This window comes from Bombina bombina, chromosome 4 (assembly GCF_027579735.1).
Source record: "Bombina bombina isolate aBomBom1 chromosome 4, aBomBom1.pri, whole genome shotgun sequence".
NCBI classification, from domain to species: domain Eukaryota; kingdom Metazoa; phylum Chordata; class Amphibia; order Anura; family Bombinatoridae; genus Bombina; species Bombina bombina.
The window spans coordinates 65607647-65751825 of record NC_069502.1 but is presented as its reverse complement, the minus strand read 5'-3'; the positions used below and the strand labels follow the sequence as shown (position 1 = coordinate 65751825).

The window sequence follows — 144179 nt, the reverse complement described above, 5'->3', positions numbered from 1 at the left end:
CCCTGCAATAAAATGATGTCCCCAACAAAAATATGATGCCCCCAGCACCCCTGCAATAAATGATGCACCCAGCAATAAAATGATGCCCCCAGCCCCCCTGCAAAATAATTATGCCCCAGCAATAAAATGATGCCCCAGTTCCCCTGCAATAAAATGATGCCCCCAGCCCCTGCAATAAATTGATGCCTTTAACAAAAATATGATGCCCCAGCACCCCTGCAATAAAGTGATGCCCCAGCTGCACTGCAATAAAATGATGCCCCCAGCCCCACTGCAATAAAATGATGTCACCAGCAATACAATGAAGCCCCCTGCAATAAAATGATGCCCAGCCCCCCTGCAATAGATGATGCCCCTGCAATAAAATGATGCCCCAGCCCCCCTGCAATAAATGATTCCCCCAGCCCCGCAATGATGCCCCCAGCAATAAAATGATGCCCAGTCCCCCTGCAATAAAATGATACCCCATCCCCACTGCAATAAAATGATGCCCCAGCAATAAAAGGAAGCTCCCAGCAATAAAATAATGCCCAGCCCCCCTGCAATAAAATGATGCCCCATCCCCACTGCAATAAATGATGCCCCAAGCAATAAAATAATGCCCAGTCCACCTGCAATAAAATTATGCCCCCAACAAAAATATGATGCCCCCAGCAATAAAATAATTTCCCCAGCCCCCCAACAATAAAATTAATCCCCCCTGCAATAAAATGAAGCCCAGTCTCCCTGCAATAAAATGAACCCCAGCCCCATGCAATAAAATTATGCCCAGGGCCCAGCCCACCTGCCAGAGTGCCTTTGAATAATTAAAATGTGGCACTTGTCACACTCACTGTGTCTTACTGAGTCTGACAGTCTGGGGGACTGGGCCAAAGCAGGGCTCCTCACCTGGCTACGAGCGTAAGCGGTCCTCACTCTGCTGCCAGCTGCGCACTGAAGTCCCTCCTCGGGAGCGTGACAGACAGCTATGCTCCGCCTCCACCCTCCGGTGCCTTGCTCCGCCTCCTCCTCAGTAACAGCACCGAATGATTGGAGAATAAAAGTTATATCCTCCAATCATTCAGATGCTGCTGTCACCTGGCGTGCCCCGTGTGCGTCTGTCAAAAAAAAGGCGCTCAAAAAATATATTTAAAAAAAAAAATACAATTAAAAAAAATATATTAAAATTTAAAAAAAAATTAAAAAATGTATTACTTTTGCGGGGCTCCCCTGACCACGGGGCTCCGCCTTGCCCAAAGGCCGGCCCTGCGTTGACCTTGTATATTTTTCTTTATATATTATCTTTCCTGTATAGGAGTATCAGAGCATGTGTCTTAAAGGGACAGTCTACACCAGAATTTTTATTGTTTTAAAAGATAGATAATCCCTTTATTACCCATTTGCCAGTTTTGCATAACCAACACAGTTATAATAATATACTTTTAACGTCTGTGATTATCTTGTATCTAAGCCTCTGCAAACTGCCCCTTTTTTCAGTTCTTTTGACAGACTTGCAGTCTAGCCAATCAGTGCCTGCTCCCAGATAACTTCTTGTGCACGAGCACAGTGTTATCTATATGAAATACGTGAACTAACACCCTCTAGTGGTGAAAAACTGTTAAAATGCAATCTGAAAGAGGTGGGCTTCAAGGTCTAAGAAATTAGCATATGAACCTCCTAGGTTAAGCTTTCAACTAAGAATACCAAGAGAACAAAGCAAAATTGGAGATAAAAGTAAATTGGAAAATTGTTTTAAATGACATGCTCTATCTGAATCATGAAAGTTGATTTTGGCTTAGACTGTCCCTTTAAGATTCAATTTATACAGACTAATCATAATAAGGTTATATTTTATGGCTATATTTACGCTTTAGACTGTGTGATCACACTCATGTACTATTGTCTTATAGCATAACTATACCTGTTGTTAGTGTTGTGGATTTATATCTCTGTAATTTTGTAAAATCTCCATAAAAATCAAATATTTAAAAAATAAATAAAAGTGTATTAATATAACTGTGTTGGTTATGCACAACTGGGGAATGGGTAATAAAGGAATCATCTATCTTTTAAAACAATATAATTTCTAGTGTAGACTGTCCCTTTAAATATCCTATGTGCATCTCTTTTATTCACCGCAAGAAATACTTTCTCAGGACATTAGGAGACCTTTAATTCTGTAATCATACTATTCAATCAGAGCTGTGGTTTTCCCAACAATAAAATAATTGTGTGGTTTAATCTTCACATAGCTTCTTAGCATATAAACCAGTATAGGTCACTTACAGCAAACCCTGAAATTCTCTCTTGTTGTTTATATACAAATCAGTACAGTGTTTGTGGTTTGCTTCAGTGAAATTTGTAAACTACTTAAATTTTATATTATTTTTGGGAAAATATAGAGTAAACAACAGGAGTTACATGTATGTGAATAGTTTATAGTTATATTTACTTTTGTATTTGCAAAGTGTATCTAAGTTTTTATGAATATGGTCAGAATAATATTCATATGCATAATATATTTACAGTGAGTTAGGTGATTTAACCCTTTAAGGACACAGCTTTCAGTTTGCTCAATTGTTTTATGACGGAAAAATTCCGTCATATGTCCTTAAGAGGTTAAAGGGGTTTACAGGTCTACGCCAGAACTTTTATTGTTTAAAAAGATAGATAATCCCTTTATTACCCTTTCCCCAGTTTTGCATAACTAACAAAGTTATATTACTAGACTTTTTACCTCTGTAATTACCTTGTATCTAAGCTTCTGCAGACTGCCCCCTTATTTCAGTTCTTTTAACAGACTTACATTTTAGCCAATCAGTGCTGACTCCTAGGTAACTCAATGGGGTTAATTTATTAAGGTGCGGACAGACATGATACCCTGTATCGTATCATGTCCGCCGCACATCGATAAATGCAGACAGCATACGCTGTCGGCATTTATCATTGCACTAGCAGTTCTTGTAAACTGCTGGTGCAATGCCGCCCCCTGCAGATTCGCGGCCAATTGGCAGCTAGCAGGGGGTGTCAATCAACCCGATTGTATACTATCGGGCTGATTGCTGTCCGCCACCTCCGAGGTGGCGGACGAGTTAAGGAGCAGCGGTCTTAGGACCGCTGCTTCTTAACTTCTGCTTCAGGCGGACCTGAAGCGGAGTGGGTCGGAAGCAGCATCCACTGCTTCATAAATCGACCCCCATTTGCATGAGCACAATGTTATCTATATGGCACACATGAACTAAGAATACCAAGAGAACAAAGCAAAATTGATGATAAAAGTAAATTGGATAGTTGTTTAAAAGTACATGCCTTATCTGAATCATGAAAGTTTATTCAGACTTTCCCTTTAACCCCTTAAGGACCAACAACGTACAGGGTACGTCCTACAAAAAAAGGTTGTTAACGACCAAGGATGTACCCTGTACGTCGTTAGTGTTTCCAAGCGGTGGAAGCGATCCTGATCGCTCCAGCCGCTTTCATGTTATTGCAGTGATGCCTTGATGTTGAGGCATCCTGCAATAACATTTGTTAGCCATCAGATGCAGAGAGAGCTACACTATGGCACAATTAATTTATTAGATAAGGTGGGAGAGAGGACTGGGTAGGGTGGGATCTGGGAGGGGATGGGGGGTCGGCTATTGAGGGGGGGCAGCTACACTACAGAAAATATTTTATATTTTATGACAAACTGGGTCCTGGCAGACAGCTGCCAGTACCCAAGATTGCGCAGAATAAGGTAGAGGGGGAGGGTTAGAGAGCTGTTTGGGGGGGGGGATCAGGGAGGTTGGGGGCTAAGGGGGGATCCTACACAGCAGAATATGTTTTTGTTTTCTTTAAAAAAAAAAAAACAACTTATTTTAGTACTGGCAGACTTTCTGCCAGTACTTAAGATGGCGGCGACAATTGTGTGGAGGGGGAGGGAAGAGAGCTGTTTGGGGGGATCAGGGGGTGGGATGTGTCCGGTGGGAGGCTGATCTCTACACTAAAGCTAAAATTAACCCTGCATGCTCCCTACAAACTACCTAATTAACCCCTTCACTGCTTGGCATAATACACGTGTGGTGCGCAGTGGCATTTAGCAGCCTTCTAATTACCAAAAAGCAACACCAAAGCCATATAAGTCTGCTATTTCTGAACAAAGGGGATCCAAGAGAAACATTTACAACCATTTGTGCCATAATTGCACAAGCTGTTTGTAAATCATTTCAGTGAGAAACCTAAAATTTGTGAAAAAGTTTGTGAAAAAGTGAACAATTTTTTTTTATTTGATCGCATTTGGCGGTTAAATGGTGGCATGAAATATACAAAAATGTGCCTAGATCAATACTTTGGGTTGTCTACTACACTACACTAAAGCTAAAATTAACCCTACAAGCTCTCTAATTAACCCCTTCACTGCTGGGCATAATACACGTGTGGTGCGCAGCAGCATTTAGCGGCCTTCTAATTACTAAAAAGCAACGCCAAAGCCATATTTGTCTGCTATTTCTGAACAAAGGGGATGCCAGAGAAGCATTTACAATCATTTGTTCCATAATTGCACAAGCTGTTTGTAAATAATTTTAGTGAAAAACCTAAAATTGTGAAAAATTTTAATTTTTTTTTTATTTGATAGCATTTGGCAGTGAAATGCTGGCATGAAATATACCAAAATGGGCCTAGATCAATACTTTGGGTTGTCTACTACACTGCACTAAAGCTAAAATTAACCATACAAGCACCCTAATTAACCCCTTCACTGCTGGGCATAATACCAAAAAGCAAAGCAAAAGCCATATATGTCTGCTATTTCTGAACAAAGGGGATCCCAGAGAAGCATTTACAAACATTTTTGCCATAATTGCACAAGCTGTTTGTAAATAATTTCAGTGAGAAACCTAAAGTTTGTGACAAAGTTTGTAAAAAAGTGAACTATTATTTTTTATTTGATCGCATTTGGTGGTGAAATGGTGGCATGAAATATACTAAAATGGGCCTAGATCAATACTTTGGGTTGTCTTTTTTTAAAAAAAATATAAACATGTCAAGGGATATTCAGGGATTCCTGACAGATATCAGTGTTCCAATGTAACTATCGCTAATTTTGAAAAGAAGATGGTTTGGAAATAGCAAAGTGCTACTTGTATTTATTGCTCTATAACCCTATAACTTGCAAAAAAAGCAAAGAACATTGGGTATTTCTAAAATCAGGGTAAAATTTAGAAACTATTTAGCATGGTTGGTTTTTTGGTGGTTGTAGATGTGTAACATATTTTGAGGGTCAAAGTTAGAAAAAGTGTGTTTTTTTTCCATTTTTTCATCATATTTTATAATTTTTTAATAGTAAATTGTATGCTATAGACCAAAGTATTAACAGCGCAAAAACAGGCAAGGGGTGAGTGTAAAGGGAAATGGAAATAATGATACAGGTCAGAATATATATTTGCTAAATAACACAGTAAATGGATAATGCTATATACTTTACACTTTAAAATGTCCAAGCCAATTACTGTTACCGCTTCCACAGAATCACAGCTGAATACTATTGAACAGATGATTTCCAATCCTGTTTGCGTAAGTCCAGATGTAATCAGGAAAAACTCCCACCTTGATCCACGGGCTGCAGCTATTTTCAGAGGTGTGTTACCAACACTCTCTATACAGCAAAATCTAAGAGATGAAAAACAAGCACAAGCCTATATCAAGGTAGACGTTTGTAAAATTTTATTACAACACACGGTTAAAAACACTTACAATGCTGAAATAGTAACAAGCCTGTCTCCCTTATAGGGATTGTAGAACGAGTCCAAATGTCCAGATACCAAACTTTCATGTAACCAAGTACACAACGCTGGATACGATCCTTTTTGCTAGCTAGCTACTTAAGCCTTTTTCATCATCCTCTTGACAAAGTCTGCTGAGGGCGGACAAAACGCGTTGGGGGCAGATCTCTGGTGGCTCCCTGTAAACTAGAAAGCATTGTATCCAGCGTTGTGTACTTGGTTACACGAAAGTTTGGTATCTGGACATTTGGACTCGTTCTACAATCCCTATAAGGGAGACAGGCTTGTTACTATTTCAACATTGTAAGTGTTTTTAAACGTGTTTTGTAATAAAATTTTACAAACGTCTACCTTGATATGGGCTTGCGCTTGTTTTTCATCTCTTAAATTGTATGCTATGATTAAAGTAATGGTATGTTTAGAAAGTCCATTTAATTGCAAGAAAAATGGTATATAAATAATATGTGTGGGTACAGTAAATGAGTAAGAGGAAAATTACAGCTAAACACAAACACTGCAGAAATGTAAAAATAGCCCTGGAAAATGGAAAAGTGCTGTGGTCCTTAAGGGTTTAATAAAAAAAATAGCTTTTTAAAAAAAAAAATAATTGCAAGAAGCAGTTATGAGGGGTTAAATTGAGGGGGGTGTGGGGTGTTAGAAAAAAAACGGCACTGAAAAGTGCCTTTACATTGCGGTCTATGGGGACTGTGTGTTCCCTGTAAATATATATGTATATGCTTATATACAGTACATATATATTTATGTGTTAATATGCATATATACACATAAAAACATATAAATATATACAGTATGTATATATTCATATACATATATATTTATGTGTTAATATGCATATATACACATAAAAACATATAAATATATACAGTATGTATTTATTCATATACATATATATTTATGTGTTAATATGCATATATATATATACATAAAAACATATAAATATATACAGTATGTATTTATTCATATACATATATATTTATGTGTTAATATGCATATATACATAAAAACATATAAATATATACAGTATGTATATATTCATATACATAAATATTTAAATTTGCTTCCCATCTCTGCGTGACTTACCCCCTTCACTTTGCTAGGATCTCATGCCGTATCTCACGGCATAACAACGAGGCTCCCGTTGGAGCCTATGGAAGTGCGCAAAGCTTCCGTACAATGTGAATGGGATTGCACCTAACTTGTAATACCAGCGCTCATTTGCGTGCACTGGTACTACTGAGTGGACTGCAAATGTGCTCGTGTAAGTGATATTTTGCGCTCCACTCGTAATCTGACTCAATATGTTTTTAACCCCTGAAAAGATATACAGGGAGTGCAGAATTATTAGACAAGTTGTATTTATGAGGATTAATTTTATTATTGAACAACAACCATGTTCTCAATGAACCCAAAAAACTCATTAATATCAAAGCTGAATATTTTTGGAAGTAGTTTTTAGTTTGTTTTTAGTTTTAGCTATTTTAGGGGGATATCTGTGTGTGCAGGTGACTATTACTGTGCATAATTATTAGGCAACTTAACAAAAAACAAATATATACCCATTTCAATTATTTATTTTTACCAGTGAAACCAATATAACATCTCAACATTCACAAATATACATTTCTGACATTCAAAAACAAAACAAAAACAAATCAGTGACCAATATAGCCACCTTTCTTTGCAAGGGCACTCAAAAGCCTGCCATCCATGGATTCTGTCAGTGTTTTGATCTGTTCACCATCAACATTGCGTGCAGCAGCAACCACAGCCTCCCAGACACTGTTCAGAGAGATGTACTGTTTTCCCTCCTTGTAAATCTCACATTTGATGATGGACCACAGGTTCTCAATGGGGTTCAGATCAGGTGAACAAGGAGGCCATGTCATTAGATTTTCTTCTTTTATACCCTTTCTTGCCAGCCACGCTGTGGAGTACTTGGACGCGTGTGATGGAGCATTGTCCTGCATGAAAATCATGTTTTTCTTGAAGGATGCAGACTTCTTCCTGTACCACTGCTTGAAGAAGGTGTCTTCCAGAAACTGGCAGTAGGACTGGGAGTTGAGCTTGACTCCATCCTCAACCCGAAAAGGCCCCACAAGCTCATCTTTGATGATACCAGCCCAAACCAGTACTCCACCTCCACCTTGCTGGCGTCTGAGTCGGACTGGAGCTCTCTGCCCTTTACCAATCCAGCCACGGGCCCATCCATCTGGCCCATCAAGACTCACTCTCATTTCATCAGTCCATAAAACCTTAGAAAAATCAGTCTTGAGATATTTCTTGGCCCAGTCTTGACGTTTCAGCTTGTGTGTCTTGTTCAGTGGTGGTCGTCTTTCAGCCTTTCTTACCTTGGCCATGTCTCTGAGTATTGCACACCTTGTGCTTTTGGGCACTCCAGTGATGTTGCAGCTCTGAAATATGGCCAAACTGGTGGCAAGTGGCATCTTGGCAGCTGCGCGCTTGACTTTTCTCAGTTCATGGGCAGTTATTTTGCGCCTTGGTTTTTCCACACGCTTCTTGCGACCCTGTTGACTATTTTGAATGAAACGCTTGATTGTTCGATGATCACGCTTCAGAAGCTTTGCAATTTTAAGAGTGCTGCATCCCTCTGCAAGATATCTCACTATTTTTGACTTTTCTGAGCCTGTCAAGTCCTTCTTTTGACCCATTTTGCCAAAGGAAAGGAAGTTGCCTAATAATTATGCACACCTGATATAGGGTGTTGATGTCATTAGACCACACCCCTTCTCATTACAGAGATGCACATCACCTAATATGCTTAATTGGTAGTAGGCTTTCGAGCCTATACAGCTTGGAGTAAGACAACATGCATAAAGAGGATGATGTGGTCAAAATACTCATTTGCCTAATAATTCTGCACTCCCTGTATGGCCGTTTTATTACCAACTAGCAAATGATGCAGTCACAATACTATTTTTGCATTATCAATGATATCTCTATCTGAACTTATATTTTAATATGCATATGCTTTTACATTTTATTTTGTATTATATATTTTAATTCATATCTTTATTGAAAGTAATTTGCAAGTTACAGTGTATAAATAGACAGTACAAAATGCTGTTACAACTTAAAACTTAAAATAGAATTCAGGATCCTTAGATCTTTTTTTTTTAATAGTCCATACAGTTTAACAAGAAAAACATCAAACTGAATTTGAGTTAAAGGGATAGCAAACACCAAAAATGTTATTGTTTAAAAAGATAGATAATCCCTTTATTTGCCATACCCCAGTTTTGCATAACCAACACTGTAATAGAAATATACTTTTTATCCCTGTGATTACCTTGTATCTAAGCTTCTGCTGACTGCCTCCTTATCTCAGATATTTTTACAGACTTGAATTTCATGCAATTAGTGCTGACTATCTATATGAAACACATGAACTAACGCCCTCTAGCTGTGAAATGCAGAGGTGGCCTTCAAGGGCTTAAAAATTAGCATATGAACTTACCTAGGTTTAGCTTTCAACTATGAATAACAAGAGAACAAAGCAAATTTGATGATAAAAGTAAATTATTAAGCTGTTTAAAATGTCATGATCTATCTGAATCACGAAAGTTTAATTTGGACTATCCCTTTAAAGGTACATAGATTAACAATAAGGAAATACTCTAATGAACTATAATTATATGTTGTAGCACAAAAGTGTGGATCTTTATTACAAAGCTCCGGTACAGACCTAGGGTTATAGAAGGAAAGTAAGTGAACAATCTCACCTCCGGCAGCCAAATGTGAGGCCCATACCGGTTTTGGGGTTATAATATCAACTAGAAGGGCCCCTTTGTGCCAGTGCAGAACTAAATGCACATTTGTGCTAGTTGATCACTGTTAGCTCAGTGATTACGGGGGTATACTAACAAAATTAAGTTAATTTAATGGGGCATTAACATTAAAATAGAATTTTCATGATTCAGATGCATGCAATTCTAACAATTTTCCAATTTCTTCTTTTGGTATCTTTTGTTGAAAAGCATACTTAAAGGGACACTAAACCCAAAAAAATTCTTTCATGATTCAAGTAGAGAATACAATTTTAAACAGCATTCCAATTTACTTGTATTATCTAATTTGCTTCATTCAGTAGATATCCGTTGCTGAAGAAATAGCAATGCACATGTGTGAGCCAATCACACAAGGCATCTATGTGCAGCAACCAATAAGCAGCTACTGAGCCTATATAGATATGGTATTCAGCAAAGTATATCAAGAGAATTAAGCAAATTAGATAATAGAAGTATATTAGAAAGTTGTTTAAAATTGTATGCTCTTTCTAAATCATGAAAGAAAAAAATTGGGTTTCGTGTCCCTTTAAGTAGCCTCAGAATGAGCAGGGTACTACTTAGAGCTAGCAGCTGACTGGTGGCTGCATGCATATTACATATCATTGGTTTATACAACGTGTTCAGCTAGCTCCTAGTAGTGCATTGCTGCTCCTTCTACAAAGGACACCAAGAGAATGAAGCAACTTTTATAATAGAAGTAAAAAGGAAAGTTGGTTAAAATACAAGTCCAAATATAAACTTTATTGGGGGTCTCTAAATATTTCATAAGTTTTATGAGTCCCTTAAGACCTCCTTCCCCAGTAAAAACCCACATTATGTGACTTTTACAATTTATTTGGGGGCTTTATGCATTTTGAAGGAATGAGCACTTCTTTATCAAAGGGGGGGTCTTGCCTAGGCTTACCAGAAATCACACTTTGACTGTGATTGTCCCTGTTTGGAGGCGCTGTCCCAGTGTCCCACCCGGTTGTTTATTCTATTCTAGTAGTTTGTCAAATCATGTGTCCGGGTTTCAGACCGCCTGAAACCCAGACATATTAATCAAAATGACCGGACTGTGAGTCTGTGGCTGTGGCTCTCCAGCATAGTTGGATGCTGATACTTTGTTACATACAGCCCTGCTTAGCTTAACGTTCGTGCCCTTCAAAGTTCACATTTAGTAATACCGGCTGAGTGAGTAGCGTAGGGTTTTTTAATTTTGTAGTACTACTTGGTTTATTTTTCTAGTAATTTAACACCCCCCGACCCCTGGTGACATCACCGGTGATACATGTTTAGGGGAATCATGTGGGTATGACCAGGAATTGCAGAGAGGCAGGATTTTTGGCGTGGATCTTGCTTTACTTCATGCAGGATAGCATTTTTGCTGTAATCTTCCTGCATTATGGTATAGCGTAGCCTCTTAAACAGCTTTAGCAGGTATGTGTTTCTTTTTTACTTATTTCATTTAATGTTGTATTAATGCTTTATCAGTATCCGGTTCTGTTCCTTAATTAGACAAATAAAACACATATTACACTGCAGATATTAAATTGTGTGATGTATATGCTTTTCACTATGGAGCTGCAGAAGGGGTAGAGGATACCACCTGATCCGAACGAACAGGGGGACGAGAAGGGAGGACCCTCCTAGTTCGGTCTCTCTCCACTTGTCTCTCCTGAAAGTGAGAGTCCAGGCTGATACAAAGTGCTATAAAGTCCTCCAAAGAAGAAGGAATATCCCGATAGGTGAGTTCATCTTTGATACGTTCATGCAGACCCCTCCTGAAGGCTGCCTTGAGAGCACTGCCATCCCAAGTGGTTTCAAGTGCTAAGGTGCGGAACTCCACGGCAAACTGAACCACGGGTCTGTTGCCCTGGCGAAGATCCAGGAGGGAATATTCTGCAGCAGAGGTACGGCTAGAAGTCCCAAACACAGCAGAAAAAGCAGAGATGAACTCATCAGCATCATGCAGGAGTGGAGCGTCCTGTTCCAGAAGAGGAGAGACCCAGGCTAGGGCCTTGTCTTTCAGCAAGGAAATTATAAACGTGACCCTTGACTGGGGAGACTGAAAGGTGTGGGGATCATTATGGAAGTGCAGCCTGCATTGGTTAAGGAAACCCCTGCAATCCGTAGTACCTTCATACTTGTCAGGCAAAGGTATCCGGGGTATGCTTCCAGAAGCAGAGGGAAAAGCCACGGTACTAGGAGCAGGGACTGGCTATGTAACAACAGGAGTGGTACTCCTCGAAGTGACCCGTAAGGAGAGTTGAGTGGTGATAGCCTCCAGCTTGGAATCCATATTCTGCAATTGTGTAGTATGGGTTCCCAACATCTGTCCTTGGAGATAAACAGCTTGTGCCACCTCATCCGGTTCCATGGCCCAAGTATAATGTGAGGCTCGTGGGATACTCCTCTATCAGACCGAACTCGGCCAGTAGTCTTGTTATCCCGGCGTCAAGTCGGAAAGATAGGGAATATCCCAGAGCAGAGAATATCAGGAAAACGAGGAGAGCGGTACTCACCACAGGCAGGACAGCACAAGGCAAATAGGCAGACAGGATACAGCAACAGAAAAGCAGACCAGCAATTCAGGGGTTAACCAGGTAGCGTAGTAAGACAGGCAAGGATTCGGCAACAAAGTATCAGTCCAGCAGATTAGGGGTTAACCAGGTAGCGTAGTAAGACAGGCAAGGATTCGGCAACAAGTATCAGTCCAGCAGATAAGGGGTTAACCAGTTAGCGTAGTGAGACAGGCAGGGTTCAGTAACAGGTATCAGTCCAGCAGATAAGGGGTTAACTAGTTAGCATAGTGAGACAGGCAGGGTTCAGTAACAGGTATCAGTCCAGCAGATAAGGGGTTAACTAGTTAGCATAGTGAGACAGGCAGGGTTCAGTAACAGGTATCAGTCCAGCAGATAAGGGGTTAACCAGTTCGCGTAGTGAGACAGGCAGGGTTAGTAACAGGTATCAGTCCAGCAAACGATCTGTCGCTCCCAGGGGTACACGAAGTAGCATCTATACTTGGGCAGTGGCAGGTCGCTTGCTGCTTGTTTAAATACCCTTGGCGCCAAGAGACCGGCCGGCATCAGGATCGTGCGGCGATGACGTCAGCGCCGCACGCACACTGAGCCGATGGCGGATATAGGGGTTTGTACGTATCAGGTTTATTTTTGGGAGACGGGTTAGACTTTTACGGGAGATTTTACTTTTTTTTATTTTCTTAGGCTAGCGACTCCAGAAATGTGTATTTACGCTCATTTCTGGATAATGCTAGTTTATCCGACTTACGGCACTTTATGAACTGCTGGCGGGGTTTATGTAATACCCCTATGTGTGAGGTGAAATTATGGGTGTTCCTTTAACCAATGTTCCTTTAACCAGCTACAATTATATTACAGACATCCCAACCTTCAAAAACTCATTTCAGGGAGGTTTCCCCCCCCACCCCCAAAAAAAAAAAAGTATGTAAAAAAAAAATTCTGTCAATTTACAAAGTGAGTCATCAGCTCCCAGGTGTTTACAGGATGCCCATTGACTCAACTGACGAGTTGGTATGTCTGCACATACATAAGTATATTACACAACACACAGGTTCTAGGACTTTCGTGCTAATTACACATCTCTTACATACTAAGTGAATCAACAAATGACTAAACACAAATTCACCTAAGCATCTTTTATAACATTACCCACTTAACCCAATTTTGCCTATATAAAAACATATTTGCAATGTGCCTTTTATTTTAGTTAGATATCCTATTTCCCGTGTATTTTGTTAAATTCAGGACCATAGTTTGGGGGACTTTGAGAGAACTTCCATATTATGAGGTTACATCTGATAATATAAATTCAGTGCATAGACAGTAAATGTACCTCCATAAAAATTGTATTTCTACCTGTCGTTATATATAATCCACTGCTCCTCCTAAATATAATTGTATATGCTCTCTCTGTCCTAACTCCCGGTTACGAGTACATTCCATATAGTCATGGCGCCGGTGTTCTTTCGCTCACACGCTTATTTCCACGCAGCCGCAAAGAGAACTACCAAGCTAGTATTACCAGACCAACGGAGCCAATCAGTAGAAAATAATAAACAGCACATCCAATGGGAAACCAGGAAACTCGTCTCAAGGGTGATAAAACAGACTTATTAGTAACTAGTCAATTTATTTTTTAAACTACAGCTGTAGAAACATGGACTACTGTCTTAAATATATCAAAAATATTTTCTATATAATAAACTACAGACACACTCTAATTGGACAAACTACTGTCCTAAATAAATACAAAATGTATTCTCTTTAAATTATATCTACTTTAAGTATATATCTTTATTTACAACATTTTTGGCGTCCCTTGAATTCCTATTGGCTGATTTGATTCTTCCAATTCAAATCAGCCAATAGGATGAAAGCTACTCAAATCCTATTGGCTGTTTAAATTAGCCAATAGGATGAGAGCAAGTGAAATTTTATTGGCTATTCAAATCAGCCAATAGAATTTCACTTGCTCTCATGCTATTGGCTAATTTTCAATAGCCAATAGGATTTGAGTAGCTTTCATCCTATTGGCTGATTTAAATTGGAAGAATCAAATCAGCCAATAGGAATTCAAGGGACGCCATCTTTAATCGGGTACCTTGAATTCACTATTCAGTGTACGGCGGAGATCGTACGAAGAGGATCCTCCACGCTCCATGGCTCCGCAGTCGCCGGTCTTCAGTTCCATGGTCACCAGTCTTCAGCTCCGCTGTCTTCAGTCTTCAGCTCCGCTCCGTGCAGGATGTTCCTGGAAGAAGAATAGGTTGCGCTTGGAAGAAAACTTTGCCGTCTGGAACAGGACCTTCTCCGCCAGACTTCAGGAACCATGAGTACCAACCTAGAATTTTTTACGTTTTTTGGGGGGGGGGGGATTTGTTTTATTTAGATTAGGGATGGGCAGAAAAAGCGCTAAATGCCCTTTTAAGGGCAATGCTCAAACAAATGCCCTTTTCAGGGCAATGGGTAGTTTAGGTTTCTTTCATGTAATTAGCAAGAGTCCATGAGCTAGTGACGTATGGGATATACATTCCTACAAGGAGGGGCAAAGTTTCCCAAACCTCAAAATGCCTATAAATACACCCCTCACCACACCCACAATTCAGTTTTACAAACTTTGCCTCCGATGGAGGTGGTGAAGTAAGTTTGTGCTAGATTCTACGTTGATATGCGCTCTGCAGCAAGTTGGAGCCCGGTTTTCCTCTCAGCGTGCAGTGAATGTCAGAGGGATGTGAGGAGAGTATTGCCTATTTGAATGCAGTGATCTCCTTCTACGGGGTCTATTTCATAGGTTCTCTGTTATCGGTCGTAGAGATTCATCTCTTACCTCCCTTTTCAGATCGACGATATACTCTTATATATACCATTACCTCTGCTGATTCTCGTTTCAGTACTGGTTTGGCTTTCTACAAACATGTAGATGAGTGTCCTGGGGTAAGTAAATCTTATTTTCTGTGACACTCTAAGCTATGGTTGGGCACTTTGTTTATAAAGTTCTAAATATATGTATTCAAACATTTATTTGCCTTGACTCAGAATGTTCAACTTTCCTTATTTTCAGACAGTCAGTTTCATATTTGGGATAATGCATTTGATTTAATCATTTTTTCTTACCTTCAAAAAATTTGACTCTTCCCTGTGGGCTGTTAGGCTCGCGGGGGCTGAAAATGCTTCATTTTATTGCGTCATTCTTGGCGCGGAGTCTTTTGGCGCAAAAATTCTATTTCCGTTTCCGGCGTCATACGTGTCGCCGGAAGTTGCGTCATTTTTTTGACGTTATTTTGCGCCAAAAATGTCGGCGTTCCGGATGTGGCGTCATTTTTGGCGCCAAAAGCATTTAGGCGCCAAATAATGTGGGCGTCTTATTTGGCGCGAAAAAATATGGGCGTCGCTTTTGTCTCCACATTATTTTAGTCTCATTTTTTATTGCTTCTGGTTGCTAGAAGCTTGTTCTTTGGCATTTTTTCCCATTCCTGAAACTGTCATTTAAGGAATTTGATCAATTTTGCTTTATATATATGTTGTTTTTTCTCTTACATATTGCAAGATGTCCCACGTTGCATCTGAGTCAGAAGATACTACAGGAAAATCGCTGTCTAGTGCTGAATCTACCAAAGCTAAGTGTATCTGCTGTAAACTTTTGGTAGCTATTCCTCCAGCTGCTGTTTGTATTGATTGTCATGACAAACTTGTTAAAGCAGATAATATTTCCTTTAGTAAAGTACCATTGCCTGTTGCAGTTCCTTCAACATCTAAGGTGCAGAATGTTCCTGATAATATAAGAGATTTTGTTTCTGAATCCATAAAGAAGGCTATGTCTGTTATTTCTCCTTCTAGTAAACGTAAAAAATCTTTTAAAACTTCTCTCCCTACAGATGAATTTTTAAATGAACATCATCATTCTGATTCTGATGACTCTTCTGGTTCAGAGGATTCTGTTTCAGAGGTTGATGCTGATAAATCTTCATATTTATTTAAAATGGAATTTATTCGTTCTTTACTTAAAGAAGTACTAATTGCTTTAGAAATAGAGGATTCTGGTCCTCTTGATACTAATTCTAAACGTTTGGATAAGGTATTTAAAGCTCCTGTGGTTATTCCAGAAGTTTTTCCTGTTCCTAATGCTATTTCTGCAGTAATTTCCAAGGAATGGGATAAATTGGGTAATTCATTTACTCCTTCTAAACGTTTTAAGCATTTATATCCTGTGCCGTCTGACAGATTAGAATTTTGGGACAAGATCCCTAAAGTTGATGGGGCTATTTCTACCCTTGCTAAACGTACTACTATTCCTACGTCAGATGGTACTTCGTTTGAGGATCCTCTAGATAGGAAAATTGAATCCTTTCTAAGAAAAGCTTATCTGTGTTCAGGTAATCTTCTTAGACCTGCTATATCTTTGGCTGATGTTGCTGCAGTTTCAACTTTTTGGTTGGAAACTTTAGCGCAACAAGTAACACATCGTGATTCTCATGATATTATTATTCTTCTTCAGCATGCTAATAATTTTATCTGTGATGCTTTTTTTGATATTATCAGAGTTGATGTCAGGTTTATGTCTCTAGCTATTTTAGCTAGAAGAGCTTTATGGCTTAAAACTTGGAATGCTGATATGGCTTCTAAATCAACTTTACTTTCCATTTCTTTCCAGGGTAACAAATTATTTGGTTCTCAGTTGGATTCCATTATTTCAACTGTTACTGGTGGGAAAGGAACTTTTTTACCACAGGATAAAAAATCTAAAGGTAAAAACAGGGCTAATAATCGTTTTCGTTCCTTTCGTTTCAACAAAGAACAAAAGCCTGATCCTTCATCCTCAGGAGCAGTTTCAGTTTGGAAACCATCTCCAGTCTGGAATAAATCCAAGCCAGCTAGAAAGGCAAAGCCTGCTTCTAAGTCCACATGAAGGTGCGGCCCTCATTCCAGCTCAGCTGGTAGGGGGCAGGTTACGTTTTTTCAAGGAAATTTGGATCAATTCTGTTCACAATCTTTGGATTCAGAGCATTGTTTCAGAAGGGTACAGAATTGGTTTCAAGATGAGACCTCCTGCAAAGAGATTTTTTCTTTCCCGTGTCCCAGTAAATCCAGTAAAAGCTCAAGCATTTCTGAAATGTGTTTCAGATCTAGAGTTGACTGGAGTAATTATGCCAGTTCCAGTTCCGGAACAGGGGATGGGGTTTTATTCAAATCTCTTCATTGTACCAAAGAAGGAGAATTCCTTCAGACCAGTTCTGGATCTAAAAATATTGAATCGTTATGTAAGGATACCAACGTTCAAGATGGTAACTGTAAGGACTATCTTGCCTTTTGTTCAGCAAGGGAATTATATGTCCACAATAGATTTACAGGATGCATATCTGCATATTCCGATTCATCCAGATCATTATCAGTTCCTGAGATTCTCTTTTCTGGACAAGCATTACCAGTTTGTGGCTCTGCCGTTTGGCCTAGCTACAGCTCCAAGAATTTTTACAAAGGTTCTCGGTGCCCTTCTGTCTGTAATCAGAGAACAGGGTATTGTGGTATTTCCTTATTTGGACGATATCTTGGTACTTGCTCAGTCTTTACATTTAGCAGAATCTCATACGAATCGACTTGTGTTGTTTCTTCAAGATCATGGTTGGAGGATCAATTTACCAAAAAGTTCTTTGATTCCTCAGACAAGGGTAACCTTTCTGGGTTTTCAGATGGATTCAGTGTCCATGACTCTGTCTTTAACAGACAAGAGACGTCTAAAATTGATTGCAGCTTGTCGAAACCTTCAGTCACAATCATTCCCTTTGGTAACCTTATGCATGGAAATTCTAGGTCTTATGACTGCTGCATCGGACGCGATCCCCTTTGCTCGTTTTCACATTCGACCTCTTCAGCTCTGTATGCTGAAGCAATGGTGCAAGGATTACACGAAGATATCTCAAACAATAGCTTTAAAACCGATTGTTCGACACTCTCTAACATGGTGGATAGATCACCATCGTTTAATTTAGGGGGCTTCTTTTGTGCTTCCGACCTGGACTGTAATTTCAACAGATGCAAGTCTCACAGGTTGGGGAGCTGTGTGGGGATCTCTGACGGCACAAGGAGTTTGGGAATCTCAGGAGGTGAGATTACCGATCAATATTTTGGAACTCCGTGCAATTTTCAGAGCTCTTCAGTTTTGGCCTCTTCTGAAGAGAGAATCGTTCATTTGTTTTCAGACGGACAATGTCACAACTGTGGCATACATCAATCATCAAGGAGGGACTCACAGTCCTCTGGCTATGAAAGAAGTATCTCGAATTTTGGTTTGGGCGGAATCCAGCTCCTGTCTAATCTCTGCGGTTCATATCCCAGGTATAGACAATTGGGAAGCGGATTATCTCAGTCGCCAAACGTTACATCCGGGCGAATGGTCTCTTCACCCAGAGGTATTTCTTCAGATTGTTCAAATGTGGGAACTTCCAGAAATAGATCTGATGGCGTCCCATCTAAACAAGAAACTTCCCAGGTATCTGTCCAGATCCCGGGATCCTCAGGCGGAGGCAGTGGATGCATTATCACTTCCTTGGAAGTATCATCCTGCCTATATCTTTCCGCCTCTAGTTCTTCTTCCAAGAGTAATCTCCAAGATTCTGAAGGAATGCTCGTTTGTTCTGCTGGTAGCTCCGGCATGGCCTCACAGGTTTTGGTATGCGGATCTTGTCCGGATGGCCTCTTGCCAACCGTGGACTCTTCCGTTAAGACCAGACCTTCTGTCACAAGGTCCTTTTTTCCATCAGGATCTGAAATCCTTAAATTTAAAGGTATGGAGATTGAACGCTTGATTCTTGGTCAAAGAGGTTTCTCTGACTCTGTGATTAATACTATGTTACAGGCTCGTAAATCTGTATCTCGAGAGATATATTATAGAGTCTGGAAGACTTATATTTCTTGGTGTCTTTCTCATCATTTTTCTTGGCATTCTTTTAGAATACAGAGAATTTTACAGTTTCTTCAGGATGGTTTAGATAAGGGTTTGTCCGCAAGTTCTTTGAAAGGACAAATCTCTGCTCTTTCTGTTCTTTTTCACAGAAAGATTGCTATTCTTCCTGATATTCATTGTTTTGTACAAGCTTTGGTTCGTATAAAACCTGTCATTAAGTCAATTTCTCCTCCTTGGAGTTTGAATTTGGTTCTGGGAGCTCTTCAAGCTCCTCCGTTTGAACCTATGCATTCATTGGACATTAAATTACTTTCTTGGAAAGTTTTGTTCCTTTTGGCCATCTCTTCTGCCAGAAGAGTTTCTGAATTATCTGCTCTTTCTTGTGAGTCTCCTTTTCTGATTTTTCATCAGGATAAGGCGGTGTTGCGAACTTCTTTTGAATTTTTACCTAAAGTTGTGAATTCCAACAACATTAGTAGAGAAATTGTGGTTCCTTCATTATGTCCTAATCCTAAGAATTCTAAGGAGAAATCGTTGCATTCTTTGGATGTTGTTAGAGCTTTGAAATATTATGTTGAAGCTACGAAATCTTTCCGTAAGACTTCTAGTCTATTTGTTATCTTTTCCGGTTCTAGAAAAGGCCAGAAAGCTTCTGCCATTTCTTTGGCATCTTGGTTGAAATCTTTAATTCATCTTGCCTATGTTGAGTCGGGTAAAACTCCGCCTCAGAGAATTACAGCTCATTCTACTAGGTCAGTTTCTACTTCCTGGGCGTTTAGGAATGAAGCTTCGGTTGACCAGATTTGCAAAGCAGCAACTTGGTCCTCTTTGCATACTTTTACTAAATTCTATCATTTTGATGTATTTTCTTCTTCTGAAGCAGTTTTTGGTAGAAAAGTACTTCAGGCAGCGGTTTCAGTTTGAATCTTCTGCTTATGTTTTTCGTTAAACTTTATTTTGGGTGTGGATTATTTTCAGCAGGAATTGGCTCTCTTTATTTTATCCCTCCCTCTCTAGTGACTCTTGTGTGGAAAGATCCACATCTTGGGTAGTCATTATCCCATACGTCACTAGCTCATGGACTCTTGCTAATTACATGAAAGAAAACATAATTTATGTAAGAACTTACCTGATAAATTCATTTCTTTCATATTAGCAAGAGTCCATGAGGCCCGCCCTTTTTTGTGGTGGTTATGATTTTGTATAAAGCACAATTTATTCCAATTCCTTATTTTATATGCTTTCGCACTTTTTTATCACCCCACTTCTTGGCTATTCGTTAAACTGAATTGTGGGTGTGGTGAGGGGTGTATTTATAGGCATTTTGAGGTTTGGGAAACTTTGCCCCTCCTGGTAGGAATGTATATCCCATACGTCACTAGCTCATGGACTCTTGCTAATATGAAAGAAATGAATTTATCAGGTAAGTTCTTACATAAATTATGTTTTTTTAGTGTTAGATTCTTTATTTTGGAGGGTGGGGGGTTTAATGTTAGGTGGGACTTTGTATATTTTTTGTAAAAGAGCTGATTATCTTTGGACAATGCCCTGCAAAAAGCCCTTTTAAGGGCTACTGGTAGTTTATTATTAGAGTAGGGGGTTGTTTTTATTTTCATAGGGATTAGGTTTCATTTTGTTAAATTTGGTAATTTGATTTTTTTATTTTCTGTAATGTTAGCTTTTTTTTTTGTAAACTTTTTTTTTTTTTTTTTAACTTTAGAATGTATTAGTTTAGGCAATTTGGGTTTATTTAATGGGGTGTTAGGTTAGGGGGTGTTAGGTTAGGGGGTGTTAGGTTAGTGTACTGTACTTAGTTATTTAAATAGTTATTTGCATTGTGGGTTTTTGCGGTTTAAAGGGTTAATAAGTTAAATATGTTTATTGCGATGTAGGGGTTTTGCGGATTAGGGGTTAATAGGGTAAATAGGTTTATTGCGATAAAGGAGTTTCGCGGTTATGGGGTTAATATGGTAAATAGGTTTATTGCGATGTAGGGGTTTTGTGGTTTAGGGGTTAATAGGGTAAATAGGTTTATTGCGATGTAGGGGTTTAGGGGTTAATAGGGTAAATAGGTTTATTGCGATATAGGCATTTTGCGGTTTAGAAGTTAATACTTTGTGTAGGATTTTTTTTTGTTATATTTCGTGCGGGCGGTGTTTTTTTTTTAATACTTGATGCGGGCAGTTTTTACTTGATGCGGGCGGTTATTTTCTTTTTTTAATACTTGATGCAGGCTTTTTTTTTTTAATACTTTAATGTGGGCGATTATGTGTTGCTTTTGTAATGCTCCGTTTGCCTTCGCTGCATCCACCGGGATGCATCTTACGCTGCATCCTGGTGGATTCTGAAAACGTCAGGGTGGTGAAAGAATCCACCTTCGGTCGATTCTTTCACCACCCTGCCATTTTCGGAATTCACCTGGATGCAGCTTCGCTGCATTCAGGAGAATTCTTTTGTCCTTGCGCTGCCAACATTCCATTGAGGATGTGTGCGCAACTGATGACGGACATTACAAACGCAATTATAGTATAGATACTGAATGACAAACTCTAAGGCCACTCATACAAGGGGGAGGGTCTGTGCCACTGATCAATATGATTTCTGAATACCCCAGCCGGGCTGCAGTATATGAGTGAGTTGGTGTGATCCTGCGGCCGCTAAGCCAATAGGCGCCCAGTGTGTAAAAGCAAGTACGGCCCCCAGACAGGCCGAGCAGTTTCCAGGATTTTATATTTAGTTTGCGGGTGTCAGGGAGACACTATTTCAATGCGGGAGACTCCCGGAATTTCCGGCAGAGTTGGGATGTCTGACATTATTTTGGTGTAGTGCATACTAGCACCTCTTAGGACCTGGGATGGATAGGCTTAGAGCAGAGTCTGAGCACTTCTCAACTGGTACTAAGTGATCTGGTCAGACCTGAGTGAGGTTTTATGGTTTCTGAGTATTAACAAACTCAGGTATTATTAAGGGAAATTAAAGGGATACTAAACCGAAATTTTTTTCTTTCATGATTCAGATAGAGCATGTAGTTTTAAGCAACTTTCTAATTTACTCCTATTATCAATTTTTCTTTGTTCTCTTGCTATCTTTATTTGAAAAAGAAGGCATCTAAGCTAAGGAGACAGACATTTTGGTTCATAACCCTGGACAGCACTTGTTTATTGGTGAGTGCATTTAGCCACCAAGCAGCAAGCACAACCCAGGTTGTGAACCAAAAATGGGCCAGCTTCTAAACTTACATTCTTGCTTTTCAAATAAAGATAGCAAGAGAATGAAGAAAAATTGATAACAGGAGTAATTAGAAAGTTGCTTAAAATTGCATGCTCTATCTGAATCATGAAAGAAACATTTGGCTTCAGTGTCCCTTTAAGACATCAACATATGCAAGAGGGGCCACAGGACTGAGCTTTCAATAGAGAACATACTGAAAACAGAGGGACAATTTATAGTTGTACTCACCTTATAAATTAAAACATTAAATTGAGTTTTATTTTATCCATTGCCTCAATCCCCTAATATTTTTAAATGCACTGTGATTTTGTGCAGACTTGTAAAATATCCATTACACTTTTTAAAAATTGATATTTGTAATATAGTCACCCTTTGGAAAACAGGTGATTGCATTTTAGTGTCTATGTCCATTATTAAAAAAGTACATAATTCCTCTCTGCATGCAAAAATCATTTAGAACTGCCCTTTTGTTAACAAAATTTGTCATTGAAAGTCCTGTATATCTTGCCTCTTTTGCTATGTTCATATAGGGGCAACAATAAATTAACTTGTGCACTAATCAAGAAATCACTGTGAAGGATATTGCAGGGTCATGTTTCTAGATTTTGCAGGATCTACTCTAGCCTTACCAGGGCAGTGGGAAAAGCTACAATGTAAATCAGGCAAGTAATGAGAGTATATTCATTTTTTTATGCATTATTAAATATTATAATTAACTTTTAATTTTAATGTTTTAAGATGCAGCGACCAAAACAATGAACCATGTATTATTATTCTATTTAAATTATAGCCACACTTTAAAATCATTTTGCAAAACGGCAACAGGAGGTGGAACATTTCATGTAAATGTTGGAAAATATTTGCACACTGTATTTTCAGAGTTATATTTATGTATGACCAGATTGTCTGTGATGGGAGACATTACATCAGACCAAACTGAAATTAACTCCTAAAGAACAGCAGATTAAGCAACTTTTATACCATTACATAAATAGTATTTGTTTACAGAAAATTAATTCTGATTAAAGGGACAGTAAACACCAGAATTTTTCTTGTTTTAAAAGACAGATAATCCCTTAATTACCCTAACACAGTTATAATAATACACATTTTACCTCTGTAATTACCTTGTGTCTAAGCCTCTGCAGACTGCCCCCTTATTTCAGTTCTTTTGACAGACTTGTATTTTAGCCAATCAGTGCTCACTCCTCAGTAAATTTGAGTGCATGAGCTCAATGTTATCTATATGAAATACATAAATTAATGCCATCTAATGGTGAAAAACTGTCAAAATGCATTTAGATTAAAGTCAGCCTTTAAGGTCTAAGAAATTAGCATATGAACCTCCTAGGTTTAGCTTTCAACTAAGAATACCAAGAGAACAAAGCAAAATTAATGATAAAAGTAAATTGGAAAGTTGATTGAAATAACATGCCCTAACTGAATCATGAAATATTTTTTTGGATTTGACTGTCCCTTTAATGCAGTTGCAAAGGGTTCAACCAAATTCATTAAAACTATCCACACTAAAGACACATTGCTTCATACATTAGAGAATTTGAGACCTAAGTGCATATGTTTTATTTTTTCTCTGTTGTCATGTAGAGCAGAGGTGTACAACCCTTTCAAGTCTGGGCTGCATGGCAACATGTTTTTTACTTGTAGGGCCTGTTAAAAAAACTATAAATTTACTTTAAGCACCTTTGTGTCATGAGTATTGTTCCTAGACACACTATTTTGATGCTATACACACAATTGCTGATTTTTAATGAAAAAACAGCACCCTTGTATGATGAGGTGTGGAATACTGAATTGGGAGGGGAATATGAACCATGCATAGTGGCCCAAATCCTTAAAAATAGCTTGAAAAGCCTCGGTCACGACACTGATGCAAGAAATGCATTTCTAATTAGTGAGCCGTCTGTACCTGAACCCCTTGAGGTTACACACATTTACCATTAGTAAGAAGTGCTGGAGAGTATACGGATCAGATAGTAATAATTTGCACATTTGTTTGACCTGTCCTGAACAGTTTCTGGTTAGAGATACTGATGACCCTGTCCAACATTTAAAATGTCATTGTCTTAAATGACCCTGGGATTTTATTGTACAATTCCCTTCCAAAAAATAAAAACAAGTCAAATGCACACGTTTATTAATCATGCTTAATAGTGCCAATAAACTATCCCTATGCACTGAAAACCTAGTGTTGCTCCCACGGAATCTCAATGTTTGGCCCAGGATGCTGAGCTGCTCCATTTAGAGCGTTACCATTACCTGCTCATTAAACTAGAACTCTTTGAGGAGGTGATGATCCTCTGGTGCGGTGTGGCCATTAAACTAGTACTTTAATTAGGTTTGCATATTTCCCCCTCTTCTCTTCTTCTTTTCTTCCTTATTAGAGAGTTCCCCCCTCATTTCTCAAATAAATATTTGGGGTCGACTAGGTGGCCCCTCTTGACTTGACTTGTTTTTCTCAAATTCTTCTTTTTAGGATAAAATTTAGATTTTTCCTAATCATTTTATGTTTGGAACAAAACAACTATCTTCAAAATTGTGAAACACAAGCTTTAAGACTTATTTCAAAGAATTCTCAAATTCCTGGATATGTTCTGGGAGACCATACATAAACTTTTCAGTTTTACCGGATGCTGACCTCTGGTCTTTATTAGGATCTTCCATTAGACGTAATTTTTGTTATAAGGAGACAATTGCCAATAAATGTATAATCTTTTGTATATATGATTCAAAGAATTTCAATAAAGCTTGTTTTTAAAAAATAAAAAATTCACTTGTAAATAGAGTTTATCTATATAAATAAGCGTTGCTTAGTTGATATTTAGCAAGATAAGTACCACAAACCTATGATTAAACATAGACAAATATACACAGATAGAACTTATATGAGTATCAGTATATATAGTGACTATACTGAGATTGAATGTGTGAGAGGATCCTTCTGTTTAGTTTGAGAGTGGCAGTGTGAGTGGTTGCATAAATATGAGCTGCATACGATTAGATAAAAAAAGTGGTGGTTTGTGATAGAGAGGATAACAACTTCTAGCTGAAGCCTAACGTTATCCCTACTGTCTTAATATAGCCCTCAAGTTAGTGACAAGTTCACACAGGGGAACAGCACCAATTACTTCCAGGCAAGGATTGAAAGAAGCAGCCTAGCTGCGGAAACAGAACAATACAAATGCTTAACAGATTGACAAGTACCTTGGTTAACACTGCGGCAACAGGTATAACAGTTTAGAAATAGACAGTTAACTGTTCTCAATATGACCTGATAAATAACCCCGGTTGTTGGTAGCCCTGGATGTCCTTAGGGAGATGTCGGTAGGAGCTGAGCCTGCAGCATGGATAGCAGCGGTGATTGCCTTGAGCGGCAGCTAGTGCTGAGAGTCCGGCTGCAGCTGATGATGTAATGGAACTAGCAGTGTCTCACTATGTTGAGAGTGGAGGGTTTAGTGAGAGAACTGCAAGGGCCGAGCGTGACTTCCGTATGCTTGTTAGCAACAAGAGACTTGCGTTTTAGGCTTGAGGAGCCAGATTGGCTAGAGAGTTCACACCTACTGGGAGCAGGTAAAACATTAATCCAGCAAGGAGTGCTGGTACTAATGAATTTAAATAGCATAGTGTACCAATTACATGTTTAAAGGGACAGTGAAGGTAGAAAAGGAAAAAGAGGACCTGACATAGATCCCCCCCAAAATAAAACCACAGCGAGGTTTACGGACCAGGTCTATCTGAATGCCGTTGGTGAAATAGGGAGACACACCTGGGGGCTGAAACAGAGGTGGCAGGCTCCCAGGAGTCCTCGGCATGATCATACCCCTTCCAATGTATCAAGTATTCCAGGATCCCACGTCGGTATCTGGAATCCAGAATAGCCTGCACCTCATAATCCACATCCAGAGGTTGAGTGAGGTCATGCGAGATAGAATAAAGTGCCAGATCATTGGAGAAACAAGGTTTAACCAGAGAGACATGGAAGGTTGGATGAAGTTTGTATGTGTCTGGAAGTTGTAGGGTAACGGTAGCAGGATTAGAGACAGCTCTAATAGGAAACGGTCCGATGAAGAGTTTGCTGAGTTTTCTTGAGGGTGTGTGCAATCTCAGATTCTTAGTTGAGAGCCATACTAGTTGTCCCACCTGGTATTTGGGTTGCGTTGTACGACGTAAATCATAGAATTTCTTATGGGAGGCCTGAGCATGTTTGATGTTATCCTGGATAATGGCAAACGTTTGTGAGATGTCATTCACGGTGTCATTCACTTGTGGATTGGAAAACGGAATATAGGGGTAGTAATTGATCCTAGGATGTAAACCATAGTTAATATAGAAAGGACTGTAAGCTGTTGAGGTGTTAGTGGCATTGTTGTAAGCGAATTCTGCTAATGCTAGGTGCTTTGCCCAGGTCTCTTGCTGATTTGAGCCGGAGCAGCAAAGGTATTGCTCTAGCCACTGGTTAGTCCGCTCCGCTTGACCAATAGTCTGTGGGTGGTAGGAGGTGGTGAGTTTTTGAGTGATGTGTAAGGATTGGCAAAGTTGTTTCCAAAAGCGAGACGTGAATTGTGAACCCCTGTCAGTGAGTATGGCAGTGGGTAAACCATGGAGCCAAACTATCTCTTTGATGGACATTTCACTGGTTTGATGGGCAGTAGGCAGTCCTGTAGCTGGTATGAAATGTGCCATTTGGATAGAATATCCACCACAACCAGAATGGTAGTGTAAGATGAGGATTTCGGAAGATCGACTATGAAATCCATAGCTATGTCAGACCAGGGTGTCTTAGGAACCGGGTAAGGCTGCAAGAGACCGACTGGGAACTGGTGTGACGGCTTGGAAGTTGCACAAATAGTACATTGAGAGATGTAATCCTTAACTGAGTTAGTCATTGAAGGCCACCAACAAAACTGTCGGAGTAGATCCAGAGTTTTTTGAACACCCAGGTGCCCAGAAAGAGGGGAGTCATGACAAGACTGGAGAAGCTCGGGTCTGTACTCTGCAGGTATATAAGGCTGGTCTCCATGGTAGTAGAGTCCGTTCTGTTTCACTTGTAGAAGATGAAGCGGAATCGAGGAGTCAAGTAACTGGGATTTCTTCAAATCTGGGTGATGGTTAATGAGTAAACCTAAGAAATTTGATTTGGGTATGACGGTAGTGGGGATATCTTGTATGAGTGGTCTGGAGTCTCTTCTGGAGAGAGCATCAGCCTTTCCATTACGATTACCTGGACGGTAAGTAATGACAAAATCAAAACGGGAGAAGTATAGACTCCAGTGGAGTTGTCTGGCAGACAAAGTTCTGTTTTGTTGCAGATACTGGAGGTTTTTGTGGTCTGTTATTACTATAATAGGATATGCGGCTCCCTCTAACAAATGATGCCACTGTTCAAAAGCGCATTTGATAGTGAGCAGCTCTTTTTCCCCCACTGGATAATTCCGCAGTACGCAACGGGGTGTATAGTATCTGTGAGGGACTACTTTTGTGAAAGTACAGCCCTTAGAGCAAAATCTGATGTGTCAACTTCAATGATGTATTGTAAGTTCGTATCGGGGAATTTCAATATTGGGGCTGTGGTAAACTTCGACTTGAGTTTTTGGAATACCATTTGACAGTTGTGTGTCCAAGTAAATGTATTATCTAACTTCGTCAAGTTGGTCAGAAGCTTAGCAATGTGAGCAAAGTTTCGGATGAATTTCCGATACAAGTTGGCAAAGCCTAGGAATCTTTGTACCTCCCTTTTGGACTTGGGGGTAGGCCAGTGCGTAATAGCATGGATCTTTGTGTCATCCATTTTAATACCTGTGCTGGATATTACATACCCCAAGAAAGTGACCTGAGTAGTGTTAAATTCACATTTCTCTAGTTTTGCGTACAATTTATGTTCGCGTAAACGAGTTAGAACTGATCTGACGTGTGTATGATGTTGTTGTAGGTTGTCTGAGAAGATGAGTATGTCATCTAAATATGCTACGATGAAAACATCTAGTATGTCTCTGAATATATCATTTATAAAGCACTGGAATGTAGCCGGACCATTACATAAGCCGAATGGCATAACAGTATATTCAAAGAGGCCATAACGGGTTCGAAATGCCGCCAGCCATTCATCACCGGCTCTCATTCTTATGAGGTTATATGCACCCCCGAGGTCCAACTTAGTAAAGACCTTGGCAGTGCGTAACCTCTCTATTAACTCAGGAATTAAAGGGAGTGGGTAACGGTTCTTTTTTGTTCTCTTATTCAATTCCCTGTAGTCAATTATGGACCTTAAAGACTGATCTTTGTTTTTTACAAAAAATATACCGGCACCTGCTGGGGAGGTAGATGGTCTTATGAACCCCTATGCTAAGTTTTCCTGTATATAAACCTTTAAATGGTCTAATTCGGGTTTGGACAGGGGGTATATATGGCCGAATGGTATAGTTGCACCAGGTAATAGATCTATAGTGCAATCATATGGCCTATGGGGTGGTAAAGTTTCAGCTTCAGTTTTATTGAAGACATCCTGAAAATCTTTGTATTCTGAGGGTAAGATAGAGCTAGATGTGAGTAAGATGTTATGCAAAGGAAAACATGTCTGTTTGCAGTAATGTGAGGTCAGTGATAAGGTCATATGTTGCCAGTCAAAAGTGGGTTAGACCTAGGATAAAAGGACTGGGAATTAGGTCAAAACTTATAGATTCTCTATGTCCAGAATCTGTACAAAGAAGGATGGGTATGGTATCACGTGTAACAGGACCTGAGGAGAGAGAAGAACCGTCAATAAGGTTAATAGACACTGGAGACTGTTTTTCAAGGGTAAGTATTTTATTTTGAACAACAAACTCATTGTCGATATAATTGCCAGATGCCCCAGTATCGATTATAGCTTCAGCTTTTAGGCGATGTGAGTCCCACTGTAAGGAGAAAGGTAACATGTAGTGAGGTTTACTGCTATTTGTTAGAGGTATACTAAGAGAAATAATGGTTTTCTTACCCGATTTAATCTTTTTTAGGAGTGGACAGATTTTCACGTCGTGCTCTGAGGATGCACAGTACATGCATAGATTTAACGCACGTCTTCTGCCCTTCTCTGTGGTGAGAGGTCCTCTTAAGAACCCTATGTCCATTGGAGACTCGGTATCCTTAGGAGGGGTAGTACAGGGAGTGTACCGCATGTAAGAGCTAGAGGTGCTAGCCTTCTCAAGTTTTCATTCTCTGAGACGCCTGTCAATGGTGGTACAGAGGTTAAACAGATCATCCAATCTCTCTGGTATATCAGTCCGGGAGAGCTCATCTTTTATGTCTTCAGAGAGCCCAATCCTAAACTGGTTCTTTAGTGAAACCTCGTTCCATTTATATTCTATGGCATGGATCTTAAACTGTGAAATATAGTCTTCCTTTGGGTGTCTCCCTTGTTTTAGAGCCCTTAGGGTTAATTCAGCCGAATTTTGCCTGAAAGGGTCATCATATAAAGAAGAGAATGCTTTTAGAAACTCATCGAAAGAGTTCAGTATGGGATTCTGAGTCTCAAAAAGACTGTCAGCCCAAACCCATGGCTCTCCCCTCAGATATGAGATTGTGGTTAATACTTTCAACCTGTCAGTGTTGTAGGTTCTAGGTTTGAGCTCAAATAGTAATAAACAAGCATTCCTGAATTCCTTGAAGGAAGCCCTGTTACCATTGAACTTATCGGGGGGGAGACCTGGGGCTCAGGTTGAGTCTCTGTATGTGGAGGTTTGGCTGCATAAATTTCTCTGAGGCAGTCCTTTAAAATTTGATTTTCTGTTTGAATGTCCCTAATAGTCTGAGATAGGGTATCCATGCGCTGTGTGAGAACCACTACTTGGTTCGCAACATCTGCCGGATCCATTTCTCTGTTATAAAACTCCTTTTTTTTTTTTTTTTATAACAATTTTTTATTGAGGTTGTACATAAAAATAACAATGATAAAGAGTTCAGTAGGTAATACATTAGACACATCTTAAAATGGTTTACACAGCAAGACATCTGCAATTGGCTATTACTAAACTGAATAAATCAAACCTCATTTTATATTTATTTAAAGAAAGGTTGCACCTACATTGTTTCAACAGGCCACTCATGGACCCATGTAGATTGAAAGACTTAGGGAGGTGCTCTAATGGTCAACACGGTCACTCTTGGACCTGGAACTATATATATAAATAATACACACTGAAGCTCTAGTGCAGGAACAAATATTATCTGCTAGGAGTGTTGATGAGAGCAATAAGAAAATAAATGTAAAATACTGGTAGTAAATATGACACCAAAGGGAACACTTCTAATCCAACAAATTAAGTAGCAGCATACCGGCCATGTGATATCCACTCGTGTACCCAGTAAAGGTAATACAAACACTGAGGTCAGTTATTATAATATACCCTAGTAATATAGAGGGACATATAATACTAGCAGGCAAACACTGACCTGGTAAGATAGTATAGTTGTCTTTTTGGATGGGGGCAAAGTGCAAAAACTCCTTTTTTAGGCTGGATTAATATATCAATATATATAGTGACTATACTGAGATTGAATGTGTGAGAGGATCCTTCTGTTTAGTTTGAGAGTGGCAGTGTGAGTGGTTGCATAAATATGAGCTGCATACGGTTAGATAAACAAGTGGTGGTTTGTGACAGAGAGGATAACAACTTCTAGCTGAAGCCTAACGTTATCCCTACTGTCTACTGTCTTAATATAGCCCTCAAGTTAGTGACAAGTTCACACAGGGGAACAGCACCAATTACTTCCAGGCGAGGATTAAAAGATGTCGGTAGGAGCTGAGCCTGCAGTGCGGATAGCAGCGGCGATTGCCTTGAGCGGCAGCTAGTGCTGAGAGTCCGGCTGCAGCTGATGATGTAATAGAACTAGCAGTGTCTCACTACATTGAGAGCAGAGGGTGTAGTGAGAGAACTGCAAGGGCCGAGCGTAACTTCCGTATGCTTGTTAGCAGCAAGAGACTTGCGTTTTAGGCTTGAGGACCCGGATTGGCTAGAGAGTTCACACCTACTGGGAGCAGGTAAAACATTAATAGGAGTGCTGGTACTAATAAACTTAAATAGCATAGTGTACCAATTACATGTTTAAAGCGACAGTGAAGGTAGAAAAGGAAAAAGAGAACCTGACAATGAGTGAGTGTTGTGTGTGTGTTGAACAAACAGGAAAGTAGATCAGTACTGTGCGATGGGAAAGTGGAGGATCATATTAAATGCAATGGAGGGCTGCATTGTAGCCCTATGGCCTTTTCTTAGCCAAGTCTGATATACAGTCAGTAACCTCCAGTATTAGAATCCCCCACTGCATTTTGCTAGATTGCCAGGGCCTGATAACTCTGTCCTGCTGTACCAGTCACAGGTTTCTCTCCAGCACGGCACAGCAATGCCTTATAGCCGTACTATTTCACTTTCCTCATTCCACACATTGGCCAAAAATTCACACCAATGAGCCAAGAGATATCTGCAATATCATCAACAAAACTCAGCTACCAGGATGACAGGAACTGTGGTCTCCAACACAGTAGTGTTTAATAAGTAGGTGCTGTTTTGGTTCATTCCTTTGGTGCATGTTTCCTTCGGTCTGAGGAAGGGATCACAACCAGTGTTCCCGCTAAGGCCATTTTTGTGAGCTGCCCAGCAGTGAAACAGTTAATAAAGGAGCCACACCTTGCAATCTGGTTTTGTGCAGCTTGCTAATTGCTCTAATTAACTGTTTCACTGCTGGGCTGCTCACAAAAATGGCCTTAGTGGGAACACTGGTTGTGATCCTTTCCTCAGACCGAAGGAAACAGGGGGAGCACTGGTCACAACACCATTTATTAAACACTATTGTGTAGGCAAAGGTTCCAGAGAGTGTGGATCTCATTTTTTAACATATTTAATATTTGTAAAATGTTTATTAGAATTCATTTCTTAAACTTTCTTGCCATTAGGACACAACTTCAAGTCAATGGTATCATTAGCGATATCCATTTATCTTTGTTCTAAACGATCAAAGGGTACTTCAGGACCAGGGTGACCATATTGCCACTTTAAAAAGGGACACATATGAAAAATACATATGTCAGGGTTCTTATACAAAACATTTCTTTAAACAGCCCTGAAAACAGCCCTGACATATGTATTTTTCATATGTGTTCCTTTTTAAAGCGGCAATATGGTCACCCTATTCAGGACTGAATAAACCAAATTATTCTTGTCATTCTTGTCTGACTCACTTCACATGTAGAGCTGTGGTGGAAATTGCCCCAGAACATTTCCTTCTAGTTTTTTTTTTCAGTTTTATCTTTTTAAATCAAAAATATTTTGTATGCAATAACATTTTAAAAACACTTATTTAATTACTGCAAAGGGATAGAACCATTCGGAGCTAGACTGGGTTACAGGTTTAAGTTAAAACTGACCAAATGTATTGACTTGTCCAGCTGTTCTAGTAGATGATGGGTGGTTTCCTACAAAAAGAAAAGTAGACAGTAACATTTAGCTGGAGCATTATTTACAATGATAAAAGTGGCATATATTGAGACCATTGGCCAATAAAGTTTTTAGTTGTTGACTAACAAACCCCCCCCAACATTTTTATTATATATATATATTATTTTTTTTATTTATTTTTTTATTTATATTTTTGATTTCAAACACTAAATTTTTCATTCATGATTCAGATAGAACATACAGTTTTAAATAACTTTCCATTTTATGTCTATTATCAAATTTGCTTCATTTTCTTGATATCATTTTTTAACAGATACCAAGAAAACAATATACTTTTGAAAATAGAAGTTAATTTAAAAGTGTCTTAAAATTACATACTCATTTCAGATTTATGCAAGTTTATTATTGACTTTCCTATCTATTTAATAATCTTATATATTAATGTGCTGTCCAAGCTGAACATTTATAGGGATTTTCATCAGAAGATCACTTTCTTTATTTTGAATTGTCTTACTATCCAAATTGAACGCATATCTGGGACACTATATGGGACTTTATGACACTCCAGTATACTGTACAGTCAGACTTTGTTTTTGACATTGTAAAAGAGGGTGCGTAGGTCTGGCGCTAGTAAGCACACCTACAGCTCTCTCCAAAAGGTTACCCCCCCTAGTCAACCTAAAGCTATGAATGCAAAATAGGGGTAGGGAGTGAGCGCCAGAGGCAGAGGTGATAAGATCAATCGCCTGTTAATAGAAAGTCTAAAATATGAAGTGTTTAAAATGTTTGAACTATATTTAATACATATAAACAAATAAGTAAAACAAAATGATTTACAGACATGGATCCATGTGTACAGAAATTTAAAAACAATTTAAAAACAATTTCAAAAATACAGTGTTGATATTAGAAACAATAAAAATACAAATACAACATCGATGATGCCAAAGTAGGGAGTGATTGTATGTTGCGTGTTTGATATACAAACCAGAATAAATGTTTATTATAAAGTCCAAAGGTCAGTTGCCAAATTTTAAACAGTCCTGTGAAAAAGTCCAAAACAGCCAAGTATATAACTATGTATCCTGAGTCAATAGGTGTTCAGATGTGCTGAAGAAAAAATCCTATTGCGATGAGATAAAAAAAATCACAAATAAAAGATTAATAAAATCCAAAAATTGTGACAAAAAATGGCATAAGTGTTTTTGACATTGCCTTGACAACCTGAGCGAGGTAATGACAGTACCATAAAACTAGGAATTGCTCCCTAACACACAGATCCGGACAAACAATGTGTAAAGTGCTTGATCCAAACAGGAGAACTGTAAACTCAGTGAATGGTAGTGCAAAATCAGCGGGAGAATAAACAGTGAACAGTAATGGCCTCAAAGCTTACCCCTCGAAGTGTGATTCATCCGGTCTCAGGGAGCAGGGACACCGGGGCACAACGCTGTGTAACTGGTGGCTTGTACTCACTTCTTCCGGAGTATCCGATCCAATCCTCCTGGTGTCACAGATCCGTCTCCCTCCTTATACGTCACAGGGGTGTGTGCCGTCTTTTTCGCTTCTCATTGGATAACAGCAATCCAGTTAGGGCATTACACAGGGCTCTAGGGAGTGAAAAGGATTTACCCATCTGCCGGTGCTGCACGCTAAGTGCGGTCAGCAAAGCATAAAATAGAGAAAAGAGAAGCGGAGCACCGGCATATAAAAATAATAAACTTTATTCCAAAACAAATTAAAAGTAGTCAGGATACACACATATGTAGCAAGATCAAATAGGTGTCAGCAAGCCTAGCTGACGCGTTTCGGCTGTATGCCATTGTCAAAGCTAATGGAATTTAGAAAAACTCCCCGCCTCTTAAAAGAGTAAAAAGACCCTTATTGGTTAACCAGTATTGCTTCATATTAATCCTTGCTTGTCTATAACGGGCTAACAAATCAATTACAAGCACATTATTCAAAACCGTGGAAACACAGGTAAGTACGCTTACTCCTCCAGTGATTTCTCACTGAAATACAGAGTATATCTAACTGCATAGACCCAGATAATTTAAAGGAACAGTGACAATGAGAAATAGGTGTAAAGTTTTATACTTGAGAGCCTATATGCAAACACAGACATTTATGGGCACTATTTTTTTACCAAAACCTACAACAAATATACTGATATATGAGATGGGACCTTGAACATAAGTTGGACTATGCTCCTATGGGCAAATGCTGACAATCATCACAAGTTTATACATGTATAAATAAACAGATAAACAGATAAATATAATTATCTACAAAAAGTATATGCATGTGTGAAATGGAAAAAGACAGGGACAGTTGTGAGCTCAATCACAAATATTTCATAATGCTGAAAACAAGGTAATCGTCCCTATACCTTGGATATTACACATTTCACATGGCCATGCATAGAAAACAGTGATCAGTGCTACTAGTTACAAGTTTACATGTAACAATTTCAATTATGTATGTATAGTAGCATCTTGACCAACTAGCCTGACTGTACATAACTCTTATCCCAGGGTCACTAAAGGTCCAAAAATTATTATAGGTAATTAGAATGTAAGGCTGAAGTGCCAATATTGTGTTGATTGTACGATATACAACCACTATGCATAATTAAGGTATATTTACAGAGGACAATTACTTGTCTTTAGACTAATATTTTATATCCTGAGATCCCAAGGACTGGAATTGGTAACACATCAAAAGAGATATTTATAGTACGTAGGAAGCCAAAAATGTCTTGAGAGCCTCCTTATTGTCATCAAGTGGGGACTAATGGTTAATATATATATGTTATATATATATATATACACACACACACACTGGATAGTGTAGGACCCTAATGTATAGCAAGTATAAGGACAGAGAGGGGCTACTGCCAAAAATTAATGAGTTCATAGGATGAATTTAATCCTTTTGGATGTCTAGTTTTTAAAGTAAATATCCAATAGACCTCCTGTTTGGCCAGAAACCTCTCCCTGTTGCCTCCTCTGGTTGGAGTAAGGACCCTCTCTATACAAGTCCATCTGAAAGTTTCATGACGTTTGTTGTGTAGTTGAGCAAAGTGTTGTACCAGAGGGGTGCTTGCTTGTCCAATTCTTATACTGCTCCCTAATTCTCAATCTAGCTTTGTGTGTCGTCATGCCTGTATACTGTTTGTCACACTCTATACAGGTTATAAGGTAAACTACAAAAGTCGACCTACAATTCAAACACATTTTCTTTGTGTATGTGAGGCCTGTGATTGAGGATCTGAAATGTTCACCAACTTCTATCCTCTCACATGCCACACAGTCTCTATTGTGACATCTGAACATGCCTTTTTTTGTAAGCCAGGAAGATTTCTTGGATGTAGTGGACTGTAATTTAGTAGGGGCAACCATGTTCCCTATTGTTTTATAATGTCTATATGCAAATTTAGACAGGCTTGTTGAAAGGTCGGCTAGACCATCATCCGCCTTCAGCATGGGAAGGTGCATCTTAACAATATTACAAATTTGGTTATATTGCTCAGTGTAGTTCTTAATAAATAGGAGACTACCCATTGTATTTGTCCTGTTTACAGGACGGCCTTAGAAAGTATTAGTTCCTGAAGGTCTATTCACTTAACAGTTTCTGCTGCCTTACTTACAGTTTCCCTTTTGCAGCCTCTAGATAGAAGTCTATCCGTCAAATCCTGTGATTCAATATTGAATTGATACAGATTGGAGCAGTTCCGTTTCAAACGGATAAACTTCCCCTTAGTTATTCCCTGGAACCCACTCCTCAGATAACAACTCTTCGCATGGAGGAAGTGTTCCCAGAAATCGGTTTTCTGTACACCTTTGTGTGCACCTTTTCACCACATATATCCATGAGGGTTATGTCCAAATAGTTTATACTGTGTGGGCTCGATTCGGATGTAAAGCTAATACCCAGGTCATTAGTATTGAGATACTGGATAAAGCTAGATAGATCCCTTTGTGCCCCTCTCCAGATGAACAACAGATCATAAATGTACCTTCTGTACACAACTATCGCCGAGCCAAAAGGGTTCCCACCACCATTAATGCGGTCCTGCTCCCACCACCCAATGAAGAGGTTGGCATAGGAGGGGGAAAATTTTGCCCCCATCGCAGTACCAGCCACTTTCCTTTGACAACTATGGGGTGCTATGATAACTCTCAGCAGGGCCTTATGGGTGGTGGTGAAGTCTAAGTGGTCAGGAACAGTGTTCCCTCTAAAGCCAGTTTGTAAGTGTGCCAACAGTGAAACAGGTAATTAGAGCAAATAGCAAACACAATACAATTCATACTGCAAGGTGTGGTTCCCTCATTAACTGTTTCAATGCTGGGCAGCTCTCAAAACTGGCCTTAGAGGGAAAACTGGCCAAAGGCTTAGTCATTGTGCTATATGGAGAGGACATGAGGGGCATGGCTAGATGATCTTGGCAGGGTTGGGGTGTGAGTATGCAAATAGGATGATGTTGGTCATTGCTGGGTGGTTTATATGGCATAATTATTTTAGAGAAACCAGTATGAGGATAATAAGAATTTTAAAAACTAAAGGGTTTGGGGAGCTCTGAAATGACAAGTAAATAATTTGAATATGTTTGTGCCTTGCAATAAAATAAAACAAATATTTTTTATAGCAAAGTTATATTTATTTATTCTGTGAGTACATTGATATTACTTGTAGATATCAGAGCATCAGGTCATATACTACAACAATATCCTCAGTACATTGTGTGCAAACCAGTTGCACATATACAGTAAACCCAAGAAACACAAGGTATTAAGTCTCCCTGTAAGATTGCTGCAATAACAGTGCACATGTAGCTTATTTATTGAATATAATCTGGATCTAATAAATCTTACAAACACTGTTTATCTTAATGACAATATTATAACATTTCTGCCTGGCATATTCCATATATGGGAGTTCAGATAGTTTAATTAACAATGATATTGAGCATATGGAGTAGGGACATGCTGGCAGTTATAAAACAGGAAGAGTTGTGCAATAGGAATGTTATGATAAACAAAAAAGAATAACAGCTACATAGTTTCAGCAGATAAAGAAACATTTACTTTTTAATAATAAATTTATAGCACAACAATCATGACATATTTATTCAAAAATATGATGCTTAGTGTGAAGTATTTTAGATAACAAGACACTTTCAAAATAACAAAGACTATGGCAGAATTAACCATATATAGGTATCAAAAATGGATAAAGGATAATGTCATAAGGGTACCACCCAAAAGTGCAAGTCATGACAGAGTGATCTTGTTGACAAGGTTTGGTTATTGTTATTGAAAGTGTTAATTTATGGACATTATCAGTTGTTAGAATTAGGGGTTAGGGATGATAGTGAATATGAGATGAATAAGACTTTTTTCACAGGAATCTTTAAAGGGACATTGTACTTAAAATATTTTATCTATATGGAAGAGTAGCATTTAAAGGGACATTATACACTTTGAGATTGTAATATAAAATGTTTATTATTGTATAGTAGGAACACTTTGAAATATACTTTCAGTATTTATTCTGTCACAATTTTCTTGTGAAATTATGAGCTTTATAATTTCCCTGAGTGTCTATAATGTAATGGGCGTTGCAATGTTGAAACCTAGGTTTTCTTTATCATATCTATTCTGCTATGGATGATTCAGGGCAATTTCAGTGTAGAACACAGCAATGTTAGAGATACTTTAACCCCTTAAGCCATTTTGACATAGGTACTATGTCACAGAGTACTTTGCCTAGCATGCCCTGTTGATGTAGCCCCTACATCCAACCTTCTGACTCATGCTGTGGTCAGCAAAGTTTGCAGCCAGAGGCAAAAGGCATCTGACTTCATATGGTAAGGAAGAACTGATTTTTCTTCCTTTAGCCTATAAAGGCAGATAACCGATACAGACACTAACACTCAGTGTCACTGTCTGTATCGGCTTGCGGTGATAACATAGAGGGTGTGGGAGGGAAGGATAGAGGCGGCGGGCGGTACATTGCAGGAGGGGGATGAAGGGCAGAGTTCCCAACTCTGCAGATAAAGGATTTGATGAGGGAGGGGAGGGAGGGTTCTCTATGCTACAGAAAATAGTAATGACAGGGAGGAAGGGGGTCCGTAGGAATGCTCACTTGGAGGGGGTTCCCTACACTACAGAAAAATATTTTTATTAAGAAATAATGGGGGGGAAAAGTAAATAAAATTACTATAAAATGGGTACTGGCAGACAGCTTCTAGAGTGATGGGTGAGGGTTAGAGACCTTTTTGGGAGGAATCAGGGAGATGGGAGGGTTAAGGAGGGATCCCAACAGTAAAAAAAAGAATAAAAAAAACCCTTAACCTGCACTGTAAGACTGTCTGCCAGTACCTTAGATGTTGGTGGCCAGTAGGGGTTGAAGGAGGAAAGAGAGCTCTTGGGAGGGATCAGGAGGGAGAGGGTAATCTCTACACTGCATATAAAATTAACCTTACAAGCTACCATGATTAACCCCTTCACTGCTGGGAATTTCAGAAATGTGGTTTGCAGGCGCAATTATAAGCCTTCTAATTATCAAAAAGCAATGGCAAAGCCAAGCATGTCTTCTATTTCTGAATAAAGGTTATCCCAGAGAAGTTTTTACAACCATTTGTGTTGTGAATGCACAAGCAGTATGTAAATAATTTCAGGGAGAACACAAAGGCTTTTGAAAAAGTTAATCATTTTTTTTTATATGATCGTATTTGCATGTGAAAAAAAAGTAGCATGAAATATACCAAAATGGGCCTAGATCAATACCTTGGGTTGTCTACTAAAAAAAACCATAATGTGATAAATAAAAAATAAATGTAATTAATATAATTTTAAAAAATACATAAATGTCTTATCCTCAGCCTAATGTTTGCTTTGGGTACTTCATTGTACAGTGGATAAAAAAAAAGTCTACACACCCTTATGAAATTGCAGGTTTTTGAAATGTAAAGACAATGAACAAATAGTTCATTATTAGGAATTATTAGGATCATTTTAAATAATAATAAAAATAAATTACAAAAATTACACCACCCTGAGTCCGCACACCACTCAACTAATACGTTGTGGAATCACCTTTTGCATTTTTTACAGCAGCAAGTTTTTGTGAATAAGTCTCTATTAACTTTGCACATCCAGACTTTGGAATTTTATCCCTCTCTTCTTTACAAACAAGTCAAGTTTCCTTCAGATTGTGATGGGATCTTCTGTGTACTGCTCTCTTTAGTTCATTCCACAGGATTTTGATAGGATTGAGGTCTGAGCTCTGACTGGGCCATTCCAAGACTTTGATTTTCTTTTTCTGAAGCCATGCCTTGGTCAATTTGAATGTAAGCTTTTGGGTCATTATCATGTTGGAATCTGAAATTCCTCTTCATTTTTCTGACAGAGGCCAACAGGTTTTGTGACAAATATCTTTATATTTGGAGCTATTCACTATCCCATCTATCTTGACTAGAGCCCCTGACCCCCTGAGGAAAAGCAGCCCCAAAGCATAATACTGGTACTACCATGCTTCAAAGTTGGCATTGTGTTCCTTGGATGATGAGCTTTATCGGCTTTGCACCAAATATATCTTTTACAATTTAGTAGACTTACGCAGCACTGAATAACTAGTTTTTCAGAATATTCGTGTGCTGCACTATTCAGTATTCGTTTTGCTTAAAACATAGCAAATACTTAATATACACTAACATTTACATATTTTTTTCTTAAGAACAAATGTAAATGTGATCTTGCTGCAGGTAGCACAGTGTCACCTTTGGATACTGACCTATAGCCTGCTGAGGAGCCTCGCTAATCAGAATATTAGTACAGCATATCACAGAACCAGCGCTAAAGGACCTTCTTCTTTAGCACAGATGGGGGACCACTAATCCAACGCTTCTTTACAGACACCAGTGCCTAATTATCCTATTAGCACAGCCCTGGACTCTGTGAAGAAGTGCGGATTAGCGTGATCCCCCGCATGTGCTATAGGATCCGCCTTACTAATGTCCCTATTAGCACAGCCCTGGAGTCTATGAAAAAGAATAGGATTAGCAAGGCTTCCCAGCACGCTACAGGTAAGTATACATATAATTTTAAAGAATAACAAACATACTAATGAATTATATTCTTTATTCTTTCAATTAGTGCATTCATTCAGATATTCATTTTGGTAAAATGAAATAAATATGCAAATTTTCATTACGAATTTGTATTCATAATGAAACAAATGTACAAGCCTACAATTTAGGCTGAAAAGTTAAACCTTTGTCTAGGCAGACCATAGCACATGTTCCCACATGGTTTGGGGTGAAGGAATCTTTTGGCATAATCTAAACAGGCTTGGGTGTTTCTTTTTGTAATAAAGAGTTTCTGTCTTGCCACCCTACTGCATAAGACGTGTAGAATACAAGAGATGGTGGTCTCATGCAAGGAGTGACCGGCACCTGCAAGAAATAAATTTAGCTCTTTCAGTGTTGCTGCTGGCCTCTTGGTGACCACCCTAAGTTTTCTCCTCATCCTCTCATCAACTATGTTAGGTCGTCCTGATTTTGGCAATGTCTCTGTTTTTCCAGGTTTTCTCCACTTTTTGATGATGGTTTTGACGGTGTTCCTTGGTACATCTAGTGCCTTTGATATTCTTATTATATCCCTCTACTGATACTTTTTAACAATATTAGCACTTTCAGTTTCTTTGGTAACTATTCATGGACCATGGTTCTCCCAGTAGGATGCAACCCTAAACATTCAAGCAAATGCTACAGCAACAGCTGACTTTAATCTTTGTTTAATCAGAATAATTCATTATTTATGTGCAGACTTATGCAATCATTGTTATGTAGTTTTTATTTAAAATGTTCCTAATAATTAACTTTTTTTGTTTTGTTTAGTTTTTTTGGTGGATTTTTTGTTTGTTGGAAGATCACATTACAGTTAGACATTACATTGTTATTATTTCTGTCTACATTTCAAAGACCTGCAATTTCATAAGGGTGTGTAGACTTTTTATATCTACTGTATCTAGCATTATATTTTGCCATAATACATATGAAGTAAAAACTGTTTAAATGTAAACTGAAGCTAAAATATAAATACCATATGTACACTTTCTACTTATGTTCATTGACTTACAGATACTTCTTACTAAATGCTCAAATGGGCATTAGCAGGACGTGCTAGTCAGCCAATGTATTAGCAGGAAGTGCATATCAGTCAATGGGCACTTGTAGGAAGTATACTAATGATACTGCTGTGTTAGTTTCAATTTAAATTTAAAGAACCAGTAAACACAGTAGATTTGCATAATGTCTACTTTCACTCCAACTGTACCATGTGACAGCCATCAGCCAATCACAAATACATACACGTACCATTTGACAGTCATCAGCCAATCACAAATGCATATACGTTTACGGAATTCTTGCACATGCTCAGTAGGAGCTAGTGACTCAAAAAGTTTAAATATAAAAAGACTGTGCACATTTTGTTAATGGAAGTAAATTGGAAAGTTGTTTAAAATTGCTGCTCTATCTGAATAATGAAAGTTTAATTTTAACTTAAGTGTCCCTTTAAATAGCCTTCACTTCACATGTTGTCATGCAAAGAAAAAGGAAATATAAATTAAATATGTGCAATGTATATTCATATAATGATAGAACATTTTAAAGTACAATTTACTTAAATGGAATGGGTCACTTGTAAAGATGATTAATATTCCATAATTTGTTCACAGCAGTTTGGAAGTAAACAAAAAAATGTAGTGTTATCTGTACTAATCATTCAAAGGAAAATTAACTGAAAAGAGGTTTTTGATATATTGGTCCCGCAGAGAATGTTCCTTTAGTTGATTGTGATACCTTTTAATACCTTTTAATAAACTAGCAAAATCAAGTTGTTTTTTTTTTATTCCATAAACTTTCAAAACCTCACAGGTCTCTTCTTCACATGTAGATAAAAGCTGCCTGACATATTTATTTTGTACATATAATATAAAAGGTCAGTTCCCAGATAATGGGATACAAAGTTAGTCCTTATCAATAGTTTCCCATGAATGTTACCTTCAGATGTAGTAGGCAGATATGGAGGTGTGAAAACTGTAGGCTGAATGGCTAGGATATTTTATAGTTTCACACCTACTCATAGTGTGTCATAAAGCCAGAGTCTAAATTCAAGGCAGAAGTCTGGAGTTTTCGGACAAGGGTATTTGTTTACCCACTGGGGTTTCTTGATCTGGGTGGTACATGCAGTGTCTGTGATGGTTCATCCTTTTGTGTAGTGGTTATTTTGTTCCCCCTACACTACACAAAATGAGGTGTAAATCCAAATACAAAAGGATGTATAAATTCAATTAAACTGCCTTTTATTATTATCATTACTATTATTATTACTATTATTATTATTATTATTATATGTACATGATATATAAGCCTCTCCTTGTCAGACAGCTATTATCTACATCTGAACAAGAGACCTATGAGGTCATGAAATGTTATTGAATAAAAAACAACAACTTTATTTTGTTGGTCCATTAACAGGTATCACAATCTATTAAAGGAACATTCAAAGGAGAATTGTCAGTATTTAGGGGTTAAACTGCCCTACTGTATTGGACCAACATGATAAGACTTGTTGAAGGTTCCCATCTCTGATAGGTCCAATCAAGTAAACACAGGCTGCACATAGATAATATAACAGAGAATAAGCTGAAAACTGGTCTTGTTCCCAGTTGAATAGCTACCACTTTTGTTGGACAAAATTTGAAGTAAAATTTTAAATAATTCGTGAGGATGAGCTTTTAATAAAATTACTTATTGTATCAAAATTTGAACATAATTAGGCATTAATTTTAAATTGCTTGAGGACATCAAAGCAATGGCAGATTCTAACTATGCCATTATTTTATGTAATCATGATGTTAACCATCTTCAAAACAAGTGTAAAAAAATGCACACTTAATAAACAAGGTTTTAAACCAGTGGTTCCTAAAGTCGGCGATGCTGTCTGGGGTGGGCAGTGGGATCACTCAGGGGGCCACTAATAGGCATAAGAGATGAAAGGGGGCACTGGGATTAAAATAGGGGGCACTAATAGAAAATAATTGGAAGAGGTGCAAGTGGGCCCCTCTAAATATAAATATAAAAATTATAATTTGTTGTGTTTTATCCTAGGTGCGCAAAGCAAAACAACTTTCTAGCTGTGTATTTGAAGTTTTACTTCTCTTTGCCAATGCTTCATCAAGGCTATTTCATCTGTGATAGTTCAGGTTTATTAGCAACTTTTTTTTCCTCTCACTAAAAAAAATTGCAACCACTTTTACTGTAGGTTTGTATTCTTTGTTTTGCCAGTGCTGTACATTAACATGAATTATTAACATTAATTTAGTTTAGAATCGTTGTGTAGTAGCAGGAAACACAGCAAAGGCCTGTTGTGCTTGTCTGAGTAGCTTTGTACACAGTCAACCATCTAAGGTTTTTAGCTTTTCTGTCATCAGAAAAAACCTGGTGGTGCACTGCATAACAGTTTGGTAAGTAGGATACACTTTCTATTAAGATGATTTATTTGTGCAATATTACAAATATACTCCAAACAAAGAAATAAACTCCAGATCTCCGACTATGGCAATTTAAGACTGCTGCAAAGAGACATGAAACTGGTATAACTTTATTAAGCCCATCCAAGTTTAACATAACCAACACTTTTAAATGTATATGCTTTTTAACACTATGATTACTTGTATCTAAGCCCCTGCAGACTGTCCCTTATCTCAGTGCTTTTTAAAATTTTGCATTTTAGCCAGTTAGTACTGGTTCTTGGGAACCCATTATCATCATCATGCATTGGGAGTGAGCACAATGTTATCTATAAGGCACACATGACTTAGCACTGTCTGGCTGTAGTGATTGGGAAAAAAAAGCAGAGAAAAAGAGATAAGGGGTGTCTTCTAGGGGTTTAGAAACAGGCTTAAGTGCTAAATTATATTAATATAACAATGTTGGTTAAGCAAACCTGAGTTAGTAAATGGGTTATCTATCTTTTTAAACAATTAAAAAAAAAATCAAAGTAGTCTGTCCCTTTAAGTAATTACTAAATGGGGTTTATAAGACACCTGAACAGTCACTATCAACTTTAAAAAGCTGGTATCAGAAGATAAAGATAATACAGTTTTAAAACAATTAAAACATTTCTTTTAAAATTTGAATATGTTTAATTGTTAATCCTTTAGATTGGGTTGTGTTATTAATGAAAACAAAAAAAAACAATTCAGTACCAAGAACCATGCGTTCATAAGAAGACAGAGTAATTATTAAGTAAATGGTGTTTCAGCCTTTGACGAAGCGCATGCATGAAACATGTCAGGCGCTCCTGTTTGTAACCTTTTATCCTTATTTGGTACAGCCGAATAAACGATATACTTTGCATGACTACAGCTCCAGCGAGTTTATGTTTGATATTTTGTGTTGTTATTAGAATAGACATGTGCATCGGGACTATTCGGAAGCAAACCAAAGCGGAATATACTGTCCGCCAGGGGTATATGTCTGTTTTCTGAGCTGGATTTGTTCTTGTGAAAGAGCAACACACTAAGATCTGGATTTGCACAGATTTTAATGTGTTGCACTTTCAGAAGACGACATACAGCTCAGAAAATAGTTAAATGTTGCTGGCGGCCATGATATTCCACGTTGGTTGCTTCCGAATACTCAAATGTACATGCCTTGTCATGGCAATGATCTGAAAAGGTTTGCGAACTAATGTTCTAAACAATAATGTGTGTTTTAACTTTATAGTAAAAAGAAGAAGGGATAACCTAATATAAATAAGGGCCTCTGAATACTGTTATATAACATAGGGGTTCCCATGAACCTTTACTGAAATAAATGCACATTTTTTCACAGCAGTATTACCACAGTGACCGTCTGGTTTTTAAATCTTATTTTGAAAAGGGGAGTCTGAGCTTTAAAATAAAGGTTTTGGGGGGTTTATGTCTCTTTAATGAAAAGCTTAGAAACCTCCTTAAAAAAGTGTGTATTTTAATTATTTAAAAAAAATTGTTATTGAAAAAGACACACTATTTAACAGGGAAGGCTTTTAACCCCTTAAAGACCAGCAATGTACCCTGTGCGTCACTTGTCTTTCTATGGGAGTCTGTTATAGCACGGTCTCACTGCCAGCGGCAGGAGGGAGGGAGGGTCTAATAGTGTGGTCTTGCCACTCACAGCAAACAAGCAAACCCATAATGACCTGTTAGGTTCAGGGTACTTCACGGTCATTAAGGGGTTAAAGCTCTGGGTTATTTTTCAGACAAATTACAGGAAAGGTGGCAGAAAAAATAATGAAATATTTTTTACTAGGCATAATTAAATATTTTATGTTACCATCTCAGAGGTCTCAATTGAGGCCTGGCCTGCACCTCTAGGGGGCCATCTGGCACTGTATTCAGTAGTCTCTTTGCTACAGGGGAGACTGGTGGGGCCCGGGCCCCATCTGTATCATGCATGGCCACTCTGTGTGCGTCCCCCCTGCATATCAGGAATTAAAGTATAAGGAAAGTGTATGGATTTGCCTTTACAAATATGGTGGAAGGATTTCCAAGATGGCCGTCACAGTGGAGCCATAAAGAAAAGCCTGGCACTATATATTTTTTTAGGACAGCTGCTCAGGTGCATATCTTCTGGTGCAGACAAACCAGGGGGAAATGTCAATTAACAATCATTACTTCATTATTTTTTTATAATTAAAAAGTTTAAAACATTCAGATTTTAAAAATCTATGCATTTTTGTTTTAAAGAAACAATTCATTTGTTGCAAAAACATGTGAACAAGTATCCTAATAGCATGCTCACAAAACGAGTACATAGTTAGTTAAGAGGAGAGCTCATAGCAACACATAAGCTGTAGTTAATGAGAAAGCCTGCATGTATGCTCAGTTCAGTATTGCCAATGTGCAATATTTTCAGTTAGTGGTGCTATTAAGTGCTATCAGGTCTGAAAATTTCCACTATTCAGAGAAAGACATTTAAGATGAGTTAGATATACGTTTTTTTCCTAGTAACCTTTTCTCTTCTGAGTGGTAACTTTTGTCCACTGACAGGAAAATGATGGTGATATTGTCCTACCCCTGCTCACACAGTGCTCATTTTTTAACGGTCAGGTGCATAGAATATTTTCAGGATACAGTTCTCCAGCATTCAGTTACGGGGTAGGGCTTAAAACCTTCATTTGCATAAGTTAAAAAGGATTTATTCTACTTTTAAGTTAAAAAAACCCTGTTGCTACTTATTTAAATACACTCTACTTGTTGTAGTTACAATATTCACTCCTGTATCTCTTTAAAGGAAGCAATGCTGATTTCATTGTTTTGCGTACAAGGCACAACATGTAACCTTAATTCCACTTTGAATTTTGTATTTGGTCCTTTAAATATTTACCTGCTACACTGTTCTGTAATGTATTTCTAGTTTTCTTAATGTAACATGGTTGCTATAAGGAAACATTCATTTTAATTATTCACTACGCAAGGAAAATGAAAAGCAGATTACTAGAAAAAGTAGTTTAGTTTGAAGGTCAGTCAGCTCATGCATTTAATGCTATGGCCACTAGTGATTTATTGTGTAGTCTTCTGTTTAACCCCTTATTTGCTATGCAGTGCGTTGCCCCTCTCTGCCAGATAAATGGTTAATTGGTATCTCAATGCAGATAATGTATTAGTATCATAAAAGTTATTCCTAAAAACTGTACATTTTCCTTAAATCAACAATTCTAGAGATAATCCATTAGAAACATTACATTCATTTTTATTAACAAAAGCTTAATATTCTACTCTATTCCTGGTCCCATGTCTTCTGCTGATGGGTCACATCTCTCCCTTATCATATTAGTATTCTTCCTTAATTTTTGCTTTCTCCTCCATCAACCTCAAATTGTTTTGTTTGTTCCATACTTTCAACCACATTACCCTCCTCTCAGAATTTATTTTTCAGGCTAAATGTCTTTCTTCTTGGCTTCTTTTTTCTAAGACCTACAAAGGCTCATACCTTGCTCTCCAAAGTAAATCTTTATTTTCTCTTCTTCCATTCTGTCAATCCTCTCCCTCTAGTGTCTTACTTTCTCTGTCTCTATAAAGTATATTTCTCAATCCTCCTTTCTTGTTTAATCTCGGACACATTGTCCCCTGTGCAATGATAATACCCAACCCCATGTGTCTCTGATTGACCAGCAATCAGTAGAGAAAACAGAAATATATTGATGCCTCCAGTTTTCATACAGAGAGATGAATTAAAAAGGGTGACCAAATTCCCTTTTAGCAAGATTTTCCCTGTTTTCAGGGACTGGTCCTATTGTCCCCGGAAAAGTCAATATTTTTCATTTTTAAAATGGAATCATTTGTTCTTCCAGAGCCTGTTACTTGGCAGGTGCTATAGCATGATTACATTACACTTGGTCTTGAGCTACATTCCCTTGCAATAGGTGATGGAGAGCATTCCCAACCTAAAAACACAATGTGTACAATATTTATTATATGTGAAATAGTAGGTATAAACCATTAAGAAATATATGATAAGTTTGGTGTTGAACTCATCTAGTTAAATGTTTTGGTCTACATTTAAACCCAGAGAAGAATAAAAAGCTCTTCAGAAGCTTTTTACTGATGTCAATAATCTGGTGGCTTCCAGGATATGTCACTTGTGGTTTAAATTTGCATAAGAAAATATATATCTTTAGGATAATGTGAAAAAAAATCCAGTACATTCAAAATGGTTTTCTCTTTCTCCAAGTTTGAAAAGTCTATTCACTCAAAAAACATTTTCTTCAGATGGCAGATGGCCCTGGTGGTCCACGTTGACCAGGTAAGCCACGAGGTCCTGGAATTCCTGGTTCACCCTTTTCTCCTGGTGCTCCATCTTTTCCTGGAAACCCTATTATTCCCCGAAGCCCTGGCTTTCCCTGGAGCCCTGGTGGTCCTTTTGCACCTGGTGGTCCATCTGGTCCTAGAGGTCCAACATCACCTTTATTTCCCTTTTGACCTTTTGAACCTGGTGGGCCCATGTTGCCCTTCTCACCTTTGATGCCTTGCACTCCTTTTATTCCAAGAGAACCTCTCTCTCCTTGAGGTCCAATGACACCAGGAAGCCCCCTTGTACCTTGTGGGCCAGGAGATCCTATTTCACCTGCATCTCCTTTTTCTCCTCTAAGGCCTATTGAACCCTTGATCCCTATATCTCCTTTCATTCCTCTTGGCCCTGGAAGACCTGGCTTACCTGTTGAAGACAAATTAATCACAGTGATATTTAGAAAACAGCATTTTATCAGTGTTTAATTAATTAAATTGATTAAGTTTTTAGCAAAATATGTCATTATATAGTAAATAGCAAGGTGAACATATCTGATTAGGAGCCTGATAAAGTTGCTGCAAGAGTAACTTGGGACTAAGTTGGGGCTAGATTACGAGTGGAGTGCAATTTTACGTTTGCGTTTGAGTGTTACATCCGCCAGACATAGCTTTTTGCGCTCAGCAGTTCACACTTGTATTAAGAGTTTAAAGTAAAAAGTTTTTACTCGAGTGCACGCATACTCACAATAAAATATAGACTACACAAGGTCGCAAGCACATAATTGCATTCCCCTATAGACTTTAATGGAGCCATGATTTGAAAAAAAAAAAACAACCCCTAACCAGTCACGCAAATCTGATCTGGGTTATTTAGAAGCGGAAATACAGAAGCTTATATGGCATAATGTACATTCTAATATTCTGAATATAGAAGAATATGTTCTATAATTTTGTGAAATATATATTCCTATATATATATATATATCTCATGGAATTTAGGTTAAAAAAAATAAATATATATATATATATATATATATATATACACATACATACAGTATCTAACAAAAGTGAGTACACCCCTCACATTTTTGTAAATATTTTATTATATCTTTTCATGTGACAACACTGAAGAAATTACACTTTGCTACAATGTAAAGTAGTGAGTGTACAACCTGTATAACAGTGTAAATTTGCTGTCCCCTCAAAATAACTCAACACACAGCCATTAATGTCTAAACCGCTGGCAACAAAAGTGAGTACACCCCTTAAGTGGAAATGTCCAAATTGGGCCCAATAAGCCATTTTCCCTCCCCGGTGTCATGTGACTCGTTAGTGTTACAAGGTCTCAGGTGTGAATGGGGAGCAGGTGTGTTAAATTTGGTGTTATCGCTCTCACACTCTCTCATACTGGTCAATTGAAGTTCAACTTGGCACCTCATGGCAAAGTCTCTGAGGATCTGAAAAAAAGAATTGTTGTTCTACATAAAGATGGCCTAGGCTATAAGAAGATTGCCAAGACCCTGAAACTGAGCTGCAGCACGGTGGGCAAGACCATACAGCGGGTTCACAGAACAGGCCTCGCCATGCTTGACCAAAGACATTGAGTGCATGTGCTCAGTGTCATATCCAGAGGTTGTCTTTGGGAAATAGACGTATGAGTGCTGCCAGCATTGCTGCAGAGGTTGAAGGGGTGGGGGGGAGGTCAGCCTGTCAGTGCTCAGACCATATGCAGCAAGCTGCATCAAATTGGTCTGCATGGCTGTCGTCCCAGAAGGAAGCCTCTTCTAAAGATGATGCACAAGAAAGCCCGCAAACAGTTTGCTGAAGACAAGCAGACTAAGGACATGGATTACTGGAAACAACAGGTGATGAGTACAAAGACAGGTGTGTCTTGATTACAGTCAAGCATGGTGGTGGGAGTGTCATGGTCTGGGCCTTTATGAGTGCTGCCGGCACTGGGGAGCTACATTTCATTGAGGGAACCATGAATGCCAACATGTACTGTGACATACTGAAGCAGAGCATGATCCTCTCCCTTCGGAGACTGGGCCGCAGGGCAGTATTCCAACATAACGACCCCAAACACATCTCCAAGATGACCACTGCCTTGCTAAAGAAGCTGAGGGTAAAGGTGATGGACTGGCCAAGCATGTCTCCAGACCTAAACCCTATTGAGCATCTGTGGGGCATCCTCAAACGGAAGGTGGGTGAGCGCAAGGTCTCTAACATCCACCAGCTCCATGGAGGAGTGGAGGAGGACTCCAGTGGCAACCTGTGAAGCTCTGGTGAACTCCATGCCCAAGAGGGTTAAGGCAGGGCTGTGTGTCGAGTTATTTTGAGGGGACAGCAAATTTACACTGTTATACAGGCTGTACACTCACTACTTTACATTGTAGCAAAGTGTCATTTCTTCAGTGTTGTCACATGTAAAGATATATTGAAATATTTACAAAAATGTGAGGGGTGTACTCACTTTTGTGAGATACTGTATATGTATATATATATATATATATATATATATATATATATATATATATATACACACACGATTATATATAGGTATAGATATATACAGATACATATAGGAATATCTATTTAACAATACATAGAACATATTCACCTATGTGAAGAGCATTGAAATGTACAATATTTACAGTAAATAGGGCCGATTTAACATTGTGCGGGCGGACATTGGACTGTAGCGGATCAAGGCAGCCACACATCGATAAAAGCCATCAGCATGCGCCATCAGCATTTATCTTTGCACAAGCATTTCTAGTGAGTGAAATGCTTGGGCAATGCCGCCCCCTGCAGATTCACGGCCAATCGGCCGTTAGCAGGGGGTGTCAATCATACCGATCAGAGGGTGGCGGACCACTTAAGGAGCAGCAGTCTTATGACCGCTGCTTCTTAACTTATGTTTCTGGCGAGCCTGAAGGCTCGCACGGAAACTGTTGCGTTCACTGCATAATAAATCAGCCCCTATAACACTTTATTAAATATGAATATTGCATAATTATAATTTTACATGTTTTCAGCTACTTGACTGCAAAGGGCTCCAATGCACACACACACATAATATATATATATATATATATATATATATATATATGTGTGTGTGTGTGTGTGTATATGTCTATTATACCAATATACACATAAAAATACATAAATTCATATCTATATATATATATATATATATATATATATATATATATATATATATACACATACACACATACATATACAGTACATACACACACATACATATAAAACCCTTTGAATGCCTTTTTTTTTTACCTGAGACCTCATATCTTTGAGCCCTTATAACTTGCTAATGCAATTTTATTTTGCAAACATTTTTATCAGACAGTGTTAATTACTGGTACTGTAGTAGTAAATGTATTGATGTGTTTGTGAAACTTTTTTGTCTCACATATCAGTTTAACAGAGGTTTCAAGTCAAGGTAATCATTTTAGTGTAAAGCATGTTCACATTTACTTTTAACTTGTAATTAGTGATGTCGCGAACCTAAAATTTTGCGTTCACGAACGGCGAACGCGAACTTCCACAACTGTTCGCGAACGGGCGAACCGGGCGAACCGCCATAGACTTCAATAGGCAGGTGAATTTTAAAACCCACAGGGACTCTTTCTGGCCACAATAGTGATGGAAAAGTTGTTGCAAGGGTACTAACACCTGGACTGTGGCATGCTGGAGGGGGATCCCTGGCAAAACTCCCATGGAAAATTACATAGTTGATGCAGAGTCTGGTTTTAATCCATAAAGGGCATAAATCACCTAACATTCCTAAATTGTTTGGAATAACGTGCTTTAAAACATCAGGTAGGATGTTGTATCGATCAGGTAGTGTAAGGGATACGCCCGCTTCACAGTGACAGACCAAACTCCCCGTTTAAAGGGACAGTCTACACCAGAATTTTTATTGTTTTAAAAGATAGATAATCCCTTTATTACCCATTTCCCAGTTTTGCATAACTAACACATTTATAATAATATACTTTTAACCTCTGTGATTATCTTGTATCTAAGCCTCTGCAAACTGCCCCTTTTTTCAGTTCTTTTGACAGACTTGCAGTCTAGCCAATCAGTGCCTGCTCCCAGATAACTTCTCGTGCACGAGCACAGTGTTATCTATACGAAATACGTGAACTAACACCTTCTAGTGGTGAAAAACTGTTAAAATGCAATCTGAAAGAGGTGGGCTTCAAGGTCTAAGAAATTAGCATATGAACCTCCTAGGTTAAGCTTTCAACTAAGAATACCAAGAGAACAAAGCAAAATTGGTGATAAAAGTAAATTGGAAAATTGTTTAAAATTACATGCTCTATCTGAATCATGAAAGTTTATTTTGGCCTAGACTGTCCCTTTAACGCACCGCAAACAACCGCAAACAGTCCATTTGCACAACCGCAAACTCCCCATTTTTTAAAAATCTACACTACTGTTACACCAGATATGAGTTGCACTGGGGTGACACTGTGCCCTGGCAGGCAGGCACTGAAACGCAAACGTGTGAAGGAAACTGACTGCTATTATTTAACACAGTCAAAAAAGTGTTGTTTTTTTTAAATCTACACTACTGTTACACCACATATGAGTTGCACTGGGGTGACACTGTGCCCTGGCAGGCAGGCACTGAAACGCACACGTGTGAAGGAAATTGACTGCTATTATTTAACACAGTCAAAAAAGTGTTGTTTTTTTAAAATCTACACTACTGTTACACCAGATATGAGTTGCACTGGGGTGACACTGTGCCCTGGCAGGCAGGCACTGAAACGCACACGTGTGAAGGAAACTGACTGCTATTATTTAACACAGTCAAAAAAGTGTTGTTTTTTTTAAATCTACACTACTGTTACACCACATATGAGTTGCACTGGGGTGACATTGTGCCCTGGCAGGCAGGCACTGAAACGCACACGTGTGAAGGAAACTGATTGCTATTATTTAACACAGTCAAAAAAGTGTTGTTTTTTTATATTTAAACTACTGTTACACCAGATATGAGTTGCACTGAAGTGACACTGTGCCCTGGCAGGCAGGGAGGCACTGAAACGCACACGTGTGAAGGACACTGAGCTGACTGCTACTATTTAACACAGTCAAAAAAGTTTTTTTTTTTTTTAAATCTACACTACTGTTACACCAGATATGAGTGGTGGCACTGGGCAAGTGGGCACAGTATACGCTGTGAGCCAGACACACGCTGGCAGGCAGGCAACTGCAATTAGATTATACAGGGAAAAAAAAAGCAGATGTTCTAGCCCTAAAAAGGGCTTTTTGGGGTGCTGTCCTTACAGCAGAGATCAGATGAGTCCTTCAGGACTGTAGTGGACACTGAATACACTAGCCTAGCTATAGATTTCCCTATTCAATAAGCAGCAGCTACACTGTCCCTCCTCTCACTAACAATGCAGCTTCCGAATGAATCTAAAATGGATGCTGTCCAGGAGGGTCTGGGAGGGAGGGTCTGCTGCTGATTGGCTGGAATGTGCCGGCTGACTGTGAGGTACAGGGTCAAAGTATTACTCAATGATGACGAATAGGGGGCGGATCGAACATCGCATATGTTCGCCCGCCGCGGCGAACGCGAACATGCTATGTTCGCCGGGAACTATTCGCCGGCGAACTATTTGCGACATCACTACTTGTAATACAAGCAATATTTAACTTGTGCACAAACAGGTGCAAAAACTTGGTTATAGAACAGCCTTTTAAATCCAACTTATAGAACATTACTTCTGGGTTTGATCTGTTTTGTATGGCAAAACAAGTTATAAATAAATATTACTTCATTTGGTTAGCAAATGTTTATGTGTGGCTTATTTTTTATTTTTTTATAACTTTTTCCTTTTTCCATGGTACTAAATAAAGACAAATAGCAGAGGGCCTTAGACCCCATACAAATTAACAAGAGGTCGCCAAACATTAAAATGACTGTACTATAAAAAGATTGCTAGAACTAGAGATTTCTACAGCATTATATGCATGCATTGGTATACGTGTGTAATGTATGCATTTAAAGGTATATGAAGGCCAATTTTTTCTTTCATGATTTAGATAGTGCTCGTAGTTTTAAACCACTTTCTATTTGGCTTATAGTATCAAATGTTCTAATTTTTTTCTTGGTATCCTATAAGAGGGTCAAAAACATTAGAGACCTAGTGGTGAAATCTGATGTTGGGACAAATAAGAAAGATACTATAAACTACCTCACAACAGCTAACAAAGGGTCATACCCCTGTCTTAACTGTGCACAGTGTAACTCCATGATCAAGGGAAAATACATAGCACAGATAAATGATAACAAAAAACGTGAAATCAAAGGCCTATACACATGTAACACAGACTATGTGGTATATATCCTTAAATGTCCATGTGGGCGGGGCTACATGGGAGAGACCATTAACCCCATCAAGGACAGGATTAGTGCCCACAAGTCCTCTATCAGATGTAAAGATATGACACTCCCTGTATCATCTCATCTTATAAATGCTGGACACACAGTTAGCCAGTTAAGATTCCAAATAATTGACCACATACCAAAACAAAGAAGAGGGGGTAACAGAGAGTTACGGTTGAAAAAAAGGGAGGTATGGTGGATACAGCATCTAAAAACACTTAGTTCGAATGGTCTAAACAAAGACTATGATCTTCATTTGTTTTTATAATAACTTTGTAATTTTGTATGAAATGTTTTTAATAATATTTGTTGAAATATAGTCTTGGGTAAAATCACTAGATAGAAATATTGATTATATATAAAAAAGCTGTGATTTAAGTACAAAGATTACTGCTGAACATTCTGACCCGTTAGAGGTCAAAAATCCAAAATGGAAATTATAATGTGTTCAGACAAATCAAGCTAATCAATATACAGGTGCTATATAAGAAGGTGATTTCCCACAATCCATAGCATGACTAAGGGTCTGTGTTGACTCGAAACGTCGCTGTTTTTAACTTTGTTTGTTACCTCAATAAAGAATGGATATTTTTTACCAATAAGTGCTGACGCTATTTGTTTCACTATATTTATATATGTGGGCTGGCAGACCCCACTTAGCGTACGTGCACTACTCTAATAATGATAAGTATGCTGAAATATGCTGAAAAAATGCTGGAATAATAGCATAAAGAAAGGTGCTGGACTTACCTGTTGAAGTTGTGTATGTATATATATATATATATATATATATATATATTTGAAAGGAAGCTATTATGTTAATTGGATGCATTGGATGTCAATCATACTAATGGAGCAACAAGATCACAAAGGGGGCGTGCTAAGACCGGATAACTACTTAGAGCTAAAACTGAAAGTAAAAAGGAGAGGAATCACCCTGAGGAAAGCAGTCTCCTATCTCACTGATCTGTGTCACTAAAAGAGGTCATGTTTTATGCATATGACAAATTATTCATGGTCTTTACATAATGATATATACATGTTTTTTCGTTTTATTTAGCTAATTAAAAATGGTCCTGTATAAAAATTGGTTTTCCACATAGTAAGGAACAGGTTTTCTGTTAAGGATTGTTGAATTAAAAAAAAATTAAAAAGATGTCTTTTTGACATATGCCTTTTTTTTGTATTTATTTACTTATTGTTTACAAATGCTTAGTAGTGATGGGTGTGTGTATGTGTCATTTACTCCATAATGACAATGGCAAGTTTTCACAAACTCAGTTGTGATAACTTATGTCTGCTATTACTGTGTGTGTCTATCTATCCCTGCCTGTGTGTCTGTGTATCTGCCTATTACTGCCTGTGTGTGTGTGTATGCCTATCTATCCCTACCTGTGTGTGTCTGCTATTACTGCCTGAGTGTGTGTGTGTGCCTATCTATCCCTGCCTGTGTGTATGTGTATCTGCCTATTACTGCCTGAGTGTGTGTGTATGCCTATCTATCCCTGCCTGTGTGTATGTGTATCTGCCTATTACTGCCTGAGTGTGTGTGTATGCCTATCTATCCCTGCCTGTGTGTCTGTGTATCTGCCTATTACTGCCTGTGTGTGTGTGTATGCCTATCTATCCCTACCTGTCTGTGTCTGCTATTACTGCCTGGGTGTGTGTGTGTGTGTATGCCTATCTATCCCTGCCTGTGTGTATGTGTATCTGCCTATTACTGCCTGAGTGTGTGTGTATGCCTATCTATCCATGCCTGTGTGTGTGTCTGTTATTACTGCCTGAGTGTGTGTATGCCTATCTATCCCTGCCTGTGTGTATCTGCCTATTACTGCCTGAGTGTGTGTGTGTGTGTGTATGCCTGTCTATCCCTGCTTGTGTGTGTGTATCTGCCTATTACTGCCTTTGTGTGCATGTATCTTTATTATTATTATTATACTTTATTTATTAAGCGCCAACACATTCCGCAGCACTGTCCATGGATACAATTAATTTAAATAAAACAATACAAGACTTGTAAGATACAGGACAAAATTTACAAACACATACAGGAGGGATTGAGGGCCCTCTTCCCGTGGGAACTTACAATTTAGAAGGGTAGGAGGTTGGGAAACAGGAGGTGAGGACTGCAAGATTGAGAAGGATGTTAATACAGAGTTAGATGAGGGAAATGTTAGGTAAGTGAAATAAATTTATTATTGAGTTGGGTGGTAGGCTTCCCTGAACAGAAAAGTCTTCAGGGAGCATTTAAAGGAAGAAAGATTAGGGCAAAGCCTGACAGCACGAGGGAGAGTGTTCCAGAGGGTAGGTGCTGCACGACAGAAGTCCTGCAGGCTAGCATGAGAGGAGGTGATAGTTGCGGATGCAAGGAGCAGGTCATTGTTGGATCTTAGTGGACGGGCTGGAGTATACTTGTGTATTAGAGAGGATAGGTAGAGGGGAGCGGCGTTGGTGAGAGTTTTGTATGTAAGGGTGAGAATTTTGAATTTAATTCTGCTGTGAATGGGGAGCCAATGGAGGGACTCACAGAGAGGTGCAGCAGATACAGAGCGACGGGAAAGGTGGATCAGCCTGGCAGAGGCATTTAGGATGGATTGAAGGGGGGAGAGGCGGGAAAGAGGAAGGCCAGCGAGTAGGTTGTTGTAATAGTCAAGTCGGGAGATAACAAGGGAGTGGATTATTTGCTTTGCTTTGTGGTATCTGCCTATTACTGCCTGTGTGTGTGTATGCCTATCTATCCCTGCCTGTGTGTGTGTGTGTGTATCTGCCTATTACTGAATGAGTGTGTGTGTGTGTGTGTGTATGTCTATCTATCCCTACCTATGTGTGTCTGCTATTACTGCCTGAGTGTGTGTGTGTGCCTATCTATCCCTGCCTGTGTGTATGTGTATCTGCCTATTACTGCCTGAGTGTGAGTGTGTGTGTGCCTATCTATCCCTACCTGTCTGTGTCTGCTATTACTGCCTGAGTGTGAGTGTGTGGGTGTGCCTATCTATCCCTGCCTGTGTGTATGTGTATCTGCCTATTACTGCCTGAGTGTGTGTGTGCGTGTGTGTATGCCTATCTATCCCTGCGTGTGTGTGTATGCCTATCTATCCCTGCGTGTGTGTGTATGCCTATCTATCCCTGCTTGTGTGTGTATGCCTATCTATCCCTGTGTGTGTGTATGCCTATCTATCCCTGCGTGTGTGTGTATGCCTATCTATCCCTGCGTGTGTATGTATGCCTATCTATCCCTGCGTGTGTGTGTATGCCTATCTATCCCTGCGTGTGTGTGTATGCCTATCTATCCCTGCTTGTGTGTGTATGCCTATCTATCCCTGTGTGTGTCTGTATGCCTATCTATCCCTGCGTATGTGTGTATGCCTGTCTATCCCTGCTTGTGTGTGTGTGTATGCCTATCTATCCCTGTGTGTGTGTGTATGCCTATCTATCCCTGCGTATGTGTGTATGCCTGTCTATCCCTGCTTGCGTGTGTGTGTGTGTATCTGCCTATTACTGCCTGTGTGTGCATGCATCTGCCTATTATGGTCTGTGAGCGCATGTATCTGCCTATTATTGTCTGTGCATGCATGTGTCTGTCTGTTACAGCCTGTGTGTGTGTATGCCTATCTATCCCTGCCTGTGTGTGCATTTATCTGTCTATTACTACCTGTGTGTGCATGTATCTGTCTATTACTACCTGTGTGTGCATGTATCTGTCTATTACTACCTGTGTGTGCATTTATCTGTCTATTACTACCTGTGTGTGCATGTATCTGTCTATTACTACCTGTGTGTGCATGTATCTGTCTATTACTACCTGTGTGTGCATGTATCTGTCTATTACTACCTGTGTGTGCATGTATCTGTCTATTACTACCTGTGAGTGCATGTATCTGTCTATTACTACCTGTGAGTGCATGTATCTGCCTATTATGGTCTGTGAGTGCATGTATCTGCCTATTATGGTCTGTGAGTGCATGTATCTGCCTATTATTGTCTGTGAGTGCATGTATCTACCTATTACTGTCTGTGAGTGCATGTCTCTGTCTATTACTACCTGTGAGTGCATGTCTCTGTCTATTACTACCTGTGAGTGCATGTATCTGCCTATTACTGTCTGTGAGTGCATGTCTCTGTCTATTACTGTCTGTGAGTGCATGTCTCTGTCTATTACTGTCTGTGAGTGCATGTCTCTGTCTATTACTGCCTGTGTGTTTAGTATATCTGAAAAATAAACAGCTATTACAGTTCTTATCAAATTATTTATGTGCAAAAATCTCATAGACTTTAATAGTGAATTTTGTAGTGTAAAAAAAAAAGTTATAACTTTTCTAAATAATTGCAATAGACCCCTAAATATGTTACAAATTCACCCAGTGACAAATTGCAATCCTTTAGAAAATCTTACCTGATTTTGCAAAGTTCAACTTTAAAGTCTATTGGAAGTTTTGTAGATACAATTTGGATAAGAATTTAAAGGGATTGATATGCATTAAACAAATAAATATGCATAGCTATAAGAAAAGTATAAATATAATGGCAATTAGTAAAATATATAAAGATATTTTTAGATAATAACATATTTGGAAAAAAACATTGTAGTAGAAAAAGGACATATTTAAAGGGATAGGAAAGTCAAAATTAAACTTTCATAATTAAGGATACACCAAAAAAATAGACAATTCTATTATTCTTGTTCTCTTGGTATCCATTGTTGAAAAGCATATGTACATATCCTTAGCAGGACCAATGTACTACTAGAAGCTAACTGGTGGTTGGAGGCAACACACATTTGTCTCTTGTCATTTGCTCACCAGGTGTGTTCAGCTAGGTCCCAGTAGTGCCTTGCTGCTTTGGAGCTGACCTCTAAATGACAGAGTGACATGCAAGGTCTAGGAGGGGGACTTTAGAATCTGTGAGGGGGGGCACATATTGGAATTTTGCCCTGGGAGCCAGATTCTCTAGAAACGGCCCTGCTGCCAGACATCGCTGAATGCCGAAAGCATACGCTGTCAGCATTTAACATTGCACAAGCAGTTCTAGTGAACTGCTTGTGCAATGCCGCCCCTGCAGATTTGCGGGCAATCGGCCGCTAGCAGGTGGTGTCAATCAGCCCGATCGTATAGGATCGGGCGGATTGATGTCCGCAGCCTCAGAGGCAGTGGACCAGTTAAGAAGCAGCAGTCTTAAGACCGTTGATTCATAACTGCTGTTTCCGGTGAGCCTGAAGGCTCGCGCGGAAATGGGGGCAAATCAGCCCTTGATAAATCTATGTCTCTATACAATACAACTATGGCTCTAAAATGCATTGGTTTGTATGTTACTGACAGCCAAGGGGATAAAGTGACTGTTCAGTTATAAAAAAAGGTGCAGCCTATGGAATAACTTTTGGGGGGCTATTGTGTGACCCAACTACCACCCATCTCCAGTCACCCACACAATGCCCAGTATTTTTGTGGAGAACAGCTGCCAACCCTAAGTGCCGCACAACTGATGGGATTCTGCAGAAAAGGTTCCAGCTCCTTCCCTAATCCTTGCTTGACAGCCAGGTCTTCATGATGTAATGTGTTGACTCCAGTTATTTCTCCAGTAGCAAACACCAAAGGGCATTCTGTTTTTACAGCTTGTGAAGTACAAGTGTGCTCTGATTCACTCTGTGGAATTTATTAGCGACCGGCACAGCTACCATTTGTTTTCTTTAAAAATGACCTCATATTCTCTGTTTGTTGTGACCTCCACTTAGTAGTATTTTTTATATATTACTCTTCTATTTTATTTAGCCTGTGGAAAAGTAGGTAGTCTGTAAATTGTATGTGAATATGTTTATTAGTACAAAGAATTTAAAGTCTTCAATATATTTTTGAAAAAAAAAAAAAGATGTAAATTTTGTTGCATATGAAAATATTATATATTAAAAAGAATTGCTTATACTACTCTAAATAAAGGTGTACTATGGATATGTGAAACAGCTGTCAATAAAAACAACACTATGCAGCAGTTAACAAAGCTATCAGATTTTTGTTTTGTGCTTAGCAAGAAATGATAATGTATGCACAGTTTACCAAACAAATAAATAGCCAAACGTCCAAAATCACAGTTAAAGGGCCACGATACCCACATATTGAAGCACTTGAAAGTTATGCAGCATAGCTGTAAAAAGCTGACTAGAAAATATCATCTGAACATCTCTATTTAACAAAGGAAGATATTTTACCATACCATTTCCTCAGTAGCCACATTCCATTGTAAAGGAGCTTTAAAGGGACATGAAACCCACAATTTTTTTTTTTCATGATTCAGATAGAGAATACAATTTTAAACAACTTTCCAATTTACTTCTATTCTTTAATTTGCTTCCTTCTCTTATTATCATTTGCTGAAAGGTTTATCTAGGCAAGTTCATGAGCAGCAGAGAAACTAGGTTCTAGCTGTTGATTGGTGGCTGCATATATATATTGAATGTGATTGGCTCACCCATGTGTTCAGTTAGAAACTAGTAGTGCATTGCTGCTCCTTCAACAAATGATACCAAGAGAATGAAGCAGATTAGATAATAGAAGTAAATTAGAAAGTTGTTTAAAATTGTATTCTCTATCTGAATCATGAAATACATTTTTTGGGTTTCATGTACCTTTAAGCAGCTAATTAGGATGCAAGTCCTGGGAATTGCAAGGGAGCGTGCATCTGGCATGTGCAGGCACAGTCACCTTATTTCCCCTCCTCCCGCCATACAGTTAAATCTCATGAGATTACAGTAAAGCAAAGTGTGACATCAGCACTGATGAATCTGATTGGCTGTTTTATTTTTCAACATGCGGCTGAAGGATAACTGCTCACAGAGCATATCTTCCTTTTTTTAAAAAGAGATGTTAGGTGATATTGTCTTGTCAGCTTTTTACAGATATGCTGTATCACTTTCAAGTGCTTAAACATTTGCGTTTCATGTCCCTTTAACTGTTTTTTTGGACATTTGGTTATTTATTTATTTGTTTCGTAAACTGTTAAGCCCTTTCAAGTGATTTATCATATGGGTATTATGTCCCCTTAAGCAGCTGAGTACATTATACACTGTGCTAAACAACTTATGAAAAACATATGTATAAAAGGAGCAGTTTTATTCAGTGAAAACAAAGTAGTATCAAACACTGACCGCTCCCACACAGGAGCCCTGCCTGGGATGGCAGATATCTCTGTTCCAACCATTGCCAACCCTTCCTCATTTCTAGGTATTTTCCTTATTTGGCCAAACTTTTTTACAGTCTCCCATTCTCCCTTATGTATCTGTTCTTAAAACATCTGTCTCCCTTATTTTATACAACATGTAAAATCTTCATTTCACACATTTGATATTGTACTCTTGTACTCTTATACTCTTGTATAAAGTTGACGTCTTTACTACCACTGTGCTTTAAATAAGAAATATAATTTATGGATTTACAGTTGAATGTACTAAGCTGCACTGTGTGACTTTAGAGGGTTTGTATGAAGAATATTGTGGTACTAAACAACATAAAATTGTAAAAACAAAATTTATGCTTACCTGATAAATTTCTTTCGTTTCGGACATGGAGAGTCCACAACGTCATTCCAATTACTAGTGGGATATTCCCTCCTGCCCAGCAGGAGGAGGCAAAGAGCACCACAACTTCCCTTACCCATAACCCCCAGTCATTCAGCTGCAGGGTAATGGAAAAAGAAGATAACACAAAGGTGTAGAGGTGCCTGAGGTTTAGTAAAAATGACTGTCTAATCTAAAGGGAAGGGTCGTGGACTCTCCATGCCTGGAAATTTATCAGGTAAGCATAAATTTTGTTTTCTTTCCTAAGACATGGAGAGTCCACAACGTCATTCCAATTACTATTGGGAACCAATACCCAAACTAGAGGACACAGAATGATTAGGGAGGGAGAAACAAGACAGGCAGACCTAAACAGAAGGCACCACCACTTGAAGAACCTTTCTCCCAAAGGAAGCCTCAGCCGAGGCAATAGTATAAAATTTGTAGAATTTAGAAAAAGTATGCAGAGAGGACCATGTTGCAGCCTTGCAAATCTGTTCCACAGAAGCTTCTATTTTGAAAGCCAAAGAAGAGGAGACAGCCCTTGTATAATAAGCTGTAAGTCTCATACTTCTTAAACAGAGGAAAAGAGAACTAGAAGTAGCCTTTTGACCCTTACGCTTTTTAGAGAAACAAATAGGGCAGAAGACTGGCAAAAATTCTTAGTAGCCTGTAGGTAGAATTTTAGATCGTGCACCACATCCAAGTTGTGCAACAGACATTCCTTATCAGAGGACGTATTAGGACAGAGAGAAGGCACAAAAATTTCCTGCTTAATATTTCTATCCAAAACCACCTTAGGGAGAAACCCCAATTTAGTATGAAGGACCTCCTCATCCGCATGAAAAATAAGGTAAGGCGAGTCGCACTGCAAGGCCGAGAGTTCAGTAACTCTCCGAGCAGAAGAAATAGCAATAAGAAACAAAACCTTCCACAATAACAGCTTAATATCTATGGAATGCATTGGGTGAAACAGAGCCTGCTGCAAAACTCTAAGAACTAGGTTAAGGCTCCAAGGAGGAGCAACAGGTTTAAACACAGGCCTGATTCTAACCTGAGAAAAAGATTTAACATCTGGCAAATCCACCAGACGCTTATGTAAAAGAATAGATAATGCAGAAATCTGACCTTTCAAAGAACTAACTGACAACCCTTTCTCCAGACCATCCTGGAGAAAATACACAATTATAGGAATCCTGACCCTACTCCAAGAGTAACCCTTTGATTCACACCAATAAAGGTATTTATGCCATACCTTATGGTAAATCTTACGCGTAACAGGCTTGCGAGCCTGAATCATAGTATCAATGACCAACTCGGAAAACCCAAACTTAACCAGAACTAAGCGTTCAATCTCCATGCAGTCAGCTTCAGAGAAATGAGATTTGGATGGAGGAAAGGACCCTGGGTTAGAAGGTCCTTCCTCAGAGGTAACCTACAAGGAGGAAGAGATGACATCCTCACCAGGTCTGCAAACCAGATCCTGCGAGGCCATATAGGAGCTATCAGAATTACAGATGCTTTCTCCTGATACGAGCAATGACTCGTGGAAGGAGAGCAAACGGAGGAAACAGGTATGTTAGGTAGAAATCCAAGGAACCACCAGAGCATCTATCAGGGCGGCCTGAGGATTTCTTGACCTTGAACCGTACCTTGGAAGCTTGGTGTTCTGACGAGACGCCATCAGATACAACTCTGGCAACCACTGCAGAATGTGAGTCACCTCCTTCATGGCCAAGGAACTCAAAGTTCCTTCATGGTGGTTGATGTAGGCCACTGAGGTGATGTTGTCCAACTGGAATCTGATAAACCGGGCTAAAGACAACTGAGGCCAAGCCATCAGGGCATTAAAGATCGCTTTCAACTCTAAGATGTTTATTGGGGGAGAAGACTCCTCCTGAGTCTATAGGCCCTCAATGAGTCCCAGACTGCTCCCCAGCCCAGCAGGCTGGCATCCGTGGTCACAATACCCCAGGAGGGTCTCCAGAAGCATGTGCCCTGAGACAGATGATCCTGAGAATTCCACCACGATAGAGAGTCTCTTGTCAACTGGTCTAGATCTATCCTCTGAGACAGATCCAAATGATCTCCGTTCCATTGTCTGGGCGTGCATAATTGCAGAGCTCTCAAATGGAATTGAGCAAAGGGAATGATGCCCATGGAAGCGACAATCAGACCAATTACCTCCATACATTGAGCTACTGATGGCCAAACAGTAGACTGGAGAGGAAAGAAGTGAGAAACTTGGATCTTCTGACCTTTGTCAGAAAAATCTTCCTAGATAGGGAATCGATGATGGTCCTCCAAATGGAAGAGCAACAAACTGAAAATGCTTGTCTATAAAAGAAAATCTCAGAAACTGGTGATGATCCCTGTGTATGGGAACATAATGATACGCGTCCTTCAGGTCTATGGTCATCATGAACTGACCCTCTTGGAACAAAGGAAGAATGGAATGAATGGTTTCCATTTTGAAGGACGGAACTCTAAGAAACCTGTTGAGACACTTTAGGTCTAAAATGGGTCAAAAAGTTCCTTCTTTTTTTTGGAACCACAAACAGATTCAAATAAAATCCTAGACCCTGTTCTCTTACTGGAACAATCACTCCCAGGGAGGAAAGTTCCTGAACTCACCTTAAGAATGCCTCTTTTTTTACCTGATCCGCAGATAACCTTGAGAGGAGAAATCTGCCCTTGGGATGGCAAGATTTGAATTCTATTTTGTACCCCTTAGATAGTATGTCCACAGCCCAAGGATCTGGGATATCCCGTATCCAAGCTAGACGAAACAAAGAAAGTCTGCCCCCACTTAATCCGATTTTGGACTGGGGGCAGACTCTTCATGCTAACTTAGTCTCAGCAGAGGGCTTCTTTGAGTGCTTTCCCTTGTTCCAAGATTGATTGGGTTTCCAGGAAGACTTGGACTGATCCTGCTTGGAAGAGAGAGAGGAAGACTTTTGACCCTTGAAGTTAAGAAAGGAACGAAAATTACTCTGATGTCTTTTAGGTCTATTCTTCTTGTCTTGAGGAAGAAAGGACACCTTTCCAACCATAATTTCAGAAATGATCTCCGCCAGACCAGGACCAAACAGGGTCTTACCCATGTAAGGTAACAACAGGAGCTTGGATTTGGAGATAACATCAGCTGACCATGATTTTAGCCACAGAGCCCTGTGGGCTAGGACAGTGAAGCCAGACATCTTGGCTCCCAGTCTAATGACTTGTATGTTAGCATCCGAGATAAAGGCATTAGCTAGTTTGAGAGCCTAATCCTATCTTGTATCTCCTCTAACGGAGTATCCTCTAAAATCAGTTCGGACAGGGCATCGCACCAATAAGATGCTGCACTTGCTACTGTGGCAATACAGACTGCAGGTTGCCATTGTAAGCCCTGATGAACATACATTCTCTTTAAATAGGCCTCCAGTTTCTTGTCCATGGGAGCCTTAAAAGAACAGCTATTCTCAATAGTAATTGTGCTTCTCAGCCAGAGTAGAAATAGCCCCTCCTACTTTAGGCACTGTGCACCATGAGTCTCGAATAGAGTCAGCAACAGGAAACATCTTTTTCCTGAGCAATGATCTCCGACACACAGTCTGGAACAGGAAATACTTCCACAGCGGAAGGAATATCATAGTATTTGTTGAGTTTACTAGATTTCTTAGAGTTGACAGCGACTGATATTTCGGAGTCATCCAAAGTAGCCAAAACCTCCTTTAAAGGGATAGTCTAGTCAAAAATAAACTTTCATGATTCAGGTAGAGTATGCAATTTTAAGCAACTTTAATAAGTTACTCCCATTATCCTTTTTTTCTTCATTCTCTTGGTATCTTTATTTAAAAAAGCTGAAAAGTAAGCTTAGGAGCAGGCTCGTTTTTGGTTCAGACCTGGATAGCACTTGCTGATTGGATGGATACATTAAGACACCAATCAGCAAGCGCTACCCAGCTTCTGAACCAAAAATGGGCCGGCTTTTAAGCTTACATTTTAGCTTTTTAAAATAAAGATACCAAGAGAATGAAGAAAGTTTGATAATAGGAGTAAATTAGAAAGTTGCTTAAAATTGCAGGTTCTATCTGAATCACAAAAGTTTAATTTTGACTTTACTATCCCTTTAACAATAAGCGGAAGTGTTCAAGCCTAAATCTGAAGTTTACCTCTTCAGAATCAGACAAAGGAATTATATTGTCAGAATCTGAAATTTCACCCTCAGAGGCTACCGAGGTATCCTCTTCATAAGACTTATGAGGGGGGACAACCTTCATGGCAGCCAAAGGGACAGACACCTTATTATCTGACAAATGTTTAGATTTCCTCCTGAGTTTTTCCAAAATAGGAAAAGCAGATAATGCCGCAGATACCACAGAGGATATCTGTGCAGCAAAATCTGATGGCAAATAAACTCCTCCAGGAGGCTAAGAGGAACTGCAGGGCTTTGAATGTGATGCCATTGAGGCTTGGGACGTTTGAGGAGAAAGCTGTGGCATTGCCTGAACAGCATTACCCTGAGAGACATTGGACTCAAAGGGCAACAATTTATCTTTACATTCAAGTGTTCTAGCTAAGGATGCAGCACAAAATTGTATAGGGAAAAAAATGTATGCCTCACGGCATAATAAGCATTTATCAAAAGACAGAGTCTTGATCCATGTCCATATTATACAAATAAAAAAATTCCCTTAAAATATTTTTTTCAAACAAATATTACTGTTAGTTTAAAAAATTATCTTATTCCCTCAGAGCAGTTAACGTTATAAAAAGGATTGCCAAACAAAAAAAATTAGGCCCTCTACACCTCTGACTGACTGAAGTGTCCTACCTGACCTCCGGTAATAGAGCTGATAAAGGGAAATGTCAAAGGACTCTCCTGTTGATCGAGTGATCACAGGAGAAGTCGGAACAGTGAAGACGCCGCTTCGCTTAGAAATCTGAATGCGGAAGTCACATGACCATCCGACGAAAAATGGCGCAGCAAAAATAAAAGCGTGCATTTTGGTAAACTGACAGATTATTTTGCAAGACCGTTAACAGTGATAGTCTTTCACTTGAGCCCAATCATTCCCACAATATTCACATAAACCCATATTTGAAAAATAATACATGAGCCACAAATCAAAAGAACAATAAGGGTTATGCGTTATACTAATAAAGAAAAGATGAACCCCTTAGTCTCCTTAGTATATATATATATATATATATATATATATATATATATATATATATATATATATATATATATATATATATATATGTGCCTGCACCCTCCCTATAAATATCCTATATAAACAATATAAAATGTCCCAAATAAAAGTTGCAGCTAAATCTTCTTCAAGTGCAAGTCTCCAAGACCTAGAAGACAAAATACCTTACTTGCAATCCAGCTGTCAGGCAGGACGACAGCCTACAAGGTGTGAAAGGACACATACTCCTTACAGAGACCTGTAGAAAAAGAAAGAACAGAGTAACCAACTCTGGGATTCTATAACTAGGGCAGCAAATGTGTTAGGAAACCAAGCAAGGACCACCTCACCACTTCCTCACTGCTTAAAAGCCACCACTACTCTTACTCAAGAGATTGACGTGGGCACAGCTAAACCCAAATCATTGCATGCAGGGAAAAGTACAGAGAAAAGGAAATATATCTTCAGACACCGAACTTCACCTCCTCCATTGACAGAGGCAAAAAGAATGACTGGGGGTTATGGGAAAGGGAAGTGACAATTAACAGCTTTGCTACTACTGTATAATTTGTTGATTTCTTAGGCTCCCTTTTTTTCTTTAACAAAGAGCCCTTGTTACCGCTCAGCTCTACAAGGCTACAATTTGGATCATGGTAACTAAATATAATGCAAATGAGAGCTGTAAATTAGCCAGACTCGCAAAAGCTTTGAGTGTTCTCTGCTGGTACCTACATCACTGACTAGTAGGGATGGGTGAATGTTTTGCAACATTCAAAAAATGAAACAAATTTTAACACATTGGTTCGTTCCTTTAGAATTTAGAATATGTGACAACATTCCAATATTTGTGTCATGAACCAAGCCTCCAGACTAAAAAGAAAAAGAAAAGGTCTGGGAGGCATTCCGCTTGAAAGGGCTGTGCAGGGATTTGAACCTGTGGCTCTGTGCTTACCAACCAGTTTGTTTGCATGTTGAGCCACAGCCAGTTCTAGCAATAGCATGGAACTTAAAAGATCTGATAAATAACTATTTGCCTTACTTGTAATCACACCTGTACAACACACAGGTGTTCTCAATTGTGGATTTTCTCAGAACCAATTCTGTGCAAATCCTCCCTATTTAAGGCTGGCTGTTAGACTGTATGTTGTCTTCACATTGGATCTGTTTTGTCACAAGTCAGAACCTGTTTCCTGTACTTCTGTACTTATTTGGAGAAAGACTTCACCTTTGCACCTGTTTACAAGGTATTACCAGGAGAAAGACTTTACCTTTAAACCTGTTACCTGTTTACAAGTTTGTTTCCTGGCTTGTGCAATTCCTGCTCTTCAGTTATTACCAGCAGGAAGACTTTACCTATAAACGTGTTACCTGTTTACAAGTTTGTTCCCTGCCTTGTGCAATTCCTGCACTTCAGCTATTACCAGGAGAAAGACTTTACCTTTAAACCTGTAACCTGTTTACAAGTTTGTTCCCTGCCTTGTGCAAATCCTGCACTTCAGTTATTACCAGCAGGAAGACTTTACCTTTAAACCTGCTACCTGTTTACAAGTTGTTTCCTGCCTTGTGCAAATCCTGCATTTCAGTTATTTCCGGGAGAGAGACTTCCCTTTTGAATCTGCATCTGCGCTTACTTTTTTTTTATTTCCACTCCTGCCGTATGTGGACTTAACATACCTGAGTAGCACATTTAAATACACCCTGCAAGTATTGCTTGATCAAATTATTTTGTTATTTTAATAAATCTGATATATTTTCAATCTATATGGCTTCTACTAATCTTCCTTTAAAGCAACTGTTCCAGACAATGAGGCTCTCACAAGATATCCTGAGACAGAACATGACAGAATGTGAAGACCATAAAAGAGAGCCCTCTGGGATTATTGCTGTTTTGGAATCAGTGTTAAAATGTATTAAGGACATACTGATTAACTTTATGGAGCTGGTAGAAACATTATGTCTCCCAACCGAAACCTTGACTGAAGTTACCTCCCGAACAAGGAAAGGTTTTAAAGAACCCTTAACAGAAGAGGAAAAGACTCGGTGAAGACAACTTAACCTCTGTTTCTATTGTGGGGGAACTGGTCACCGCATCACAGGGTGTCCAGTAAGACCCCTTAGAGGATTAAGTCAAGATACAGCCAAGTCTAAAATGGACTCTGATGCTAAGGGAACAAATGATACTTCCACTAGCAAACTGAAAGATACCCCTGGAGAGGACCCAGCTACAGAGAATACATTTATTCTACAAGCAACCATTTCTTATACACTTCAAGAAATGGCACCTGATTTGAAACAGATGGTCGTGGGCAGTACAACTTCAACTACATCCACTACCCATGCCACTGCCTCTGTTTCTGCATCTACCACATTGGGGAACTCTGCAAAAATACCTCCTGGCAATCCTGCACATTACCTTGTCTCTGCCCTGGCTGGAGATCCATCTAACAAAAGTCACTCATCAGACATAAAAGTGACAAACCTTCCAGCTAAAGCAGACTCTGTCAATTCCAAAGATCCACACCTCCTTGCACCACCTTCACCCAGCTACTCATTGACTGAGAAAGAATTGGATGATATGGTTGATTTGGAAATATATGACACAGATAATGAATTCCTTGACTCTGAAGGAGAGGTCATATCCTACCCGGAGGTACTCTACCAATCAGCCAGTCCATTGCAAGCTGCTGGGCATAAACAGGAACCTCCAAATCAAACCAATCTTTGTTTTTCAACTCTTGTTATGCCTACAGTGGAATCTTCTATGGGTCCCCAATCTCAGGCAGCTATTCCAAGGGAAGAATCAATTCCATCTGATTGTATTAGGGCTTCAAATGGAACACTTGTTCGTAAATCCCACCTTCAGATGCTTGAACAGGCTTTGAGCGCCCGGAGTGCCTCTTTGGAGGGGGCATCTGTCATTAACCAAGCTTCCAGACTAAAAAGAAAAAGAAAAGGTCTGGGAGGCATTCCACTCGAAAGGGCTGTGTGGGAATTTGAACCTGTGGCTCTGTGCTTACCAACCTGTTTGTTTGCATGTTGAGCCACAGCCAGTTCTAGCAATAGCATGGAACTTAAAAGATCTGATAAATAACTATTTGCCTTACTTGTAATTACACCTGTTCAACACACAGGTGTTCTCAATTTTGGATTTTCTCAGAACCAATCCTGTGCAAATGCTCCCTATTTAAGGATGGCTGTTAGACTGCATGTTGTCTTCACATTGGATCTGTTTTGTCACATGTCAGAACCTGTTTCCTGTACTTCTGTACTTATTTGGAGAAAGACTTCACCTTTGCACCTGTTTACAAGGTATTACCAGGGGAAAGACTTTACCTTTAAACCTGTTACCTGTTTACAAGTTTGTTTCCTGCCTTGTGCAATTCCTGCACTTCAGTTATTACCAGCAGGAAGACTTTACCTTTAAACCTGTTACCTGTTTACAAGTTTGTTCCCTGCCTTGTGCAATTCCTGCACTTCAGCTATTACCAGGAGAAAGACTTTACCTTTTGAATCTGCATCTCTGCTTACTTTGTTTATTTCCACTCCTGCCGTATGTGGACTTAACATACCTGAGTAGCACATTTAATATACCCTGCAAGTATTTGCTTAATCAAATTATTTTGTTATTTTAATAAATCTGATATATTTTCAATCTATATGGCTTCTACTAATCTTCCTTTAAAGCAACTTTTCCAGACAATGAGGCTCTCACAAGATATCCTGAGACAGAACATGACAGTTTGTTTAATGTAATGCTATTTTTAATGCTAGCTCTAAATGTAATATTCAATTTGTATTTTTCTAATTCGAATATTGCATAGAAAAAATGTGAATCAATATATTTGCGATAGAATTTCTAATGCTCCCTTTAAATGTAATATTTGAATTATTAAACATTTGAATAGATATATTATTTATCTTATATTATGCATCAATTTACTAAATTCCCTACTAGATGAATTATTGAACTTCTGAATAGTATTTGCTAAATCAAATGTTACATTCAAAATTTCAAATTTGGTTATTCCATCTAATTATGAACATTCGAAAATGAAAGTAACATTAGAAAACTGGAAATAACATTTGATTACTGAAATTTAATAGATTTGATTGTCCAATACGAATATCCACAGGACTTTTCATTCTACCAAGAGAATTGCACTTTCACCACATTCCCCCATCCCTACTGACTAGTCTGATGGCTGCTATCCCATAAGTCTCAGAGACATTTCATTGTTGTCTCAGTTCGGACTCCCATTATACAACTGCAACAATGTAACAAAAATGCAGATGGAGGTAATCTTAAAATCCAATGCAATGTTCTGACCCATGCACTTGAGCACCTTTTTGTGTTCTTCACCCATGTTTAAAATGTTAACTAAATAAATTTAATTGGATTTTAAGATTACCTCCAGCTGTGTTTCATCTAGTATCATGCACAGTTTATGTTTAGCTTACTAACAACTGTTTTGCTGTATGCAAGCATTTCTGGGCTGACATTTTTAACAGCCTGCCCTAGCTGTAAAGAGTCAAACTGCCCTTTATGACTATTATTTCCAAATGCAAAACATTTTAAAGCATGCACTGTCAAACATGAAATCATATGAAGAATTATGGTGACTTTAAAATTTTAAATAATAAAATACCTATTGATATTTAATATATTAAACACTGAAATATTATACAGTAAATATATAATTCCTAATTCATATTTATAAAGATGTGTTGTTTAAAACCATGAAAAACATGTACTAATTAAACATAAGATGCAAATGAATATATTTAGTACAAATTATTTAGTGCAAATTATGTGCGTGTCTATTTTCGGTAAGTCAATCACAGTTGATTGGTACAAGAACAAAAAGAGGTTATGCTTAACAGAATAAGGAAGTATGTAAACTGGGTGGAAAAAAAAAGCCAATAACATTTTACACAAGCCAAATATTTTAAAGCTTCATTTCTCAACCACTGACAGAAACTTAGGGCCCTATACTCTAAAGCTCCCTGGCCTGACAAATCTATCTAAGAAGTCTCATACGTACGGCAAAGTCAAGCAAAGAGTTTTAGAAAGGCACATTTTAACTTGAGAGTTGTTGCAGGATTCAGAATGTGAAGGACAGACACCTCAACAACATTATAATGCTCAAAATAACCCCCCCCCCCAAATATTTTGAGTGATTACTCTCCATGCTGGTGTTTTGGTCATCAGTCACTTATTGTGAATGTGTTATGATACATGTATTGCATTATTAGAAACAGTGAACCCAGTGCTCAAAAATCTACTTAAAGGGATATTATAGTTTAAAAATAAAATGTTCTATTTCAATTTTTCTATTTGTTAAGCTTCTGCGCCTTAACAAAAAAGTGGACATACATGCATATGCTTTGATCCCCAACTGTACAAACTTAACCCTTTTGATAAAGTCAAACATATAGTAAAAGCAAATAGCATGAAACCTACCATAGTCCCAAAGATACTCCTTTTTGTATGTCATTGTCCAAAAAAGATGAAAAGAGGCACAAACTTCAATGAACAAATGATACAACACGTCACCAAAAGTTAAGTATCATATGTATCACTTCCACATTATCCACAATCATCAGGACAAGCTTAATAAACCAAAAGTTAACTAAAGATCAAACTTTCCAAAATAATCCTAAATAAATTACATTAACCTGGCCAAAAGATCTCAAATTTTCCTTATTTAGTATGAACAGCACGAGTGCACCATTCACAAAGACACGGCAATCCCTGAAATTCGATTTTAAGGGGAAGATCCATGTTTTTGGATATGTTTAAACAAATCATACTTAAAACAATGTTTACAGGAACCACTGGAGTCATAGTAAAGTGGTACAAATACATCTTCCAGAAGAAGAACCACTGCATTTGCTACACCCAGGAGATATGATCCTTATAGAGTAATTTGATAGAACACTCTGTAACCTAACTAGAAAGTTCAATTCCAAGTTCTCCTCATAACCAACACTGTAATAACTGTCAGAACATCATGTTTCCATGCATTACAATGCAAGCTGGTATTTGTCTATCAGGAAAATAGCTGGAGTAACTGTGTACTAGAAACAATATCTATATGCTTTTCCTAAACAAATAAACATCTCATTTTAATACTTACTTTATCTCAGCCAATCATGTTTTGGTAGCAAATATTTCTTCTTCCTGTAAAACCGTCTAAGAGACAGCAGGTTTATATCAAAGATGAGACATTTTTGTTGTTGTGTGTCTGTACCAATATATACCTAGGATAAAATGATTTGTAACCTTTATAAGCAAGGGATTACAATTCTGTGCTTACACCAAAACAGCTTTTGATATGCGTTTCCTTACAGCTAGTTGTTATAGAAGAGAGTTGAATAACCACAAACAATTTACATTTATTTTTAGGAATGAAGATTCATTATTTGAACCAATGTGCCGAAAACATTACATTTTTACTGATAATTTAAAAAAAAAAAGATAGTACTTTACCTTGGACAATTGTAACCTTTTGTAGTATTTCTCCATGTCTTACATCCACTAGTTTCATTTCCTCCATAATCATAGATATATTTTGTACATCAAAGTTTAGCTGTGCATTCATTAAGCTATACCTTTCTCTTAGCAAATCAGTGGTGCCCTCCATTAGGGTTATAGACTTGTTCAGGTAATACAATTCCTCAGCATGTGAGTTGAAACCAAGAGTGCAAGACATTCGGACGTCATCAAGGTATTTCAACATACTATGCACATGGTTATCTGTAGCATTAATATTTGTGAATATGGTGCTAATTTCTGTTTCATGAGAAAACATTCGTCCCTCAAGACTTACAAGCCTGTCCACTGTTCGATTTTGTAAATACGTTGAATGGTGTTGGTGATCCTGCATGTTTTCTTCAAGGTCATCCAAAAAAGAAGAGATATTATCCAGTTGCATCTGAAGTCCCATGACTTGTACAGCAAGATCATGCATGACCTCAGTATTCATACTGATCCTTTGTGCAGTAGCCCCAATACTGCTTTGAATATTCCTTACCAAATCCATAGTCTTGACAGAAGTAGCCTTAAAAGTGCCAAAAACTTTGCTGTAATTTTGCCAGTCAGTTACAATCTTCTGTAGTGTAAGGGTTTCCTCATCAGTCTTTCTTTGTATTATGTTTATCCACTCCAATGTCTGACCAACAGTGAAATTAATTTGCTGAACAGCAGCTGTGATATCATAATGTTCTTGAGCCAGATTTTTAACCGATGTACCTAACTCAGCTGCTGATGTTTGCCAACCTTTTACCTGCGAGAGGAATAGCCCCAGTGTTTGATTGATCTGTCTTAATGAGAAATTGCCTCTATCAATCTCACTGTCGATTTTGCTGTTGACGGAAGTGAGCACCTGATGGTTTTGGGATGTTTGTTCCAAAAGTGCTTCTTGGGCTAAGAGAAGCTTCTGCGTTTCTTCCAGTTCACCACGGAGCTTATTGATCTCCTGCCCCAAGTGGTTGGCGTCATGACAATAAGAACAGTTACTGCCAGATTTTGTATCTAAAAACAAAATTAAATTATTGTTAGAGTATTTAACACAAGAGTTTTTATTTGAAAACCAATACAATATTTAATTAATTAAAAAGCTAGCCTATGAGCTGTTGACTGTTACTCTACTAAGAATTATTTAATTGCTTTCATAGAAATAATTAAATTAACAGCAACATTTACTTCTATTTTTATTTTTCCCTAGTTCTGCAGCATATTGCTTTGAATTGTGTCAAATTCAAATGCAGTAATTTCTCATTTCTCCATGAATGATTTTAGCTGAACAATTCTGAAAAGTCTCCTTTCCTGTTCTGTGATACTCTTTGGGGTTTGAAAGCTCAAGTTTTTAAATAGATTTGTTGATTTTAGTAAATTATTCTGATAGATCACCAGGAGTATGTTTTACTGCCAATGTCAGTATTCGTAAAATGACTTTTGCCAGTAAAACAGAACTACAGACCCTGATATATATATATATATATATATATATATATATATATATATATATATATATATATATATATATATATATATTTATATTATATCTATTTAATCTAATACATGACAACCACACATCAGCAGTACCAACTGGAAATCTTTACTTAAAACACTTTCAGCTATATCATTAATGATGCTGCTTATGGTAATCAGTATTATCAACAAATGTAGGAGGTTTGGTTATAAAACTGAACAACCAGAAAAGTCCTGCTGGCACACTGTGTGTCTGGCATTTGTGCAGATCCCACATGGGATAGTTTGTGATTGTCTGGAATGCCAGATGGAGGCATTGCTGACTTGGGCAATTATAAACCCGGCAGAGGCATTCTTGGTCAGGCAGTTACACAAAGCCAACGCACAATTCCACAGCCCATGTTATAGTGGTACGGTGCATACCACCGTGACTTCAGGCACTGCTACGGTACATGGCTCTGTTCTAGGGCTCGGTATGAATGTAATTATTAAACAGGTGATGGCCAGTGTAGAAAGAGACAAACACACAATATGTCCCTAAAATCAGCTCAGACGTGTAACATTTACTTAGTTCTGAAACATCTGATGTGCCAAGGTTCGCCATCACTACACTAGGTCATAGTCAGGCAGACAATCTTCAATAACAGACTTCTCTTTCCTTAGTCCAGCAATGCCTCAATCCAGGCGTGTAATTGCCTCAACTAGTAATGCATCCACCAGGAGTTACAACCAATCACAAACTATCCCATGTGGGGTCTGCAAAAATGCTTGTGCCTGGTCCTCATTATTATCAGCCACATTGTCATGTAAATGGACATAAAGTTTACTAAATAAATACTTTAAAGAATTTTATGGTTGCACTAATGCTTGGCTATAATCATACATTTAAATCCCACAAAGTTTAAACAATCAGTTAAAATCAGCTCCACGCCAGAAATGCACTACAGGTAAACAGCTGTTTACAACCACAGAGCCAATGAGGGACAGCATATGTGATTAGGCACCAATCACTGGCTGTGCTCAGGATCAGCAGTGTTTTGGCAATTTTGTGCTGACTTTAATCCCTGCAAAGTGGTTAAACACATAGTGAAACACATAGACATAGGCAAATAAAAAAATAACAATAAAAAAACATTAAAGCATTTTCTTTTTTTTGTAGATGTTTGTTACTTTAAATTGTGGTAGAATAATAAAATAGATGACCCATAAATAACTAGACATAACATATTCTCTTCTGGATCCAGAACAATTTGATTTTTTTTTTAATGTTGTTTTATTCTTCATTTTTCTTTTAGCATCTTAAGATCAATTTATTTTATTTATTTATTTATTATTTATTTTTTTAAGTATTATGCCTCTATAATTTTTCTAGGTACACTTTTATTTTCTGTTTTGGGACATCGTCAGTCTATCCCTTTAATGGTCCATGTAGCAAACTGGTTACAGTATTTGTTATTTTTAAGAAAGACCTGCATGTCCTCTCTAGTGTGCAGTTTTTCAATGATTTATAACACAGCAAATGATCTCATGTTCCAGTTATATCTAAGGTTCACAGGGAATAAAACTCACATCCTGTTGGAACACACAGTCTACAGTTTTATGCTGCTTTTTATTTTATTTAAAGAGATAACCAAAAGCATTTCTGCAATCATTACCGCTGGAGTTTACAAACTGCTTATTCCATTTCAAAGTGAATTGCATTTAGCATTTTGACTTCATAAAGCAATAATTGTTAGTTGATATTATTAGTTACATAGATATTGGATGATTTTATAATGAATTGACTCAGAAAAGAGAGAGAGAGAGAGAAAAGAGAGAAGAGAGAGGGGAGAAAGAAAAGAGAGGAGAGAGAGGGAGAAGAGAGAGAGAGAGAGAGAGAGAAGAGAGAGGAGAGAAAGAGATATAAAAGGATATTCTAGTGTAACAAAATGTACTGTTTTATTTGAGCATCCTTTTAGTATGTCCCATTTATAAAAGAGTGTGGATACAGTTTCCAGGCATTTTCTAGGCCTTCTATGTTGGAATTTTCTTCCTGCCCCCCTGTTCCCCCTATTGTTTGAGAGCAGGGCTTGTCAGTCATCTTAAATGGACAGTGTCCTGCAATTGTTTTCCATTTAATGTGTTTCCAATTATCCATTTTACCTACAAAATTGCATTCAATTGTTTAATTTATCTTTATTTTGCTCATTTTCTTTATATTGTCATTTAAAATATGAATAGTTTGTTTGCCTGTTGCATCCCTACCTATACTGCAAATGTTATTTCGTAAGTACAGATTATAGAAAAGCAATGTAAGCAAGAACATTTAGAAGTGACACTGCTACTGGGGGTGGGACAGAGATGTACTAAAATGTTTATTCTCCATCGTTCTCTCTAAAGCCCTGATATTCAAAACCTCTCTGCTCAGGTGAGTTATTCTAAAATGATCCTCCAGCACTGTGAGATCCCTAGTGAAATATTTAAAAGGCAGATTTTGCTTTACTTCTCCAAGGGGCGTTCCCATCATTTCTGTATGTGAATGAGAGACAAGCCCAGTGCAATATAGCACTGCATGGCATGACAGTTCTGCTACATATACACTTTGTGCTTTCTATTTTATATCACTTTACACTTCAGATTACATTTTATTCCATTTAAACTTTACACTTTCTATTTTGTATTTTATTTTGTATACAGCAGTGTATTTAGGATTGTGATTTTACAAATTCTAATTATGCCTTCACAGTTTCTGTGTAACTTTACCAAATTAGGCTTAAACTTTGTATGTTTATGTGTATCTTTTATAAATTAGATTGCACTTTGCATGTCTTTTATTTATATTAAAACTGAAACACTGTCAGCTTCAGTTTTCCAGAGCGTCATTACTTTCTATGTGCCAGATAATCAAACATTCTCTAGTTTTGAGAGATAATATAGTACTGATTTCACAGGGGCAGAACTCACTGAATTTTCTAAGAAAAGGGGAGGAACCTGGAAATCCCAGAGCGATGAGAGATGCCTTCAATAGAAAGTAATGAATCTCTCTGGGATACAAAATTTCCCATAGGAGAGAGAAAATAACTGAAGAACTGGAGTTGATATAAAGGCTCTGTTTGCATCAATTCCAAATTAAACTAAAATGTTTTTGCTACAATTCAACTTGTTTTTGTCTATATTTTAGTATGTATGGCTTTTCTATTAGTTAAAATAATTGTATTGTATAATTTAAACAAACTTCACCTGCATACAGCTGACGAGACAAATCAATGAGACCAGCTTGTTTAAAATGCTTAGGCCTAGATTGAGAGTTGGGCGGTAGCAGTGAAAACCAGCGTTAGAGGCTCCTAACGCTGGTTTTTACCGCCCTCTGGTATTTGGAGTCAGTCAGGAAAGGGTCTAACGCTCACTTTTTAGCCGCAACTTTTCCATACCGCAGATCCCCCTACGCCATTTGCGTATCCTATCTTTTCAATGGGATCTTTCTATCGCCGGTATTTAGAGTTGTGGCTGAAGTGAGCATTAGAAATCTAACGACAAAACTCCAGCCGCAGAAAAAAGTCAGTAGTTAAGAGCTTTCTGGGCTAACGCCGGTTTATAAAGCTCTTAACTACTGTGCTCTAAAGTACACTAACACCCATAAACTACCTATCTACCCCTAAACCGAGGTCCCCCCACACCGCCGCCACTCAATTACATTTTTTTATATTGTAGCTATATTAGGATTTATTTTACAGGTAAGTATTTAGCTTTAAATAGGAATAAATTATTTAATAAGAGTTCATTTATTTTGTTAGATTTAAATTATATTTAATTTAGGGGGGTGTTAGTGTTAGGGTTAGACTTAGCTTTAGGGGTTAATACATTTATTAGAATAGCGGTGAGCTCCAGTCGGTAGATTAGGGGTTAATGTTTGAAGTTTGGTGTCGGCGATGTTAGGGAGGGCAGATTAGGGGTTAATACTATTTATTATAGGTTTATTGAGGCGGGAGTGAGTTGGATTAGGGGTTAATAACTTTATTATAATAGCGGTGCGGTCCGCTCGGCAGATTAGGGGTTAATAAGTGTAGGCAGGTGGAGGCGACGTTGTGGGGGGCAGATTAGGGGTTAATAAATATAATATAGGGGTCAGCGGTGTTAGGGGCAGCAGATTAGGGGTACATAGGGATAATGTAAGTAGCGGCGGTTTACGGAGCGGCAGATTAGGGGTTAATAATAATTTGCAGGGGTCAGCGATAGCGGGGGCGGCAGAATAGGGGTTAATAAGTGTAAGGTTAGGGGTGTTTAGACTCGGGGTACATGTTAGAGTGTTAGGTGCAGACGTAGGAAGTGTTTCCCCATAGCAAACAATGGGGCTGCGTTAGGAGCTGAACGCGGCTTTTTTGCAGGTGTTAGGTTTTTTTTTCCGCTCAAACAGCCCCATTGTTTCCTATGGGGGAATCGTGCACAAGCACGTTTTTGAAGCTGGCCGCATCCGTAAGCACCGCTGGTATCGAGAGTTGAAGTTGCGTTAAATATGCTCTACGCTCCTTTTTTGGAGCCTAACGCAGCCATTCTGTGAACTCTCAATACCAGCGGTATTTAAAAGGTGCGGCCAGAAAAAATCACGCGTAGCTAACGCACCCCTTTGGCCTCAGAACTCTAAATCTAGGCGTTAGAGAATTTCACAAGACTTGTGAGAGAGCTTCAGACATACCATGGGAACTCCCCTGTTCAGCACAGGGAATTGCCCTGTTCCTCCTACTTTCTGAAACTGTCAGTTTACAATGGAGAAAATACAAAGTGTAATGTAATTTTATACAAAGTATGATCCTAAGTTATTAAAGTAACACCGAACTTTTCAAAGCATAATCCGAATGTGTAAAATCACAGCTAGATCAAAATAGAAATGTATTACATTACAAATGACAAAGTGCAAAGCTTAAATGCAATAATACTGAAAGGACTTAATCTGAAATGTATAGTAAACTAAAATGCAATGCACATAGTGTAAGGGTAACAAAACTCTAATATCATGCAGTGCAGTATTGCACTGGGCTTGTCTCTGCTTCATATACCGAAATGAGAGAGATCTCACCGTGCTGGAGAGTTCCGCCCTTTTTCTTTTGAAAATGAATTGAGTTCAGCCTTTGTGAAGTGTGATCTACAATTTCTCTCAAAGCTGGAGAATCTTTGAATATATTAGGGCCTAAGAATTGGTCTGTGTGTATTGAGTGAAAGATAACAAGGGTTTTTGTGTATAAAGAGAAATAAGATAACAAGGTTTTCTGTCCCAGCAATCTCAGCCCATCTGATTTGGTGGTGGTTTCAGATAGTAGAAACAGCTATTTATTGTGCAAATAAAGCTAAAGAAGCAAATCCCCATACATTTAAACTCTGTAGCTAGTATAACAGGTCATTGTCATGCATTTCAGCTCCCGAGCAGGACTTTACCTGTATGTTTAACTCCTGGCAGGGGACAGGTACACAGTGATCCAAGATCAGTAATACATTAAATGCTATAATGAACTAGAGCATGTTAGTTTTCTTCTGGAATGTCCCCTTAAACAAATCAGCACATGGTTTGTCCCATGTATAAAAAAACTTTCAACTAAAACATTACAAACCACATTTTTATATGTAATGATTTGTAGACCTGAATCTAGTAAAATGTCTAAGTATGAGTAGCTATTAGTGAGTAAATTAGCTGGAAACTAACATTATTGTAAAGTATTAACTCTCATTATGTAATGTTTCCTGCATTCTTTGTGTAATAAATGGGTTGGCTGCATCTGTTCATACTTAAACTGCCAGGTTATGCTGATAGACTCTCAGCTTTCATCTGACCATTAGCTAATAAAAAGCCTGCTGAGCACCACCTGCAGATATATTAGCTGTGTAATGGGGAACATCTGGAGTCTGTGTTTATCGGTGTGTTATAGCTTTTGAACATTGTAATACATTAAAGAAAAATTTGCATTATATTTGTATATGTTATAGGCATGTGCGCAAACAAAAATGTTTTGGAAAATACTCTAGTATGATTAAATATACAGTATAAGGTTACATTTGTTGCACCTTATACCTGTACTGCATTTGTCACTTTAGCATAACCCTCAAGATTTAATAACCCTCTACTAGGGTGAGTTATTGAGCATAAGATTAAGCAGGGTTATGCATGTAGTGTGCTGTTTATGAATTATTATTATGAAATGATCTCGTTTAGTTGTTCAATTTTCTGGTGGAATGTCTCTTGTGATATTTCTTAACTTTGCATCCCTTCTGAATTTAACATTATATAATATTCTGCTGAAATATATTTTGATCATAATATATATGCTGTTATTAATAGGATTCAGACTCTTCCTCAGTCAGTAATAAACTTCCTTTGAGGACAATTTTCTTTCTATGTATATGAGTAGGAAGTGTCTTTGCCACAAATCAAACATGAAACTGCTTGAGTCTGTTTTTTTACAGTACCATATTCCATTTTAAAAAGGAAATACAGGTACAAAGCCCCAAATCCAGAATTCCAAAATCCAGACTTATTTATTAATATTAAAAAAAAAACAAAAAAAAAACCTGATGATCACTCTTTGTCTGTGCAAGTAAGTCATAATCTTATCTGCCTGTGTCTCGGTTTGGTTCTAAAATGCAAATAATAGGCTAACATTTATTTAAAACAAGCTTTCCGTTTACAGTACTGAACTATCTTTCTGATGCTGTATTGTCATTATTAAAAATGATATCAAACTACTGTTATGTTGCATGTGTAATCTAAGCTGTATAATGACATTTAAATATTGCCTAAATGACATATGTTGTTTAGTCTTGGTCCCATCCCCTCTCCAAATTCTCATTTCAAATCCAAACTATTCACGAAATCCAAACCTTTTCCGGTCGCAAGCAGTTTTGATAAATTGTTTTATTCCTATACAGGTTAAATGGTTTTTCTTGCCTGATTTTGAAAAAGTTCTCTTGTGCCTTAAGCCAGGATACATTTCTAATTTTTCCAAAATATTTCTGCAAAACACTTCCAAGACAATCAAAACTATCAAGGATCTCTAGCACATTTGCACAAAATGTTATTGTAATGGGTTTGATAACAAAACACTTTGGATGTAGTTCCTTTTCTGGGTGGTGAGGCTCCTGTTCTGGGTGGTGAGGCTCCTGTTCTGGGGGGTGAGGTTCCTGTTCTGGTGGGGTGAGGTTCCTGTTCCAATGGGAGCGTATTTTGTTTTCTCCAGCTGCTTTGAACGAGTATTTTAGTAGATCAAGTTGGAGAAACAGAAAACAATTTTTTTAGCACCTGCTTATCCAAATAGAACTTGGATCCAGAATATTCTGGTATGCAAGGAATGTTGGTTTCTTGCTCAGACTGTTAATATTCTATATCAAGATCCATTTCTTTTCCAAGTGTGGAGTGGAGTGTTTATTTTTTGTTTTTTTAACATATGGTTTGCATAGTGAGGGCGAGTTTTTTAAAATGTGATCTGTAAAGTGAGTTTTGCAACTTTGGACTATAATTTAAATATCTGGAACTTAGCAATTACATGATTTACAGTATAAGAAATGTGAAAATCCTGTTTAAGAAGCTGACATTAGTTGTGAACATTTTCTTTTATGCACTGTTTTTCTTGTTTTCCATACTTATTGATCCATGAGTACTTATATGGTTCTACAAGAGAAAGGAAGATTTATATGTTGGCTCTCCCTTGATAATAGTGAGATCTCCTCTCTTCCAGGGGATCAACATAATTGACCACTCCCAAGTTACCAATTTAAAAGTAGTAGTGTTACCTGGTCCCAATTGGGAGCTGGACTGGGTGATTAAAGTGATGGTAAACTTTAAATAATCAAATGCCATAAATGTAATCGTTGCCATTAAAAAAAGTATTTGTGTACCTTTTTTGTTTTTAATCCATCTGTGAAAGGGTTAAATTAGTACATATAGTAATTCTTCTATTACAATATTATGCCGGCCCACATGGATGAACTCCAGTGAACATCCAATGAACATGTGTGTCAGATGACAATCTTGTCTAGCCCAAAGAAAGCCTATGTAGAGAGTGGATTTGATTGCTCTATACATCACAGCCCAGCCAAAAAAGGAAATAAAGGAGGGCGGAGAAACAGACAATACCAATTAGGATTATAAACCTTTTATTATAAAATATATATATACTCACACTTAAAAAAAATGTATGTAGTTTTACTTGCAAACTAATATATGTTTTATTGCAACATTCTTATAGTCTGAAATTTACCATCACTTTAACATTCCTGCTTTTTCAAATAAAGATACCAAGAGAACGAAGAAAAATTGATAATAGGAGTAAATTAGAAAGATGCTTAAAACTGCATGCTCTATCTGAATCATGAAAGATAAAATTTGGGTTTACTATCCCTTTAACTTATAAAGATGAACTCAGTTGTGGAGCTGTCTTTCAAGATCAGGTTACTCAAACCACCTGGAATTCACAGAATACAATATTGCCTTCAAAAGTCCTGGTGTCAAGAGTAAATATTCAAGCAGTTCATCATCTTTGGGTACAGCTGCAGGACAGAGCTTTATAGATTCTTATGGTAAGTTAACAGGACTACAATGTCTTATGTGAAATTCAAGGGCAGAATACAGAGCCAGTTAATATTTCAGGAGATAACCAATTATTTTCTTGGCACAGAAAGATGTTTTGCACCTCCCAGCATTACATCTATCAGCAAGCCAGAAATGTGAGGCAGATTTACTAAGTAAAGTTCATTTGAGTCTGATGGATGGGAAGTTAAAGGGACATGAAATCTACATTTTTTCTTTCATGATTTAGATAGAGCATACATTTGTAAACTACTTTTCAATTGACTTATTTTATCTAATTTGCTTAATTTTCTTGGTATCTGTTGAAAAGCATATCTAGATGGCCATGAAGACAGTGGTTGCCTCTGCTTCAGCAAGAAGCACAAGAACCACCTTAGATTTTTCCTTACTACTAATTTAGGGCCATATTTTTTATCCTGACCCACAAGAGTTCCATCTAGTGGTACCAAGCAGCCATCAGGGAGTCCTCTCAAACCTTTGTCTCTCAATATTAGCTCAATGTGAGACAATCTGCTTCAGTGAAGTTTAGACAAAAAGTTTTGTCCTTTATTGTCCCATAAAGTTTTGTACTGTTTGGCTGTATTTTTTGTGCCTTTGTTCTTTTTTCTCTAAGCATTTTTTTTTCAGAGCTTCTGCTTTGTACTTTTCTCTCTGGTGAATGTTGTTATCTAGAGAGAGTCAAGATAACTGGATATCACCACCCTAATTGCAGAAACGTATGTATCATGGCTCATATTTATTATTCATGCCTATACCCTCAGGGTCAATCCCTATTCTTTTCTTGTTTGCTAAATAGGATCTTTACTTGGCTATCTGTGAAGTGACTGAGTAGGTGTATATAGGGGTGTGGGTCAAGCCCAACAATCTAGTGATAAGAGGACAGCTAATCACTGATAACAACATTATTCTACTTTAAATGTTAAGAAAATTATTTATTGGTAAGACTACATCTATTTTTTTTTCAATCAAGTTATTTGACTGTATAATCAATTGCAGTAATTATCTTGTACAATAAGGTTTATTAACTGGACATGAAACCCCAAATCTTTTTTTCATGATTTAGATAGAGCATACAATTAAAAAAACTTCTAGTATCAAATTTACTTTATTCTCTTTATATCATTTGTTGAAGAGCATACCTAGATAAGCATAAGAGCATGCACTATCAGTTTTCTCCGCAGAAAATGTTGCCAGCTGGGTGTCATTATAAAGTAGCTGGTGGGGACTGTGTAATACTTTCTAATATTATAACACATTAATTACATAATTTAACACATTTATTTAATGATAATTTCAGCAATAAACATTGAAAAACTTTATTATTAGCTCATTTTATCTTATTTTAGGATAACATTTTAGCCGGGTGGCGCGCCCATTAAAGAGGTCCTGGGGAGAACACTGCACTATATTGAATACTATGTTCAAAGTGTATAAAAACTGCTGCTATATAGTTCTCCACACATGTGAACTCTCCTAAGCCTGCCTACAAAAGTGTTGTTTTTTTAAATTGTGCTCTTTGTCTGAATTATAAAAGGAAACATTGGGTTTTATGTCTGTTTAATATAATTACTGTAGTGTATTTTATTTATAAAGTGATGGTAAAGTGTTTGTGAAATGCTAGGAGTTACAAGTGCAACAAATAAAGGGAACTTGTAGTCATGAAGCATAAAATACTTGATGCAGAAAGTTCCTTTATTTGCCTGTAGCGTTCGAGCGCTGAGCACCTCAAGCCGCCTGCAGCAGAACGCTATTTTTTTCAATGAGGTGACGTTTCCACCTCTTGGCCAATAGCCGTGCGACCCAGCTGGCATTATGCTGTATGGCTAGCACGCTATTGGCTAAGATCACCTCACTGAAAAATAGCGTTCTGCTGTGGGCTGCCTGAGGCGTTAAGTGCGGCATACGCTGCAGACAAATAAAAGAGCTTTCAGCATGACCTATTTTACACTTCATGACTGAAAGTCCCCTTTATTTGTTGCACTGGTAAATCCTAGTGTTTCAAAAGAGCTAGGATTCACTGTCACTTTAAGCAAAGTTTTATTAACATTATAATAAAATATTTACGCTGCTTTATTTCAATCTAAAATTATTTACCACAAAAATAAATCTTTGTGAAAGCAATGACAGACAACACATAAATTACAGCAATCCAATGGCCCATTTACCCAGTTCCTGAATATCTTCTTGGACAGAAACAATCTTCTTCTCATAAAATGACTGAGTTGTGCTGAAGTCATTGAACATGGAGTCCATTTTCCTAAACACTGCAGAGGCAATAGAGAAGGAAGAGATGATTGTGAGACCCCCAGACACATTTATGTAAGGATATTCTATATTTAAGGTTAACACCTTGTAGTAACAATACATTTCTGTTGTGTTGCTATAGAAGAACATATCAGCCAAGTTGTAATGTTTTTTTTGTTAAACAAATAAACATCTTGAGTGCTGCAATAGTTTTTCAAACTCCACCCACAATAAGGCTATTCACAGCCATTATGTTAGTATAAAGTGAATTGTTTTGCAGTTGTTATCAGCTAAATCATAGTTGCCAACATTTAAAAGAAAATTCCACTGACACTTTGCAAGCATATTAAATACTAGTTGTATAATTAGCCATACTGATTGCTTAAAGAGATAGGAAAGTTACAAAGTTAAAATTAACCTTTTATGATAGAGATTGTAATTTTAAAATGAACTTCTATTATAAAGTTTACTTTTCTTTCATGTAATTAACAAGAGTCCATGAGCTAGTGACGTATGGGATATACATTCCTACCAGGAGGGGCAAAGTTTCCCAAACCTTAAAATGCCCATAAATACACCCCTCACCACACCCACAAATCAGTTTTACAAACTTTGCCTCCAAGGGAGGTGGTGAAGTAAGTTTGTGCTAGATTCTACGTTGATATGCGCTCCGCAGCAAGTTGGAGCCCGGTTTTCCTCTCAGCGTGCAGTGAATGTCAGAGGGATGTGAAGAGAGTATTGCCTATTGAATGCAGTGATCTCCTTCTACGGGGTCTATTTCATAAGGTTCTCTGTTATCGGTCGTAGAGATTCATCTCTTACCTCCCTTTTCAGATCGACGATATACTCTTATATTTACCATTACCTCTACTGATTCTCGTTTCAGTACTGGTTTGGCTTTCTACAAACATGTAGATGAGTGTCCTGGGGTAAGTAAGTCTTATTTTCTGTGACACTCTAAGCTATGGTTGGGCACTTTATTTATAAAGTTCTAAATATATGTATTCAAACATTTATTTGCCTTGACTCAGAATGTTCAACTTTCCTTATTTTCAGACAGTCAGTTTCATATTTGGGATTATGCATTGAATTATCATATTCTTCTTACCTCAAAAATTTGACTTTTTTCCCTGTGGGCTGTTAGGCTCGCGGGGGCTGAAAATGCTTCATTTTATTGCGTCATTCTTGGCGCGGACTTTTTTGGCGCAAAAATTATTTTCCGTTTCCGGCGTCATACGTGTCGCCGGAAGTTGCATCATTTTTTGACGTTATTTTGCGCCAAAAATGTCGGCGTTCCGGATGTGGCGTCATTTTTGGCGCCAAAAGCATTTAGGCGCCAAATAATGTGGGCGTCTTATTTGGCGCTAAAAAATATGGGCGTCGCTTTTGTCTCCACATTATTTCAGTCTCATTTTTCATTTGCTTCTGGTTGCTAGAAGCTTGATATTTGGCATTCTTTCCCATTCCTGAAACTGTCTTATAAGGAATTTGATCTATTTTGCTTTATATGTTGTTTTTTCTCTTACTTATTGCAAGATGTCTCACGTTGCATCTGAGCCAGAAGATACTACAGGAAAATCACTGCCTGCTGGATCTACCAAAGCTAAGTGTATCTGCTGTAAACTTTTGGTAGCTATTCCTCCAGCTGTTGTTTGTAATAATTGTCATGACAAACTTGTTAAAGCAGATAATATTTCCTTTAGTAATGTACCATTGCCTGTTGCAGTTCCCTCAACATCTAAGGTGCAGAATGTTCCTGATAACATAAGAGATTTTGTTTCTGAATCCATAAAGAAGGCTTTGTCTGTTATTTCTCCTTCTAGTAAACGTAAAAAGTCTTTTAAATCTTCTCTCTCTACAGATGAATTTTTAAATGAACACCATCATTCTGATTCTTTGGACTCTTCTGGTTCAGAGGATTCTATCTCAGAGATTGATGCTGATAAATCTTCATATTTATTTAAGATGGAATTTATTCGCTCTTTACTTAAAGAAGTACTAATTGCTTTAGAAATAGAGGATTCTAGTCCTCTTGATACTAATTCTATACGTTTGGATAAGGTTTTTAAAGCTCCTGCGGTTATTCCAGAAGTTTTTCCTGTTCCTAATGCTATTTCTGCAGTAATTTCCAAAGAATGGGATAAATTGGGTAATTCATTTACTCCTTCTAAACGTTTTAAGCAATTATATCCTGTTCCGCCTGACAGGTTAGAATTTTGGGACAAAATCCCTAAAGTTGATGGGGCTATTTCTACCCTTGCTAAACGTACTACCATTCCTACGTCAGATGGTACCTCGTTTAAGGATCCTTTAGATAGAAAAATTGAATCTTTTCTAAGAAAAGCTTATCTGTGTTCAGGTAATCTTCTTAGACCTGCTATATCATTGGCTGATGTTGCTGCAGCTTCAACTTTTTGGTTGGAAACTCTAGCGCAACAAGTAACAAATCGTGATTCTCATGATATTATTATTCTTCTCCAGCATGCTAATAATTTTATCTGTGATGCCATTTTTGATATTATTAGAGTTGATGTTAGGTTTATGTCTCTGGCTATCTTAGCCAGAAGAGCTTTATGGCTTAAGACTTGGAATGCTGATATGGCTTCTAAATCAACTCTACTTTCCATTTCTTTCCAGGGAAACAAATTATTTGGTTCTCAGTTGGATTCTATTATTTCAACTGTTACTGGTGGGAAAGGAACTTTTTTACCACAGGATAAAAAATCTAAAGGTAAAAACAGGGCTAACAATCGTTTTCGTTCCTTTCGTTTCAACAAAGAACAAAAGCCTGATCCTTCGTCCTCAGGAGCAGTTTCAGTTTGGAAACCATCTCCAGTCTGGAATAAATCCAAGCCTGCTAGAAAGGCAAAGCCTGCTTCTAAGTTCACATGAAGGTACGGCCCTCATTCCAGTTCAGCTGGTAGGGGGCAGGTTACGTTTTTTCAAAGAAATTTGGATCAATTCTGTTCACAATCTTTGGATTCAGAACATTGTTTCAGAAGGGTACAGAATTGGTTTCAAGATGAGACCTCCTGCAAAGAGATTTTTTCTTTCCCGTGTCCCAGTAAATCCAGTGAAAGCTCAAGCATTTCTGAATTGTGTTTCAGATCTAGAGTTGACTGGAGTAATTATGCCAGTTCCAGTTCCGGAACAGGGGATGGGGTTTTATTCAAATCTCTTCATTGTACCAAAGAAGGAGAATTCCTTCAGACCAGTTCTGGATCTAAAATTATTGAATCGTTATGTAAGGATACCAACGTTCAAGATGGTAACTGTAAGGACTATATTGCCTTTTGTTCAGCAAGGGAATTATATGTCCACAATAGATTTACAGGATGCATATCTGCATATTCCGATTCATCCAGATCATTATCAGTTCCTGAGATTCTCTTTTCTAGACAAGCATTACCAATTTGTGGCTCTACCGTTTGGCCTTGCTACAGCTCCAAGAATTTTCACAAAGATTCTCGGTGCCCTTCTGTCTGTAATCAGAGAACAGGGTATTGTGGTATTTCCTTATTTGGACGATATCTTGGTACTTGCTCAGTCTTTACATTTAGCAGAGTCTCATACGAATCGACTTGTGTTGTTTCTTCAAGATCATGGTTGGAGGATCAATTTACCAAAAAGTTCTTTGATTCCTCAAACAAGGGTAACCTTTCTGGGTTTCCAGATAGATTCAGTGTCCATGACTCTGTCTTTAACAGACAAGAGACGTCTAAAATTGATTACAGCTTGTCGAAACCTTCAGTCTCAATCATTCCCTTCGGTAGCCTTATGCATGGAAATTCTAGGTCTTATGACTGCTGCATCGGACGCGATCCCCTTTGCTCGTTTTCACATGCGACCTCTTCAGCTCTGTATGCTGAACCAATGGTGCAGGGATTACACGAAGATATATCAATTAATATCTTTAAAACCGATTGTTCGACACTCTCTAACGTGGTGGACAGATCACCATCGTTTAATTCAGGGGGCTTCTTTTGTTCTTCCGACCTGGACTGTAATTTCAACAGATGCAAGTCTCACAGGTTGGGGAGCTGTGTGGGGATCTCTGACGGCACAAGGAGTTTGGGAATCTCAGGAGGTGAGATTACCGATCAATATTTTGGAACTCCGTGCAATTTTCAGAGCTCTTCAGTTTTGGCCTCTTCTGAAGAGAGAATCGTTCATTTGTTTTCAGACAGACAATGTCACAACTGTGGCATACATCAATCATCAAGGAGGGACTCACAGTCCTCTGGCTATGAAAGAAGTATCTCGAATTTTGGTTTGGGCGGAATCCAGCTCCTGTCTAATCTCTGCGGTTCATATCCCAGGTGTAGACAATTGGGAAGCGGATTATCTCAGTCGCCAAACGTTGCATCCGGGCGAATGGTCTCTTCACCCAGAGGTATTTCTTCAGATTGTTCAAATGTGGGGGCTCCCAGAGATAGATCTGATGGCCTCTCATCTAAACAAGAAACTTCCCAGGTATCTGTCCAGATCCCGGGATCCTCAGGCGGAGGCAGTGGATGCATTATCACTTCCTTGGAAGTATCATCCTGCCTATATCTTTCCGCCTCTAGTTCTTCTTCCAAGAGTAATCTCCAAGATTCTGAGGGAATGCTCGTTTGTTCTGCTAATAGCTCCGGCATGGCCTCACAGGTTTTGGTATGCGGATCTTGTCCGGATGGCATCTTGCCAACCATGGACTCTTCCGTTAAGACCAGACCTTCTGTCGCAAGGTCCTTTTTTCCATCCGGATCTGAAATCCTTAAATTTAAAGGTATGGAGATTGAACGCTTGATTCTTGGTCAAAGAGGTTTCTCTGACTCCGTGATTAATACTATGTTACAGGCTCGTAAATCTGTATCTCGAGAGATATATTATAGAGTCTGGAAGACTTATATTTCTTGGTGTCTTTCTCATCATTTTTCTTGGCATTCTTTTAGAATACCGAGAATTTTACAGTTTCTTCAGGATGGTTTAGATAAGGGTTTGTCCGCAAGTTCTTTGAAAGGACAAATCTCCGCTCTTTCTGTTCTTTTTCACAGAAAGATTGCTATTCTTCCTGATATTCATTGTTTTGTACAAGCCTTGGTTCGTATAAAACCTGTCATTAAGTCAATTTCTCCTCCTTGGAGTTTGAATTTGGTTCTGGGAGCTCTTCAAGCTCCTCCGTTTGAACCTATGCATTCATTGGACATTAAATTACTTTCTTGGAAAGTTTTGTTCCTTTTGGCCATCTCTTCTGCTAGAAGAGTTTCTGAATTATCTGCTCTTTCTTGTGAGTCTCCTTTTCTGATTTTTCATCAGGATAAGGCGGTGTTGCGAACTTCTTTTGAATTTTTTCCTAAGGTTGTGAATTCCAACAACATTAGTAGAGAAATTGTGGTTCCTTCATTATGTCCTAATCCTAAGAATTCTAAGGAGAAATCGTTGCATTCTTTGGATGTTGTTAGAGCTTTGAAATATTATGTTGAAGCTACGAAATCTTTCCGTAAGACTTCTAGTCTATTTGTTATCTTTTCCGGTTCTAGGAAAGGCCAGAAAGCTTCTGCCATTTCTTTGGCATCTTGGTTGAAATCTTTAATTCATCTTGCCTATGTTGAGTCGGGTAAAATTCCGCCTCAGAGAATTACAGCTCATTCTACTAGGTCAGTATCTACTTCCTGGGCGTTTAGGAATGAAGCTTCGGTTGACCAGATCTGCAAAGCAGCAACTTGGTCCTCTTTGCATACTTTTACTAAATTCTACCATTTTGATGTATTTTCTTCTTCTGAAGCAGTTTTTGGTAGAAAAGTTCTTCAGGCAGCGATTTCAGTTTGAATCTTCTGCTTATGTTTTTCGTTAAACTTTATTTTGGGTGTGGATTATTTTCAGCAGGAATTGGCTGTCTTTATTTTATCCCTCCCTCTCTAGTGACTCTTGTGTGGAAAGATCCACATCTTGGGTAGTCATTATCCCATACGTCACTAGCTCATGGACTCTCGTTAATTACATGAAAGAAAACATAATTTATGTAAGAACTTACCTGATAAATTCATTTCTTTCATATTAACAAGAGTCCATGAGGCCCACCCTTTTTTGTGGTGGTTATGATTTTTTTGTATAAAGCACAATTATTCCAATTCCTTATTTTATATGCTTCACACTTTTTTTCTTATCACCCCACTTCTTGGCTATTCGTTAAACTGATTTGTGGGTGTGGTGAGGGGTGTATTTATGGGCATTTTAAGGTTTGGGAAACTTTGCCCCTCCTGGTAGGAATGTATATCCCATACGTCACTAGCTCATGGACTCTTGTTAATATGGGATTATGCATTGAATTATCATATTCTTCTTACCTCAAAAATTTGACTTTTTTCCCTGTGGGCTGTTAGGCTCGCGGGGGCTGAAAATGCTTCATTTTATTGCGTCATTCTTGGCGCGGACTTTTTTGGCGCAAAAATTATTTTCCGTTTCCGGCGTCATACGTGTCGCCGGAAGTTGCGTCATTTTTTGACGTTATTTTGCGCCAAAAATGTCGGCGTTCCGGATGTGGCGTCATTTTTGGCGCCAAAAGCATTTAGGCGCCAAATAATGTGGGCGTCTTATTTGGCGCTAAAAAATATGGGCGTCGCTTTTGTCTCCACATTATTTCAGTCTCATTTTTCATTTGCTTCTGGTTGCTAGAAGCTTGATATTTGGCATTCTTTCCCATTCCTGAAACTGTCTTATAAGGAATTTGATCTATTTTGCTTTATATGTTGTTTTTTCTCTTACATATTGCAAGATGTCTCACGTTGCATCTGAGCCAGAAGATACTACAGGAAAATCACTGCCTGCTGGATCTACCAAAGCTAAGTGTATCTGCTGTAAACTTTTGGTAGCTATTCCTCCAGCTGTTGTTTGTAATAATTGTCATGACAAACTTGTTAAAGCAGATAATATTTCCTTTAGTAATGTACCATTGCCTGTTGCAGTTCCCTCAACATCTAAGGTGCAGAATGTTCCTGATAACATAAGAGATTTTGTTTCTGAATCCATAAAGAAGGCTTTGTCTGTTATTTCTCCTTCTAGTAAACGTAAAAAGTCTTTTAAATCTTCTCTCTCTACAGATGAATTTTTAAATGAACACCATCATTCTGATTCTTTGGACTCTTCTGGTTCAGAGGATTCTATCTCAGAGATTGATGCTGATAAATCTTCATATTTATTTAAGATGGAATTTATTCGCTCTTTACTTAAAGAAGTACTAATTGCTTTAGAAATAGAGGATTCTAGTCCTCTTGATACTAATTCTATACGTTTGGATAAGGTTTTTAAAGCTCCTGCGGTTATTCCAGAAGTTTTTCCTGTTCCTAATGCTATTTCTGCAGTAATTTCCAAAGAATGGGATAAATTGGGTAATTCATTTACTCCTTCTAAACGTTTTAAGCAATTATATCCTGTTCCGCCTGACAGGTTAGAATTTTGGGACAAAATCCCTAAAGTTGATGGGGCTATTTCTACCCTTGCTAAACGTACTACCATTCCTACGTCAGATGGTACCTCGTTTAAGGATCCTTTAGATAGAAAAATTGAATCTTTTCTAAGAAAAGCTTATCTGTGTTCAGGTAATCTTCTTAGACCTGCTATATCATTGGCTGATGTTGCTGCAGCTTCAACTTTTTGGTTGGAAACTCTAGCGCAACAAGTAACAAATCGTGATTCTCATGATATTATTATTCTTCTCCAGCATGCTAATAATTTTATCTGTGATGCCATTTTTGATATTATTAGAGTTGATGTTAGGTTTATGTCTCTGGCTATCTTAGCCAGAAGAGCTTTATGGCTTAAGACTTGGAATGCTGATATGGCTTCTAAATCAACTCTACTTTCCATTTCTTTCCAGGGAAACAAATTATTTGGTTCTCAGTTGGATTCTATTATTTCAACTGTTACTGGTGGGAAAGGAACTTTTTTACCACAGGATAAAAAATCTAAAGGTAAAAACAGGGCTAACAATCGTTTTCGTTCCTTTCGTTTCAACAAAGAACAAAAGCCTGATCCTTCGTCCTCAGGAGCAGTTTCAGTTTGGAAACCATCTCCAGTCTGGAATAAATCCAAGCCTGCTAGAAAGGCAAAGCCTGCTTCTAAGTTCACATGAAGGTACGGCCCTCATTCCAGTTCAGCTGGTAGGGGGCAGGTTACGTTTTTTCAAAGAAATTTGGATCAATTCTGTTCACAATCTTTGGATTCAGAACATTGTTTCAGAAGGGTACAGAATTGGTTTCAAGATGAGACCTCCTGCAAAGAGATTTTTTCTTTCCCGTGTCCCAGTAAATCCAGTGAAAGCTCAAGCATTTCTGAATTGTGTTTCAGATCTAGAGTTGACTGGAGTAATTATGCCAGTTCCAGTTCCGGAACAGGGGATGGGGTTTTATTCAAATCTCTTCATTGTACCAAAGAAGGAGAATTCCTTCAGACCAGTTCTGGATCTAAAATTATTGAATCGTTATGTAAGGATACCAACGTTCAAGATGGTAACTGTAAGGACTATATTGCCTTTTGTTCAGCAAGGGAATTATATGTCCACAATAGATTTACAGGATGCATATCTGCATATTCCGATTCATCCAGATCATTATCAGTTCCTGAGATTCTCTTTTCTAGACAAGCATTACCAATTTGTGGCTCTACCGTTTGGCCTTGCTACAGCTCCAAGAATTTTCACAAAGATTCTCGGTGCCCTTCTGTCTGTAATCAGAGAACAGGGTATTGTGGTATTTCCTTATTTGGACGATATCTTGGTACTTGCTCAGTCTTTACATTTAGCAGAGTCTCATACGAATCGACTTGTGTTGTTTCTTCAAGATCATGGTTGGAGGATCAATTTACCAAAAAGTTCTTTGATTCCTCAAACAAGGGTAACCTTTCTGGGTTTCCAGATAGATTCAGTGTCCATGACTCTGTCTTTAACAGACAAGAGACGTCTAAAATAGATTACAGCTTGTCGAAACCTTCAGTCTCAATCATTCCCTTCGGTAGCCTTATGCATGGAAATTCTAGGTCTTATGACTGCTGCATCGGACGCGATCCCCTTTGCTCGTTTTCACATGCGACCTCTTCAGCTCTGTATGCTGAACCAATGGTGCAGGGATTACACGAAGATATATCAATTAATATCTTTAAAACCGATTGTTCGACACTCTCTAACGTGGTGGACAGATCACCATCGTTTAATTCAGGGGGCTTCTTTTGTTCTTCCGACCTGGACTGTAATTTCAACAGATGCAAGTCTCACAGGTTGGGGAGCTGTGTGGGGATCTCTGACGGCACAAGGAGTTTGGGAATCTCAGGAGGTGAGATTACCGATCAATATTTTGGAACTCCGTGCAATTTTCAGAGCTCTTCAGTTTTGGCCTCTTCTGAAGAGAGAATCGTTCATTTGTTTTCAGACAGACAATGTCACAACTGTGGCATACATCATTCATCAAGGAGGGACTCACAGTCCTCTGGCTATGAAAGAAGTATCTCGAATTTTGGTTTGGGCGGAATCCAGCTCCTGTCTAATCTCTGTGGTTCATATCCCAGGTGTAGACAATTGGGAAGCGGATTATCTCAGTCGCCAAACGTTGCATCCGGGCGAATGGTCTCTTCACCCAGAGGTATTTCTTCAGATTGTTCAAATGTGGGGGCTCCCAGAGATAGATCTGATGGCCTCTCATCTAAACAAGAAACTTCCCAGGTATCTGTCCAGATCCCGGGATCCTCAGGCGGAGGCAGTGGATGCATTATCACTTCCTTGGAAGTATCATCCTGCCTATATCTTTCCGCCTCTAGTTCTTCTTCCAAGAGTAATCTCCAAGATTCTGAGGGAATGCTCGTTTGTTCTGCTAATAGCTCCGGCATGGCCTCACAGGTTTTGGTATGCGGATCTTGTCCGGATGGCATCTTGCCAACCATGGACTCTTCCGTTAAGACCAGACCTTCTGTCGCAAGGTCCTTTTTTCCATCCGGATCTGAAATCCTTAAATTTAAAGGTATGGAGATTGAACGCTTGATTCTTGGTCAAAGAGGTTTCTCTGACTCCGTGATTAATACTATGTTACAGGCTCGTAAATCTGTATCTCGAGAGATATATTATAGAGTCTGGAAGACTTATATTTCTTGGTGTCTTTCTCATCATTTTTCTTGGCATTCTTTTAGAATACCGAGAATTTTACAGTTTCTTCAGGATGGTTTAGATAAGGGTTTGTCCGCAAGTTCTTTGAAAGGACAAATCTCCGCTCTTTCTGTTCTTTTTCACAGAAAGATTGCTATTCTTCCTGATATTCATTGTTTTGTACAAGCCTTGGTTCGTATAAAACCTGTCATTAAGTCAATTTCTCCTCCTTGGAGTTTGAATTTGGTTCTGGGAGCTCTTCAAGCTCCTCCGTTTGAACCTATGCATTCATTGGACATTAAATTACTTTCTTGGAAAGTTTTGTTCCTTTTGGCCATCTCTTCTGCTAGAAGAGTTTCTGAATTATCTGCTCTTTCTTGTGAGTCTCCTTTTCTGATTTTTCATCAGGATAAGGCGGTGTTGCGAACTTCTTTTGAATTTTTTCCTAAGGTTGTGAATTCCAACAACATTAGTAGAGAAATTGTGGTTCCTTCATTATGTCCTAATCCTAAGAATTCTAAGGAGAAATCGTTGCATTCTTTGGATGTTGTTAGAGCTTTGAAATATTATGTTGAAGCTACGAAATCTTTCCGTAAGACTTCTAGTCTATTTGTTATCTTTTCCGGTTCTAGGAAAGGCCAGAAAGCTTCTGCCATTTCTTTGGCATCTTGGTTGAAATCTTTAATTCATCTTGCCTATGTTGAGTCGGGTAAAATTCCGCCTCAGAGAATTACAGCTCATTCTACTAGGTCAGTATCTACTTCCTGGGCGTTTAGGAATGAAGCTTCGGTTGACCAGATCTGCAAAGCAGCAACTTGGTCCTCTTTGCATACTTTTACTAAATTCTACCATTTTGATGTATTTTCTTCTTCTGAAGCAGTTTTTGGTAGAAAAGTTCTTCAGGCAGCGATTTCAGTTTGAATCTTCTGCTTATGTTTTTCGTTAAACTTTATTTTGGGTGTGGATTATTTTCAGCAGGAATTGGCTGTCTTTATTTTATCCCTCCCTCTCTAGTGACTCTTGTGTGGAAAGATCCACATCTTGGGTAGTCATTATCCCATACGTCACTAGCTCATGGACTCTCGTTAATTACATGAAAGAAAACATAATTTATGTAAGAACTTACCTGATAAATTCATTTCTTTCATATTAACAAGAGTCCATGAGGCCCACCCTTTTTTGTGGTGGTTATGATTTTTTTGTATAAAGCACAATTATTCCAATTCCTTATTTTATATGCTTCACACTTTTTTTCTTATCACCCCACTTCTTGGCTATTCGTTAAACTGATTTGTGGGTGTGGTGAGGGGTGTATTTATGGGCATTTTAAGGTTTGGGAAACTTTGCCCCTCCTGGTAGGAATGTATATCCCATACGTCACTAGCTCATGGACTCTTGTTAATATGAAAGAAATGAATTTATCAGGTAAGTTCTTACATAAATTATGTTTTTTTTCTAGGGTAGTGGTTCCTTTGAAAAAAATATTTACATATCCTCAGCAGCAGCAATACACTACTGGAATTATGTGTTTAATCCCTTTGCAAAGGTTAAACAGTGCAATAATAGAATTTATGTAACATATCAAAGCATTTGTTTTTTAAACTGTGATATAACCCTTTAAATGGGGGTTAAATTGCCATTAAACATATTGAGATCTGTGCATATCCTAAAAGGGCTAATAGTTTGCATAAAAAATAGTTTAAAATAATTTTCAAAAATTAGCAAAATTAGTTTCATAGCCATGCTGGCTGGAGTAGTCTGACCCACCCCCCTTATCAGTGTTTAGCGTCAGAAACACAGGCATTGTATTTCAACTGAGTGTAAGTAGCTTATATGCTTCTAGGCATGCTCCAGCAGATAATGCTGTCTTGCATTCTACCAAAGCAAAGGTGGATATAGATACTGTACATCCATAGAAGGAATGGTGTGGGGGGAGTTACAGCTGTACAATTTGGAAACTTAAAAGAAAGGGTTAATGGTGAGGCACTGCAGTATACATTTGCAGGTAATTAAAGTACATATTTTATTTTGTCTCTATCCCAACTTGTTTTAAATCCCTTTAAATCATCACCTCCTCTTATTCTCAAGCACATCACTGGCATGGGAAGAATACCTTTACAGCAAGTACCAAAACAAGAAAGCAATGATTAACTTATTAACCCTTCATCATCTGTATAGCAGGAAATCAAACAGTACCCTAGTTTGTATATATCTTACACAGACTGAAATTAGACAGTGATAGTATTTCAATATTTTCAACCTGCTAACTACTGTGTTGGGGCTGCTGGAATAGAGAAAATGTATGTAAATAAGTTGAGGATTTGTTTTTTTTATTTTTACATTTGCTAAAACACTATTGAATGTTGGTGGCATTTTATAAAATAAAGATCTATTTGTGATCTTTGCTGCTGCAGTTCATTTCTGGCAGTAGGGGAACAGAACCAGAAATGCCCCAGTAAGTCTGGATTTTTTATATATCTTTTTTCCCTGAATTTCACTCACACAAAGAGCCTGATGTGTTTTGCCCCTGCTAAGCAAAATTTGTATGACTTACACACCCCATAGAACAACATAGGGTGCTAAAAGGTCAGCTTTTAAGAATGCGCACACACAAGCACTTATCCTTTTAAACTTGATTTACTCTTTGATATTAGACCTATTAACCTATTAACCTATATTCATTTTTGTTTTTCTTTCTTATTCTCTCATCCTGTTTTTGTTTATTTTTACAACTTCATTCTCATTAACAAATTTTACTCTTACTTATTTTTTATTTTTCACTTATCTAATCTCTAGCTATAAGTCCATTACTAAGTAAACTATGCACATTATAGCTAGTAATTATTTGTTAGTCTAGTCTTGCACACACGATGTCGATGTCTATTATAGGTTTTTACTATTCTATTTTGCCATCTGTAATGATACAAAAGATGTACCTGTACGCCACACCTGAGCCTACTCACTACTCTTCTCTCAGTCAGAGTGAACTGGGTCCTTTCCTATTGGCTAACACAAGCTATTTAGGCTCACCTGTGACATAAGGTAACTATCTCTGAGGAAGAGCATGTACGCATGCGCGAAACGCGTCAGAAGGAGCTGCACCTCTTTTCTCCTACCTGTATGAATAAATCTGCACTGGCTACCGGGTGCTGTTTTTTTTTCTTTTTTCCAAGCCTGCTAAGCAAAGCCTCATCATATAAATGGGGGCAATTCCAAAGTGTGCAAAACCTACTGAGATGCCTTACTTACTCACCCCTTGCATCCTACCCACCCTGGTATAATATTCTTACCTGACATCTGACTACACATTGCTAAACTTTATTGTAACAGAAGATAAAGAATAATACGAAAAAACAAAACATACTGGCAATAGAGTGAAATCAAGGGCCACAACAATCTCTGTGGTGGGAGTATTGAACTGCACACAATTATTAAAGGAACATGAAACTAGGAAAATCTAAACATTTAACATTATAATCCTAAGGTGTTTACTGTCCCTATAGACAGACCTATAAATAAAAATCTTACATATATTATTTTGTGAAATATTCTGATAAAATACGAAGACAATAGAAACAATTAAATGCTTTATAAAGTGTAACGTTATAAATGCAGTGTAAATAATATATACTGTATTGCATTTTTGGAATGGAACAGTCCAGTTTACCAGGATCCTAGGCCTAGTCTAAAGCTATTAAAGGGACATCACAGCCATTTTGTATATTAGTAGTGTATTTGTCCCTCATTAAAAGGATAGGAAACCCAAATATTTTCTTTTATGATTCAGATAGAGCAGCAATTTTAACCAACTTTCTAATTTACTCCTATTATCAATATTTCTTCGTTCTCTTGGTTTCTTTATTTGAAAAGTACGAAAAAAAGTAAGCTTAGGAGAAGGTCCATTTTTGGTTCAGCACCTGGGTAGAGCATGCCGATTGGTGGCTCAATGTAGATATTTATATGTGTATATATGTATTTACAAACACACACACATATATATATATATATATATATATATATATATATATATATATATATATATATATACACACACACACAGTGGGGCAAAAAAGTATTTAGTCAGCCACCAATTGTGCAAGTTCTCCCACTTAAGAAGATGAGAGAGGCCTGTAATTTTCATCATAGGTATACCTCAACTATGAGAGACAAAAATGTGGAAACAAATCCAGATAATCACATTGTCTGATTTGGAAAGAATTTATTTGCATATTATGGTGGAAAATAAGTATTTGGTCACCTACAAACAAGCAAGATTTCTGGCTCTCACAGACCTGTATCTTCTTCTTTAAGAGGCTCCTCTGTCCTCTACTCATTACCTGTATTAATGGCACCTGTTTGAACTTGTTATTAGTATAAAAGACACCTATCCACAACCTCAAACAGTCACACTCCAAACTCCACTATGGTGAAGACCAAAGAGCTGTCGAATGACACCAGAGACAAAATTGTAGAACTGCACCAGGCTGGGAAGACTGAATATGCAATAGGCAAGCAGCTTGGTGTGAAGAAATCAACTGTAGAAGCAATAATTAGAAAATGGAAGACATTCAAGACCACTGATAATCTCCCTCAATCTGGGGCTCCAAGTAAGATCTCACCCCGTGGGGTCAAAATGATCACAAGAACGGTGAGCAAACATCCCAGAACCACATGGGGGGACCTAGTGAATGACCTGCAGAGAGCTGGGACCAACATAACAAAGGCTACCATCAGTAACACACTACGCCGCCAGGGACTCAGATCCTGCAGTGCCAGACGTGTCCCCCTGCTTAAGCCAGTACATGTCCTGGCCCATCTGAAGTATGCTAGAGAGCATTTGGATGACTCAGAAGCTGATTGGGAGAATGTCATATAGTCAGATGAAACCAGTAGAACTGTTTGGTAGAAACACAACTCGTCGTGTTTGGAGGAGAGAGAATGCTGAGTTGCAACCAAAGAACACCATACCTACTGTGAAGCATGGGGGTGGCAACATAATGCTTTGGGGCTGTTTCTCTGCAAAGGGAACAGGACGAATGATCCGTGTACATGAAAGAATGAATGGGACCATTGAGTGCAAACCTCCTTCCATCAGCAAGGGCATTGAAGATGAAACGTGGCTGGGTCTTTCAGCATGACAATGATCCCAAACACACCGCCTGGGCAACAAAGGAGTGGCTTCGTAAGAAGCATTTCAAGGTCCTGGAGTGGCCTAGCTAGTCTCCAGATCTCAACCCCATAGAAAACCTTTGGAGGGAGTTGAAAGTCTGTGTTGCCCAGCGACAGCCCCAAAACATCACTGCTCTAGAGGAGATCTGCATGAAGGAATGGGCCAACATACCAGCAACAGTGTGTGACAACCTTGTGAAGACTTACAGAAAATGTTTGACCTCTGTCATTGCCAACAAAGGATATATAGCAAAGTATTGAGATGAACTTTTGATATTGACCAAATACTTATTTTCCACCATAATTTACAAATAAATTCTTTCCAAATCAGACAATGTGATTGTCTGGATTTGTTTCCACATTTTGTCTCTCATAGTTGAGGTATATCTATGATGAAAATTACAGGCCTCTCTCATCTTCTTAAGTGGGAGAACTTGCACAATTGGTGGCTGACTAAATACTTTTTTGCCCCGCTGTTTTTATATATATATATATATATATATATATATATATATATATATATATATATATATATATATATATATATATATATATATATATATATATATATATATATATATATATATATATATATATACACACACACACACACATGAAAACACAAATACATATGCATATATATGTTACACAAATACATATGTACACATATGAAAACATGTAAAAGCATTTTTATGCAATATTCATATTTAGTAAAGGTTTCAACTATGTATTTACTGTAAATAGTTCACATTCCAATGTTCTGCACAAAGCAGAATATGTTATATGCATTTCTAAATAGATATTCATATATATATATATATATATATATATATATATATATATATATATATATATATATATATATATATATATATATATATATACACACATACTTACATACACACCTTTTATATAATCATGTAGATATATAAATATGGATATAAAGTGTACCAAAATACCATCAGCTATATGTAGAAATATGTATTTAAGAATAAATAGAACATACTCTGTCATGTGAAGAATGTCAGGTTAGCTCACAAGTCGGGTGTTTTTTCACTTTTTTTCTCCATTGACTTCTATGTGGGAATAGGTTATCACACGTGCAATATTCTAACCTCGGCTTTTTGTGTGCATCAGGCTAGCGTGCAAATGATAACTTATTACTTTCAACTTTTCAACTTATTACTTTTCAACTTTTCAAGTTTACTTCTAGCGCAGTTAGCATGCGAGCAAGAGCTTTAAATAGTGCTCCACTCTGCTTACAGTTTTACTGTCTCAAAGCAGTCCAATGATACACCCTTTGAAAAGCTTCTAAACTATGTTTATATTTTCTCCTTTGCTGTGGTCAATTAGGGACAGGTATAAATGAACTCCTGCATTGATCTAAGCAATCACTGTGTAGCATGTTGCAGAGTCAATTAATCTGTAGTCTGTAGAATACACAGCAGTGTTTCTGGAGTCACTGGAAGACTAACAATATTCAGAAGTAAACAGAATAAATAATGACTATACATTTAATATATATATAAAGTATGTTATTGCAGATTGCCCCTTTAATCAAATAGATTTAGTATAAAATGATGAGATTTAAAATACTTTAGCTGATGTACTTTGTTATTTAGTTTTTGTGCTTATTAATGTTTTCAAATCCTAAGTAGAGGGGTATTATAATGAGTGCAGATAGTGAGTGTAAACCATGTAGGAATGGCATAGGGTGGGGGTTCCCAGGGGGGCCCCAGAGCTCTTAAGGGGAGACGCGGGAGCCGGAGCATTTTTTTTTTTTTAAATGCATAACTATTTTTTGGTGCCTGACTGACTTCCTCCTTAGTGAGCAGCGCCGTGACAAGGAGAGTGCGTGCAATATTTTTTTGGGGTTCCTGACTGACAGTGGCAGTAAAGTTCCTGCCAGTGAAAAGTTATACCTGCAGCTGTGCTATCACAGAGTGGCCGGAGGATTAGTAATTCCTGTCTGTGCCACACAACAGTGCTGAATTACTAATCCTCCGTCCACTCTGTGATATCAATGTCACATTCGAATTTGAAATAGTATTTCTAGCCTAATACTGTGTTTTATAAATGTAATATTCAAATTTGAAAGTGACATTCGAAAACTGTAAATAACATTCGATAATAGAATTTTTAAGAATATTCGTTCTTATCAACATTCTATTATGTAAAATCTAATTTCTACAATAACATTTGTTCTAACATTCGAATTTGTATATAAACACATTCGCCCATCCCTAAGCTGCAGGTATAACTTTTTGCTGGCACGAAGCTTGTGATAACTTTAGTTTTATTTTACTGCAGGGTAGGTAACGGTTACCTCACTAAACGGCAGGGAGGGGGAGTGACTGGTGCTATTATGAGGTACACATAAAAAAATAAAGGGATGTTTACTGTCTGTAAGGAAGATAAATGTTGCTGTTGTATTGGAGGGTTAAACTTATAGTGGGGCCATTTTGGACCCTCTGGGTTGTTTGTGCAGCTCTGAATAATACTGGGTGACTATTTTAGTGACAGGGACCCAGCACACAAACATCCAACATATACCCCATATATACAGCAACTAAATTACTGAAACATGCACTCTAGTAAAGACAAAAAATAGTGACCCTTGTCTTATCTGAGATTCAAGCTCTGGTGAGTGTGTGGCAATGAGGGCTGCAGCCAGCAAAGCATAATATTCATGCTGTTTAAAGGGATAGAAATTATAAAATGAAAAAATAATGTTAAAATGATTATTTTGTGTATGGTTGCTTTGTGTGAGTTTTGTGCGTGGTTGCTTTGTGTGTGTGTTTGTGCGTGCTTAAATGTGTGTGTTTTGTGTGTGTGTTTGTGCGTGCTTAAATGTGTGTGTTTTGTGTGTGTGTGTTTGTGCGTGCTTAAATGTGTGTGTTTTGTGTGTGTGTGTTTGTGCGTGCTTAAATGTGTGTGTTTTGTGTGTGTGTTTGTGCGTGCTTAAATGTGTGTGTTTTGTGTGTGTGTGTTTGTGCGTGCTTAAATGTGTGTGTTTTGTGTGTGTGTGTGTGTTTGAATGTGTGTGATATATATTAAAATGTTCATAATTCTGCAGTTTTAATGACTAAACTACAAGCATTTTAAGAGTGCATTCCTTCAAAAATGTAATAAAATCTATGGTGGGGGGGCTCATCTTGAAAGTTTCTCCAAAGGGGAGGCCCACTGTGTAAGACTTTGAAAAACCTCTGGTATAGGGATATCAAAAAGGAGGAAGATAGAGGCAAAAAATGCAGAGAAGGTTTAAGAGGAGAGACAGGGATAGAGAGAAAACAGGAAGATTATGAAATTAAAATGTGAGAATAAGACAAGGAAAATGTGCCCTAGTTAGACCTCGGATCAGATGCATGCCCCCTCTTCCCCATTCATGCCAGCTATGTGCCCTGGTGAGACCTCAGATAAGATGCATGCAAACTGTACCCCATTCATGCCAGCAATGTGCCCTGGTGAGACTTCAGATAAGATGCATGTCCCCTCTACCCTATTCATGCCAGCTATGTGCCCTGGGGAGACCTTTAATTAAATGCATGCCCCCTTTTCCCTTATTCATGCCAGCAATGTGCCCCGGTGAGACTGCAGCTACCTCATTCCTGCCAGCAATGTGCCCTGGTGAGATCTTAGATAATATGCATGCCCCCTGTACCCTATTCATGCCAGCAATGTGCCTTGTGAGACCCACTGTACCCTATTCATGCCTGCTATGTGCCCTGGTGAGATCTCAGATAAGATGCATGCCCATTGTACCCCATTCATTCCAGCAGTGTACCCTGATGAGACCTCATTAGATGCATGCCCACTGTACCCCATTTATGCCAGCTATATGCCATGGTGAGACCTCATATTAGATGCATGCCCCCTGTACCCCATTCATGGCAACAATATGCCTTGGTGAGACCTCAGATAAGATGCATGTCCCTGTACCCTATTCATGCCGGCTATGTACCCTGGTGAGACCTCAGATTAGATGCACACCCCCTCTACCCCATACATGCCTGCTATGTGCCCTGGTGAGACCTCAGATCAGATGCATGGCCCTGCACCCCATTCATTCCAGCAATGTGCCCTGGTGAGAGCTCAGATAGGATGCATGTCCACTGTAACCCATTCATGCCAGCAATTTGCCCTGGTGAGACCTCAGTTAAGATACATGTTCCCTCTCCCCATTCATGCCAGCTATGTGCCCGGGTGAGACCTCAGATAAGATGCATGCCCCCATATACCCTATTCATGCCCCCAACGTGCCCTTTTGAGACCTTAGATAAGATGCATGCCCCCTGTACCACATTCATGACAGCAATGTGCCCTGGTAAGACCTCAGATCAGATGCATGCCCCCTGTACCCCATTCATGCCAGAAATGTGCCCTGGTGAGACCTCAGATCAAATGCATGCCCCCTGTACCCCATTTATGCCAGCAATGTGCCCTGGTGAGACCTCAGATCAGATGCATGGATTATAGAGTCTAAATCATATTAGCTACTCTCACTTTCTCAATCTTGCAGTCCTCACCTCCTGTTTCTCAAGCTCCAACCCTTCTAGATTGTTAGTTCCCACAGGAATAGGGCCCTCAATTCCTCCTGTATGTGTTTGTAAAATTTTGTCTTGTCTCTTACAAGTTTTATATCATTGTTTTATTTAAATTAATTGTACCCATGGACAGCGCTGCGGAATATGCTGGCGCTTCATAAATAAAGTATAATAAAAAAAAAAATAATAATACTCAAATCCCCCCCCAAAGTTAACACATACACACACAGATAATGAGCATGCTGCATTTTATTATGATACAGAGTATTTATTAGGGATGGGCGAATGTGTTTATATTCGAATGTTAGAACGAATGTTATTGTAGAAATTCGATTACATAATAGAATGTTGATAAGAACGAATATTCTTAAAAATTAGATTTTTGAATGTTATTTACAGTTTTCGAATGTCACATTCGAATTCGAATGTCACTTTCGAATTAGAATATTACATTTATAAAACACAATTGTAGACTAGAAACACTATTTCGAATGTCACATTCGAATCGAACATCACATTCGAATTTGAATATTACATTTATAAAACACAGTTGTAAACTAGAAATACTATTTTGAATTCGAATGTCACATTCAAATTTGAATATTACATTTAAAAAACACAGTATTAGACTAGAAATATTATTTCAAATTCGAATGTAGCATTCAAATTCGAATATTACATTTATTAAACACAGTTGTAGACTAGAAATACTATTTTGAATTTGAATGTCAAATTTGAATATTACATTTCGAAAATTAAATGAATACATAGCTAAACATTGAAAAATTTGAAAATGAAAATTCGAAAATAGAATGTTAGAATGTTATATTAACATTCGAAATTCGATTTGAACGAACGAATGTATAAAAATTTGTTTTAAATTTTGAATTTTTAGAAACATTCTCCCATCCCTAGTATTTATACACTGGTAGTAAGCATACTGTGATATATAATGATGTGAGTTTCGATACACTATACCCTGATGAGTACATTGCTCTGTGTAAATATGATGAGTATGCTGTATAATAATATCTACACACTAATTGTGAATATGCGGCACTCTATAATGATATGAGTATATACACACAGATAATGACCATATAGGCGCACACCTATATATAGACTGGGTGCTATGCCCCCCCCCCTACAGTTGGGCATTGGTGTTACTACGCCTGCAGCACCACTGGAAAGGTATGCCTCAGGCTATATCAGAGATGAGACTTCTGACTTTTAGTAAAATCAATGTAATTAGCCCAGTGAGCTTGCATCTGCTGCTGCATCCCATATTGTTCCGCTCCTGGCTTTTTAGAGCTCCAATGTTTTGCTCTTCTACACAAAAATACATGTTTTGTCTTTTAGTATTATATTTTTTATTTCATTGCATAGGTACAGCAAACTGAAAATGACCGCTGCTGACATTGCATATAAACATGCATGTGAGAGTCTAATAGTATTCAGCAACAACTTGATCTCTGATACGTCTCTGTATCACAGACAGACATCTGGATCTCTGTATTATAAGATGTGTGAAGCTGTATAGGATTTTAGGTTTTAGCTTTCTCCTTGAAGTCTTTAATAATGAGATCTCATCTTTAGGCAGAGGAAATGTATTCTTAATCAAAATGAGGCTTACATAACTTAATCATGGAGGAAACAAATATAATACAAGAATAAATAGAAAACAAACAACAAAAGGCTTTATAGAAAACAAATAAAAGACTATATAGAAAGCAAATGAAAGGCTATATAGAAAATATATCAAAAGACTATATAAAAAACATAACAAAAGGCTATATAGAAAACATAACAAAAGGCTATATAGAAAACACATAACAAAAGGCTATATAGAAAACATAACACAAGGCTATATAGAAAACATAACACAAGGCTATATAGAAAACATAACACAAGGCTATATAGAAAACATAACAAAAGGCTATATAGAAAACATAACACAAGGCTATATAGAAAACATAACAAAAGGCTATATAGAAAACATAACACAAGGCTATATAGAAAACATAACACAAGGCTATATAGAAAACATAACACAAGGCTATATAGAAAACACATAACACAAGGCTATATAGAAAACATAACAAAAGACTATTCAAAAAACAAATAATAAAAGGCTATGTAGAAAACAAATAATAAAAAGCTATAAAGAAAACAAATAGCAAAAGGCTATATAACATACAAATAACACAAGGCTATATAGAATACAAATAACACAAGGCTATATAGAATACAAATAACACAAGGCTATATAACATACAAATAACACAAGGCTATATAGAATACAAATAACACAAGGCTATATAGAATACAAATAACACAAGGCTATATAGAATACAAATAACACAAGGCTATATAACATACAAATAACACAAGGCTATATAAAATACAAATAACACAAGGCTATATAGAATACAAATAACACAAGGCTATATAAAATACAAATAACACAAGGCTATATAAAATACAAATAACACAAGGCTATATAGAATACAAATAACACAAGGCTATATAACATACAAATAACACAAGGCTATATAGAATACAAATAACACAAGGCTATATAAAATACAAATAACACAAGGCTATATAGAATACAAATAATACAAGGCTATATAAAATACAAATAACACAAGGCTATATAGAATACAAATAACACAAGGCTATATAGAATACAAATAACACAAGGCTATATAGAATACAAATAACACAAGGCTATATAGAATACAAATAACACAAGGTTATATAGAATACAAATAACACAAGGCTATATAGAATACAAATAACACAAGGCTATATAGAATACAAATAACACAAGGCTATATAGAATACAAATAACACAAGGCTATATAGAATACAAATAACACAAGGCTATATAGAATACAAATAACACAAGGCTATATAGAATACAAATAACACAAGGCTATATAGAATACAAATAACACAAGGCTATATAGAATACAAATAATACAAGGCTATATAGAATACAAATAACACAAGGCTATATAGAATACAAATAACACAAGGCTATATAGAATACAAATAATACAAGGCTATATAGAATACAAATAACACAAGGCTATATAGAATACAAATAACACAAGGCTATATAAAATACAAATAACACAAGGCTATATAGAATACAAATAACACAAGGCTATATAGAATACAAATAATACAAGGCTATATAGAAAACAAATAATACAAGGCTATATAGAATACAAATAACACAAGGCTATATAGAATAGAAATAACACAAGGCTATATAACATACAAATAACACAAGGCTATATAGAATACAAATAACACAAGGCTATATAGAATACAAATAACACAAGGCTATATAACATACAAATAACACAAGGCTATATAACATACAAATAACACAAGGCTATATAGAATACAAATAACACAAGGCTATATAGAATACAAATAACACAAGGCTATATAGAAAACAAATAGCAAAAGGCTATATAGAATACAAATAATACAAGGCTATATAGAATACAAATAACACAAGGCTATATAAAATACAAATAACACAAGGCTATATAACATACAAATAACACAAGGCTATATAGAATACAAATAACACAAGGCTATATAACATACAAATAACACAAGGCTATATAGAATACAAATAACACAAGGCTATATAGAATACAAATAACACAAGGCTATATAGAATACAAATAACACAAGGCTATATAAAATACAAATAACACAAGGCTATATAGAATACAAATAACACAAGGCTATATAGAATACAAATAACACAAGGCTATATAGAATACAAATAACACAAGGCTATATAGAATACAAATAACACAAGGCTATATAGAATACAAATAACACAAGGCTATATAAAATACAAATAACACAAGGCTATATAGAATACAAATAATACAAGGCTATATAGAATACAAATAATACAAGGCTATATAAAATACAAATAACACAAGGCTATATAAAATACAAATAACACAAGGCTATATAGAATACAAATAACACAAGGCTATATAAAATACAAATAACACAAGGCTATATAGAATACAAATAACACAAGGCTATATAAAATACAAATAACACAAGGCTATATAGAATACAAATAACACAAGGCTATATAAAATACAAATAACACAAGGCTATATAAAATACAAATAACACAAGGCTATATAGAATACAAATAACACAAGGCTATATAAAATACAAATAACACAAGGCTATATAGAATACAAATAACACAAGGCTATATAGAATACAAATAACACAAGGCTATATAAAATACAAATAACACAAGGCTATATAGAATACAAATAACACAAGGCTATATAGAATACAAATAACACAAGGCTATATAGAATACAAATAACACAAGGCTATATAACATACAAATAACACAAGGCTATATAACATACAAATAACACAAGGCTATATAGAATACAAATAACACAAGGCTATATAGAATACAAATAACACAAGGCTATATAGAATACAAATAACACAAGGCTATATAGAATACAAATAACACAAGGTTATATAGAATACAAATAACACAAGGCTATATAGAATACAAATAACACAAGGCTATATAAAATACAAATAACACAAGGCTATATAACATACAAATAATACAAGGCTATATAACATACAAATAACACAAGGCTATATAACATACAAATAACACAAGGCTATATAGAATACAAATAACACAAGGCTATATAACATACAAATAACACAAGGCTATATAGAATACAAATAACACAAGGCTATATAACATACAAATAACACAAGGCTATATAGAATACAAATAACACAAGGCTATATAACATACAAATAACACAAGGCTATATAACATACAAATAACACAAGGCTATATAACATACAAATAACACAAGGCTATATAGAATACAAATAATACAAGGCTATATAGAAAACAAATAACACAAGGCTATATAACATACAAATAACACGAGGCTATATAGAATACAAATAACACAAGGCTATATAGAATACAAATAACACAAGGCTATATAACATACAAATAACACAAGGCTATATAGAATACAAATAACACAAGGCTATATAAAATACAAATAACACAAGGCTATATAGAATACAAATAACACAAGGCTATATAGAATACAAATAACACAAGGCTATATAGAATACAAATAACACAAGGCTATATAAAATACAATTAACACAAGGCTATATAAAATACAAATAACACAAGGCTATATAGAATACAAATAACACAAGGCTATATAGAATACAAATAACACAAGGCTATATAGAATACAAATAACACAAGGCTATATAGAATACAAATAACACAAGGCTATATAGAATACAAATAACACAAGGCTATATAGAATACAAATAACACAAGGCTATATAGAATACAAATAATACAAGGCTATAAAGAATACAAATAACACAAGGCTATATAAAATACAAATAACACAAGGCTATATAGAATACAAATAACACAAGGCTATATAGAATACAAATAACACAAGGCTATATAGAATACAAATAACACAAGGCTATATAGAATACAAATAACACAAGGCTATATAGAATACAAATAACACAAGGCTATATAGAATACAAATAACACAAGGCTATATAAAATACAAATAACACAAGGCTATATAGAATACAAATAACACAAGGCTATATAACATACAAATAACACAAGGCTATATAACATACAAATAACACAAGGCTATATAGAATACAAATAACACAAGGCTATATAGAATACAAATAACACAAGGCTATATAGAATACAAATAACACAAGGCTATATAACATACAAATAACACAAGGCTATATAACATACAAATAACACAAGGCTATATAACATACAAATAACACAAGGCTATATAGAATACAAATAACACAAGGCTATATAGAATACAAATAACACAAGGCTATATAAAATACAAATAACACAAGGCTATATAGAATACAAATAATACAAGGCTATATAGAATACAAATAATACAAGGCTATATAGAATACAAATAACACAAGGCTATATAAAATACAATTAACACAAGGCTATATAAAATACAATTAACACAAGGCTATATAAAATACAAATAACACAAGGCTATATAGAATACAAATAACACAAGGCTATATAAAATACCATTAACACAAGGCTATATAACATACAAATAACACAAGGCTATATAGAAAACATATAACACAAGGCTATATAAAATACAAATAACACAAGGCTATATAGAAAACATATAACACAAGGCTATATAGAATACAAATAACACAAGGCTATATAGAATACAAATAACACAAGGCTATATAGAATACAAATAACACAAGGCTATATAGAATACAAATAACACAAGGCTATATAGAATACAAATAACACAAGGCTATATAGAATACAAATAACACAAGGCTATATAAAATACAAATAACACAAGGCTATATAAAATACAAATAACACAAGGCTATATAGAATACAAATAATACAAGGCTATATAGAATACAAATAACACAAGGCTATATAGAATACAAATAACACAAGGCTATATAAAATACAAATAACACAAGGCCTATATAGAATACAAATAACACAAGGCTATATAGAATACAAATAACACAAGGCTATATAGAATACAAATAACACAAGGCTATATAGAATACAAATAACACAAGGCTATATAGAATACAAATAACACAAGGCTATATAGAATACAAATAACACAAGGCTATATAAAATACAAATAACACAAGGCTATATAAAATACAAATAACACAAGGCTATATAGAATACAAATAATACAAGGCTATATAGAATACAAATAACACAAGGCTATATAGAATACAAATAACACAAGGCTATATAAAATACAAATAACACAAGGCTATATAAAATACAAATAACACAAGGCTATATAGAATACAAATAATACAAGGCTATATAGAATACAAATAACACAAGGCTATATAGAATACAAATAACACAAGGCTATATAGAATACAAATAACACAAGGCTATATAAAATACAAATAACACAAGGCTATATAGAATACAAATAACACAAGGCTATATAAATACAAATAACACAAGGCTATATAAAATACAAATAACACAAGGCTATATAGAATACAAATAACACAAGGCTATATAGAATACAAATAACACAAGGCTATATAGAATACAAATAACACAAGGCTATATAGAATACAAATAACACAAGGCTATATAAAATACAAATAACACAAGGCTATATAGAATACAAATAACACAAGGCTATATAAAATACAAATAACACAAGGCTATATAGAATACAAATAACACAAGGCTATATAAAATACAAATAACACAAGGCTATATAACATACAAATAACACAAGGCTATATAGAATACAAATAACACAAGGCTATATAGAATACAAATAACACAAGGCTATATAGAATACAAATAATACAAGGCTATATAAAATACAAATAACACAAGGCTATATAGAATACAAATAACACAAGGCTATATAGAATACAAATAACACAAGGCTATATAGAATACAAATAACACAAGGCTATATAGAATACAAATAACACAAGGCTATATAGAATACAAATAACACAAGGCTATATAGAATACAAATAACACAAGGCTATATAAAATACAAATAACACAAGGCTATATAGAATACAAATAACACAAGGCTATATAGAATACAAATAACACAAGGCTATATAGAATACAAATAACACAAGGCTATATAGAATACAAATAACACAAGGTTATATAAAATACAAATAACACAAGGCTATATAAAATACAAATAACACAAGGCTATATAAAATACAAATAACACAAGGCTATATAGAATACAAATAACACAAGGCTATATAAAATACAAATAACACAAGGCTATATAACATACAAATAACACAAGGCTATATAAAATAAAAATAGCACAAGGCTATATAGAATACAAATAATACAAGGCTATATAGAATACAAATAACACAAGGCTATATAGAATACAAATAACACAAGGCTATATAGAATACAAATAACACAAGGCTATATAGAATACAAATAACACAAGGCTATATAACATACAAATAACACAAGGCTATATAGAATACAAATAACACAAGGCTATATAAAATACAAATAACACAAGGCTATATAGAATACAAATAATACAAGGCTATATAGAATACAAATAACACAAGGCTATATAGAATACAAATAACACAAGGCTATATAGAATACAAATAACACAAGGCTATATAGAATACAAATAACACAAGGCTATATAAAATACAAATAATACAAGGCTATATAGAATACAAATAATACAAGGTTATATAAAATACAAATAACACAAGGCTATATAAAATACAAATAACACAAGGCTATATAAAATACAAATAACACAAGGCTATATAGAATACAAATAATACAAGGCTATATAGAATACAAATAACACAAGGCTATATAACATACAAATAACACAAGGCTATATAGAATACAAAAAACACAAGGCTATATAGAATACAAATAACACAAGGCTATATAGAATACAAATAACACAAGGCTATATAGAATACAAATAACACAAGGCTATATAGAATACAAATAACACAAGGCTATATAGAAAACAAATAATACAAGGCTATATAGAAAACAAATAACACAAGGCTATATAACATACAAATAACACAAGGCTATATAGAATACAAAAAACACAAGGCTATATAGAATACAAAAAACACAAGGCTATATAGAATACAAATAACACAAGGCTATATAGAATACAAATAACACAAGGCTATATAGAATACAAATAACACAAGGCTATATATAAAACAAATAATACAAGGCTATATAGAAAACATATAACACAAGGCTATATAGAATACAAATAACACAAGGCTATATAGAATACAAATAACACAAGGCTATATAGAATACAAATAACACAAGGCTATATAAAATACAAATAACACAAGGCTATATAGAATACAAATAACACAAGGCTATATAGAATACAAATAACACAAGGCTATATAGAATACAAATAATACAAGGCTATATAGAATACAAATAACACAAGGCTATATAAAATACAAATAACACAAGGCTATATAGAATACAAATAACACAAGGCTATATAGAATACAAATAACACAAGGCTATATAGAACTACAAATAATCCAAGGCTATATAGAATACAAATAAACACAAGGCTATATAAAATACAAATAACACAAGGCTATATAGAATACAAATAACACAAGGCTATATAAAATACAAATAATCACAAGGCTCTATAAATACAAATAACACAAGGAATCTAAACTACAAATAACACAAGGCTATATAACATACAAATAACACAAGGCTATATAGAAATACAAAAACACAAGGCTATATAGAATACAAATAACACAAGGCTATATAGAATACAAATAAACCAAGGCTATATAGAATACAAATAACACAAGGCTACTATAGAATACAAACTAACACAAGGCTATATAGAATACAAATAACACAAGGCTATATAAATACAAATAACAACAAGGCTATCTAGAAACAAATAACACACGGCTAGACTAGAATACAAATAACACAGGCTATATAGAATACAAATAACACAAGGCTATATAGAATACAAATAACACAAGGCTATATAAAATACAAATAACACAAGGCTATATAGAATACAAATAACACAAGGCTATATAGAATACAAATAACACAAGGCTATATAAATACAAATAACACAAGGCTATATAGAATACAAATAACACAAGGCTATATAGAATACAAATAACACAAGGCTATATAGAATACAAATAACACAAGGCTATATAGAATACAAATAACACAAGGCTATATAGAATACAAATAACACAAGGCTATATAGAATACAAATAACACAAGGCTATATAGAATACAAATAACACAAGGCTATATAGAATACAAATAATACAAGGCTATATAGAATACAAATAACACAAGGCTATATAAAATACAAATAACACAAGGCTATATAGAATACAAATAACACAAGGCTATATAGAATACAAATAACACAAGGCTATATAACATACAAATAACACAAGGCTATATAGAATACAAATAACACAAGGCTATATAGAATACAAATAACACAAGGCTATATAGAATACAAAAAACACAAGGCTATATAGAATACAAATAACACAAGGCTATATAGAATACAAATAAAACAAGGCTATATAGAATACAAATAACACAAGGGCTATATAGAATACAAATAACACAAGGCTATATAGAAATACAAATAACAACAAGGGCTATATAAAATACAAATAAGACAAGGCTATATAGAATACAAATACACACAAGGCTATTTAAGAATACAATACACTATCACAAGGCTATATAGAATACAAATAACACAAGGCTATATAGAATACAAATAACACAAGGCTATATATAATACAAATAACACAAGGCTATATAGAATACAAATAAAACCAAGGCTATATAGAATACAAATTAACACAAGGGCTATATAGAATACAAATAACACAAGGGCTAATAGAATACCAAATAACACAAGGCTATAATAGAATACAAATAACACAAGGCTATATAGAATACAAATAACACAAGGCTATATAGAATACAAATAACACAAGGCTATATAACATACAAATAACACAAGGCTATATAGAATACAAATAACACAAGGCTATATAGAATACAAATAACACAAGGCTATATAGAATACAAATAACACAAGGCTATATAGAATACAAATAACACAAGGCTATATAGAATACAAATAACACAAGGCTATATAGAATACAAATAACACAAGGCTATATAGAATACAAATAACACAAGGCTATATAGAATACAAATAACACAAGGCTATATAGAATACAAATAACACAAGGCTATATAGAATACAAATAATACAAGGCTATATAGAATACAAATAACACAAGGCTATATAGAATACAAATAACACAAGGCTATATAGAATACAAATAACACAAGGCTATATAGAATACAAATAACACAAGGCTATATAGAATACAAATAACACAAGGCTATATAGAATACAAATAACACAAGGCTATATAGAATACAAATAACACAAGGCTATATAGAATACAAATACACAAGGCTATATAGAAAACAAATAATCACAAGGCTATATAAAATACAAATAACACAAGGCTATATAAATACAAATAACACAAGGCTATATAAAATACAAATAACACAAGGCTATATAGACTACAAATAACACAAGGCTATATAGATACAAAATAACACAAGGCTATATAACATACAAATAACACAAGGGCTATATAGAATACAAATAAAACAAGGCTATATAGAATACAAATAACACAAGGCTATATAAAATACAAATAACACAAGGCTATATAGAATACAAATAACACAAGGCTATATAGAATACAAATAACACAAGGCTATATAGAATACAAATAACACAAGGCTATATAGAATACAAATAACACAAGGCTATATAGAATACAAATAACACAAGGCTATATAAAATACAAATAACACAAGGCTATATAGAATACATATAACACAAGGCTATATAGAATACAAATAATACAAGGCTATATAAAATACAAATAACACAAGGCTATATAACATACAAATAACACAAGGCTATATAACATACAAATAACACAAGGCTATATAACATACAAATAACACAAGGCTATATAACATACAAATAACACAAGGCTATATAACATACAAATAACACAAGGCTATATAGAATACAAATAACACAAGGCTATATAGAATACAAATAACACAAGGCTATATAAAATACAAATAACACAAGGCTATATAACATACAAATAACACAAGGCTATATAGAATACAAAAAACACAAGGCTATATAGAATACAAATAACACAAGGCTATATAGAAAACATATAACACAAGGCTATATAGAATACAAATAACACAAGGCTATATAAAATAAAAATAGCACAAGGCTATATAAAATAAAAATAGCACAAGGCTATATAGAATACAAATAACACAAGGCTATATAGAATACAAATAACACAAGGCTATATAGAATACAAATAACACAAGGCTATATAACATACAAATAACACAAGGCTATATAGAATACAAATAACACAAGGCTATATAGAATACAAATAACACAAGGCTATATAGAATACAAATAACACAAGGCTATATAGAATACAAATAACACAAGGCTATATAGAATACAAATAACACAAGGCTATATAAAATACAAATAACAAAAGGCTATATAGAATACAAATAATACAAGGCTATATAGAATACAAATAATACAAGGCTATATAAAATACAAATAACACAAGGCTATATAAAATACAAATAACACAAGGCTATATAGAATACAAATAACACAAGGCTATATAGAATACAAATAACACAAGGCTATATAAAATACAAATAACACAAGGCTATATAAAATACAAATAACACAAGGCTATATAGAATACAAATAACACAAGGCTATATAGAATACAAATAACACAAGGCTATATAACATACAAATAACACAAGGCTATATAACATACAAATAGCACAAGGCTATATAACATACAAATAACACAAGGCTATATAGAATACAAATAACACAAGGCTATATAGAATACAAATAACACAAGGCTATATAACATACAAATAACACAAGGCTATATAACATACAAATAACACAAGGCTATATAAAATACAAATAACTACAAGGCTATATAGAATACAAATAACACAAGGCTATATAGAATACAAATAACACAAGGCTATATAGAATACAAATAACACAAGGCTATATAGAATACAAAATAACACAAGGCTATATTAACATACAAATAACACAAGGCTATATAACATACAAATAACCACAAGGCTATATAAAATACAAATAACACAAGGCTATATAGAATACAAATAACACAGGCTATATAGAATACAAATAACACAAGGCTATATAAAATACAAATAACACAAGGCTATATAAAATACAAATAACACAAGGCTATATAAAATACAAATAACCACAAGGCTATATAGAATACAAATAAAACACAGGCTATATAGAATACAATTAACACAAGGCTATATAGAATACAAATAACACAAGGCTATATAAAATACAAATAACACAAGGCTATATAGAATACAAATAACACAAGGCTATATAGAATACAAAATAACACAAGGCTATATAGATACAAATAACACAAGGCTATATAGAATACAAATAATACAAGGCTATATATAACCTACAAATAACACAAGGCCTATATAGAATACAAATAACACAAGGCTATATAGAATACAAATAACACAAGGCTATATAGAAAACAAATAACACAAGGCTATATAGAAAACAAATAATACAAGGCTATATAGAATACAAATAACACAAGGCTATATAACATACAAATAACACAAGGCTATATAGAATACAAATAATACAAGGCTATATAGAATACAATAACACAAGGCCTATATAGACATAACTACTAACAAAGGCTATATAGATTACAAATAACACAAGGCTATATAGAATACAAATAACACAAGGCTATTATAGAAAACAAATAACACAAGGCTATATAGAAAACAAATAACACAAGGCTATATAGAATACAAAATAACACAAGGCTATATAGAATACAAATAACACAAGGCTATATAGAATACAAATAACACAAGGCTATATAGAATACAAATAACACAAGGCTATATAGAATACAAATAACACAAGGCTATATAGAATACAAATAACACAAGGCTATATAGAATACAAATAACACAAGGCCTATATAGCATACAAATAACACAAGGTCTATATAGAATACAAATAACACAAGGCTATATAGAATACAAATAACACAAGGCTATATAGAATACAAATAACAACAAGGCTATATAGAATACAAATAACACAAGGCTATAATAGAATACAAATAACACAAGGCTATATAAAATACAAATAACACAAGGCTATATAAAATACAAATAACACAAGGCTATATAGAAAACAAATAATACAAGGCTATATAGAATACAAATAACACAAGGCTATATAGAATACAAATAACACAAGGCTATATAACATACAAATAACACAAGGCTATATAGAATACAAATAACACAAGGCTATATAAAATACAAATAACACAAGGCTATATAGAATACAAATAACACAAGGCTATATAACATACAAATAACACAAGGCTATATAGAATACAAATAACACAAGGCTATATAGAATACAAATAACACAAGGCTATATAGAATACAAATAACACAAGGCTATATAAAATACAAATAACACAAGGCTATATAGAATACAAATAACACAAGGCTATATAACATACAAATAACACAAGGCTATATAGAATACAAATAATACAAGGCTATATAGAATACAAATAACACAAGGCTATATAGAATACAAATAACACAAGGCTATATAGAATACAAATAACACAAGGCTATATAGAATACAAATAACACAAGGCTATATAGAAAACAAATAACACAAGGCTATATAGAAAACAAATAACACAAGGCTATATAGAATACAAATAACACAAGGCTATATAGAATACAAATAACACAAGGTTATATAGAATACAAATAACACAAGGCTATATAGAATACAAATAACACAAGGCTATATAGAATACAAATAACACAAGGCTATATAGAATACAAATAACACAAGGCTATATAGAATACAAATAACACAAGGCTATATAGAATACAAATAACACAAGGCTATATAGAATACAAATAACACAAGGCTATATAGAATACAAATAACACAAGGCTATATAGAATACAAATAACACAAGGTTATATAGAATACAAATAACACAAGGTTATATAGAATACAAATAACACAAGGCTATATAAAATACAAATAACACAAGGCTATATAACATACAAATAATACAAGGCTATATAGAAAACAAATAATACAAGGCTATATAGAATACAAATAACACAAGGCTATATAGAATACAAATAACACAAGGCTATATAACATACAAATAACACAAGGCTATATAGAATACAAATAACACAAGGCTATATAAAATACAAATAACACAAGGCTATATAGAATACAATATAACACAAGGCTTATAGGAACTGATACTAAATACACAAGGCTATATAGTTCACAAATATCACAAGGCTACTACTAGAATACAAATAACACAAGGCCTATATTAAGAAAACAAAATAACACAAGGCTATATAGAAAAACAAATAACACAAGGCCTAATATAGAATACAAATAAATCACAAGGCTATATAGAATACAAATAACACAAGGTTATATAGAATCAAATAACACAAGCTATATAAGAATTCAAATAATCACAAGGCTTATATAGAATACAAATAACACAAGTGCTATATAGAATACAAATAACACCAAGGCTATATAGAATACAAATAACACAACGGCTATATAGAATACACACTAAACACTAAGGCTTTATAGAATACAAATTACCCACGGCTTCTTATAGAATACAAATTACACAAGGGCTACTATAGAATACAAATAACACAAGCTTATATAGCCATACAAATAACACAAGGTTATATAGAATACAAATAACACAAGGCTATTATAGAATACAAATAACACAAGGCTATATAGAATACAAATAGCACAAGGCTATATAGAAAACAAATAACACAAGGCTATATAGAATACAAATAACACAAGGCTATATAGAATACAAATAACACAAGGCTATATAGAATACAAATAACACAAGGCTATATAGAATACAAATAATACAAGGCTATATAAAATACAAATAACACAAGGCTATATAGAATACAAATAACACAAGGCTATATAGAATACAAATAACACAAGGCTATATAAAATACAAATAACACAAGGCTATATAGAAAACAAATAACACAAGGCTATATAGAAAACAAATAACACAAGGTTATATAAAATACAAATAATACAAGGCTATATAGAATACAAATAATACAAGGCTATATAACATACAAATAACACAAGGCTATATAGAATACAAATAACACAAGGCTATATAACATACAAATAACACAAGGCTATATAGAATACAAATAACACAAGGCTATATAGAATACAAATAACACAAGGCTATATAGAATACAAATAACACAAGGCTATATAGAATACAAATAACACAAGGCTATATAACATACAAATAACACAAGGCTATATAGAATACAAATAACACAAGGCTATATAGAATACAAATAACACAAGGCTATATAGAATACAAATAACACAAGGCTATATAGAATACAAATAACACAAGGCTATATAAAATACAAATAACACAAGGCTATATAAAATACAAATAACACAAGGCTATATAAAATACAAATAACACAAGGCTATATAAAATACAAATAACACAAGGCTATATAGAATACAAATAACACAAGGCTATATAGAATACAAATAACACAAGGCTATATAAAATACAAATAACACAAGGCTATATAGAATACAAATAACACAAGGCTATATAGAATACAAATAACACAAGGCTATATAGAATACAAATAACACAAGGCTATATAGAATACAAATAATACAAGGCTATATAACATACAAATAACACAAGGCTATATAACATACAAATAACACAAGGCTATATAGAATACAAATAACACAAGGCTATATAGAATACAAATAACACAAGGCTATATAGAATACAAATAACACAAGGCTATATAAAATACAAATAACACAAGGCTATATAAAATACAAATAACACAAGGCTATATAAAATACAAATAACACAAGGCTATATAGAATACAAATAACACAAGGCTATATAAAATACAAATAACACAAGGCTATATAGAATACAAATAACACAAGGCTATATAGAATACAAATAACACAAGGCTATATAAAATACAAATAACACAAGGCTATATAGAATACAAATAACACAAGGCTATATAGAATACAAATAACACAAGGCTATATAGAAAACAAATAACACAAGGCTATATAGAATACAAATAACACAAGGCTATATAGAATACAAATAACACAAGGCTATATAGAATACAAATAACACAAGGCTATATAGAATACAAATAATACAAGGCTATATAAAATACAAATAACACAAGGCTATATAGAATACAAATAACACAAGGCTATATAGAATACAAATAACACAAGGCTATATAAAATACAAATAACACAAGGCTATATAGAAAACAAATAACACAAGGCTATATAGAATACATATAATACAAGGCTATATAACATACAAATAACATAAGGCTATATAAAATACAAATAACACAAGGCTATATAGAATACAAATAACACAAGGCTATATAAAATACAAATAACACAAGGCTATATAGAATACAAATAACACAAGGCTATATAGAATACAAATAACACAAGGCTATATAGAATACAAATAACACAAGGCTATATAACATACAAATAACACAAGGCTATATAGAATACAAATAACACAAGGCTATATAGAATACAAATAACACAAGGTTATATAAAATACAAATAATACAAGGTTATATAAAATACAAATAACACAAGGCTATATAAAATACAAATAACACAAGGCTATATAGAATACAAATAACACAAGGCTATATAGAATACATATAACACAAGGCTATATAGAATACAAATAACACAAGGCTATATAGAATACAAATAACACAAGGCTATATAGAATACAAATAACACAAGGCTATATAGAATACAAATAATACAAGGCTATATAACATACAAATAACACAAGGCTATATAGAATACAAATAACACAAGGCTATATAGAATACAAATAGCACAAGGCTATATAGAATACAAATAACACAAGGCTATATAGAATACAAATAACACAAGGCTATATAAAATACAAATAACACAAGGCTATATAAAATACAAATAACACAAGGCTATATAGAATACAAATAACACAAGGCTATATAGAATACAAATAACACAAGGCTATATAAAATACAAATAACACAAGGCTATATAAAATACAAATAACACAAGGCTATATAGAATACAAATAACACAAGGCTATATAGAAAGCATATAACAAAAGGCTGTATAGATAACAAATAATAATACACTATATAGAAAACAAATAAGGCTATATAGCAAGCATATAACAGAAGGCTATATAGAAAATATATTACAAAAGGCTATATAGAAAATATAACAAAAGGCTATATAGAAAGCATATTACAAAAGGCTATATAGAAAACATATTACAAAATGCTATATAGAAAGCATATTACAAAAGGCTATATAGAAAACATATAACAAAAGGCTATATAGAATACATATTACAAAAGGCTATATAGAATACATATAACAAAAGGCTATATAGAAAACATATAACAAAAGGCTATATAGAAAGCATATTACAAAAGGCTATATAGAAAACATATAACAAAAGGCTATATAGAAAGCATATAACAAAAGGCTATATAGAAAACATATAACAAAAGGCTATATAGAAAGCATATTACAAAAGGCTATATAGAAAGCATATTACAAAAGGCTATATAGAAAACATATTACAAAAGGCTATATAGAAAGCATATAACAAAAGGCTGTATAGATAACAAATAATAATACACTATATAGAAAACAAATAATAAAAGGCTATATAGCAAGCATGTAACAAAAGGCTATATAGAAAAAATATAACAAAAGGCTATATAGAAAACATATAACAAAAGGCTATATAGAAAGCATATTACAAAAGGCTATATAGAAAACATATAACAAAAAAAGGCTTTATAGAAAACATATAACAAATGGCTATATAGCAAGCATATAACAAAAGGCTATATAGAATACATATTACAAAAGGCTATATAGAAAACATATAACAAAAGGATATATAGAAAGCATATTACAAAAGGCTATATAGAAAGCATATTACAAAAGGCTATATAGAAAGCATATTACAAAAGGCTATATAGAAAACATATTACAAAATGCTATATAGAAAGCATATTACAAAAGGCTATATAGAAAACATATTACAAAATGCTATATAGAAAGCATATTACAAAAGGCTATATAGAAAATATATTACAAAAGGCTATATAGAAAGCATATTACAAAAGGCTATATAGAAAACATATTACAAAAGGCTATATAGAAAACATATTACAAAAGGCTATATAGAAAACATATTACAAAAGGCTATATAGAAAACATATTACAAAAGGCTATATAGAAAGCATATTACAAAAGGCTATATAGAAAACATATTACAAAAGGCTATATAGAAAACATATTACAAAAGGCTATATAGAAAGCATATTACAAAAGGCTATATAGAAAACATATTACAAAAGGCTATATAGAAAACATATTACAAAAGGATATATAGAAAACATATTACAAAAGGCTATATAGAAAGCATATTACAAAAGGCTATATAGAATACAAATAACAAAAGTTCTATCTGATTCATTAAAGTTTCATTTTGACTAGACTATCCCGTTAAAAGGGATATGAAACCCCCACAAAAATATTCTGTGATTGGGACAGAGCATACAATTTTGAAAAAGTTTCCGATTTCTTTTATCATATATGCTTTGTTCCCATTGTATCGTTTGCTGAAGAGATAGTGGTGCCATCTATTGCTCTTATAAATAGTTCATTCTTGTAAAACTGTTGCCAGACACGTGCATGCTCCTGAGCTTATGTCCCTGTTTTTTCAGGAAAAAGGTGTCAGGTAAGGGGAAGCCATAAGTTGTCAGACACAGTACCAGGAAGGGTAGGGGGCATCTCATGGGTAAGTAAGGTATCTCAATAGAGTTGCACAATTAGGAACATGTTTAATTGCCCCCATTTGTATACTGAGGCTTAGCTGTAAGACATCAGGTTCTTCGTGTGCTGGGACTGGAATTCAGAGAATATACAAAAAAAATATCTAAATTTACTTTGGCAATAATGTCTGGGTCTATTTATCTACTGCCAGCAATCACTGCAGCAGCAAAGATAAAAAATGAATATTTACCTCATAAAATGCCACCTACTTGTGCAACTTACTGTAGTGTTTTAGAAAAAGTAAAAACATAAAAAACTAATACTCAACATATCTACACATACTGCTCTCCATTCCAGCAGCCCTAAGACACTTGTTAGACGCTAGTTAGCTTTTTACACTAGTGGTGCATTGTGTTGTCCTGCTATAGAGAGGCTGAATAATTGTAATAATTTAACCTTTATTTTCTTATGTTGTTATTTGCTGTAAAGGTAATTATGTGCTTGAGACTAAGGCAGGTGATGAGAAGCTTGATGATTAACCTGGATTAAAGGGCTATAACAATACACAATGAAAATGCTCTTATATGTTAGATCATTTATTATTGCACTATTGCTTGCATATAACCCTGTGTTTAAATATGTGTTTAATTTCTTTTGCAGAGTTTAAAGTCAGTTACAGACCCGCAATGCACTACTGGGAGCCAATGACAAAAGACATGTGTGGCTGTCACAGATCACATGACCATCGGACAGTTTTTTGGGGGTATCTCTGGATTGCCTTACTCCTGAGGCATCCAGTGATTGTCCAGTGGGCCTGCTACCAGAATACATTGCAGCATGCAAGTATCTAGGCTCCACTTTAAGTATACAATCACTGTGACTGGTAGGGTTGCCACCTCAGCCATGTTTCCCTTGACACTTATGAGTTACACATGCTGTAGGGTGTGCAGGGAGGAACTTGTATTATGCTGTTCATCAGGACTATTCATGTGATGTCCAGAGGCACAATACATGTTCCGCTCTGCTTACCCTGCAGCTTGCTTAACTCATAAGTGTCCAGGAAAACATGGCCGAGGTGGCAACCCTAGATACTGGCTGTCACAGTGATTGCATACATAATAACTGCACTGTAGCTGGATAGTCTCACATGCAGGTTTCCAGCAACAGCATGAGATACACCATCATCATAGCATGTATCTCATAAATGGAGGCACCTCCCTACCAAGCATGGGATCACAGTGATACTCTGTCCCTGTGATTGCTAGCCTGGGGTCACCTCGATTACGCTATTTCTGGAATGCCTCACTTCTGCATGCAGAAATAGAGCGGTCGTGCCACAGCAGTGCATAAATTTTACCAACACGGATGTAGGCTGGTATTGTAACTGCAAGACAATTATAATTCTGCTAACATAATGACCTTGGCTAGCCTTGTATACTCCAGCTGGCTCCTCCAATAAGTGGTGAGTGCAGTTTGGCTATTAAAAGAAATGCTGCAAACAAGGTGTTATACAATATGCACACACATTTTTTTTACACTCTAGTATGCCAATTTATTGCAATACTGCAGAAAAATCATGTTATTAAATGTCACTATAAATAAAAATAAATACATCTAGAAATACAAAGTCCTATAATTTTTATTCCCAGAATGATTTATGCAAATGTGTGCTAATTAGCACCACTAATATTTTTTTCTATAAAAAGGTGACAACTCAAGACTGCTTTTTGAGTTACTTTTTTTAAGATGAACTCTTCCCCAGATTTCCAGAAGTCAAGAGCCAAAAAATTATCAGTATGTTCCAAAATAAAGACCATTTGTTTTACTTTGTCCGAATCCCTAAAAGAAAATCCATTGTGCAACCGCGCCTTGATTTATTTGAAGAGAGAGCACGAGATTCTGTATTTCAGTTCAGCTAATCCACTTAATTTGTTATTTAGAGTAGTTTGGAAGAAGAAACAGATCAAGGAAAGGCTATAAGCCCACAGTATGTACATTTTTTATTATAATGACACGTTATACTAAACTTGATACACAAGAAATATTTAGCAGTGAACAAGCACCGTCCAGAAAGAACACACTAGTTAAATGCTTGGCTGATGTAATAAAACAATATTACTGTTTATCTTACAACTTGTCATAAGAATGATATTTTTATAGATTTTTAAACTTCTCATTTTTGCAGGGTCAGGTTTCTACTCCAGCTCAACATATAGTGTGGTTGCTGTTTTTCTGCTCTGATACAAAAATAGGTCTAGAAAATGTGCTTGCTCAGGTTACTTGATATCTAAGCATTTTCAATAAAGTTATTTAGATTATACACTTAAATCTGTTTATTTTTTAATGGATGTTTGAAAGCAAATCATTGCATGACTTAATTATTTAAACATTTAATTGAAGCATTAATTTTGCAGCTCCATAGCAGAACACAGTTAGTAATTGGCATGTTGTGTGACAACTGCTCTTGATTGGCTCATAAACTGTGTCCTGGTGAGAAGCAGCAGGCAGACTTTTACTTATGTGTTTAACCACTTTGTAAGTAATGAAGATCACGTACGAATGTGGAAAAAGGTGGTCCCTTTGAGGTTTTTGGCTATTTTTGGACCCAAAATTATTCTTCTGAAAGTGCAACACACTAAATCCAGATCTAAGTATGTTACTTTCACAAGAATATAATTTTGGCTTTGTAAAGAGCCAAAAGCCGCAAGGGACCGCCTTCTTCTACATTCAGCAGTGAGCAAAACTGCTAAACGCACACATTTAGAGATTACTGGAAAGGGAAACTTCACTGGGGAGATTGAAGTTAGCAGGCAGCAGGGGTGCACTTAAAAAAATAAATACTGCAGCCAATACAAATCAGATAACATTGTTTTGAATGTATAATGCCATACAACAGTCTGTCTTTTGTGTTTTTTCTGTTAGGACACTAAGGGCTAGATTACTAAGTGCTAATTTATTGCTCATCTGTAAATGGGCAAATTTGTCTGTTTATGGGCGTGTGATAAATAACCAGCTATTACAACTGGCTGGTTATTGTTACCTCAAGCTCGCAATAGCATTTAGCGCTCAGAAATTACCCAGAGATCAGATCTCTCGTTAATTTTCTCAATATGCCCTAATTGCCCCCAAATCACAGTGTAATGTTGTTTCTTACTAAAAAAAAGCAAGGCAGCTATAAGGGGTTAAAGTGAGCGGGGTGTAAGAAAAAAAAAAAAACGGCACTGAAAAGTGCCTAGCAGTCTATTTTGAAAAAAAAAAAATGGTTTGGAAATAGCAAAGTGCTACTTGTACTTATTGCCCTATAACTTACAAAAAAAGCAAAGAACATGTGAACATTGGGTATTTCTCAAGACAAAATTTAGAAACTATTTAGCATGGTTGTTCTGGTGGTTGTAGATGTGTAACAGATTTTGGGGGTCAAAGTTAGAAAAAGTGTTTTTTTTTTTCAATTTTTCACTCATATTTTATAAAAACATTTTTATAGTAAATTAAAAAATATGATGAAAATTATAGTATCTTTAGGAAGTCCATTTAATGTTGAGAAAAACGGTATATAATATGTGTGGGTACAGTAAATGGGTAAGAGGAAAATTACAGCTAAACACAAAACAACTCAGAAATGTAAAAATAGCCCTGGTCCATAACGGTAAGAAAATTTAAAAATGGTCACTAAGGGGTTAAATATGTATTCTTCTGTATTATTTCATTACAAAATGTATTTTTCCTATAAAATATTTTTTTAGCAGAAAAAAACTTTTTGAACAATACAATTTTTTTACTGTGTCCTTTTATTTAAATATTTAAATATTTAAAGGGACAGTAAAATCAAAATTTTCATGATTCAGACAAAGCATGCAATATTAAACAGCTTTACAATTCACCTCTATCATCTAATTTGCTTTATTCTGTTGGCATTCTTTGTTGAAAAGCATACATAGGTAGGCTCATGAGCAGAAATGCACTACTGGGAGGTAGCTTTTGATTGGTGGCTGCAAATATATGCCTCTTGTCATTTGCTCACTTAGGCCTAGATTTGGAGTTCGGCGGTAGCCGTCAAAACCAGCGTTAGAGGCTCCTAACGCTGGTTTTGGCCGCCCGCTGGTATTTGGAGTCAGTGATTAAAGGGTCTAACGCTCACTTTTCAGCCGCGACTTTTCCATACCGCAGATCCCCCTACGCCATTTGCGTATCCTATCTTTTCAATGGGATCTTTCTAACGCCGGTATTTAGAGTAGTTTCTGAAGTGAGCGTTAGAGCTCTAACGACAAAATTCCAGCCGCCTGAAAATAGCAGGAGTTAAGAGCTTTCTGGCTAACGCCGGTTCATAAAGCTCTTAACTACTGTACCCTAAAGTACACTAACACCCATAAACTACCTATGCACCCCTAAACCGAGCTCCCCCCACATCGCCGCCACTCGATTTAAATTTTTAACCCCTAATCTGCCGACCGCCACCTACGTTATACTTATGTACCCCTAATCTGCTGCCCCTAACCCCGCCGACCCCTGTATTACATTTATTAACCCCTAACCTGCCCCCCACAACGTCGCCGCCAGCTACTTAAAATAATTAACCCCTAATCTTCCGACCGCAAAGCGCCGCCACCTACGTTATCCCTATGTACCCCTAATCTGCTACCCCTAACACCGCCGACCCCTATATTATATTTATTAACCCCTAATCTGCCCCCCTCAACGTCGCCGACACCTGCCTACACTTATTAACCCCTAATCTGCCGAGCGGACCTGAGCGCTACTATAATAAAGTTATTAACCCCTAACCCGCCTCACTAACCCTATCATAAATAGTATTAACCCCTAATCTGCCAATCAGATTGAGCTCGCATTCTATTGGCTGTTCCGATCAGCCAATAGAATGCGAGCTCAATCTGATTGGCTGATTGGATCAGCCAATCGGATTGAACTTGATTCTGATTGGCTGATTCCATCAGCCAATCAGAAAATTCCTACCTTAATTCCGATTGGCTGATAGAATCCTATCAGCCAATCGGAATTCGAGGGACGCCATCTTGGATGACGTCCCTTAAAGGAACCGTCATTCGTCGGGAGACAACGGAAGAAGAGGATGGATCCGCGTCGCCTGCTTCAAGATGGACCCGCTCCGCACCGGATGGAAGAAGATTGAAGATGCCGCTTGGAGAAGATGTTTGCCGGTCCGGATGTCCTCTTCTTGCCGGATAGGAGGAAGACTTTGGAGCCTCTTCTGGACCTCTTCAGCACCGGATGATGGATCGCCAACCCCCGCTTGGGTTGGATGAAGATGTTGGAGCCAGGACGGATCGGTGAACCTGGTATGGTGAAGACAAGGTAGGAAGATCTTCAGGGGCTTAGTGTTAGGTTTCTTTAAGGGGGTTTTGGGTTAGATTAGGGGTATGTGGGTGGTGGGTTGTAATGTTGGGGGGGGGGGGGTATTGTATTTATTCTTTTACAGGCAAAAGAGCTGAAATTCTTGGGGCATGCCCCGCAAAGGGCCCTGTTCAGGGCTGGTAAGGTAAAAGAGCTTGTAACTTTTTTAATTTAGAATAGGGTAGGGAATTTTTTATTTTGGGGGGCTTTGTTATTTTATTAGGGGGCTTAGAGTAGGTGTAATTAGTTTAAAATTGTTGTAATATTTTTCTTATGTTTGTAAATATTTTATTATTTTTTGTAACTTAGTTCTTTTTTATTTTTTGTACTTTAGTTAGTTTATTTAATTGTATTTATTTGTAGCAATTGTGTTTAATTAATTTATTGATAGTGTAGTGTTAGGTTAATTGTAGGTAATTGTAGGTAGTTTATTTAATTAATTTATTGATAGGGTAGTGTTAGGTTTAATTATATCTTAGGTTAGGATTTATTTTACAGGTAAATTTGTTATTATTTTAACTAGGTAACTATTAAATAGTTCTTAACTATTTAATAGCTATTGTACCTGGTTAAAATAATTAAAAAGTTGCCTGTAAAATAAATATTAATCCTAAAATAGCTATAATATAATTATAATTTATATTGTAGCTACATTAGGATTTATTTTACAGGTAAGTATTTAGCTTTAAATAGGAATAAGTTATTTAATAAGAGTTAATTTATTTCGTTAGATGTAAATTATATTTAACTTAGGGGGGTGTTAGTATTAGGGTTAGACTTAGCTTTAGGGGTTAATACATTTATTATAGTAGCGGTGAGGTCCGCTCGGCAGATTAGGGGTTAATAATTGAAGGTAGGTGTCGGCGATGTTAGGGAGGGCAGATTAGGGGTTAATACTATTTATGATAGGGTTAGTGAGGCGGATTAGGGGTTAATAACTTTATTATAGTAGCGCTCAGGTCCGCTCGGCAGATTAGGGGTTAATAAGTGTAGGCAGGTGGAGGCGACGTTGAGGGGGGCAGATTAGGGGTTAATAAATATAATATAGGGGTCGGCGATGTTAGGGCAGCAGATTAGGGGTACATAGGGATAACGTAGGTTGCGGCGGTTTACGGAGCGGCAGATTAGGGGTTAAAAAAAATATGCAGGTGTCAGCGATAGCGGAGGCGGCAGATTAGGGGTTAATAAGTGTAAGGTTAGGGGTGTTTAGACTCGGGGTACATGTTAGAGTGTTAGGTGCAGACGTAGGAAGTGTTTCCCCATAGGAAACAATGGGGCTGCGTTAGGAGCTGAACGCTGCTTTTTTGCAGGTGTTAGGTTTTTTTTCAGCTCAAACAGCCCCATTGTTTCCTATGGGAGAATCGTGCACGAGCACGTTTTTGAGGCCGGCCGCGTCCGTAAGCAACTCTGGTATCGAGAGTGGCATTTGCGGTAAAAAATGCTCTACGCTCCTTTTTTGGAGCCTAACGCAGCATTTGTTTAAACTCTCGATACCAGAGTTAAATTTATGGTGCGGCCAGAAAAAAGCCCGCGGAGCGTTAACAGCCCTTTTACCGCCGAACTCCAAATCTAGGCCTAAGTGTGTTCAGCTAGTTCCCAGTAGTGCATTACTGCTCCTGTAACAAATAATACTAAGAGATTGAAGCAAAATTGACAATAGAAATAAATTGGAAAGTTGTTTAAAATTATACGCTCTATTTTATGAAAGAACATTTTTGGGTTTCATGTCCCTTTAAAATGAAACTATACTGGTGTGTATGCTATAGAGCACACAATTTACTGGAAGGCAAGCAAGGTGTGTATCCATCAAAGAACCCCTTCCTGCCGTTAGGCCATTCCATGCCATCCTAACTGCACTGGGCTTTAGCGCTATTAGAACGACATGGAACGTCCTTGCCATTTGGCTGTCTTGAAGCCACAGTGGCTTGGTAAATGGGATTGCGGGCTGGAGGGCATTGCTAGTGTTATAAGCACTCCCCCCCCCCCCCCGACCTTATCCCATCATTGAAATCACATGATCGCATGAACGATCTTGTGATTTCATTTTTTTACTTATTTGTTTAAATCGGAACCGATGTACTGTAGATAAATAAGTCCTGGCAGGAAAGGGTTAAACAAAAAGCAAAAAACAGAGTGATGAAACCATTTTTTTTCAAAAACATACTTAATAATGCAAATTTTATTGTAGAGCTATGTTGTCCACAGCACAGCATTGACATTATATCCCATTATTAATTTAATGTTAAAGGGACAGAAAACCGAAACATTTTCTTGAATGATTCAAAGTGTAATTTTTTTTTTTTATAAGACTACAATTTACTTATTTTATTAAATTTACTTAATTCTCTTGGTATTCTTTGTTGGAAAACAGTTAAGTAAACTCAGGAGCATGCACGTGTGTGGATCACTTTATGACACCAGTTTGGCAAGAATACTTGTTATACATTTGCAAGAGCATTAGGTGGCAAATGTGTTTTCTGCCATGCAGTGCTCCAGAAATGTGTACACTATCTACCTGGCTATCCCTTCAAAAAAAGAATACCATGAGAACAAAAGAAATTTAATATTAGAAGTAAATTGGAAAAACTTTTTCTTAAAGAAAAAGATTAGATTTCATGTACCTTTAACGCAATACTTTACCTTTAACGCAATACTTTATTTTTAACGCAATACTTTACCTTTAACAAAATACTTTACCTTTAACAAAATACTTTACCTTTAACGCAATACTATCAAACTCCTTCGCTTGTTTTTTTTTTTTACCTATTTTAAAACATTTAAAACTATTATTTTTACTTGGACTGCCCATTAATGCAACTTACTTTTTTTTCTTTTACTAGCAGGAAGAAATGTACAGGATAGATAATATTTTTTTCTAAGCATTGATTTTGTTAAACCAGATATCTAGTCACAAATATAGCTGCATTTTTATATTGTAACATAGAAACCTTAGGCCTATCAAGTCTAATTTAATTTCTCATGTGAAACTTGTTCAATTGTATTTTAGGTTGGTCTAAAACATATGATACATTAGTCAGTGTTCAGTTCATATAAAGAGTTTTCATATTGCTTTTCTGTTAACTTTTTAATGACCTCATGTTAGTAAATGAAAACTTTATTGAATAAAAAGAAACACACGGCATTAGCATAAATCATACTAATAAAACATCTAATACACCTCTGCACCTTTACAAACTAATATACGGGCAGAATGACATTTGTATCAAGTAAAAAGAATTGTTCTTACCTAATGATGCCAGTATAATAACTGCTATGATTAGGATCAAAACAAAAGCATACAGCACTTTTACTGAGGTCTGCAGGGACAAATTCTTCTGGCACCTGGTGCAGTTAGAACCTGTCCTACCTAGAAATGATACAAAACTATGTTATAAAAACATCAATGACTTTACATTCTAGCATCTGTAAACTTAGTTTAAAGGGACACTAAACACAATTTTTTTCGTCAATGATTTAGATAGAGCAGCAATTTTAATCAACTTTCTAATTTACTCCTATTAATTGTCTTTGTTCTCTTGTTATTGTTATTTAAAAAGCAGGAATGTAAAGCTTAGAAGCCGGACCATTTTTGGTTCATAACCTGGGTTACGCTTGCTTATTGGTGGTTAAATAATGCCACCAATAAGGAAGCGCTATCCGGGGTGCTGAACCTAAAATGGTCCGGCTCCTAAGCTTTACAGTGCTGCTTTTTAGAAAGCAAGAGAACAAAGAAAAAAATTAATAAAAGAGGTAAATTAGAAAGTTGCTTAAAATTGCTGCTATATCTGAATCATGAAAGAATAAAATGGGTTTAGTGTCCCTTTAATATCAGTGATTTAAAATAAGGAAACAATTGAAGATGAACAAATGAATTAACAAATAGGTTGTTCATTTTTAATGTAATGACCCATTTCAAAGTAATCACACTGCTATGATTTTCATGAAAACATCAAAGAAAATGCAAATATGTATCCCCTTGTAATGTCAAATTTAACGGGACCGTCCAGTTAAAATTAAACTTTCATGATTTAGATAGGGCATGTCATTTTAAATAACTTTCCATTTCACTTGTATCATCAAATTTGATTTGCTCCCTCTGTATTCTTTGTTGAAAGCTAAACCTAGGCAGGCTCATATGCTAATTTCTATGCCCTCGAAGGCCGCATTTTTCACAGCTAGACAGCTCTAGTCCATGTGTGTAATATATATAAAATTGTGCTCACTCCCGTGGAGTTATTTATGAGTCAGCACTAATTGGCTAAAATGTAACTGTCAAAAGAACGGAGATAAGGAGGCAGTCTGCAGAGGATTAGATACAAGGTAATCAGAGGTAAAAAGTATATTAATATAACGGTGTTGGTTATGCAAAACTGGGGAAAGTTTAATACAGAGATTTTCTCTCTTTTTAAACAAATACAAATTCTGGGAGTAGACTGTCCCTTTAATTTTTTTTCTAGCATGTAAATTAATGTAATATAGTTTTCGAATTTGTTTTATTATTATCTTGATATACTTTGTTGAAGTGTAAACCTAGGTATGGCTGATAGGAGCTTAGAAGTGTGCATGTGTCTTTAGCATTCTTAGCATCAGCATTTGCAACTATGTATAAAACTTCCGTAAACATTGTTGCAAAGCACTGCTACTAGATGGATGAATGATCCTGAGCTCACCTAGAATTAGGATTGGACTATTTCCAAAAATAGGCCTGGTCGTTTAAGGGAGAAGAGCCCTGTTACCCTTTTCCATACCCCAAAACTAACAAGTATAATGTACTAGTTAGATTTACAAAACATTTAAAGGTTGTAACATCCTTCTGTCACAAAACTGGTTGTAATAAAAAGCAAAACCGCAAATTGTAATAAATATGAGAAACTATTGAAGCTCACATTTAAATAAAGAATAAACGCTTACTGCTCATCAGCCTGTGTAGTCACAGTTACTCAAAATGACAGTCACCTGAATGGGGAAGGACCTGCCCAGACACAGCAAGGTAGTGAGAGACAGGGCACGTCTGGCCCTGCATCATGCACAAATAATAATGCTGCCATTTGGGCAGAACTAAGGTCAAGGCTCCAGCCCACCTCGTAAATGCCCAGTATGCCCTATGCTCAGTCTGGGTCTGCCTAGGATTACTCATTAACAAAGGATATCAAGAAAACAAAAATTAGATCATATAACTAAATTGGAAAGTTGTTTAGAATTGAATACACTCTCTAAACCATGAAAGAAAACAAAATTGGATTTCATATCCCTTTAAAGTCTATATTGTTTCTTGTCTGAATACTACATTTCAGTTCAGTTTACTACAGATAGCAAATTGCCCCTGTGAAATCTTACACATTCCTCTTGTCTTGGGAAACACAGATATTACCATAATACATATTTCCCTATTTTAACCCAATGAAAAGTTCCCATCTCTGTGTTCCTTTATACTCATTAAAGGGATACTAAACCCAAATATTTCCTTTCATGATTCAGATAGAGCATGCAATTTTAACCCCTTAGTGACCAGACCATTTTTAAATTTTCTTACCGTTTGGGACCAGAGCTATTTTTACATTTTGCGGTGTTTGTGTTTAGCTGTAATTTTCCTCTCACTCATTTACTGTACCCACACATATTATATACCGTTTTTCTTGCCATTAAATGGATTTTCTAAAGATACCATTATTTTCATCATATCTTATAATTTACTATAAAATGTTTTATAAAATATGGATGTAAAAATGGAAAAAAAACACTTTTTCTAACTTTGACCCCCAAAAACTACAACCACCAAAAAACACCCATGCTAAATAGTTTCAAAATTTTGTCCTAAGTTTAGAAATATCCAATGTTTACATGTTCTTTTCTTTTTTTGCAAGTTATAGGGCAATAAGTACAAGTAGCACTATGCTATTTCCAAACCATTTTTTCCCCCAAAATTAGCGATAGTTACATTGCAACACTGATATCTGTCAGGAATCCCTGAATAACCCTTGACCCAAAGTATTGATCTAGGCCCATTTTGGTAAATTTCATGCCACCATTTCACCGCCAAATGCGATCAAATAAATAAAAAAAAAATTGTTCACTTTTTCACAAAATTTAAGTTTCTCACTGAAATTATTTACAAACAGCTTGTGCAATTATGGCACAAATGGTTGTAAATGCTTCTCTGGGATCCCCTTTGTTCAGAAATAGCAGATATATATGGCGATTCCTTTCCAAACATTTATTTGCCCCCTCTCCCTCCATCACTTACACTTTTCTGTAGTGTAGCGGTCCCAGTTCCACCCACTCCCGACCACCTGCCTACCGACTCCTGCCCACCTGTGCACACTCCCATGCAACTGTGCGCACACCCGCCCCCCGCTACCGGCACCTGGAAGGAAGTGGAAGAGCGATGGGCCACCCACTCGCCTCCCTGCTATGGCTCCCACCCACCAACAATCGGCACCATCGTTGGCCAATGCAGAGAGGGCCACCGAGTGGCTCTCTCTGCATCGGTGTCTAAAAAAAGGGTATTGCAGGATGCCTCAGTATCGAGGCATCACTGCAATACACTGAAAGCATCTGGAAGCGATCAGGATCACTTCCAGTGATTGAAACCACAGAGGCCTTGGTCATTAACTGACACCCAATGTAGGATGTGCCTGACAAGTCCTTGGATGTTAAGGGGTTAATCAACTTTTTAATTTACTCCTATTATCAATTTTTCTTGGTTCTCTTGCTATCTTTATTTGAAAAGCAGGAATGAAAGCTTTGGAGCTAGCCTATTTTTTGTTCAGTACCCTGGATAGGGCTTGCTGATTGGTAGCTACATTTAGCCATCCAATTAGCAAGTGCAACCCAGATTCTGAACCTCAAATGGGCTGGCTCCAAAGCTTTCATTCCTGCTTTTTCAAATAAAGATAGCAAGAGAATGGCGTTGACTGTTCCTTTAATTAAAAGACAAGCATAAAATGTAACTTTTATTAAGCACATATACACACACACATACTAATTTCTATGCTGATGATACCCAAATCTACCTCTCTGCTGTCCAGAGATCTGAACCAAAAAAAAAGCCTAGATGCCTTCTTTTTCAAATAAAGATAGCAAGAGAACGAAGAAAAATTGATAATAGGAGTAAATTAGAAAGTTGCTTAAACTTGCCTGTTCTATCTGAATCATGAAAGAAAAACATTTGGGTTTAGTGCCCCTTTAACAAGAGAGTTTTCCCTGTATGTATTTACTATCTTGATGTAGTATCACAAATATGGTTAAAGAGATAGTAAACACCTTGTTATTACAATACATTTACGTTGTCTTGCTATAGAACAACATCTCAGCCACTTCTAAAACATTTAAAAAAAATAAACATCATAATTGATGTAATTGTTATTTTTTTCAATGCTCAGAATTCACCCACCATTCTCCTTATTTAGAGGAGCCAATCCAGATTTGAGTGTGCAAAGTAAAAGGCTAACCATGGTCATAATGTTATTATAAAGTACATTTTTGTTGTAGTTATCAGCTAAATGCAATTAGAGAAAAATATGTAGAGGGTTAGCCTTGAAAAGTCTGCAGTTTCTATTTCTGGCTCTGAGGATAGAACATTTACAATTTTAAGAGCTAAATTCCATGAAAATGGGGCAAAATAAATAATGAGAGTATATTGCAAAGTTGATTTAACATAATACAATACCATTTTGATGTAGCTTTGCCAGGTCAATTACATTCTGGATGTGTAAGCACTAGCTCAAACGCTAACCTAAATCTTATGGTCCATGAATCATATAATGCTTCTTTCATGATTTAGACAGATAAAAAAAAAGTTTCCAATTGACTTTTATTAAATGTTCTTTATTCTCATGATATTCTTTATTGAAGAGCATACCTAAGTAGGTAACTTGCACGTTTTCTGGAAAACAATATGGCAGCAATTTTGCAAGAATGAATTTGAGCACTAGATAACAGCGTTTGCATAATATATAAAAATGCTGTCATATAGTGTTTCATATACATGCATGCCCCTGAGAATCCCCACCAGCTTTTCAGCAAAGAATACCAAAAGAAAAAATTAAAATTGATAAAAGAAGGGGTTTTTGCAACTTATATGCTCTTTCTAAATCATCAAAGAAACTTTTGCTAATTTACGGGCGCGCAATAAATGACCAGCTCCATGGTCAATTTTCTAAATGTGCCCCAATTGCCGCCAAAATAAATTGTAGTGTTGGTTTAATAAATATAAAAATATTAGCATTTTTTTTTTTATAAAATATCTGCAATAAGCAGCTATGAGGGGTTAAAGTTGGTGGGTGTGGGGTGTTAGAAAAAAAGGCACTGAAAAGTGCCTTTACATTGTGGTCTTTGGGGAATGTGGTATTCCTGTAAATATATATGTATATGCTTATATACATACAGTATATATTTATTTATGTGTCTATATGTGTATATACACAAATTGTATATGTAATATTATATATTTAAATCTGCTGCCCATCACTGCATGACTTACCCCTTCGCTCCGCTAGATTCTCATGCTGTGTGGCCATTGGCATTGCGGGCCACTTCAAATACCAGCGTGAATATCGCACTCCACTCGTAATCTGACGCTTTGTGTTTCATGCCTTAACCTCAAATCCAGGGTTAGCTTGAATCTTCCACCATTGACCTTACATTAAAGAAGGATTATGGTGATAATGTCACCAGTGGGCTTGTACATTAATTCGCATTCGGCCTTCATTTAATAAGCTAATACATAGTATCGCGGCAGGGAGAGGTATAAGGCTCCTTTCGGCAACAAATGTATTACTGTAAAAGTGCAATACATCTGTGAATTTAATGCACGTGCTTAGTCATCAGTACAATAAACTCATCACAGCTGTTTCATGCAGGATTACTGGTGATAGTATAAAAAAATAACAAGCATGTCTTTTTGGACGTAGAACTGCATAAATAATTTAGAAGCAGGACCCTCAGAGTGACACTGTATTTCTATACAATATAATAGTTAATTGTGCACCAAATAATTACTTCCCCTTTATTTTGCAAGTGGAAATATTAATATAAAACATATTTGTTCATGTTAAGTAATGATACATAAGAGTCTCCGACGTCTCCTTACCATTTTGCCTGCATCTGAAGGACGGCATATCTTCTTCCTCTGGAATGAGCTCCTCGTCTGAAAGACAAAAGAAATCTGCCATCTTTTATAGTAAAAACTCCACTCCAGCTCTCCACACAACAGCTCATATAACACCCTTGACAAATATATTATTTGTGACATCTCTTTAAAATCAGTAGTCAATTAATTAAAAGGAACCACGTACACTAAAATATGTTTTTGTATTAATGAATTCTGCTGTCTTAACTAATATTCTACTTCTGAATAATAAATCCCAAATGATTAAACATTCCTCAATATTTTAAAAGTTGTGAGCCTATTTCATGTCCCTTTAAAGGGATAGTCTAGTCAAAAATAAACTGATGATTTAGATAGGGCATGTAATTTTAAACAACTTTCTAGCTTACTCCTATTATCAATTGTTCTTCATTCTCTTGCTATCTTTATTTAAATAGCAGGAATGTAAAGCTTAAGAGATGGCACATTTTTGGTTGAGAACCTGGGTTATGCTTGCTTATTGGTTTGCTAAATGTATCCACCAATAAGCAAGCGCTATCCAGGGTGCTGAACCTAAAATGGGCTGGCTCCTGAACTTTAAATTCATGCGTTATAAATAAAGATAGCAAGAGAACAAAGAAAAATTGATAATAGGAGTAAATTAGAAAGATGCTTAAAATTACATGCTCTATCTAAATCATTAAAAAGAATTGGGTTTAGTATCCCTTTAATTTCTGAAACATTGGACAGGATATGAGGCGCATTATTATAGTAGCTATTTAGTAAAGCTATGCTTCTAATTTACTAAGCACAATCTATCCCTGGGACTCAAAATGGGGAAGGAAATTTAAACATTACATTTTAAACAACTTTCCAATTTACTTATATTTAAGGGACATTAAACCCAAATGTTTTTCTTTTGTAATTTAGATAGAGCAGTCAATTTTAAGCAACTTTCTAATGTACTCCTATTATCATTTTTTCTTCGTTCTCTTGCTATCTTTATTTGAAAAAGAAGGCATCATCTTTTTTTGTTTAGAACTCTGGACAGCACTTTTTATTGGTGGATGAATTTATCCACCAATCAGCAAGAACAACCCAGGTTGTTCACTAAAAATGGGCCGACATCTAAACTTACATTCTTGCATTTCAAATAAAGATACCAAGAGAATGAAGAACATTTGATAATAGAAATAAATTAGAAAGTTGCTTAAAATGTCATGCGCTATCTGAATCACAAAAGAAAAAATTTGGGTTCAGTGTCCCTTTAACAAATGTGCTTTATACTCGTATTTATTGAAGAGTCAACCTAGGTAAAATCATGAGAGCAATGCCCTACTGGGAGCTATGTAAACAAATCTGAGACAATGACAAGATACATACATGTGCAACAACCAATCACACCAACTAGCTTCCAGTAGTGCACTGCCGCTCTAGAGCATACCTAGGTATGCTTTTCAACAAAGTGTACCAGGAGAAAGAAACAAAAAATTCATAACAGAAGTAAATTGGAAAGTATATATATATTTTTCATGAAATGAATCTTCCTGCACTGCGGAGAAAAAACAATGTATTAAGGCACGTTACACAAATATCTCCCCTTAAATAATACTTCCCCAAATGCCAGTGAGTATCACTGTTAGAAAAAAAAGAAGAGATTAAAACCACATTGCTGCAGCTTATTATCTAATTAATTATAGCAGGATCTACTACTATCATAGAGGTTGAATATCTATCTATCGATCTATCTATCTATACATACTCGCCTTGAGCCCCCTCTGAAGAAGCGTTATGTGAATTTTTATTTTATTAATTATATCAGTCATTTGTAGAGCTCCAACAGATTCCGCAGCTCTAAAGACATGGGTCTAATGTGCAACATAACAGTTATGGGAGACAAAGGGATAGAGGGCCCTGCCAAAAGTTTCACTGTTGTAAATCCTCTCTCATGAAGGTGATCTACACCCTATCTTTCTGAGGGTATTTAAAGAGATCTGTTTAGCTCTGCTAAACATTTAGCTCTGCTTCTTAGCAAAGAGATCAAACTACAAAAGGATTAAATACATAAGGATATTTGAGTTATTTCAGGAGTTATTCAGGGATATTCAGGCTTATTCAGTAGAAAATAATACTTATATTTTTCTTATTGTTAAAGTGTTGCATAGTTTAAAATGTCTCAGATACAGTGCAATGGGTGTTTTGCACTTTTTAATCGTTCTACTTTTTGGAGATTTAGGGGCTGTCCTGTTTGTAAGCAGTTTTCCCTGTTAAGGGAGGAAATAGCTAAACTTCAAGCTAAGGTAAGTAACATACCTGTTACCTCTACAAAGCTGCCTCAGAAAGAAGCCCCTCTACCCCAGAGATCAGCAAGGAGAGGCAGATGGATCACTGTAGGCTCTGGAAGAATTAGAACAGTAGACCAGAAGCATTGCCCACAACCTCTGCCATTGCAAAACTCCTATGCTGCTCTTGCCGAATACACTTGTGATGAGGAGATTGCTGTTTCTGAGCCCTCTGAAGCTGTAACAGGTAATTTAAATCTATTGGCACCTGATTCTCCAGGTAACATAACACAGGAAAGAACTGCAGATGTGTTTTTGAGAAAAAGACTGTTAGTGGGTTACTCTATTTTGAGGAATGTGTATTTAGGTGAAAGTAAAGGAGAAACAAGGGAGGTTAGATGTCTTCCAGGAGCTACTGCTCACAGGGATAGGAATCGTATTTTGAGAATTGTTAAGGCAGCAGGAAAGGGAAGTGAGTTGGATGTGATTGTTCATTTAGGAACAAATGATCTGGCTAGTAATCATGTTGCTGCTGTTCAGAAAGAGTTTTGTGACCTAGGTAATCATTTAGAGACTGTGGCATCAACTCTATCATTTTCTGCTATTTTACCTGTGTATGACCAGGAAGCAGGAAAGATGGAGCGGATAACAACATTTAATTCTTGGTTAGATAAGTGGTGCAGGGAACGAGGATTTGGTTTTATTGGCCATTATAGCTCTGTTTGGAAAGATACTAGGTTATTTAGGAGAGATGGCTTGCATTTGGATGCTAAAGGAACAGAGTATCTGGGAGAGGAGTTCAAATACTTTATTAGAAATCATTTAAACTAATAAAGGGGGGTAGCATTAATATATCCACCTGCCCCCCACAGCATGCCAAAACTGTTAGTCCAAGTAACAATTCTAGAAATTCTAGTAGAAAAATTCTTCTTGCCATGAGCACAAATGCTCGCAGCTTAGGAAATAAATTACCTGAACTCATTTCAATAATGACTAGGGACAACTTGGATTTAGTAGCTATAACAGAAACATGGTACAATGATTTACATGACTGGGACATAGTCATACCTGGATACAGGTTATTTAAAAAGAACAGAGTAGGAAAGAAAGGTGGAGGAGTTGCTTTGTATGTAAATGAAAATATAAAGGTTACTGAAATTGTAGGAACAAATGATGAGGTGGAAAGTATTTGGGTGACTTTGGAAATTGGAGATAAAAATGTTTTTAGAATAGGGGTTGTATATAGGCCTCCATTGCAGGATGAAAAACTGGACA

The 144179-nt window shown here is 36.5% G+C and overlaps 1 protein-coding gene across 1 annotated transcript; it reads right to left on the bottom strand.

Annotated features, from left to right (window-relative positions):
- Nucleotides 1-37305: 37305 nt before the first annotated feature.
- Nucleotides 37306-140707, bottom strand: SCARA3 (scavenger receptor class A member 3). The gene is made up of 5 exons (XM_053709497.1): nt 140626-140707; nt 134782-134901; nt 86370-86468; nt 74151-75194; nt 37306-48937 (listed from the first exon to the last, which is right to left on the bottom strand). The coding sequence occupies exons 1-5, from the start codon at nt 140705-140707 to the stop codon at nt 48489-48491; spliced, it is 1794 nt and encodes a 597-aa protein (XP_053565472.1). The 3' UTR covers nt 37306-48488.
- Nucleotides 140708-144179: the final 3472 nt, after the last annotated feature.

Coding starts and splice junctions, on each gene's coding strand:
- SCARA3 (XM_053709497.1), bottom strand. CDS start 140,707: ATGGCAGATTTCTTTTGTCTTTCAGACGAGGAGCTCATTCCAGAGGAA. Junction 86,469..134,781: donor TATTATACTGGCATCATTAG/GTAAGAACAATT, acceptor TTGCCTCTGCAG/TGTTTAGGAAAATGGACTCC. Junction 75,195..86,369: donor AGAAGATATTCAGGAACTGG/GTAAATGGGCCA, acceptor TTTTGTTTTTAG/ATACAAAATCTGGCAGTAAC.